This window comes from Choloepus didactylus, chromosome 3, assembly GCF_015220235.1.
Source record: "Choloepus didactylus isolate mChoDid1 chromosome 3, mChoDid1.pri, whole genome shotgun sequence".
NCBI lineage: Eukaryota > Metazoa > Chordata > Mammalia > Pilosa > Megalonychidae > Choloepus > Choloepus didactylus.
Window position 1 is genome coordinate 40,257,963 of NC_051309.1, and position 144,179 is coordinate 40,402,141.

The 144,179-nt window shown below is 40.3% G+C and overlaps 1 protein-coding gene and 1 pseudogene across 1 annotated transcript; one reads left to right on the forward strand and one right to left on the reverse strand.

The window, feature by feature from the left end:
• Positions 1-290: 290 nt before the first annotated feature.
• RELL1 (RELT like 1) lies at positions 291-64,473 on the reverse strand. The gene is made up of 7 exons (XM_037829560.1): positions 64,310-64,473; positions 37,989-38,210; positions 36,093-36,164; positions 28,907-28,964; positions 25,967-26,203; positions 21,406-21,544; positions 291-2,414 (listed from the first exon to the last, which is right to left on the reverse strand). Exons 1-6 carry the CDS (start codon positions 64,392-64,394, stop codon positions 21,409-21,411), a joined length of 810 nt encoding a protein of 269 aa, XP_037685488.1. The 5' UTR covers positions 64,395-64,473; the 3' UTR covers positions 291-2,414; positions 21,406-21,408.
• A 41,824-nt stretch (positions 64,474-106,297) lies between these two features.
• On the forward strand, positions 106,298-107,183 carry LOC119530241 (annotated as a pseudogene).
• The last annotated feature ends 36,996 nt before the right edge of the window (positions 107,184-144,179 follow it).

Here is a 144,179-nt window from a genome sequence, read left to right on the forward strand (position 1 = left end):
TCCATGATGCAAAAACTCAATTTCATCATGAGAAACATCTGGCAAACCTAATTTGCAGGGTAAACTACAAAATAACTGACCGGTACTCCTCAAAAATGTCAAGATCATGAAACACAAGGAAAGACTGGGGAACAATCACAGAACAAAGAAGACGAAGGAGACCTGACAAATAGATCATTCAAGACATAAGAAATTAGGCCACATAAAATTAAGCTTGATAAATTATACCAACATGATTGTGTTTTCTGTGTCTAAAGCACCAATGATCAGATAATTCAAAAACAACATACTGTACTTAACATTTTTATTTTTAACTCTGCTTTGGTAATACAAAAGTCTTAAAAGTACAAACCAGACAGTTAAAAATACATTTGACACTCGAAATGGTGAAAAATTCCCTTTACAAATTTTTACATCAAGGTAGTAGCCAACTCATTTATCACACCAAGAAGCTATCCATCATTAGTGTTTTGCATGGTAAGTTTGTTGTGGACCCCCAATCCTAAAGAATGAGGGAAAGCTCAAGGCCTGTAAACATCAGTTGCTTTGGGAACACTTACAAATTCTCATTAGACATATAAACCAGTAAAAAGCTTACATGTTGAAAATATTGAATGCTTAATTTTTGGCATATTTGGAAGTCCACCAGACAAAAATTGCTCAAGTATTAGAAAACATTTAAAACATACTCTTGGTATAAATACAATTTTAAATATTTTTGAGTATTCTCTTGTCTGCTGCACTGCTGTAAAAAAAAAAAAAAAGTGCTCTGACTTGAATAAAATTAAAGCTTCAGAATATCTTACAAACCTCATCACTTTGAGGGCATATTATTTTTAAAGCAAAAGATGATTCTGTTTGTTTTTAACAACTGGTCTACACCACACATATATTATTTATACTAATACATACACACAAAAAAAATCCTATATTGCAACTTTCTGGACCTCTGTGATGTTTATTTCCATACTGACTTTTTCTATTCCACAGTATGTATTTTTGTACACAGTACACCTTATTAGTAGTCAGAAAAAAAATACACAGTAATTAAATTGAATCTACCATTCATTTAAAAGATTAGAAACTTTTAGCTTGATGCCAGAAACAGAATGGAATGAGTATATTTACAGTAAATACTTTAAAATATATTTTATGGAAATCATCTTTTGGGGGCCAAATGAGGAAAATGCTTTTCCTCTTTGAAAAACGTCCTGAACCCCAAGGAACCTTAGATGCTTGAAGGTGGGGTGTCTCTCCGAAGCTTCACCAGAAGTTCACTCTGGGATCCAATGAGCACATGGCAGCTTGGCTGGGCTTTCCTGGCTTGCACTGAGAACACAATGGCAAAGCCCTCAGGCTCAGGGCTCCACTCTACCTGGAGGATCCTGAATAGGTTCACTCATCCCAGACCTACCAAAAATGTACTACTGTCTTTGCCTCTGGTTATTTCAGGTGCTTCTTAAACCATAAAGCTTTTTTTTTTTTTTTTTTAAGTGAGGTGTGCCAGGCTGAAAGGGAAAGTAACCTTGAGTCTTTTAAATAACAAACATTAGATACAAGATGGAAAACAGGAAGTGCACCAAGAAAAACATGCCAGAGGTAGGTGCGGGCCCATCTTGCACAGAAGTTGGTTTTGTTTGGTTTTGACCTTGGGCTGTCAAAACAAGAATATTTTTGTTTGAATTGCTTTAAACCATTTCCTCTTTATTCAAAGGGACAATAAGAGATGCTTAGCTTAAGTTAAAAAGAAAAATACAACTCTCAAGATACAAAGGTGACCTAGGGGTGGCATGACAGTGGTAGAAGTAATGCTAAATTCTTGGTCTTGGAAACTAAAGTCTAGGATCCAGTCCCATCTGACTCCATGATCTCTTGGGGGATCCATTTCTCAAAGCCGGACTAGATGACCACCAAGGACCTTTCTCCACCAGAGTCATCTTTCACCTTCTGTACCAAACTGTACGAGGGTCTTCTTACAACCAGAATCAAAATGGGATATAAGGGTTGGGGGAACAGACACACACACACACAACCCCAAGCTTAAGTTCAGACTGTATGTGAACAGTTCCACTGTTCCCAGAGCTCATGCTGGAAAAATTGCAGCGTGGACACCAAGGCAGGGGCTGGGGGGCTGGGAGAGGTGGTGGCTGATGGTGGTCGGAAAGATAAAAAATGAGCACTTTCCTTCCCTGGAAACATAATAAATTTTTCACCAGACTTTCTAAATCAAACTTGTTTCAAAGCGAAGGGAACTCTGCATCCAGCATAGTAACAATATTCCCTTTTAGGTTTTATCCACTTGCCTGGAGACTTCATGTTAGAAAATTTTGTACAAAAGATACAAAAATATTCCCTAAGCAACTTCATATCTTGTAAGTTTTCAGTCTCTTAGAACTCTTCGAATAAAATCACTCCTGCAAGAGAAAACAGAAAAGGTAAAACTTTACAACAGGTAAACACAGCATCACAGCTCAATCTGCCTGAATATTTAAAAACATGGAGGAATTACAATCCACCCTCACCCCATCCCCCATTACACCTTTCTTCTTTATAAAAAAAGAATTTCATCTAAAAGAGTTGAAGTCCCACAATTCCAAAAGGACCTCATTATTAAAGTCATACGGATTGAAAAGAGTAGAATCTGAGAACATTAGGCCGAGGGTATCAGTCTGTTCTGACAACACATCTCTGTGGTGACAGGTGGGCATCCTCCCTGTGCTTCCAATATCACTTCTTGGGAGTATGTTCTCTAACTTCTCCATCACATTCTGACAAGTAACGAGCAGGAGGATGAACACCCTTAATCCCAAGGAACCTTAGGTGCATCAAAGCAAGGTGTCTCTCCTAAAGTCAAGTCAAATGAAGATAACTCTGGGACTCCAATGAGCACAGAGCAGCTTGGCTGGGTTTCATTGGGCAAGTGAGAAAATGATGAAAAACCCCTCAATCTCGAGTCTTTATTGTACTGTAGGGTTCTGCATTATATTCTTAAGTCATTCTAACCAGTGGCCCTTGTCGGTATCTCCATTTACACCACAGAGGAAGCCCCTTGTGTTTGTGTAATAGTTTAATACTTCCCACATGGCTTCTAACAAGCATTTTGTCTTACTGACCTTTATGTAGACTTTTAATTTCCTGGTTGGAAGACTGGGATACTCTTGGGCAGAACTAAAATTCTAGAGCTGCTTGCGTATGTTGAAACTCACCAGGCTGGTAAATCTACACCAAGTTCAGGAACAAATACTCTCTTATCTGCCAAAATTGTGCCTGCCTATGAATGCTGAACAAAAACGGAGATGGAGCCAGATTGCACAAATATGAGGAAATAGCAAAAAGTTGATAAAGCTGTCTTAAGGACATGCTATTTACTTATTTTACAGCTCACTCTTCAAGACAGTCTAATATTATTACCCTTATTATCTTTTTTCATCATTCCTAATATTCGCAGTAGTTATGAGAAACAGAGACAGTGACAAATAGATATTTCCCGTACAAGGTGGGTTGAGTAAAGGACCCTTATCCCCTTAGCTGAAAAGCACTGCCACTAGCACAGCTGAACCATGGATTTGTACTGTAGGATTGAACGGAGTCAAACTTGTAATACTAGGAGTCATTTAATAGGCCAGATGAGAGAAGGGAAAAAAGGTAGAAAAGCCAGAGGTGGGGAAATATTTAAATGATCCAAAAGAAAATGAAGAAGTAAAAAATAAGAGAGTTTTTTCCAGTAAAACTTTAAACTCTGCCATTATCTGGAAAATAGGTATTCCAACTATTTTTACATCTCCTCTTTTTATCATCTGCTTCCTTAGATGTTTTAGACTTTTTTGCATTGAGGAAAATAAAGTCAAGTGTGAGAGCTGTCAGGCCTAGAAAGTAATGTTTCATCACATAACAATTTTCATTCCAGTTTAGGAGTTTCCCATTTAGAGGTCTTCGCACAGATTCGGCCCCTTAAGTTGTGGGCGTGCAAGGTAGCAGGCCAGGCTATGACTGAGGAGTGTGGAGTCAGGGGCCGGGACAAATCCAGAGCCTCTACTCCTAGCTGTTGAACCTTGGTCCTGAATGTAGCATTCCCTCATAGGGCTGTTGTGGGTTTTACATGAGATGTGAGATGCTTAACACGGAGCCACTCCCCAAGGTTAGTGATCATGACCGTTGCCATCATCCACTGCTCTGCCAAATTAATCATATTAGCCTCCTTGAACAGCGACCTTCTGCAGCTGACTAAATCTGCGCTGTCCACAATAGCTTTGAGAGGAAGTGAAAAATACAAATGGCTGCTTAAAGTCTTCAATACTAACACCAGAATTTAAAAAGAAAAAGGAAAGTTAATCTTTTTAAAACTCTATTAATAAAGTGACCCAGCACTCATTTATATCTTGGGTCTCTCCCTCTTCACAAGCACGCACATATTTAAAAGACAGATCTTTACTAGCACAATAGCTACCAGTTTCCAGCTAAATACCTCTCTTATCAGAATGGCTATCTAGGGGAAAGAAGATCCCACAAGATCTATAAATTGCCAAGTGTGGCCTTATTTGTGGTAGTGATGTGAGGATCCTATAAAGTCCAGACTGCATTATGGGGTTTTTCCACATTGTTAAAATCTCTTCTCATGCCACTTCACAGTTACAAACATATCAATATTGATAAATGAATACACACTTTAAAATAGTATTTCTTTACCATAGTACATTAAAATAAAACTATTGAAAGATGCCTTCCATATTGTCAGACAGCAATCAGAAATCATGTCTGGGCTGACAAAAATGCTACAGGGCACTTATAGGAGTGGACGCGGGGTGTATAGAGGGACATGCCACCCTCCCATTATTTTTGTTCTCGGTTCGCATCACCAGGGGGCCCCACCATATTTAATAAGCCTGACTAATCTTTGAGGAAAATTTGGTAATTACAGCCTTACACAAGTGAATGCTCACTGGAGGAAATTAGGCAAATCTTCCTAACATTGAAAAGGCAATTCAGAAATCCCAAGTGGTACCATGTCCCTCATTAAATGAGACTGATGAACAGAAATCAGGAACCTCAGAAAAGATTTATCTGGAAAGAGACTAGGTCACTTTTTTCTTTAACCTGGATTGCTTACTGCACAATCTTAATTATAAAAATGAAGGCATAAGTCTATTACTGTTACAGTTTTACAGCAGCCACACAGTGCCTCGTTAAAATGGCTTTTCTAAAAACAAGGATCTGGTCCCTTTAAAAATCAGAAACATGTTTCAAGAAGCTACAAGTCTGAGCAAATTAATGGACCATGAACAATGAACAAAGGACAGGATGTTGAGGAAGGAACATCTGATTGATAATAACGTAGCTGACATTTGCTGAGTGACGTCTGTGTGCCAGGCACCACGCCACACCCTCCAGGGGCCTTAACTCAATTCCCGATGACACCATGAGTCCAGGACGAGCACTGTTTTCACAGGAGGAAACTGAGGTGTATGGGTTACATAACTTGCCAGGGCCATACAATTCAGGGTGGCAAAGCAGGGACATTCCCAGGTGGGTCAGCAGCATACTGCACGGTCACACCAATCACCAGAGACATACAGTTACACCCCTGGGATCTCCTGGTGGCCTCACTTCTCAGCTCCCCATTTGTCTGTGGGAAGGGGGAAGAGGGGGGCAACAGAAGGGAAATGCAGAAACCAGAAATGCTGGTAAAGTCTCTCCCTAGGAAGTCCTCATGCCTACAGGTGAATAGTTAAATGGTGCTAAAAACCTATACTCTAGGAGAGAATCTAAGATGGCGACTAGGTGAGACAGAGCAAAAAAACACCTCTGTGAAAAATACTAGATAAAAACCAGGAGGCGACCCAGAATGTAAGTTTCGGCAATGCACCGGCTGGACAAGGTCTGCTAGAACCACAGGGGCCATACAGTTGGTGAAACTGGGAGTCTGCATTCTGAAACAAGTGAGTAAGCCGGCTGAAAGACCCAAGACCCACCGCTGCGCTGCAGTGTGGGGAAGCTGGGGGTTGGCGTTTGGAGACGGACTGGTTCTTTTAAAAAAAAAAAAAAAAAAAAGGAAAACACCAGGAGAGGCTGCAGTTGCGATGGTGGGAACACAGCAGAAGTGGGCTGAGACGGCCTCTCGGTGTCTGGCGTGGAGGATAGCCCACAGCAGATTCCATCAGGGCCAGGGGAGCGGAGGGGAGAGCCGGACGGAGAAAGAAACCCCGCTGCTTGCAGCTGGCCCCCAGGAGGACTGGAGACACTCCTGCCCGGAGCCGTGCCCACAGCCCAGAGCCCCGTCAGTTGTTCCGGAGCTGGGAAGGAGGAACTGTGCGAAAAGGGCAGGGGGGGGTTGAGATGCCCCATTCAGCAATCTTTGCATCAGGCTGGGAGTGCCCCTGCATGGCCCAGCACTTCTCTTGATGGACGGCATGCACTTGTGACGTAGCACAGCCTTCCCTCAGCAGAGGTCCTGGAAGATCACAGCTGAGAAGGGGGGCCCGCTCAGAAAACCCAGGGATGCTACGTCAGTGCCGGTGGTTTGTGGGTCAGCGACAGAGAAAATCTGGGGCAAAACTGAAATGAAGGCTTAGACTCTTGCAACAGCCTTGAATCTCCGGGAACACCTGGGACGTTTGAATATTAAAGCTGCCCTGCTCCCTGACCACCCAGACACATGCACCATGTTCAGGGCGGACAACTCCAACCACAAACCCAAACTGAGTTCACCAACTGAACCCCACAAGAATCATTTCCCCACACACCACAAGGACGAAGTTGAGGCGAACTGACTTGAGGGGTATAGGTGACTCACAGATGCCATCTGCTAGTTAGTTAGAGAAAGTGTACGCCACCAACTTGTATTTCTGAAAAATTAGATTGGTATTTTTTTTTTTTGCAACTTAAAAGAACCCTATCAACCATAGCAAATGCCAAGAGGCAAAAAAAAACAGAAAATCTTAATGCATATGATAAAACCAGATGATATGGAGAACTCAATTCCAAACACCCAAATCAAAATATCAGAAGAGACACAGTACTTGGCACAATTAATCAAAGAACTACAACCGAGGAACAAAAACATGGCAAAGGATATAAAGGACATGAAGAAGACCATGGCACAGGTTATAAGGGACATAAAGAAGACCCTAGAAGAGCATAAAGAAGACATTGCAAGAGTAAATAAAAAAATAGAAGATCTTATGGAAATAAAAGAAATTGTTGGCCAAATTAAAAAGACTCTGGATACTCGTAATACAAGATTACAGGAAGTTGAACAACGACTCCTTGTTCTAGAAGTCCACAGAACAGAAAATGAAAGAACAAAAGAAAGAATGGAGGAAAAAATCAAAATGGACCTCAGGGATACGATAGATAAAATAAAACGTCCAAACTTAAGACTCATTGGTGTCCCAGAAGGGGAAGAGAAGGGTAAAGGTCTAGAAAGAGTATTCAAAGAAATTGTTGGGGAAAACTTCCCCAACCTTATACACAATATAAATACACAAAGCATAAATGCCCAGCGAACTCCAAATAGAATAAATCTAAATAAACCCACTCCGAGACATATTCTGATCAGACTGCCAAATAATGAAGAGAAGGAGCAAGTTCGGAAAGCAACAACAGAAAAGCAAGTCACCACATACAAAGGAAACAACATAGAACTAAGTTGTGACTACTCAGTGGCCACCATGGAAGCGAGGAGGCAGTGGCATGACATACTTAAAATTCTGAGAGAGAAACATTTCCAACCAAGAATACTTTATCCAGCAAAACTCTCCTTCAAATTTGAGGAAGAGCTTAAATTTTTCACAAACAAATGCTGAGAGTTTGCCAATAAAAGACCTGCCCTACTTGAGATACTAAAGAGAGCCCTACCGACAGAGAAACAAAGAAAGGAGAAAGAGATATAGAGAATTTTACAGACATATACAGAACCTTACATCCCAAATCACCAGGACGCTCATCTTTCTCTAGTGATCATGGATCTTCCCCCAGAATGGACCATATGCTGGGACATAAAACAAGCCTCAATAAATTAAAAAAAAAAAAAATTGAATATATTCAAAGCACATTCTCCGACCACAATGGAATACAAATAGAAGTCACAATAAATTAAAAAAAAAAAAATTTGAATATATTCAAAGCACATTCTCCAATCACAATGGAATATAAATAGAAGTCAATAATTTTTGAACTGTAACTCCACTATTTACTTCCTACATGATAAAAAATACACAAACTCTAATGACAAATCAGTGGTTTTGAACTCAATGTAAAATACGTAATTTTTGACAAGAACTATATAAAGGTGGGGGAATGGAGGAATATAGGAACATAGTTTATGTGTCCTATTGAAGTGAAGGTGGTATCAAACACAAGAGTGTTATGGATTTAAGAGGTTAATTTTAAGCCCTACAGTAAACACAAAGAAATTATCAGAGAATATGACCATAGAGATGAAAAGTAGAGTATGGGTTAAGAGAAATGGGGGAAGGGGCAATGGGAAGTTAAGAAATGAGTGTAGGGTTGCTGTTTGAGGTGAAGGGAAATTTCTAGTAATGGATGGTGGGAAGGTCATCACATTACAACATTCTAAATGTGATTAATCCCACTAATGGAATGCTAGGGAGGGGTGGAATGGGAAGATTTAGGCTGTATATGTTTCCACAATTGGAAAAAAAAAAAAAAAAAAAGTCTAAATAGATGGCAATTGAATGTCAAGGATGATCCTGGATGGGATCTGAGGATGAAGGAGAGGAGGCTTAAAGGGACACAGCTAAGACATAAGGAAAAAACAAAAAAGGAAATAAAGAATGTAAGCTTTGTATCATTGTTGAATCGCTTGTACTTCTTAGCTGCGTTTCATGGGATTGCATAAAAGAATGTTCTTGTTCATGGGAATTGTATATGTGAATTATAGTGTTTGTTCAAGGATGTGTGCAGCTAGCTCTCATATGTTCAGAAGACAGAGCAACAGATGATGGATGATAGATAGGGAGGGAGGGAGGGAAAGAAATAGCGATGTGACAAGCATGTTAAAGTTGGTGGATTGGGGTATCAGGGGAGGGGGGTCAGGGTATGCTGGAGTTCTGTGTATGGGGTTTGTATTGTTTTTGCAACTGTTCCTATAACTTTGAATTTATTTCAAAATAAAATAAAAATTAAAAATTAAAAAAAAAGCTACTTCAAGGAAGCTTGATTGGATTTGAGTGTGAACTCATGTAAATGAAGAGACTACTATTTGCTAAGAAGATTCTTCCTGAGAAAGATGGGATGGGAGTTACAGAGCCTCCTGCCATCCTTGAGGTTTATTTTTCCCTGAGAACCCTGCAGAGATTTGGGGCTTGTTCAAGGACTGTGATGGACAGAGAAACAGCAGGGCTCAGACACTGGGAGGGGGTGAGGATTCAAAACAAGACCTTCGTCCTTCTGCTGTCCCCCCAACCAGCCAGCTCCTACTGGAACAGAAGATCTGGCCCCAAACAGACAAGTAGAAAGAGCGATGAGACCCTGGAGGAGACTCACTTAAGAAACACCTGCCATCATAATATAATTGGTGTGCTGCTTTTTCTTTCCCCCACATTAAATTTCCCACCTTAATGGGAAAAAAAAAAACCTATACTCTAAAAGTGGCATGGTCCCTGAAAAGATCAAAAGTGACCATATTCCACTGAAGTGTATATTAAAAATGGTTAAATGGGAAATTTTGTGCTATTCACACACATATATAACCACAATTTTTTTTAAAAGTACACCTCCATGACACATGTACATGATCATTCACCACCAATCTGTGATCCTTCGAGGCTCAAGCTTCTCAGAGAATTATCTTGTATGACAATCTACAGAACATGCTGTGGCCACATGACTGCAGGCTGTGGCTACTGCAGTGGTCACACAATGGAACTGCTCGCGTAGGTTAGCATCTTGACAGTTACCGATTAATGGGAAGAAAACAATGTACTCGGTGTTTGTAGTATTTTAAATTGTTGCTAAGCTGTGTGTTCAACTTTATAAGTTAATATAAATACTTATTATGTTAATAAAGATTCTATGTTTATTAAAAAACACAAGAGATTCATGCTAACCTAGGCTTTTACTTTCCCAGGCAGTCTCATTAAGCCTGTATTTCTCTGACTGTGGTTAGCACCATCTACTCTGGAATTAGTACAAATATCAGTAAAAAGGGCAGATATCTTGGCCCACACTGCAGACCAATAACTCAGAGCAGAAGTGGGTGGAGCCCAGGACTCTGCTTTCTTACAAGGTGCCCGGCGGATTTTAATGCACATAAATGAGCTTAAGCCATGAGCTCAAACCCAGTATTACAGTTTGTTGACTGATAATAACTACAAGAATTAAATTCACTTCCAAAGGGTAAACCCTGCAAACACAGCACTAAAAAGTCAGCTAAAGTCACTAAAATATAGTGAAGAAATGACAGAATCATTCAAGGACTAAAATACTAATTAAAATCCCAATAATTCAATCTGAACCATAAAACTTTTGAACTACAGAATCATACTTTAATTTATTTCAGTATATTCAGGAATGAGAAATTCAGCTAATCTGCAGAGTCTATTTTAATGACCAGACGGATGATCTATTAACACACTTGTAAATCAAACGCTGAGGGCCAACTCTGTACACCAGGTGCCACCTGAAAGCACAGCAAAAGGTGAGAAGAAAAAGTCTGTGCCTGCAAGGAGCTTAGAGCTTACCAGGAAGTTTAAACAATCCACTGCACCCCAAGGCAAAAGAAGATCAGTGGCTTAAGAAAAGTTAAAAACCACAATCAATCTCATGAAGGGCAAGGAAAGCTTTCATGGGAGGAGGGCGTTTCTCCAAAGGCGCTTTGAAGGATGCATAGGTTTCAAAGAACAAAGTTGGGGAAGAGCACTTCAGCTTGAAAGGAAGCATGAATATGCAGGACATGCTCTGGGCAGCAAGAGGTGCGTGTGTCTATCTGGAGGTCTCCGGGAGTTGGTGGCGCAGGTGGAGACAGTAGCAGGACACCGGGTGGAGGAGGGGAGGCATCGTCTCGGTACAGGGAAGGGCTGACATTATGGAAGAGGAACAGGAATGTTACCATGTGGGACAATAATGTTTGGAGGACAGAAGGGAAAAAAGGAGCCAACACAATGGAGAAATATCCAGAAAACACAGGGTTAGGAAAGAGCTGCAAGGAGAGCTGGCCGAAACATAAAAATGCTTAGGAAGGCTGAACAGTGGAGCTCCCTTCTTCCCCACCAAAACACATTTCTGGAAACTGAGACTAAAAATTGCAAGGGAAAAAAAAACAAATATACATTTTTCAAGAAAAGGAAACAGATATACACAGTATGAGCCCCGTGTGTGTAAAATTTTCAGAATAATGCATAGGAAAAAAAAAAACAAAACAGAAAAATATATACCATAATTCTGCTCCAGACAGCAGGATTCTGGGTGTTTTATCTTCTTGTTGTGTATCTGTATTTTCTGACTGTTCTACAATAAAAATGTATTACCCATATAATAAAAAAGCAGTAAATTTTTTAAAATGAATTTTTTTTTGTTAAAACAAAGTATTGCTACTGACACATCACTAATTATAACCAAAGTGATACGCTGTCAGAACACCCATTAGCCTAAAAGCAAACATATCCATTTTAATCTGAGCATGTTAAAGGGCTCGAAGGAATCTAATGCATGGACCTTCTCTCTCTTTTACCTGAGTGTTACTAGTAACAGAATGCTCACATCCTGGTCACCACTTGCTATTATGAACCTTGGTAGCAAATGATTGGTTAGGGGACAACCAATATCTAAGAATTTAAATTCTGATTTACTAAATTCCTCAGGCATAGTCTCCCAAACATTTTGGGTTTCAAACATTCCTTAGAATACAACTTTCAAAAGAGCTACCCTACCCTTTCTCAACTGAAAAACAAAAAGGCATCAGCAGTGATAGTAAAACAAAACAAAAACCACGGTACCAAATAAGAGACCTTGGGCATATCATTTTTTTTAATTCCTCCACCCCATCCCCCACATTGTCTGCAGGTCCAAGCAACTGGAGCAGATGTTTCCAGATCTCTTCCCCTTCTAAAAATCTTATGATCATGTGGTAAGGGTTCCAAACACCCCTTTAGGAACACATCTTTGCAATCCATGGGCTGTTTGGTTATGTGTCTAAAAATCCCTAGCCTTGTCCTATTTAATTACATTTCCCTCCCTTTATCATCCCTCCTTGTCCTCAATCACAGAAGCGTTTAAAATGTGTTCTTCTCTATTTTTTACAACACAATAATGTTCTTTAAAATCCCACCTCTAATCCCATGCTACAGAGAAAACATGTGTAAGACAGGTAGCCCTCCTGTCCTCTCTGCATTTAGTATTTCCAAAGATGGATGCACCAAAATACATCTCATCCCACATGCTCTTCTTACAAGGTGACAGATGCTTCTCCACAAGAGGTGAGATCTATGTCCCCTCCCTTTAAATTGGAGCAAGTCTTTGAAATTGCCTCATCTGACAGGGTGTGTTGAGAGCGATGCTGCCTTATTTCCAAGGCTAAATCATAAAAGGTGACATGGCTCCTGCCTGGTTTTCTTACTGTCTTGGGATGCTCAGACTTGGAACCCAGCCACAAGGAAGGAAAAGGACATTCGTAGGCATAAAGGTCAGGAGTCCCAGCCAAGGTCTCAGCCGACAGCCAGCACCAACTACCAGACACGTGACACTGAGGGAGCGCCCCTTCAAATGATTCCAGCCCCCAGCCTGTAGGTCACCCAGCTATGAACCCAGACATGCAGCAGACAAGCTGTCCCCACTGTGCCTGTATGACTCCTGACCCCAGAATCCATGAACATAATATATGGTTGTTTTATGTGACTTCAGTTCAGGAGCAATTTCACTGTAATCAGAAGAATGAATGAACATACGTAGTTTTTTAAGTGTGTATGTATATGTCTATACATATGTGTGTATGTTTGTAAAACAGAACTGGGATTTGTACAGAGTTTCTATTTGGGACAAAGGAAACTTTGGTAATGGATGACATGATGGCAGCACAACATTATGAACATGGCTCACAGTACTAAATTATATATTTAATATATATTTAAATGTGGTTAAAAGGGGAAATGGTAAGTTGTATGTTACTAGAATAAAATTTTTTTTTAAAAGCCATGGAACTGCACAACACAAACAGTGACTCCTAAGTTGTCATGGACTATAGTTAATAGTGCAATCATTAAAATGTGCTTTTATCAATTATAACAATGTGCCATGCCAATGCACGGTGTTAATAATGAGTTGGTACATGGGAATCCTGTATTTTATGTGTGACTTTTCTGGAAACCCACAACTTCTTTAATTAAAAAAAAAAAAAAAAAACTGGGATTTTTATAAGTGGCTTTTCTCATCTAATATACAGTAGAATCTGTGTCTATACATCTACCACTATTTTGGCATTTGCAGATGATTCCATTAAATGAGTAGGCATAATTCATTTAATTAATTCTTCATTGATGGATATTTAAAATTGATTCTGGTTATGTGCTACTATAAAGCTAAAATGAGTAATTTTGAATTTGTCTTTATCTGTACAATATCAATAATTGGAATCATTTGGTTAAAGAATATATATTTAAATTTCTGACATTTTCAAATTGCCACCACAAAGGTCTATACCTATGTAGCCTCCCCTCTGGGTGTGTGATAATCCCCATCTCCTCACCCTCAACACTGGGTAATAACCAAGGTGACCATATGAACCAGTCTGCCTGGGATGGTGTTGGTTTGTATATTTTTAACCAAAGGAATTATTCAGAGGACTCCTATTTACTCTCAAAAGAGTAACATTTTACAGATGTAAGTTACATGGTTATGCTAGTGTTAACCTTCATCTTTGCCAACAGAAAATAAAAATATGATCTCTATTATATTTTGTGTTTATCTGATTATTAGTAAAGTTGGGCATATTTTATGCATATTGACCATTTCTTCTTTCATAACTTGCCACATTACATCCCCTTTTGCAAGAGAGGGGGCTTAACTATTAAGATCTTAACTTCTTTATATTACTAATGAGAAACTTTTTATATGCTTGGGTAGCTTCAGGAAAAATAAAAATGTTATAGGTATTTTTCCATTAAAATGGAAATAGCTTTTTTAACTAATGTAGGGAAAAATGTATATTACTGCAAATTAATTACCTCCCTTACTGAATAATGCCAGTGAGAAATTCTGCACTCCATGAGCAATACAGAAGTAGTTCTGAATCTTCCAATATTAGATTCGGTTCTTACTGGGAAGTCAAAAGGTTGCTCTTTAGTGAGTTATATTCTCACAGCAATTTATAAATACGTTCATATATTTAACAATGGATTTCCCAAGTGGCAATAACTAAACCCTTGTGATTTACCTGCCCTTGGTGAAATTCACAGCACTTAATCCAAGGAAATACAATAGACATAAAAAATTATCCTGTACCCAGAAAAATAAGGATTTGATTGGGAATTACTTAAATAGAATTCAGCATTTTACTACCAGTCTCAACACACCAATGATTTACTGTCTATACTAAGCTACAGGTAAATAACTTCTTATTCTCAATAGCACCATCTGTTCTAATAAGGAAAATCAAACAAGTTAGACATTGTCTCTCTATTGGCTTCTAAGCTAAATGACCTTAAATAAGCCCCTACCTGAGTATCATATAAACAATATTGCTAATACCTTAAAGGTCATGACTTACCCACGTCTCTCCGGGCCTCAGGAGAATCAAGTAGTACCAAAAACACTGTCTCCCTCCACTGGAATATAAGCATCCTGAGTGCAGGGATTTAGTCTTTTTTTGAATCTTTAGCAACTAAAATAGTACTTAGCACATAATTAGCACTTACTGTTTTAAGTATTCATTATTATGACGTGCCAGGCAAGAGCCTAAGTATTTTGCATACCTTCTGAGGTAGGTTTATCATTTTCCCCACTTTACCCAGAGGAAACAGTCACAAAGAGGTTAAGTAATTTATCCCAAGACTCCAAATGAGAAAGTGATAAAACTAGGATCAGAACTCAGGCAGACTCACTGCTAACCACCCAACTATACTGAATACATTAATTTCACCAGCATGGCTCCATTTGATAGCCTTAAAAATTGAGTAAGATTATGATGATTTGTCCTGCTAATTAAAGGTATTATTAAAAACATATACATAATATTAATTTTTTATTTATTAAGTATTTAAATAGGGCTGGTCAAATATCCTATAGTAACAGTAACATCTAATGTCTACCTACTGAGCCCTTAGTAAGTGCCAAAGAACAAAATTCTTAAGAGATTGGCACCATTATCATTATTATCATCACCATCATCTTCACTTTCCAGATGCAGACACGGAGGCGTCAGAGGCTAAGTAACTTGTCCCGAATTATTATACAGTTAAGAAGTGACAGACCAGGACTTGGCCACAAGTAATCTGATCCCAGAACAAATATCATGAAGCTTCCACAGTAATTACCTTCTGTTACTTACAGAAAATAAATGCTATCATTTATTTAAGATACTTAAAGCTTATAGAGATCAAAGTCTCAAGTAACAAATTAAGAAAAATTGAAGTGCTGTTTATAATTAACAATTCGATCTTTTTTTCTAATTATAGGCAAACTCCCCCTCACTCCAAAGCCAGTGAGCTTGTTAGCACCATACTGTGGATTTCTTCCCATCCAAGCCCTCCCACCACGCAACCTGGGATCTGGGGGAAATTACTTGGAAGGTCTATAAAAAGCCTATTTCTTCATTAGTAAAATAGGGTATTATCAACCAAAGGTCACAGGAATGCTTTTAAATTTCTGTGCCTCATTCAGCTTTTCTCTTCACTCTAGCCAGTTGTACTTGCCTTTTCCTGGAGAGCTGTTAACCCCCCTTTACTTCCACATTTAACGAGGATTCAATGGGATCTGTCTTCCACATAAGAGCCACACAGGCATCAAAGTACTGCTGTCAGCCGTTAGAAACATGTTCAGCAACTGACACTCAGGCCAGGTGGTCTTATCCTCACCTGTCTTAGATGCAGTTCCTCTTTATAAATGTATTCACCACTGTTTCTTTAAGATCAATGAATCTGCGATCCCTCTACTTTTTTAAAAAAATGTGTATTTTGCGCTGAATAAAATGTAAGTTATGGAGAGAAAATAAAAAGTGCTACATGAACTTTCCCACCATCACCCCCTTCCCTGAGATTTAAAAGAAGAAGAGCACCACAGAGGGCTACAAATAAAGCAGCACAACTTCAGGGGAGGCCCCCCCAGAGGCAGTCCCCCTTAAATTACTTGTCAGAGTTCAAAAGAAACCAGCAATGTTTGCCTCTCCTCGTTGTTAGAGGAGGACGTTGTCCAAGGGTCAGGAAGCCAGCTTGGCATTGGCCATGGGCTGCTCAGGATCAAGTGGGATCCATGAACAGGTCTCAGCAGAGAGGAGACTGTCCCCAAAGCAGAGACCAGCCTGGTGGCAGTAAGGCCAAGTGCAGAAAACCTATCTGACCCGCCCTCTGACTTTCATCATGAGAAGAATTTGAGTCAATAAACCTTTTCAATTGCCTTTTCACTAATTCTGATTCTATTCCCAGTAAAAGGGGAATGGAACCATTCCCATCTAAAGTGCCCTCAGCACAACTAAGAAATTGGTCCGGGTAGAGAAAGCAAATTCCTCAGGTGCTTGCCAAATACTGCCTATCTCTGAGGTACCTGGAGAGTCCAATGCTGTAACATTCTTAAGAGGTAAAAAAGGATTAATGGTACCTAAAAGTGAGGCTTGAGAAACGGATAGTAAATAACTAGGACCACTGAGAATGACAAGAAAAGTACTGGTAATAGTGAATATGTAGTTCATGCTAACTCTGTGCCAAGGGCTGATTTTACATACACTATGTCACCAAGTTCAGCAGCAGCCCCATTTTAAAGATGAAGGACCAGAGGCTTCAAGAAGGTTAAGTAACTTGCCCCAAATCAGTGAAAATTAAGTGCCACAGATAAAAGTAAACCTAAGCAGTCTGAAACCCAGCTTTTAATCACTAAAATAATAAAATAAAAACTAACCAGAGATGTAACAAAATAATAAAACAAGTTAAAACAAGGAAATGCTTAATAATATGAATTTTTTATTTGATAAGAAATAATATGTAAACTTTCCAAACTAATGTTTTCAAAAAGATACCACCATAAAATGGAAAAAGGAGCGCATACTTCAGAAATGGGTGATACAAAATGCTTACGACAGGATCATTTTTGAAAAGCAAAAGACTAGTGACAATGAAGACAAGGCAGTGGCATCTGGAGACTGAAAGCAATTCAATTTATTTAACTTTGAAGAACAAAAGCTTATTCTTCTAAGAAGGAATCAAAACACATGTTCTGTAGAAAAAGGAACCATTTTAACTGCATTGCCAAAATAAATCAGGCAGAGAGCAATTTATATCTAGCCACAAAAAAGACCTCAAGCCAAAGAAGCAGAGAGAGAAGGGTAAGGGGAGAGATGCCAAAACAACAGATTTTGTTTTTTAAAAAACAGAAAGAAAGAGAGGGAGACAGAAATCCAGCTCCAGTCTTGGTAACATTCTATCTAGAATACTAGCTCTAGTTTCTGGTAATAACCACCTAATTAAAAACACAAAACAAAACAAAAAACCTAACTGATGGTTGGATAGGCATTCACATTTGAATAACTGACTCTATTCTATAGTTAAACAAAGCATTCCACTAAATAGCTTGGATAAAAATACAAATTTGAACAAAAACAACTTGTAGGAACCAAAACAACTTCAAAGTCTTATATATCGGACTTTATATAAGACCCACAACCTGCCTGTCCTATTTTATTAGCTAATTTCTAGGGGAAATCTTATGATCAGACCTGAGCCAGAGAAAAATTTCAGGATTTCTCTAGTTGGAAAATCAAGTTATGTTATTAATACCCTAAATATACTCTGTTTAGGATGACAAATCTATGAAAATTAGCCAAGACAAATTTTAACATGTAAATTTTTAGATAGTTGGGGCATATTCCCTTCCCTCCTTTTCCGGAGTCCAGTCTTGGTTGGGATAATCAGACATCATCACCCAGCAGGTCCCAACCCACCTTAGATCTCAGAACCTGTTTTTCCCGGGCACAGGTGAGTGGTTAAGACTGCAGAGGCTGCCTGGGTTTGCCTGTCACTTCCATCACATTCTCGCTGCTAACTCTAGTTAAGACAAGTTGCTTAAACTAAACAGCACCCAACTATTGCTGTTGTGAAGATGAAATGAGTTCATACAGGGAAAGTGCCTTTCAAAGAGTTCCATGAACATAGTAAATAACAAATAAAAGATATGCATTATAATTAAATTACTTCGTGGATCATGAGAATTCATGGTATTATTCTCTGTACTTCAAAAAAAAAAAAAGTCTAAGTTTCAAAATTAATTACAGCAAGTTGAAGGGTTGGAAAATACATTCACTTTCTAAGGCTACTCTCATGCACATTGTGGATTTGGATTGCTCAATACAACACAACTAGCTCTGCTGAGAGCCAGCTATGCGCCAGACACTCTCTTGGAACTTGCCTTAAATCACCAAATTTAATATTCTCATTTCACATTTAAGGAAACCAATGGTAAGGGCAGTTAAGTACAATTTCCAAGCAGTGAAGCTAAGATCTGAACTTGTGTCTTCTGCTCAAATCCAATGTTCTTTTACAAAGTCCTGCTGGATGATAGTGCAGTCTGTAGAGAACAGATGTGGTCAGGATTTCAGATGATTGGATCAAATCCCTGTAGTCAGATACAGGCACAGCTTGGGCCAAGAAAACCATCTGAATAATCCTAATTCTTTTAACCTCCCCAAATTTAGAATGCCTCTCTCCAGGCAGCAGTGGCCAAAATCAGACACAGCACATTAGCAGGGCTCTAATCCGGGCCAAGTCTGACAAGAAGTACTCTTTGCGCTTTCTTGCTCGCAGGCAAGCCGAGTCTTCTTAAAGACTGCTCGGTCTCTAAACATCCTGCCAGCTCGATGACTCAAACCCAGACCGAAGTTGTGAGCCATGCTCTCTTTGCAGCTAAACTGCCTGGGCCTTTCTCACCTCAGTTTTGTATAGACAGATCCTTCTTTTCCCAGACAGACAAGTCCTTTAAACAGAATTCTTCTTTAATTTTTACAAAAGTCATTCAGCATTCCAATCTAAGATCCAAGAGACCGTCTTCTCTAGCCAATAGAACTTTCTGCAATGATAGAAATGTTCTTTATCTATACCACCCAATATGGTAAACACTAGCTGCCTGTGCACTGAGCACTTGAAATGTGGCTAGAACAACTACAGAATTCTTAAATTTTATTTTAAATTTAAATAGCCACAGGTGAAAAGTGGCTACAAAGACCACATAGTTCACTGGTTTCTTTGTCGGTAAAACAGGGATAACAGTATCAATTTCATGAGGAGATTTTTATGATGATCACAGGTATCTATCAGCAAAATGTTTAAAAGACTAGAACACAGATTAACTGTTAGCTACTGTTACTATCTTCACCATCTTCTTTCTTTTTCTAAATTTCTCTTGGTTCCCTTCCCCAAGGTCACCCATGACTGGCTGAGAAGCCAACAACAGACTTTTCTGCTCTGTTTCTCCTTTTTAAAAAAGACCCCTGAAGGGCTTCTAATTTCAGGAGAAGGGGACAGAGCTCCCCAAAGGCATGACTGCAAGACCTAGTGATGAGAAAGCTATCAGAGCCCCTGGCTTACAGAATTCATGAGCCCAACTCTTCCAGCTATTTCCAGAACATCTTCCACTCCTCTGAGCCTGGAGGTCACCAAAGAAACCTCACCCAAAAGCCACTTCTCTCCCCCACTCAGCAACATCAAACAAAGTGAATTAACTTACATTAATCAGTAGCATTGGCTGAGCAATTCCTGTATGCCTGGCCCTGGACTCCACACGTTATGGAGTCCAGGAATTGTTACGGCCATGCCATGAAACAGGTAGCTCCATTTCCAGTGAGAAAACAGGCATACAAAGCTGAAACACATGGCCCAGATCCCAATACTAGTGAGTGGCAAGCTGGGATTTGATTTACTGCTGGCAGCCTGACTCCCGGGCTCAGGTTTAACCTTTTCTTTTAGCTTCAACCACCCTGCCAGTCCACTCCTCCACAACTCAGTGTTCAGGCTGAGATTGTTTCACTGAAGTTTTTAGGGCAGACTCACAAGTCCTCATGCATGCTTTTTACAAACAGTAAGAAAGATGAAAGGGATAAATGCTACTCAAGCTAGAACAGAAAGAGAGTAAGATGAAAGCTAAGTTAGTGTATCGAGTCATTCAGGGCTTTTCTTTTTATTTTTTTAACAAGACATTTTCTGAAACTAAAATCTCCAAACCAAGAAGCATTCACTTTTGCTTGTAAACTGCTTCAAAATATTTAGTGAAAAGAATAATATTCTTACTGGAGTATCTTAGAATTGGGGTACACCAAAGAAAACTAGTTTCCAAATCAATTAAAGGAAACTTTCAGCACTGGTTTGCTAGCTCCAGCCTTTTACAAATCTCAGTTTACCCAGAAATGACGAGAAGATTACGTTTCATTTGGCCTACAGGGTTTCATAAGAAAATTTAATAAGCTGCCAATGTTTAAAAACCAGTGGTGATTTCACATTTGAAAAGCTGAATTTCTGCCTTTTTTCTGAGTAAGAATATCTAGCTTTCCATCTTATGGGAATGCAAGCCCAACAGACGAGTAATGTGATTTTTAGTTTGCCACAATCCCCACCAATTCACATTGCCTCATATGTAATCCTCGATCCTCAGGCAGGCCAAGCCACGGAGGCGCATGAGTGTGTGGCTTCTTTACAAGCAGCTCTGAACAAACAACAATGTTTAGTCCCCTACAATCCTACCAGTTCCGGGAGAGCCTTCTCATTTTCCTGCTAAATGTCATTCCTATTCTACCACAGTGTGGAGACACGGAAGGTCCCCTGGCTCGATAGATTATACAGTGGGCCATTTCCCAAACTCTGGAAGCCTAAAGGTGGGCACCAGGCTGGGAAAAGGCCAAACCTTTGCGTGCCTGAAGGCAGGCAGCAATTTAGATAAGGGAATAGTCTCTGGGCTCCTGCTGGGCTCCTTCCATGCTCCTGTCTCCTGCCCCTGCTGTTTCCCATCTAGCCCCAAAGAAATTGTCCCTTGAGATTAAAGACATGTAAACACACCTTATGGCTTTAAAAAAAATGTACCCTCCCTGAAATGCCTGAAAACAGTCAGGTAGGAGACTACCTTGTATGCTATAAAAACCTGTAGAAATGAGTAGAATAAAACTGTCTCTTGCAGGAACACAGAGGATGGAGTGGGCTCCCTTCTTTCACACCACAGACCCAGGCAGGCTCTCATTACCTTCTGCCCCTGCTGTCAACTCACCTGCTACTCTGTGCCACTGTGTTCTCTCTTCATGGGTGTCACAGGCATCTCCCCATTGACGCTGTCAGTCCCACTAACAGACATCAAACTTCTCCGCTCCTTCTGATTAGATTTGTGTTCCACTTTTGTAACTCTAAACCTGAGGGGGTAAAGAGGAGACTTGGTTACTTTGCTTCTTTCTTTTGTTTTGTTTTGTTTTTAACTATTTATCTTGAAAATCTTTCAAATTTACAGGACAGTTGCAAAAAAATAAGACACCATACAGAGAACTCCAACATACCCAGATACCCAGATCCACCAATTTTAACATTCTGCCACATTTGCCATACCATTCTGTCTGCCTATTTATCAACCCATTTTCTGAACACTTGAGTGTAGTTTGCATACATCAAGCTCCTTGAACACTTAATACTTCCATGTACATTTCTGAAGAACAAGGATATTCACTTACATAACCACCTTAAGTACAGTTATCAAGTTCAAAAAATTTAACATTGACAGAAAACTTACAGTCTATATTCCAATTCTTTTATATATCTAATGTATAATTTAAGCCTTTTCTCCTCCTTTGCTAGAGAAGATCCCATCCAGGACCATGTATTGCATTTAATTATCATTATCTCTTATATTGCTCTCTTTTTTTTTTTTATTTTAATTGTGGGAACAAAAATACAACATAAACTTTCCCATCTCAACCACTTCAGAGCACACCATTCCGTGGGATTAATCACCTTCACAGTGTTGCAATATTCTCACCATCTTCCATTAACAAAACTTTCCCACCTCCTCAAACAGAAACCCTACACCCATTAAATACTAACTCCCCATTTCCCCTGCCCTCCCTCACTGCTGGCAACCTGTACTCTAATTTCTGCCTCTACAGCTTGGCACATTCACTGATATTTTCTTTGTAGTTACCACGGGGTTTAAATTTAACATTCTAAATTTTTACCAATCTTGTTTGCTCTGACACCAATTTAACTTCAATAATACAAACTATGTTCCTATGCCTCTGCATTCCCCCACCTTTATATATATATTTCTCATCACAAATTACGTTTATACGTTATGAGCTCCAAACCACTGATTTATCATTACATTTATGCATTTATGTTTTAGATCCTGTAGGAAGTAAAAATGGAGCTAAAAAACAAAAATACAATAGTACTGGTATATATTTACATGTCATTACCCTCACAGGAGATCTTTATTTCTTCCTGTAGCTTCAATCTATTCTCTATTGTCCTTTCCTTTCCCCTGCAAAACGTGATCGTCTCTTTCAGGGCCAATCTAATAGTGATGAACTCCCTCAGCTTTTTGTTTATCTGGGAATGTCTTAATCATGCCCTCATTTTTGAAAGACAGTTTTGCTGGATACAGAATTCCTGGTTGGCATTTTTTGCTTTCAGCACTTGCTTTCATGATTTCTGATGAGAAATCATCACTTAACCTTATTAAAGCTCAGTTTTATGTGACACATTGCTTCTCTCTTGCAGCTTTCATAATAATCTCTTTATCTTTGGGTTTTGAAAATTTGATTATAATATGCCACCACACAGTTCTATTCAGGTTTATACTATTTGAAGTTTGTTGAGCAACTTGGAAGTGTATATTCATGTCTTTCATTAAATGTGGAAAATTCTCAGCCATTAATTTTTTGGATATTCTCTCTTCCTCTTTCTTTCTTCTTCTGGGACTCCCACAATGCATATCTAGAGATATGCCTGAAGGTGTCCCACAGTTTTCTCTCAGGCTCTATGCACTTTTCTTCGTTCTTTCTTCTTTCTGCTCCTCAGACTAGATGACGCCAATTGTCTTACCTTTAAGCTTTCTGATTCTTTCTCCTGCCAGCTCCAATGTGCTACTGAACCCCTCTACGGAATTTTTAATTTCTGTGACTGTGGTCTTCAGCTCTATTTGGCTCCTTTTCATATTGATATTCTTTTTGTTTCATCTGTCGTTTTCCTGATTTCCTTTAGTTCTTTGTCCATGTTTTCCTTTAGGTCTTTGAACATATTTAGGATCATTTTCTTTAAGTCTTTCTCTGTTATGTACCAGATCTAGTCCTCCTCATTGATGGTTTTCTAATCCTTTAAGCCTATCTTTTGCATGGGCCATCTCTTCCTGTTTCGTGTATATTTCGCAACCTTTTGTGGAAACCTGGCCATTTTGATATTTTAGTGTGTTACTGCTGGAATTTAGATTCTGAGGTGTCTGTGCCTTAAGCTTATATCCAGCTAGTATTATGGAAGAGCTTTCCCTGAATTGCCAGGAGCTAATGAGCTAATGGAGGAGGAGGAGGAGGAGGAGGGAAGAAAAAAAAAACAAAAAACAAAAAACAAAAAACACCTTTCAGTCATTGCAGACTGACCTGGGAAAGTGTCCTCCTTCAGGGTTTATCCATACAGTGAGTTTAGAGAATAGCTCCAAGCCAAAGCTTCTGGGCCTCTCTGATCCTTTCTGTGCATGCATCTTGTCTTGAGCTGCACATGTGGCCCTAGAAATTCCCCCCTTTTCACAGTTCTAAATGACCCCTCTTTTCTGCTTTCTCAGGGTCCCAGGCACTACACTGTATTGTTCTATAGTCAGCAATCCCTTACCCCAGGCAGCACCATTTGACTGCTCTCCCCCAGCATTCTGTAGGAGAGCTCTGCAAGCTGCGTACTATATGCCAGAGCCAGTTCTAGGACGGCGAGTCCCTTCAGCCACTACCAGACAGATGAGCCAGACTGTATTCTCCAAGTATGTGTACAATGCCTTTGGAACTGTGACCAGCGATCCAAACTGTGTGCACAGGCCAGCTCCACACTGAGGAGGCAGCCAGGATACCAGGAGAGCCTACTGCTTTTAAGCAACCTTTCTCTTGATTCAGCACTCGCCCTGTTACTGCAGTCCTTTATTTTCGGGAGCTTAGAGAAAGATGTTTTTGCCAGTTTTTGCTGTTTGTTCAAAGCTTCTGTTGGAGGACCCTGAAGCATCTCCAGTAGGTTTTGTTTTTGAAGTGAAACAGGGTTTCCAGACGATCTCAAACTAACTCAGCCAAAAGTTAGAGCAGCAATAAATGGGACATTCCACCCGGCAAATACCCCTGCCTCCACCGACATTCCTAGCTGATTTATACTCAACCACATTTCAGACTATGCTGCATAATTTATAGAGCAATTAAAATGCATAAAAAGACACAGGTACTCAAACATTAAACACTCTTAGATGTGTGGTTTTTTTACAATGACATAAGCTTTAGCATCTGTTTTTTTTTGTTTGTTTGTTTTTTTAACCACAGATAGCCCATAAAAGCATGACTAGTTTGCAACTTAGACTGACATAACCAAATGTTCCCTGGAGAACTACCTTGCCCAAAGATACACTGTCAGATATCCAATCTCAATACACATAACCAGAGGAGCCATGCATTATTATGCATTTTATCAGCATTAGTGGGTAGTGGGGGGCTTTAAGTTGGCTTGTTTTATGGTTTTTTAAAAGGCAAATTTGGGTTAATGTTCATCAATGATTAAGGAAAATGTTAAGGAAGTTAAGGAAGATATTTTCATTAAGAATTGAGGAAGAAGTTAAAGAATTTCACAATTTGACTGTTTTTCTAGTAAATTATCACCAAGCCGCTAAAGTCTTCCATATTAGCTTTGCTCTATTTCTCGTCTTAATTTCACTTTACACTATGTAAAATAAACTCTGCTTCTCTGTCCAAAATGAGATCATCCACCATGTGGAGGAGGAAAATTCTGAGGAAGTGAGCAAGAAGGAGCAGGGGAAGTCATGAACACAAATCTATTCTGTGGAACTGGAAGACTCTCTAGGGCAATGCATGTGGAAAAACAGCCTGTAGTAATCAGATGTTCATACTATCCCATATTCAAGAAAGAGAGCTGGATTTGGGATATTTTAAAAAGCCATGTTGAATGTGAATTGAAAAACTCAAATTTTTTTTTAATCCAAATACACTTTGTCCCAACAAGCTCTAGGTTCTCAACAAATGCTGTATTTATAAATTCCCATGACGCCGCTGCTTAATAAAACAGGATTGTCATGAGCGGTATTGTTTAACTCTAAGTGGCAAACAGCCCTGCAGTGTTTTCTTTGTTGCTTGTGAAACATAGGATGAAACTTGGCCAAAGTAAAATAATAATAATAATAACAACAATAACAACTGCATTTCTTGAGGGCTTAAGTGCCAAAAACTGGTCTGAGACTGAAAGTCTTCACAACCCTCTGAGGTGAGTGTTATTGTCATCCCTATTTTATAGAGGGGGAAACTGAGGCGTGGAATGGACATAATAGCTTGTAAGCAGTACATCTCACATCTCATCTAGCAAAAGCCACATCTTTGAATTCTTCTTTTGTTGGAAAAATCCAGGACTCCAACCAGAAAACATTGTAAGCAGCCCAGAGATAGGACCTGAGCTAGGCTTAGGAGAACATACTTTATATTTAATAAGTAAGTGGCTTTAGAGAACATACTCTGTATTTAATGGGTAAGGACAAATCCAGACAACAGAGGAATGACGCCACACACAGACTAAAAGCATCCGAGGGATCTTACCTGCCAACAGAGAGCACGGTGACCTCTCCTTGGCGCCTTGGTCGGCCCTCCTTGGACTTGTTGGTGGGTTTTATGAAGTGCCAACGTTTGTGCCTACACCGCTGACAAACGTCCTTCTCAACAACACCACCCACTGTGTGCAAATGGTGGCCACAGACGTGCTTCCCAGGGGTGCCCCCTGGTGACAAGGGCCCGGGGCTCATGGGTGGGCTCCCAGGAGTGCTGGGGGTCACGGGGCTAAGGTCGAGGGGAAAAGGAAAATGCAGAACTGTTAGTTAAAGGAAACATCAGCTAGAGCAGTCTCGCCCCCAGTAATGTAAGGAGCAGGTATAAGACCCTCCCCACCCCACAACACACACAAAGCCTCCTCCAATTATACAACAGTCTTTGCAAACTATTCTCAAGCAGTGAGCACCCTGCTTTCATGGCCATGCAATTTGACAGTTCCTTTTAAACAACAATAATATGATTTATCATTTCTAGAATGGACTTAATTGGCTAGAAATAAGCAACTGCTTCTAATGATGATATACTGTTAGACTTTAAGGTATTAAGTCTCTTTCTAAATGACTGATCTCCCTTTTTATGCAATTACACTAACTAATTTCTCACAGTTAACAGACTGTCTGCCTGGACCTCTGAGCAAAGAGATGCTCTGAACAAATGTGTCCTACAGGAGAGAAAAACTTAAACTTCAATCAAATTATCAAGATGCTTTAAAGTGGTCAGAATATTTGATCTGATCTGGCTATTGGATCAAAGGAAGAAAGCTTTTAGGTCAGGATATCAACATCAACAGTAATAGTCCAAAGGGATGCTCATGATAGTGGTAACAGCAATAACAAAAATAGCTAACACTGTTCTAAGCATTTTACATATGTTAATTCAAGTAATCCTTACAAAACCCTAGAAGGTTAAAAATGAGGACAATGAGGCTCAGAGAAGTTAAGTAACTTGCTCAAGGTCATACAGCTAAGAAGTGATACATCTGGTATCCACCCCTAAAAAATCTAAATCCAGTGCCTTTCCCACTATACTACAGTGCTTTAGAAACAGGAGAGACCACTTTGATTAGCTAGAATAAATCTGACCAGACCATCCAAAATATAGAAGCAGAAGTACACAGGCCAGATGTCAGCTACTTTCAAAAGGTACCTCAAAGTTCTAGTCCACTAGAAAAGGAGGAATTAAACCAAGACAGGGCCAGACTGACCAGGAATCAGCCCTCTGACGCACGCACGGGGGTGTAAGTGGAGTGGCATGTCACTGCATGTCATGTGGAAGGCTTGTGGTATTAGAATTAGCTTTCGTGCAGCTGAAAATTAGCCCACCTGCACACTTGACAAGAAATGCATTGCATAGCTGTGGAGAGAGTCTCAAACATAACAGACAGATGTTTTCTCTGGTGCTCCCTAGGGATGTCCTTTAAATTGTTACAATAAAAACATGCAGCAGCAGCTTCCAGGATTATTAACACCACATATTAGAATGCTGAATGCAAGAGTTTAACAACTTTGGTTCAAGAAATATTTATTAAGTACAGGTTGTGTATAAGACCCAGAGGCAAGTGCCACAAGATGCCCACAGATGACTGAGACAAAGACAACCAGGTATCTGTGGTTAGGGTTGGAATGTAGGACAACTCACAGCTCCTACTTCTCTATGAACTACATCACCAAAACTTCCTGAGCCAACCTTCCTGTGGTCTCCTCCTCTCCAACCATTACCAGGAGTAAAATGCCAATCTAACAAGGTCATTTTGGCAAACACATGCTAAACATCTAGAACACGCTGGCAGCACTACCCAAACCATACACAGTATTTCCAGATTCCTGGGCTGTCACCTGGGCCCACCCAGCTTGTCTGGCCTCATCTTGCTCTAGCCACAGCACACCCTCTGGCCCCTACAGTCCCACACTTTCATATGCTCCAGAGCCTTTTCCAATGGACTTTCTTCTCCCCATTACTAGCCCTCACCTCTTATCTCCACCAGGTGCATACCTGGTCCAGGTGGCATTTCCTCTGTGAACCTCCCCTGACCTGCTGGCCCCACGGAGCCCCCAGAGCATCCCATCTCAGAATCTCCCACAGCACATTCACACTCTCCACCATGAAGCCTCATACACCATCTCCATTCCCCACTAGACTGTTCTTCATTGGCAAGCTCTGTGAATGCCCAGCTCTAGCACAGTACCCTGCATACAGTAGGCATTCGATAAGTGCTTCTTGTTGAAAAAATGAAAAACTATGTAGAAATTCAGTCATCTGTAATTAATTATGCAGGAATATAGTGCTGAACAGCCATAACCCTAAACGGGTACTACAAAAATAGAACTTAGCAGGTGCTCAAAACCAGCCTGGTGGTTCATTTAATCATCATTGCTCATGGAGCTCCTCCAATGACTGAAGAGCTTGGTATCCCTTATTATTACCAAATGTAATTGGAACTATGGTTAGCTCTACTTTATAGATGATGAACTTGAGCTCAGAGGGATCAGTCACCTTGCCCAAGAATAAGCAGTCAATGAGTGGTGGAGGAAAGACATGACCAAGGTCTCCCAATTCCAAGGCTGTGCTCTTAACTTCTATGCCTTCCTCCCACTACTATTTTCCAACCCAGCAGTTCTGAACTGGGGACGATTCTGCCCTCAGAGGGCACTGGGCAATGTCTGACACACATCTCAGGTTGTCATAACTTGGAGGGTGGTGGAGGGGAAGAAGTACTACTGGCATCTGGTAAGTAGAGACCAGGGATGCTGATAAACATCCTCTAGTACACAGGACAGCCCCACCCCCACCCCAAAACAAAGAACTATCGGCCCAAAATGTCAATAGTGCTAAAGCTGAGAGCCCTGCTCTAACAGAACAGCATTTCCCATGTCACCATACTTGAGCAAATAACAAAAAATGTCCCATATCAAAAGGGGGAGGAGCACTCACCTTTCAGGATCACACACGCTGTTATCTGCTACCATTGCCTTTAAAACATCAGCATTTGCTAAGGAAAAAAAATTAAAGAATTGGAATGAATAAGATGAATAATCATGGATTTATTACATCAGGAAAGCAGCAAACAACCTGACTGAATTCCTTCAGTTCACAGATTAGGTCCTAGGGCCCTGGAGAAGGGAGGGTCTTGCTCAAGGCAATCGGGCAACATGGCACCAACTGTGAATAACGTTCACCACACAGGAATTTAACAAGAATGACAAAGAATTTATCTGAGTTTCCTGGGGTCCCACCCACACCAGAGAACAGGAAAATTGATTCTAGTTGCAACACAGCAGGCTAAATGCTATAGAGCTTTGCTTTTCTACAGCAACATACTTGGAAGAAAACATTTCTTCCCGTCCTCTCAAACCAAAGGAGAATTTATATACTTTCACTTTATTGCATTTAGTTCTTTTTGATAAATATAGGAGAGCTTAAATAAATAAACTAAATAAATATGGTATGGCTTAAGAGATGTGTATTCTAACTTGCCCTAAACTCAGGATACCCATATAGTATCAAGAATACCCCAAATAATATCAGGGTGGGACAGGGTTAATTTTCCAGAAGGGCCATTTGGCTTAGCTCTTCTTCAGGACCACACCCACAGCCTAGAAGGACCTCTTGAAATTCCAAGTGTGGACCACTTATTATCTAATATGAATTGACTTAAGTTAGATGTCTAATATTGATTTTTTTTAAAAAATTCCAATTTGTAGGGGAGACTAGACTGTCAACAAAAGCAAACTGAATTGGAGATTCTTGATGTGCCCCCCACACCATGCTCTTTTTGCATGTAAAGTGGTCAAGCTGGCAGGGTACAAAACCGATGGGAATGCTCAAGTTTCTCTTGGATATTTAATTGGCAAGGCCAAATACTACTACTGACTCCTAACCTTTTCCATTGATTTTTAAAGCACTGATCTCATGACTAACCACAGTGAATTCTCTGGAGAAGAAAGAATTAAAAAAATCACTATTGATCATGTGAACCGAGGCCAACACTTAACATCTCAAACGACATCCCTGGAAGAGGAAAATTTACTTTATGCGGGACACGACAGACTGAACTGGGTCTGCATGAAGAGCTGCTATTAAGAATTAACAGTTAAGTGTGCGGCGTTTATCAACCTTTTATTATTAACCCCCTTAGAAGTCCTTTTCCAACATTTTCCTAATCACCCTCCAATGAAATTATATCACATATACACACTATATGAACTATATGTATATCTGTACATTATAAAGAAAAAGAGTAGGACGTTCTCACACACACAACCCCTCCGATCAATTTTCACTCCTGTAGAATGGAGGAGATATCACTCCCACCCGCATCCTTGAGAAGATAAGGTTTTTTGAGTTTTTGTGTTTTTTTAAGGATTAACACAGCATATCATCCTTTTCTAAAAGAAATATTTTCTTTGCCCTTCAGAACTATCTGTGAGAAGGCTCAAATGCATTCTGAAACATGATCTGAATAAGACTCTTATTACAAAAAGAAGTACTGAAAACTGATGGATGGTATCTTCTCCCATATAAGAGAGAAGGCAAATTACCCTCTGTAAGACAGATTTAAGTATAATCTAGTTATGTCAGTCATTTTCCCTTTTGCTTAATATTTAAGATTCAGACAAATAACTTTCTTTCAGATAATGGATTTGAGGAGTATATGGTAAATTGACAGTTTACTCTTATACTCTGCCATCATTTACCAAACTTCAAAAGTATAAACAGAAAGAAAGAGGTCAACCAGAAAAGGATAAACTAATAGCAGTTTTAAGAATTTTTTTATAAGTAAAAGTTTAAATAGTTTCCTGAGAAAATTAATAACTTATAAAATGATGACTTCCTTCAGAAACTCAAACTATAAAGCAATCCCAGGAAGATAAAACATATTAAAATCATAACCAAAGTTTATTTTGTAGACTCATGCTTCTACATATTCGATTCCTATAACTTGCTCTCATCTCTCACAAATAATTAGTAAACAGGCCCTCTGTTTGCTCTAAGTCTGACAAGAGGATTCAAATCTCTATGCAAACATCATGCACACCCACCCTAAGGAGGGTGGCCACATGGGACCAACATGTACACACACACACACACACACACACACACATGCGTGCAGACACACACACAATCCAGTTTCTGGGTTAAACTCCAGTCCACACCAGAGAGTAAACTTCACTACTCTGTCCCTTGGGAATATTTGTAGTTTCCTTTGATGAGAAGACTTTCTAACATAACACCGTCATTAGGACTTAAACACATGCTTTATTTTGGTTGTTAAATTACTAGAAAAGAGCAATAATCTAATTAAGTTCTCCTGAACATACATTTTCTCCTTGCATATCACTCCTATCTCCAGTAAGATGGTTTTCCCTACATTTGTCAACATTCTGAGAGCTTGGCATTCTTTCACAGGCTTCCACGGAATGGAAGGAGTCAGGAGTCAGTTACGGGGCAAGAAAACCCATCAATAGCAAGAGAAATTTTCTAGTGGCCAGTAATTCCCAGAAAATGCTTCCTCTCTTCTTTCCTGAATTTCTGCCTGAATGGTATAGATAAAGCAGTCAAAATCAGGCAAGAAAATGACCTGTTCTCTCTCCTGCAACTATTCTCTGCAAGGTTTTCCTTACACTCGGGGAAATTTCCCAAGCAAGAACTACTATTGCCACAGCCACAAGTTGAGTGCCAGGTATGTGCTAGTCATTGTCTAAAAGCTTCACAGACCTTACCATGTTTGACTCTTGCCACACCCTGACTGTAGGTAGAATTAGCATCCCCTTTTTACAGATGAGAAACTGCGGCCAGAAGATTCTAATCTTCTGGCCGGCTCACACAGCTGGAGACTGGCAAACCTGGACATAAACCCTGGTCTGACTCAATGTGGGTGCTTTTAACCCCGATGCGCTCCTTCCTACTCCTTCCATGACCAAGTCTCTACACAAACAAGCACAGATTTAATAGCTCACAGGATATTAGCATATGAACTCTCAGAAATAACCCTCACAGCATGTTTCAGAAACCCACTCTGATAGTAATTTATAAAAGAATACTTTCTTTCTTGACCAAAAGGGGGATGTGAAAGGAAATGAAATAAGCTTCAGTGGCAGAGAGAATCCAAAAGGAGCCGAGAGGTCACTCTGGTGGGCACTCTTATGCACACTTTAGACAACCCTTTTTAGGTTCTAAACAATTGGGGTAGCTGGTGGTGGATACCTGAAACTATCAAACTACAACCCAGAACCCATGAATCTCAAAGACAGTTGTATAAAAATGTAGCTTATGAGGGGTGACAATGGGATTGGGAAAGCCATAAGGACCACACTCCACTTTGTCTAGTTTATGGATGGATGAGTAGAAAAATAGGGGAAGGAAACAAACAGACAAAGGTACCCAGTGTTCTTTTTTACTTCAATTGCTCTTTTTCACTCTAATTATTATTCTTGTTATTTTTGTGTGTGTGCTAATGAAGGTGTCAGGGATTGATTTGGGTGATGAATGTACCACTATGTAATGGTACTGTAAACAATCGAAAGTACGATTTGTTTTGTTTGACTGCGTGGTATGTGAATATATCTCAATAAAATGAAGATTAAAAAAAAAAAAAGAATACTTTCTGCCATAATGTAAATTGAGCCCTAAGTAAGAATGTCACAAAAGGATCCCTCTGCCCAGCATAAATAATCAGGAATGTTTCAGAAATAACTGCAGTCTTCTCAATTTTTGGTATAATAACAGACAGTTTCAGGGTCTGGCAGCTGAGCTATGGAATTGCAGACACTTTCTGAACTCTCATACAATGCAAGGACACTCCAATGACCATCCAAACACTATTCAACTTAGCTCTTTGTAGGCAAAACACATCAAAAGATGGCACTGTGGTGATGCCAAATCTGGGGGTTAGGAGGAAAATAATCAGTGTGCAGGTCAGCTGATAAATCCATCCTCCAAGAGATATTTATCTAAACTAAAACTAATCTGCAACAGTCACAGTCTGATGTGTTTAAATCATAAATAAGAATGTAACCATGAGTACAGATCAAATATTACCCCATTTGCCCAATTAAAAAAGTAAAGCAGGAAACCACTCCTATATCACGACTACAAATATTTAAAGCAAGTGACCATAGACAAAGAAAGCCTAAATAAACATGGGAAAATGAGGTGGAAGGATTATGCTTAATTTCATTCCTTTGGGTTTTTTTTTTAATTTTTAAAGAAAAATTATGCTATTGTGAGTTTACAACTTTAAAAAATTAGAACGTTAAAATAAATATTAACTCCAATCGATGAGGAATGGAAAATATCAATAAGAAATTCTAAATTGATATTAAGCACAGTCTCTGTTAATGACAGAGCCAAAGACAAGATTAAAATGCATTTGTCCGAAAAAAGTAAAGGATTTCAGTCTCAAAGCCAAACTCAAAAATACTAGGTTATTAAACAAGTATGTGCCTGATCACCCAGCTGTTTTTTTTTTTTTTGCACAGGCTGGAAGCTAGAGTGTACCACAGCTGGAAAAGGGATGTCCTGTGAGAGCAGTTCTCCAAGGGGCTACACAAAGAAGCAGAGTCACCACCTGTCCTCACAGGTCACTGAGAAATCACAGGTAGAGAGAGGAAGGGGGAAACAGATAGAGAATAAGGCAGAAGGGGAAACTATTGGGGACTGCAGGAAAAAGAGTGAAACTACCTGGGTTATCACTGTGAGGAATCTACTGGCTTCTGTTAGACGAGAAGGGGGTAATTGACACAGTGGAAACACAAATGCCACTTACCAATAGGAAAATGACCCAATATTAAAAAGAAAAAAAAAATGTCCCATTTACCCATGAGTGTGGGAGGTAAGGGAGCTATATAAAATCTCCCTTACACCTACAGCCTTTAGGGATAAAGAAAAGCTCAGAGGCAGGTTTGAGATCACAGAAGATTATTAACAATGACCCACATAAAAGCAAAAGCACCAGCAGCCACCACCCTTGCCCAGGGCCCCAAAAGCTGCTTCTGGGTGTAACTAAGCGAAGAGACCCACTGCCGGTGACATTCTGCTGGCTGTGACCTCACACAAGTTTCTTAACACGTGGGCCTTTTCCCTCATCTGTAAAATGGGTGTGATAATGGGACCTATCTGCAAGGTAGCTGTGAGAATTTAATGGATTCATGTTTAAAGAGTTCTGTAAACTACCCCAGCTATATACTTTACCTCCTTGAATAGAGTAAGTTAAGCTTGCCTCTTTCATGCTACCCAGAAAGAGGCAGCATGCTCAGTGGTTAAGAACATACTCTGGAATCAGAATGCTTGGATTCACATTCCAGCTCTGGCACTGGCCAGCTGTGCAACTTCGGGCAAGGGAGTTAAGTATTCTAGGCTTCAATTTATCAACAGTGAAATGGAAATAAAATATCCAACTGTTAGAGTCGTTACTACATGGAAAGTCCTTAGAAGGCCTGACACATGGCAACACTCAGCAGGTTCTATGAAGTCTACACATAAGATACTCTAGGTCTTGGTGAAGTTTTCCCAGTTGACTTATTTCAGTTGCTCCAACTGTTCAGTGACCCGCTTCATCCAGCAGTCTCTAATTTAGCAGCTGCTCCAGCTCTCTGACACCCAGGCCCCAAAGGCCTACAAGCTCCCCAAAGTCAGGCGAAAGCAATTTCATAGGTGAACGGCCCAGGTCTAGTGAAGGGGCCTTTCATGGTTATTCTGTGCCCTTCTGTAGTGGCTGAAGCTTCTATGCCAAGAACATATTTGTGTATTTATTGTGCAAATTAAAAAGCACTTTTTAATGTAAAAGAAGCATACATCATTGAGTACTCAAGAATAGTATCACTGAATATTGTCCCGAAGAAGGTCTCTGGAAGACAGAGAGCAAGATCCAGGTGTTGTGGTCTTTTTTGTTCTCATTTTAAATACCATTCTAATAAGTTTGGTTATCTGGTTTTATAGATCATAGCAAGTTGAAAGCTGCAAATCAGGAGAGGAAAGGCAATGCTATATGGCTGAAGGAACACTGCGTTTGGAACAGGACAGAAATGGGCCGCTTGATAACCATGTAAACTTAACCACTGGGAGCCTGCATTTCTTCATCTGTAAAATGGGTATAATAATGCAAACTATATAGGGATATTCTAAGGATTAAACGAGTTTACACATATAAAGCTAGAATTATGCCAAATACACAAATCATACTCTATAAAGAGCCATGAAAATTATGAACCATAAGAAACTGCTGCTTCTGTAAATCAAAAACAGTAGAATAAAAGTTGAATAGAGTCAAACACACTGACTAACAGTCTGGAGCCCTCAGCCTGGGCCCGTAGGAGCTCTTGCTGAACAGTGAGAATATGGGAGGAGGGAGCTCCCCAAGGGACCGCCAGGGGAGGAAGAGCAAGTACATGCTGATCGTATAGAGGCCTTTCGACTTCTGGGCAAATGGTTCAGCAGCATCAGTGCATACTGTGAGTTATCCCATACTAGAGCAAAGACAGATCCTGGGGAAAAGTTGTGTTTTTTTTTCAATTGTTGTGAGAAAAAGTATTGAACCCACAACTATCGAGTATGTGGGCAAGAAGTAACTTGTACCTGAACAGCTGCTGGGGGGATAATATCCTATGGAGGTACAACCAGTGTATTCAGAACAACAACCCTAACTTACCCAGTCAAGAGGCAATTAAGATGGGAGTTTACAGTACATTTCAGAGGGGGAAAATGCTTAAATCCATAAATGATAAACTTTTTAAAGATTTAATACTTAAGAGTATTAAAGCTTACTATACTAAGCATTTTATATGCATTATGTCATAACAATGCTATGAGGTCAATATGATTTCCTTCCTTTTACAGAGGAGGGAACTGAGGGTTGATATGGTAACACAACTGCCCCAAATCACACACAGCCGTAGCGGTGAGACTAGCATCCGGATGCCAGCCGCCAGCACCAGGGCAGGCTGTGCGATACTCAGACAACTGACTTAGATAACGTACTACGTGAAACCCTTGTGGTTGGATAAAGCACTGCGATAACTTCAGAAAAATGGACAGGGGAAGAACCCATACAAATCCTGACTCTTCAAAGTATAATAAAACATGAACATTTAGCTGTTCGGGAACACAAAAACATTCATACCTTCATTTTTCATGATGTAGTGGACAATCTGCCCAACTGTGTCACTATTCTCATTTATACTGTCATTCAATTCTGAAAGACAAAAGGGGAGGGAAGAACAGGTTACAACTGGCCACCTGCAAAAAGTCAATTACACCTTCAGTTTGGGAGCTCAAGAACTCACTGAACAGTCTCCGGAAAGCCTGGGGGATCAATCATGATGCTAAGGATCTGAGTCTCCTTCCTTTACCCCCAAGTGGCCTGATGCACAGCATGTCATGAATTTTCTTGGCATAAGAAGCATAAAAAAGTATCTGAGTTCTCCATCAATCTCTTCTCAAGTCCACACTGAGAAACAAGCTACTCCGAACACACTTCACTTTCCAAGACAACAATTTCATGCACTTTGACCAGTCCTGACCACTGTTATCTCTCTCTCATCATGTCCTTAAATCCTCAGGTGACATAAGAAAGCTAATTTTTAAAACAATCTCCTTGGCTTTTCTTTTCATCGCAGACTACCTATACAAATTTAGAGTTTTAATTCTTTTTTAAATTTACTATTCATCCATGTTTATAAGACTCTCCTCGCCTTTGAAATACACTTCTAAATTTCCTTAACTTTTGCCATGGTTATTTGTTTACAAACTCAGTTTACTTTCAGGGAGTATATGTAATTTCACTTTGAAAAAATTCACTCCACTCTGAAACCAGTCTGCATAATTTGTTTTAATAAAACAAGAAGGAAGAGGAAAGTCTGAAACACTCTGGTTCACAGAGAACAAATCACGGTAGACAACGTCCTATCCACTTGTTTGGAAAAGTGTTTCATCCCTCCAATGGTCAGTCTTCTTCCTACATTAATATGCACGTTTAGTTGGACAGTGTAGAAGCTGACTGTTAAGCCAACCAACTATGAAGGAGGCGAGGGGGAGGCTCCACTTGCTGTTGACAAACTCTCAGCTTTGGTTTGCTCATAAGCTTACACATGAGTCATCGTGCAACCCATGTTCTTTCTCTGTCTCAAAGGTCAGTGGGGGTGGGAAAAACCAACAGTCCAGGAAGCTTGCAAGGAATGAGGAACCGACCCCTACCCCACCTGCCAGGCCTGCTGGAAGGGTTACCTACTCCATAGGTCACCTCTCTGCACAAACTGCCCTTTGAGAAGCTGAAAGCATCATGACAGCTATTACTACCCAGCAAGGCCTGAGTCAGGAAACCACCCTCAGGGATGATTGGAAAAAACATCTGTGGAGGAAACGAGATTTCATCTCTCAGGCTTTTCATGTTAAGAGGAAAGGGTAGAACACCCTGAAGTTAACACTGAGGCATCAGTTCTTCACATACTTTTACTGCACTATTCACAATCATTTATTATATGAACATAAATTCCATTCACACAGATTTAAGATAAGATTCCCCAGGAAAAGTAAGAACAATGTGATACCTATTTATTTTTCCCATCATTCTTATGAGAATCTTATTCAATATTTACAGTAAGGATTAATATTTACTGAGCACCCACATGTGTCAAGAACCAAATGTACCTTCTCCCTAAATTTCCCAGTAACCCTACAAGGTAGAGATGATTGCCCTCATTTAAATTAAATTAAAACTAAATTTTTAATTAAATTTGAATTAAATTATACATAAGGAAACAGAGGCTCAGAGCTTATTTAACTTGCCCAAGGCCACATGGAAAGTAAGGGTGAATAATCTGGTAGGTATTTGATAACGTAACCAAGGTTTCAAATTCTAGGTATGAAAACTACAAAGTCTACACTCACACTACACCACACCACCTGTTATTAAAATGGATCATTTTGCCCCATAAAGATAGAAGATACATATGATCGGTTTCTTATTTAAAACTCCCCCCCCACTCACCCTCCTATAAAAAGAATCCAAGTTATTTACCTATCTTCTCAACTTTTTCTTCTTGGGCTTCTTGTTCGGCTTCTGTTGTACAACGATACCCTTTCTTCTTCAGCAGGTGGCAGATGAGGATGCCGAAGAGACCCATGATAAAGAACACGGGGACAAGCACGTATGCGATATACTCTGGGTGTCCATTCCCAGCACTGTTGGGCGACTGTGTAGTCTCTGTTCTAGAGTGCAGTGTGTGGCTGCCACCATTGTCTGCAGAAAGGAACGTCAACAGCTGTGTTAGATTTCTACTGGGGACAAGAGGAGCTGGACCACCCTCGGTAAGTCTTCATGTTAAATCGGAACCTGCTCCCCATCCACAGGCCATGCAGACTGGCTGGTCTGGGAGCACGTGGCACAAAGGGTGAGGTTTGGGGTAAAACCGTCTGAGTTCACATCCTGCCTCTGGCTACTTGCCAAGAGGGTGCCTCCACGGGTAATTTTTGTTTTAAACTTCTCCAAGTCAGCCTCCACTTCTTTCATCTGTAAAGTACCTTCTCATCCTTCTCATCTATAAAATGCGTACACAGTGTGGGATGAATGTACAGGGTTTTGATGGTGTGCCCAGCATAGAGTAAATCCATAAACATTAGATATTATTAGAGAATAGTACCTAGTGGTTAAGAGCCCAGACTCACAAGCCAGGGGTTTGCTTTCTGGCTCCATACTATGGGACACTGGGAAATCTGTGGCTGTTTCTTGTGAAGTATGTGTAATAATAGTACCTACCCACACTCACAGGGTTGCTATGAAGATGAAAGAAATTAAAAATAAAGTAAAACACTTAGAACCATGTCTGCCACATAGTAAATGCTCAATAAATGTTACATGCTGCTATTATTATTATTATAGCTTTCTTAGACTCCATCATAATTTGGGGTAATAAATGCCAGAAAGAACCACTTAACCCTGTTCTCACCCATTGTGTAGACACAACCACACCAGGTGGGGCCCTAATACAATACCATCAGTGGACACCTACGGATGTATAGAACCTGTGCCAACATCAAAAACCCAGAAGGTGGCTCAGGTCAGAACTGGTTTGGTAAAAAGAGAATCTGTTCCCATAGCAACCCTAAGCTTGTGGGGCAGACACTGCAGGATGTGAGCAAGTCAGGGGTGACCTTTATCCAGTAATCACTTTCCCTTACCTGCTGAGGCTCAGCATTCACCTCGTTTCTCCCTCTCCCGATTCCTCCTTCTGTTCTGCTCCTACCATCCTCCACCACAGACACACATCCCACTTTCAATCAGGGCTAGTGCTAGGATGGCAGCACTGAGAAGGGGGAGTAGGGTATCTTCTGAGACATTGTAGAGGATGAGCTCATTCACTCAACAAATATTTTTCAATTGTCTACTACATGCCAGGCATAGCTGTAAGCACTTGTGACATACCAGTGACTAAAACACACAAAGATCCCCTTCCTTGTGGAGTTTGTCCTAGAAGGCTTCAGTAAACTGACAGATCTACAGTATGAAGAAGAGGGACAGATCAGGAATAAGACTTGGGTCCAGGGGTGCCAACAGAAAAATAGAAGTGTGTGTTCACTGATCCAAATAAACATCTACTGCATGTCCATTATGTGCCAGGCACCATGCTGGGAGCTGGGCATGGAGAATGACGAACAACATACATGTGGCCCCTGCCTCCTTGGAGCTTTCAGGCTAGTGTTGACCATAGCCATTAAACAAGTCCACACCTGTGCAGATCATGAGACATGGTGAAAAATGCCTGGAAGGAATACATGGGGCACTAGAAGAGAAAATCACGGTGGGGTCCTATTTTATGACTTCAAGAATAGAGAACCTGGGAAGGGGGAATCTTTCAAAGAAGAGGAGAAACTTGCTTTTAGACATGTCAAGTTACTACATTAACATATATCAGAGTATCTGTGGGCCTGCTGTGCTGCCACACAGGTTCTGTAGGGGTCTATTGTGCGGAGCTGTGTCACCTCTATAAAGGAGAGTGAGGAGCAGCCAGCTGGGAGCACACAGCTATAACTTGCTGCCAATGAATATGACAAAGAAAGAACAGCCTGTGTGGAAAAAATCAACAAAGCACCATGCCATGGACACCAAATGAAGAGAAAATGATCTAATGAAGGATAGGATGAGAGCCAGAGTAAAAAATGAGATTTGACTGAAATGAAGTCACATTATGTAGGATACTCAGAGTCTGAAGTGATAAAATGAATATTCCTGTATCAGGGAAAGTCACACACACTACTTAAGAAACCTACAAACTGTAAAGCTAGAAGTAGTTAATTGTATGCTTTCTCAAGAGCATGCTGGTGAGAAAAAAAACCTGTGTGTAATGAGTACATGGGGACAAATATCAAGTATGAAATGACCACATTTCACTGCAGCAAAAAGTATCAAATAGAAGTCAAATGTGCAAACCAAAGGCCACAGAATGAAAAGGGCTACCTCCCTTTCAGATGGAAATATCCATTATCTTTAAGCATGAAAGAAAATAGTTGGTTTCTTAGGTTTTAAAAAGATTGAATTATTGTGTCACGCAAATGCCAGAACTTCGGATACCTTATAATTTTCTTTCGGATTTCTCCCAGAAGGATCAACATATGTAATATATGCATATGCAGGTAGATAATGAGAATTAGGATTTAACCTCGTCTTACTTTCAGCAAAAACCGCAAACATTTATTTAACTCCTTTTATAGTTTCACAATCCCCCCATGCCTCCGTGTTCCAGAAAAAGGCTTACTGCAAAGAAGGATGCTTCTCCATATGACTCAGATAAGACTCACTGGATGCCCTCTTTGTTTACTATGACAGGCCAGACACAGACCCTAAAATTCCCATTCTTCATCTCACAAATGACTAGGTGAACTACTGTTCCCACTGATGGATCCAACAAAATGCTTATTAACTAAACTTCGGTTAAGCTTCTCTCTGTCCTCCAGGCCCCTGAACTTCAAGGACACCTCTCAGAAAATAGGCTGCTTCAGCATAAAATATTCTCTGATCTACTATCTGATCATGCCACGCTTTCTTCCCACTTCCCCATACCTGGTTCTTTACCCTCTCTCTATAAAAGAAAACCATTTTTGCCTAACGGTTGAGATGCTTGCAGAACTTATGGTCAAAGAGTTCTCCCTACTGCAATAGTCCCCTCCCTCTATTGCAACACTGCCTTTACCTAACCCTTAAAAGAATCCTTTTGAATAAAATTTCTCCATGTTTGTTTTTTATATGACAAGTTCTAATAATTTCTATTTATTAATTCTTTTTAATAACAAATATTCCATGCTCAGGAATGAGTGAAGCGACTGAGGGAATTTTACTCAGAATCATCATCTATTTCAACCTGGAGGTAATAATACATTTCCTTTGGTGGTAGCAGGGAACAGGGATGAATGCAGAAGGGCTCAGAATTGGAGCAGAACTGCTCCCCTAAATCCAGGCTGCTGAGTATGCATCTTCGTCATTAATTTGACAACTAGCAAAATCTTGCAAATTCTGTATATTTACAGAGTTTTGTGTTGTTACCAACATATATCATTCACTTAATCTCATCAATATTCTATTATAGAATAACAGAAAAGCTGAAGAAGAAATGACTCTAAATTAATGAAACATGAATTACAGAGAAATGCAATATAGCAGAGGTTAAAAGCTAAGAATGCCTGGGTATAAATAAAAACTTAGCCATTTCTTGGCATGTCACATTGGGAAAGGAATTTAATTGCTCTATGCTCTGTTTCTAATCCATAAAATGGAATCAAGCTGATAGTACCTACCTATGATGACTGTAGGACTTGGCTTCAAATTCTTTGATATTGCTCTCAAGAGGGGAGATCTAAATCTCCTCCCCTTAAATATATGCTCTGTGCCTTGCCTGACCAATAGAATAGGTTGGAAGTGATGCTTTATCAGTTTCCAGGCCCTGGGCCTTAAGAAAATGGCAGCTTCCATTTCCTGTCTCTTGGGGCACTGGTTCTTGGAACCCAGCCACCTGCTGTGAGGAAGCCCAAGCTGACAGCATCAATTTGCCAGCCACATAAGTGAGCTGTCTTGGAAGCAGATGCTACAGCCCCAGTTGACCCTGCATGGAACAAAGATGAGCTGTCTCTGATGAGCTCTCCCCAAATTGCAGATTCCTAAGCAAAATAAATGCTTGTTGTTGTTTTAAGCCACTAAGTTCTGGGATAATTTGTTATGCAGCAATAGCAACTGGAAAACTACCTCATAAAGTCATTGTGAGGATAAGACAAATTAAAACATAAAGCACTAGAAAAGTGCCTGGGAGAAGGTAAGCAGTATAAATGTGTTTGGCCATTATTATTACAGACCTGTACTATCCAATATGGTAGCCACTAGCACATGTAGTTATTTAAATTTAAGTTAATTAAAATCAAATAAAATTAAGAATTCATTTCCTCATCTCCACTAGCACACATTTCATGTGCTCAATAGCCACATATGGCTAATTGCTATCATGCTAGATGGACAGGTCAGATAAAGAACATTTTGATCACAGCCCTGTCATAGACTATAGAGTAGCTAAGAACAATAGGTTGATTGGAAAATCCACGACTTACTTTAATACAATGAGAATGACTTTTCAATGACAGAGTAACTATCCACAAACAATACGTAAAACATTTGTCAACTTCAGTAGGTTTAGCTTTCCTTCAATTTAAACTAACAATTTTCTTAGAAACACTGAGTCCATCTTTCTCCTTTACCATCAGCTGAATCCTGTCTTGATTATGAACAAATTATTTATTTTGAGTCCAAATTAATTGCAAAGGTTATCACAATATTATTTATAAAAGTGAAAAAAACGGCAACAACCTACATGTCTGACAGTGGAATAAGAAGAAAATATCTAAATAATTTTTGTATGCCATTTGATAGAATAATACGCAACATTTAAAACCATTCATGAAGATTTTATGAAGATATGGGAAAAGTTTACAATCCAATGTTGAATTTAAAAGTTTGATTCAAAATTCCACATACAGTATGATCCAACTAGTTAAAAAAAATAAATAAAATGCATGGAGGCATAAAATATATAAAGAAAAGACTAAACTATTACGTGATTCTTCTGGGTGATACACTAATGGGATAATCTTTATTCTTATCTCTATACTTTTCTGTAATTTTCCTATTTTCTATAACTAATATGCATTACTTTAATATCAGGGAGAGAGACATTAAAAAAAATAAGTAGAGCAGAGGCTGTCAGTCAATTGGGGATCACAGATCCCATTGTAAACTTGATGGATGCTATGTTCTGCTTCCAAAATTTTGCCTCCGAGTTTTGCAAGTTAATATAAAGTTAATATAAGGCAAGTGACGTGCTGAGAATGATACCCAAGTTTCGGTTTGACCAACACAGTGGACACTGGTACCATTCATTGAGATGGGAAACATCAGATACAGAGTGAGTATGCTGGGCAAGGGGGAAGACAGTGTAAGTTCAGTTTTGAACATGTAGGGATAGAGTTAAGCAGGGGACATCCAGATGGAAATATCCATCGAGCAACTGGATCTGCTCCATGAGGAAGCTGAAGTGGAGAACCCCAGGACACAGGGGGAAGAGCTTCCAGGAGGAATGCATGGTCAGCTGGGCAGGTGCTGCAGAGCCAGCAATTAGACAGGATTGGAAAACAACCCACAGGAGGTCTCCGGTGGCCTGAGAGGGAGCAGCTTTTTAACGGAGGAGGACGGAAGCTAGATGCTGCAGGTTGACGAACAGTGACACAGAGCACGGGTTACTCTTTCCAGGAGCCCAGTTTGAGCAAAGAGGGTAAGGCTGATTCTCAGAGAGGGACTCAGAGTAAAGGGAAGAAGTTTTTGCTTGAAGTTTACATTTTCAAAGTGGATGAAACGAAAGTGTTTATATCATAAGGGAAGGAGTAACAGGGAAGCCTGAGAGGGAATAATGATGAAAAAGATGATTTCCATATAAAGGAGACATTAATCACTAGAATAGGAAAAGAGACCTTTGAGGCAAGCCGGGTGGGTGGCGCCAATGAGTTAGAGTTGTTTATACTGGGCAGAGGGAAGATGAGGGAACTTGATGCCTGATAGCCTCTATTTTCTCTTGAAATAAGAAGCAATGGCATCTGTTGAGGCAGAGGGGCCAGGGCAGATGAGGGGGTTTGAGGAGATGGTAACGCTTGGCAGAGACTATGAGGGGAACAGGTGAGGGCTGTGGAAGGAAGTGCAATGACATTCGGGGCCCAGCTGTGATGTGCACCCCAAATCTCCAATTGTGCTAACCAGCGCAGGGAGTGCCAGGGTGGGCTGGGAAGCCCAGGAGAATAAGGGACTAGCTATCAGGGTCAGAAGCACAGCCAGAGTAAGAAAGGGAAGGGTTAGGGATTGGACGGTTCCAGAAGTTACAGAAGTCTGACTCAGACTAGAGTTTGTTACACCACTATTACTACTAACAGCATCAACACCCACTAGAGTTTGTTACCCACTATTACTACTAACAACATAAACACCCACCACAATTATGGAGCGTTTATTAATGAGCCACCACTAAAGCTAAACACTGAATCCTCATAATAAAGCTATGAAATAGTTAAGGATATTACCCAAACTGAGGCACAGAAAGGTCACGCAACTTTCCAAGGTCTCACGACTGCTAAACGTCAGTGTCCGGATCCAAACCAGGCAGTCTGGATCCTGCGTGCTTGTACGCTACTTCCTCTTAACCTTCTCTCAGCCTAGTGTCTGCATATGAGAAACGACGCTTGTAAATGAACACCCAAATACATATATATGCCTGTTGAAGTTTTATTCTAATTATTTTTCTTTCAACAATATTTTATCATTTAGCTACTTTTCAGTTAAAATACTAAATGCTGGTCTACTCATATTTCACAACCTAGTACTGGGTTAAAGGCAGCTCAAATTTCACAACCATGGGCTCCAATTAGTATAAAAAGAAGTAGAATATATGTTGAAATGAAAATGCCCATCACCAGACTCGAAAACAGCTTACCAGAAGGACAACTGCAGAACTCTAGTATTTGTCCTCCACTTCTGACCTCCCTCCAAACTCCCAAATCACAGCTCACCTCACACAGGCCACAACCTGGGAGTCCCTCAGCCTTGCTGCCTCTCCAAAAACAACCCCATCACCTCATTTTGAGTATCCTCCACACATAATAAGAGCCAGGGGAACTGGGAGTTCTCAGCTTTTACTGATAAGTGTGGTTCCCTTCCACAAACATCAAACAAAGGCCAGCATTTATCAAAATCCTTTGAGTTTTTCCTGGGCCCAGCCAGGTTGAGTTAATTCACTATATTGTGAAGCCCCATTACATATGTGTGCTTTGCCAAGATCCTCTGAGGAAGTCACAAAAGATGATGTGAAATAGAAAAGCCTGAAGACAGCAAGGAATGTAGAAAAGGTATGAGGAATGGCTTGCAGGGTGGTGATGTCAACCCAGTTAAGTCAAAAGCAGTGGTTTCTAGCCCAGGTTTTGGCCTGTTTTCAAGTAATACTTGTATTTCCAACTGGCTCCAATGGTCAAAGTTGCTGAGACAGAATGGCGCGGGAAAGAGCATTCCTCAAACCCAGAAGGCATAGCTCGAGTTGCTAAAATCACGGGGAAGAGGAAGGTACCAGATTCCAGATAAGGAGGCCCTTGAAACCTCTCCTAAGCAGCTTTGTTCCAACCAAAGTCAAGCTATTCTTCCCCCTCTTAATCAGCAAAGGGGAAGAAGCTAGGGTTTCCCAGCAACTCAGTGATGGGAAAGGGACTTGGCTAGTAACAGATAACCCACACCAATCGTGGTCACACAATAGCTTTTTAAAAAGCACACAAAAACTCCCTATTTTGGGGGCCAACATTCAAATCACAGTGCCTGGGAACAGGCTATTTTTGGTCTGGATTGTTGACTAAGATGGGTCGAGTTGCATTCCTCTAAGGGGTTTTTTTCATCTAGCTTTGTCACTGGCTATCCCTGTGATACTGAACAAGTATCACTTCAACTTTCTGGGCCTCAGTTTGCTCATCTGGAAAATCATGAGCTGAAGCCGATGTCCTTCATGGTTCTCAAAACGCCACAACTCTGCAGCCTCCTTCAGTCCCATTCCCCAACCCACTTTGCATAGATCTACTGGATAAAAACACAAGCCTACCCTCTCATGTTCATAGGTCCAAATCCAAAAAGCTCTGAAAACGAATTTTTTTATAGCTCATTTCATAGCAGAAACAAATCTGACAAAATCATTTGGTAGCAAAATCTGTTCTGACAGGATGTGAGGGTATCTACAATCTCTATCCCACTTAGTTTGTTGCAACAAACACTAATGTGTTCATTTGATTAGATCTCTCAGAGAGAAATACAAACTTTAGGCCATGGGCCCCAAAGGTTTCAAAGCCCCACAACTCTAGGAGGTAGGTTCTATGACTTTAGAGTAGTTTGAGGTTAAGTCACTTGCCCAAGGTCACATGGTTAAAAACTGGAAGAAGCTTGAAGGCAAAACCAGGCAAACCCTGGCTTCTGTACCAGCAACCACGATAACCAATCAACTACTCAACCCTCATACCGCTCAATCCTCCTCTGGTAGAACTAGGATTTATTAACCAGCACAAAACAACCTCCTTTATTAAGCTATTTGTTTAAGCATAGTTTAAATCTGTTATCTAAGCAATGCAACTTCTACAAAACAAAATCATCCCCCAATTACTTCTATTTGGCTACAAAAATAACCAAAGTCAGAACCTCTGAGAACATTCTTAGTGCCAGTTATGGAGACATACCAATTACCCAGACAAGCTCAAGAAGCTTAAAATTTATGGGGAAAAATTAGCTTATATGGAAACAGGAGACTAGAAGTCAGTAAATAAATACGGGCTAAGCTTTGTAGTGAAACTTCAGGGAGCAACCAACGTCCAATGCTCTCAGATAAACATTTGCTACAGTCCCTCTCTCCTCCATGCCACAGCTGTGACCCGGTGGGAAGGGGACACCCAGGCAGGGGCTGCCTGCCCAGAGTCCACCCACCCATGCCACAGAAATCTCCCCCACTGCACACAGTCTCTCAGTTACCTTTATTTTATCAAAGTCCCTTTAATGGGACAGTGTTACAGAAGCACTCAACTCTGGGTAGCAAAGACCACTTTGGGAACAGGTGGAAACCCTGGCAACCCCCCCCAAAAAAAACATGCAGAAGGCAAGAGTGCCAAGCTATGAATCCCTGGTTTACAGATACATTTTTGTAACTCTCTCTGAGGTTTCTCCCAGTGCCTGTGTGAGATGAGCTGCCTGTAGGACAATGGAAGGGGGTGGGGAGTGGGGGGCAGTCCTGGGGGGTGACACAAATTGAGGGCTCAGGGCAGCAGAAGCACCCTGGGAACTGCAGAGGGCACTGAAAGTGGGAGAGGGAATGCCAACGACGTCAAAAATACTGCCTAAGAGCAAGAAAGTTTCTTCCTTCCCCTCCTTCCCCCTTAGCTAAATTTGGGCTCAAACCGCTTTTCTAAGAAACTAATAAAACCAAACGCAATAAAAGTGAACCTTGATTAGAGCTTGGTTCAAAGGTTTTAAAAAAATAACATTTTCAAAACAGCTATAAAGGATATTTTGAGGACAACTGAGGAAACTGGAATTAGATGGCATTAGAGACATTGTTTATTTTCTTAGGTATGATAATGGCACTGTGGCTATGTAAAATAAAATCCTTAATCCTGGGAGGTGCAGGCCGAGTATCCAGGGGTGAAATGTAACAATGCCTGCAAATTGCTATCAAATTGTTAAGCAGAAAAAGTAGATAGGAGTTAGACAAGTGATAGATCAAGTGAGCAAGCAAGTAAATATGACAAACCCTTATATCTAAATGGTTAGTACACAGGGGTCCATTTTACTATTCTTTCAACGTTTCTGTAATATAAATTCACGAAATGGAGGGAACTATAAAGGAAGGCCGACTTTATAATTAAAAAAAAAAAATGTTTTGTAGGAGCCTAATTGTCATTCTCAATGGGAAAATGTATTTCAGTTTCTAAACCAGTTACTCAAATAAGGAACATTTGGAGCACAACCCATCCTAAAGGTGGGGTTTCCCTGTATAATACCCCGAAATAGGAGTTATGAAGGGAAATAATTTGGGTGGTCATGGAAGGAAAAGAGCTTTATATTGGGCCTCACAAGATAAGCTGAATTTGGCTGGTCAAAGATAAAAAAATAAATAAGCATTCTTGAAAGGCAAGAAGTTGGGGGACAAAGCCAAATCACTACTGAACCTCACTACAACCATCCCGTTACTACTAGAACAAAGGACTGAAATGAAAGGATGGCAGGATAAAGAATAAAGATATGTATAAATATTTATAAAATGATGAAAACTGTAAGTATTTACCATATCAGGTTTCAATTCAAAATAAAGAGGAGGAAAGTGACTTCACTGAGTCAAAGGAAGTCCCTATAGCATTCTCTACTTGTCTGAGATTTACCATTTGACGTTATTTCTTAAGGCACAATGTCCCCGACTAAACAAATTCCCCAAGAAGTACAGAGACTGACAACAGCTACGATCACCACAACTGCTCAGTGGGGAGGGGATAAACTCTTGGATTCTGAGAGTGGCCAAGGACTTCAACTTCTGGGCTCTTCCTGAATCTTCCCAGAGTACAGAAAACAATGGTTTGCATTCAGGAGACAACAGAAGGCTCAGCTGACCCAGCCTCACCCCGGACTTGAGCAAGGTCAGCTGGCCAGTTATCTGCATGAGGCCAGGAGGCCACCGACCACGCCTCTAAGGCAGAGAAGGCAGAGGAGCCCCCAGCAGACCCCAACCCCCAAATGTGGGACACATCAGAGTCCTCAGAGAGGGGTGTAAGGAAGGGCAGGGCTCAGCAGGGTGCACCCCTGAGGCTGACTCCCTCTTTTATTTACTCTTCTCCCACCCTTCTCTTTCACTTCCTCTCCTCCACCCCCTTTCTTTTGTTTTTTCCAGTGTGGTCAGTTTGGGGATTTCTGAAAGTCTTTAGGTACTGATAGCACTCATCTGTCTCCTAGGAAGAGAGCCGGGGGAAGGAGTGGAGAGACTTTTACCGTAGACCCTTCTGCGCCTTTCAAATTTTAAGCTATGTCCATTCAAGAAAGAAATGGAATTCCTAAGAAGCCATTTGTTTAAGAGGACCTTAAAGCAACCGAACTTCAGAAATCTAATATTAGCTTCAGATTCTGTTCAAAAGGTGGTGTGTCATAAAGGATTTGCTACATTGAAAAATATATAACAATGTTATTCAAGTGTTCATGGTGTGCCAGGCACTGTTCTGGGTGCCATCTCATCTCCACAACATCCTGTGAGGGAGGTTCTCTCGTTACCAACCACTTTGCAGGTGAGGAAAACGAGGCCCAGGGGTTCAATAACAAGCCCGATTTGGTGGACAGGCTCCAACCCAGGCAACACAACCCCGGAGCCCACACTCCTGGCCATGCTGTTAACAGTGTTTGTAAGAGCTGAGGTGGACTCAGGTTTATCTAGTGATACGCCGACTATAAATGGGAGGGTTAAACCATCACGAATCCACAGAGCCAGGCTGGAAGCACAGGTTCTCAGACACCCACTCCAGTGCCCTTAAACTCCAAAAAAGCTGCCTCTCTCCAAATAACTCTATTACTTATGATAAATGTTGGGATCTGTATGCATATTATGTAAATGTAAAAATCATCTTCATGAAAACTTACTCAAGTCAGTGGTAGCAATGTTAATTTTAACTGCAAAAAGCAAACTACCACTCTAAAGGGTATCCCTATTTTCCCCTTTCATAACTATTATGAAAGTAAAAGAAAGGCCTTTCTCTATTGAAAAGAAGCTCATTCACACAAGTGTGTTTTCACATTGCTCACATGCCACTTACAAGCTATTCAATAGCTGCCACAAACAAAATTTGTACCAACAATGTTAGTTATATGGCCTTTAAAATTCTTTCAGAAAGAAAGAGGAGGGTAAAGGAGGAAGAAAATCGTCAATCATACACATTTGCTAGAGACACACTACACAAAAGCACTTTCACATTCATTATTTTACCTGAAGGCCCTAATCCCAAGGAGGTAGCCAAGAAGGATGATGTTACTCTCAGTCTGCAAATAAATCAGTGAGTGACCCAAAGTGACACTGCTGGGTAAAGACAGAGAGATGAGCCAGAGATGAGCCAAAGATGAGCCAGGCAGAAGAACCAAAACTCAGACCTGCCAAGCTCTTCCCCATCTATCTTCAGTGCAGCACACCACTCAGACTTGCTGTGGTCAAGCTGGAAAACACAAATGCATCTCTTGGGGGAAAGGACACAAAGGAAACACAGAACTCACAGAAAAAGGCAGATTTAGGTCAAAAACGTCTGTTTCCCAAAAGAGAGGAGAGTGTCCCAATCCCTATCACAGTTCCTGGCACACAGCAGGAGCTCCTTAAACACTGGCTCAATTTAACCTGTAAAAGTAGTTTCTCTCCCCCCAGAAGGGCTCCTGGCATTCAAGACATGTAATCAATTGAGTATCCACTTTCACCGTAACTTGATAAGCAGTTTTGTTAAGATGCTATTTGGTAGGTCAAAATGTCCAGCAGACTCACACCCCCATTTGCCAAATACTGACAGGTTTGTTTTTTTTTTTTTGTAATAAATAGACTTTCTTTTCAGAAGTAGATAACTGATACATCCCGTAGTCCTTTCCAAAAGATGTAAATACAACAGCATGCCCTACACTTGTTGAAATCAAAAGGTTTTCGTTTGCAAACATTCAAAAGAAGGCTGCAAAAAGCACATTCCTACATCTAATTTTGGGCAATGGCCCTTGACTGGGTTTTCACAGGGATCCATCTCATCCCAAACTGCCAGATCCATAAGGGGACACTAGATCGGGGCTTACATAATCTCACCAAAGTCCACTGTCATGGCCCAAGAGGGCTTTTGTAGCCAAAGGACTAAAGAAAGCACCAGGCACGTTCTGAGACATGAGCTTTTATTATAGAGCTTACCTACAGGGTGGGGAAGTCGAGTCACGTTGCCCTGAAATCAGGAGCTTCTCTGAATGGATTCAGGAGCTGTTCAGAGCACAATGTGGAAATAGTCCACATTCTGGGGGGCTGAATAAGCTGGTTATAAGCGCTCAACATTCCAATGGGTATGAGAGAATAAGGCTGGGAGTGGGGATCCTGCAAAGTAGGGAGGGGTTGATTGTAATCAAGAGGGAAGAGGGGAGGATTATAGATTATCTTGTTGATAACAGCATCTCAGGGAGTCTCAGGGAGGAGGTAGTTTTGGGTATAGATTATAGTTAGCATCTGATATTACAAGGAGAATAGGTCAAACCTCAGCTGTCCTAGGTCAAGCAAACTGCTGTGCACAGTTTTCAAGACACTCAGAGGCCAGGGGCTCCCACAGCCACTGCCCCCTTTCCTCAGACTACGGCTCCTAACAAATCTGTTCATGCATATTCCTCACAAGAGGCCAAGGAGGAATTGTGTTAGAAATTATTTAAATTACAGGAGGAAGGTTAAGCAAGAAAGTTGCAGAACAAAACCGTCAAATAGGAAGAAGAGGACAGGCCAGGTGACCTGTTTCTGGCAGAAACAGCAAGAGCACAAGAAGCCAGGGAGGTGTTCCTTTAGGAATCAGTGAATCCCTCTCAAGCTTCACAGAGAGGGAGCCTGTGCAGAGGACTGGGCCTTGGGGAACTAGATCCCTGGTTTCTGGGTACAATCTGCTCTGCCAGGGTCGGGAGTCCAGCCAAGTAATTTCCACCCATGCAGAATGCAACACAAAATAGCCACATGGGAAAACCAGGGGTGGAACTGAGCCAGCTGGAACTAAGCCAAGTGCTTCAGAGAGGAAGACTAGCCCAGCAAAAAAGACTGGCCTGGTAGCCCACCACAACAGAGAAAGAGATTGATTGATTCCCCTGTGGAGTATTAGGGCTTTACCATCTCCACATCCAGGGCTTCTGGGATGGTGAGCTTTTTTACCATCAACTGCTAAGAGCAGCTTACTTTTACTGAGGGCATACTTATGTGTCTGGCCTTTTTATTTGCATTACCTTTTTTTAATCTCACAACTCTGAAATAGCTGTTATTGGTAAAACCATCTTTGAAATGAAGACACTGATGAACAAAGTATATAAGTCAAGGTCACTCATCTGGGGAATGCTTGGGCTGGGATTTGAACCCAGATCTGTTGGTTTGCAGGCAGGGCCCAAGTTCTGAACCAAAGCTGCTCCCTAGGAAGCAAGGAGCCAAAAGCCGAAGGCAGCTTTTCTTTGCTATACTGTGTTCAACTTGCTTCTTAGGTGTGAGACCCCAGACAAATCATTTCACTTCTCCATGCTTCAGTTTCCTCACCTACAAAATGAAGATAATAACAGAATTGTTCCTGAGGATTAAATGAAATAAACTTGGTTTGGCTGAGTGTGTATTATTCAATGCTCAATAAATGTTAGCTATTATTGCTGTGATTATCATCCTCAATGATAGTAAGCGATAAGCCACTATCCCTCACAAAGCTTACAGCTCAGCTGGGGCTAAAAACAACACACAAGAAGAGACTAGCAACAAGAACCAAGCTGAGAGAGGCAGTGTTAAATGTGGGTACAAAATCCATAGCCCTGGTGGTGAGGGAGAGCTCCTGGGGGAAGATGGGGGGCCAGTCAGCTCCCGCAACACCGCAAGCCAGCATTTCCCTTCTTTCCAGGAACAGGAAGTGGATGACAACTAATCATACAACTATCAAAGTCCTAAACGGAGGATTTCCCAAATAGTCACAGGTTAAAAAAGGCAGCATTCCTGCAAGACAGGAACCTGACTTCTGAGAATATGGGAACTGGAAACAAAAGTGACTAAATGTGGAGCCCTAAAGGTTATGGCCCAGTTTGGGGCACGAACCTTCCAATATGATGTGATGTCCTCATTACTGCTGTTAGAGAAAGCAAAGGAAAGGCAGGACTAAGAGAGAAAATAAAGAGCAATTAGAAAAGGCAAACAAAGGAAAGAAGACTAACCAGAAGTAATCAGGAAAACCCTAGACAGACAGGAATCAATGTTAAAAGGGGGCTAAATGAATATGAGAGTCACTAGTATGAAGTCCAAACATGAACTCTGAAAATCAGGCACAGTCGGTTAGACACACAGAAAAATAATAGTCACGTATTGAGCACTTACTCTGTAGTCACTATTCCAAGCACTTTTTTACAGGTATTAACTCATTTAACCCTTCTAATCTGTGAGTTAGGTACCATTGTCTTCTACTCCATTTTACAGATAAGGAAACTACAGCACAGAGAGGTTAAACAATTTGCACCAGGTCACACAGCTAGGAAATAGCAAAGGTGAGATTTTAGTAAGAACCCCACACTCCTATCACTGAGTTCTACTGCTTCTGAAGTGCAAGAGTTAACACTGGAACATTATTCAGTCATATAAAGAAACAAAGTACTGATACATGCGATAATGTGGATAAACCTCAGAAACATTATGCTAAGTGAAAAAAGCCAGACAAAAAAGGTCACATATTGTATGATTCCATTTACATGAAATATTCAGAATAGGTAAAGCCATATAGACAGAACACAGATTGCTGGTTGCCAGGGGCTGGGGGAAATAGGGAACAGAGAGTAAGTCCTTAATGGGTACTAGGTTTCCTTTTAGATTGATGAAAATGTTTTGTAAATAGATAGAGGTGGTCACTGCACAACATTATGAGTGCACTAAATGCTACTGAATTGTTTTCTTTAAAATGGTTAATTTTAGGTTATGTGAATTTCATCTCAATTAAAAAAAAAAAAACAAAAAAACACAATTTTCCTGCAAGTCCTTTCATGCTATTCTGTCCAAATGTATAAACAGTAAGGCACTGGTCTGATAAGTTTTGTTTTTTCCTTTCTCACTAAACACAAAAATGTCCTTTGAGCCTTTATTTAAATAATAAGCCACTATAATTTTAAAGACATGATTCTGGGCACGAATGTCTAGTATACTGAGTTGGTTTTCCCCAGTAGGAAAGACTTGACTCATTTAAAGTCAAGGGTCTTTACTCGTTTACATGTCCAGATGCAGAACTGAAAAGGGTGGAAAACAACAGCTGTTCTGCCATATGGTTCAAGCAAACAAATCCTCTTTCTCTCCTTTAAGTCTTCCCTTATTCCCATCCCACTCCCACCCAGGAACTAAGACACACCAAGTCACTATCTGTGTACCCACTATTTCCATAATAGGTAGGGTATCTCATATATACTTACTACTTTCAAATAGGTTATTTTTCTCTCCCCAAAATCTTTTTGATCACATTATAAGACATCGAGGGACTGAGAAAGCAGACTTGCCAGAAGTGGCAGAGAGCTGGAGACATCTTTAGTTCTCACAGTCCCAGCCCTTGGCCAGAGTTTTATAAATCATCCCAGTGTTGACTGCATGTTTTATTTAAAGATACTGCCCTAAACCCTGATGGTCAACACAGTCCTCTTGACCCTAAGAGAGCAGAAAACAATGTGTACTTGACCAACAATAGGGGTGAAAAATGAAAATAAGCAACGAACATCTTCTAAAAATAAATGCTTTATGTTTAAGAAATCAGTAGCCAAGCTGATTTGTGTAGTTTCGGAGGATTTACTCTAACTGAAGGCAAAACACATATTAGCTAGCCTTTACCATTAATGAACACCTCTTGGCCTTCACATCCCTCAAGTCTACTATGTACCCTTCATGATCCTCATTTTCCATCAATCTCTAAACTTTGAAAAATTGTTTCTATCAATTTATCATATGTATTATATGAAACCTATGTCATTTTTTTATTACTTACAAATGAATATATTATTTGTTTGCTTCTCCTAACAACTAACTAACTCTCTCCCTCCCTCCCTCCCTCCCTCTCTCTCTCTCTCTCTCTCTCTCTGGATAAAGAAACAGGAACAGCAATCTCAACTGTCTTTCTGAAAGCAGTGGCACCACATCTGAAATTCAGGTCTGATTCAAAGCATCTGGGGCTCTTGCATCATCTTGCGATGCTGCATGGCCTCTTCTGGTCCCATCCTCCACCCTACTGTATCCCTGGCCCTCCATGGCCTCCACAGTAGAGGCCCATCCCTTCAGGCTCTCCACGGCCTGAACTCAAGTCTCCCGTCCTTTGCAGCCTTACCTCCGCAACCTTCACTGAGGACCCCTCTGCCCATCCACACCAACTTTTTCTATTCCTTCTGCTCAGGATGCCATCCCTGTACCTCCCTTAAGGTCCACTTAAAATGCCAAGCTATAAGCTATGAAATTTTTTCCATCCCTCTTATCAAAAGAAATTTTCCCTCCTGATTGAGCCCATATGGCACTTTGTCTGTAGTAGTTGGATTATCCAAATTCTCCATTATATCATAGAATTTATATTCATAGCTTATCTCCCCCTTCTCAATCACAAGTTTGTGGGGGGCAGAAGCCAAGTTTATTGTTCATTTTACATACCTACATAACATCTAGCAGTATCTTACACAAGGAGGGTCCTCATTTTCAAATTAATTGCACACTGTAAGGACTAAGTGTCTGTACTTGACTCTATCACATAGCTTTAAGCAATGCCTAATGCCTCCCTTTTTCTTTCCATGGTTGTTTTGTATTTTGCCTTTAACAGAGGGGGAAGACGATGGAAAGAAATGAGAAAGCAGCAAAAGTATTCACGTCATAGGAGCATATAGCACAAACTTGCAAAGAAAATGAAGGAATGCCTGCTCATTAGCCATCTGCCACCTCACCAATGCCAGGAAATTCCGGGCTGCAGTTTTTCATAATGTGGATAGTTCACATGATTGTTTTGGATACTTCCAGCTATGAAAAGCTGCTTGAACATTTGAAAATTAGTGTTCCTGTGTTATGTTGTAAGAAAAAACTCAGTGAATTTTTCAAATTTCCACCCTTTAGGGGAATCTCAGTAAAAAAAAAACGCCTTATGTTTGCACATATACATGGGAAAAACTTGGCATGTTACAGGTACTGATAGGCATTTTTTGTTTGTTTTTAATTCTACATATTATATGACATTTTATGTACAGCTTCTTTATAAATCTTCAACCACTCAGCTAAATTTATATGGCCAGATAAGAAGGCTAGTGGCATAAATGTTTAATTTATGTCTTTTCAGGAAACTGAAACAGATTTTTCCTTAATGGCTACCTCGTGCCAAAATTTTATAAAAAATCGTTTATAAACCTAATGACATGTAAGCGGAATTGCCCTTTCAAATATTTACTCTAAAGGCACATGGACCTTTCTAGAAGAATTTCTAAAATAATCAACAATTTTCCACTGAAAACAAAATTTACATTTAGCTGATAAGATCTCTTGATGTTCTCTTTAAGTAGATGGACCTAAAAGGAAAAAGTTCAAAGAAAAATTAAATTTCAAACCTCCCTTTTACCAGCACAGAGTATATGACAAGTTTCAAATAACTCACAGAGCAGCTGAGAACAGTGAACACACATCTAGCTTTGACGTCCCCTCATCTGTGACTTGAGCAAGTCTAATTTAACTTCTCTTTAGCTTGGTCATTCCTCTGTAAGTCTCAGTTTCGTCATATACAAAGCAGAGAACATTGCAATCTGCTCCTCATAGTGGTTACAAGCATTAAATTGCACTGAACAATCTTAACTGAGCACCTCTCATATGCTTAACTGCCTCAAGAAGCTCTAGACAGACAAAACAAACACAGGGAGCCAAATGAACATAATTGAGGGTTAAGTAACATGGAACAGATGCAACATGTGTTTATGGACTCGACGTGTGTATTTACAAGAGGAGGTAAAATCAGTGAGAATAGTTAGGAAGATTTCCTGGACGTGCTATCACTGATCCCAGCAAGAAGGATGGGTGGCAGACAGGATATGGTATACCAAGAAAAGAAGGAAGGGAATTCCAGGTTAGGGGGAATAAGACCTACCTACTTCTTCCACTTCTTATCTCCCCGCTCTCCAGATCACATTTGATACCTGGCCAGCATTACCTGGGAACACATCAGGAAAGCGGATTCTCTGGCCCCATGCCAAACTACTGACTCAGACCCTCTGGAGGTGAGGCCCAAGGATCTCTGCTTGATCCAGATGATGCATGCTCAAGTTTGGGAGCCACTGCTGTAGCTTATTCTCTTGCTCCAACCTCCTCTCTTCCTTGACACTGTCTCCCCTTTTCTTCACCTGGCTAACTCCTACACTTTTGCAGGTATAAGTTTAAACTTCATTTCCTCAAGGAAGTCTTGCTAACCTGTCCTGGCCTCTCCTTTCTCCAACCACATCCCACCCCCCAGCTCCAGGTTAGCATACTCTGGTGGGGGGCCGTATTTTCCTTATCAAGATATTAATAACATTTTTATCATTACTCCTTGCTTAACTGTCTTCCCTGATAACCTGCCAGCGCTATAAAATCAGGGACTGAATCTGTTTTGTTCCTACCACTTTATCTCAAGTATCTTGCATAGATTAAGGCACTGTATTAATGTGTGTTGAATGAATAAATAAAATGAAGAATTAACCCTTGAAACAAATAATTTTGAACAGTATGAATATTATAAAATCAGGAATATGTTATATGTACACTTAGCATTTGCAGTACTGATTGTACAAACACAACTGAATTTAGTTTGTTTTTGAAAAGAGCTTAATGAATGGATCTGAGTTTTCAAAACCTTTTCACTGGAAATTTTCACAAACATTTCCAAAAGAATCATCACACCATATTCACCTGACCTGATAAGGCAGTACTCTTACTTTTTATTGTCACCCTTTTTTTTCTCCATGACCCGATTTTCCCACTTCAAGCCTTTGGAGCAGTATGGCCCATGGAGGCTGACAGACAAAAAAAAAAAGAGGATGACAACAATTCTCACCAATTCAGGCGCACCAGAAAGTGGGACACATTGCAGCTAAGATTTAAAATTTGTGGCTGAATATTAAAAAGAGTAACCATTCCCTTTATTATTTAAAACTGAAAAAAAAAATACAAACAGAAAAAAAACACCTTGGGCCAGGAGTGAGAAAACCTGGATTCTATGGATTCTAGCTCTGGCTCCCCTTCCTCCTCTCCCTCCTTCCTTCCCCTCATTTAAATATCTGAGTCTTGTTCTGGGTCTTGTTCTTGGATCTGAGCCTACAGCAGTGAACAAGACACACAGCCCCTCACCCACCAAACCGAGCCGTCTGCTCCCCCACTGTGCGCTGTGGCCCTTCTCACCTCCCCACAGCCCAAGGAACCTCTCTGGGACTCAGTTTCCTCATCTGCAGAGAGAGGTGGTTAATAACAAGATATCACCAAAGTCCTTTCTGGCTCTATAACATTATATGACTAAGAACAACCCAATTATTCCCATGAATCAGTTAGCCAAAGTCATTTTCTCAGGTCCTGCTCACCCCAGACCCAAGGAGCTGAGAATTAAGACCTACGAGCATGAGGACCACGGGTAAACTTACAGCAAGGAAACTTGCCAGAGGCAGCAAAGATAGTTCGTTGTGATCAAGAGACAGTTTTAAAATGATGGAAAGAGTCCTAGACAGACTGAAAAAAAAAAACACTTCGGTCCTGGCTCTGACAACTCAGTTTCCTCATGTGCTAAATAAGCTTTGAGGAGATCAAGGTCCCTTCCAGCCCTAATACTACAGGATTCTGTTTCCTCTTTCTACGATTCTACAGCATCAAAACACTGCCCCAGGTGGACGATGAGAAGATGAATAATGATCAGGAATAATAATATTACAGTCAGACCCTGGATAATCAAGAAGCACATTGTGCTGGGGTAAATAATGCCCCCCCCCAAAATTCATGTTCACTGGGAACCTCAAAACATGACCTCATTTGGAAATAGGGTTTTGCAGATGCAATTAGTTAAGATGAGGTCATACTGGATTAGGGTGGACCCTAAATCCAATGTAACTGATGTCCTTATAAGAGGGACAGGTAGACACACAGACACAGGGAAAACAGCCACATGAAGATGGAGGCAGATCAGTTATGCTGCCACAAACCAACAATTGCCAGGACCTATCAGAAACCAGGAAGAGGCAGAAAACGAGTCTTCGTTAGAGTCTTCAGAGAGAGCATAGACTGCCGACACCTTGATTACTGACTTCTGGCCTCCAGAACTGAGAGAATAAACTTCTGTTGCTTTAAGCCACCAACTTTGTAGTCATTTATTAAGATATTCCTAGGACACTAATACACACACCATATGATCATTCCATCAAACCCTAGGGGAAAACTGTCACAATTTGTGAATAAACCTATATATCAATTGTCTAGAGATAAACCAATTGTGAGGATTAAGAAAGTTCTATCCTTATAAGGGTAATGGTTTCCTGCCTTCTTGCTTTCTCTCCTTCCCTGCCTAATTTTGGTGGCCAATGGCTCAGTCCCACAAACCCCCTGCTGCCCAAGGGAACTCTTTGCCAGGTCCAATGGCTACTATTCCACCTCCCCACTGGGGCCTCGGGCACTCACCAAAGCTGCTTCCTCAAAGCCCCCTCTGCGCATTATACAACCAGCATCAGCATCCAGGGCTCAGAGCAAGCTGTAGTTAACAGCTACCTCAGGGGACCAGAAAGGAAAATTCTGGAGCAGTCAGGAACTCTGTCCCATCTGATAGCTGTGATGAGTGAATAACTGGTTAGGGACAACCACTAGTAATAATACACCGTTTTAGCAATTTCTATGTGCCAAACACTGTGTCAAGCACTCATGTGTTTTACTTCTTGCAATCGTCACAACTCGATGAGGCAGTTCCTGTTATTTTCTCCATAATCCAGATGAGGAAGGTAGTTTTAGAGACTTTCTTCCCTCTGTACAATAGGCACTTTATTATGCAATTACAGCGAGGTGTGCAAACAAACTGGAGAGGGGGTAACAAGTAGGGCTGGCAGCAGGCACAGGGAACTGGAGACCCCAGGCTGGTGCATTCTCCCTCTTTGGAATCCTGAAACAGTGCTGATATCCAAAGACAATAAGTCAGAGAGCCACTGGGGTATTGCAAGGGAGGAACAGAAAGCCAGGGGTCCGCTGAGTTCAATATATTTGACAAAAAGATTCTCAAGCTGAGATGACAGGCAGAAGAACTCAGTTTGCCTGGGATTTCTGCCACCCTCCCCACTCCCAGTCATCCCTTAGGTGGATTCAGTTTCTTTTCTCTTACCAAGAGATCTGTGTCAATAACTGGCAGAGGAAAGGGAGGGGAGGGAGCATGGATTCAGCCCAATACTTCCATCTATCAGGTTTCCATTACAATGAGCACTGATCCACAAAGCTACCTGGCATAGGAAAAAAAAAAAAAAAACCCTCTGCTTTTTCCAAGTATCTTTATTTTATTAGATTCCACACTAAAAGACCTTAGTAGGGCTTCTTTTTGTGAAGTGTCACTTACTTGAGGAATTATTTTCCCCTTAGGGTTTTAGGCCATTTTGAGTAATTTTACTTTTGGCTCCCAACCGAAAAGAACAGATGAGTCACAGCAGAGGAAATGCAGGATGATAATCCCTTATCTGAACACCTGGAAGTCAGAGGTGCTCCAAATTCAAACTCTGTGATTCTAGAAAGGCAATGCAATGCATTTAGCATGTGTTATATAATACCTAGAAATCAAACTCATCAATACTGCTGCAGCAAAATACGTAAATATTCAAACTAAGGGAGAGAAATATAGACTATAGCATCTCACATTGCTTTCAGATCAGGTTTTGCTACCAACAGAAAACACCAAGAGCCTATTCAAAAAAGAAAAAAAAAAAAGCACACACACACACACACACACACACATGCAAAAATCTTTTGGTTTTCAAAGCTTTTCAGATTTCAGAACTGTCCATAAAGGACTGTAGACATGTACACACAGTTCAAACATTAAAAGAGATAGTCAACGTACTAGTAATCAAAGATGCACAAAATAAAATAAAATATCAATTTTTCCCTAACAAATTAACAAAGAGTTTTTTCAGAGAGAATGCCAAGAATGTAAAAAGTGAGTTGTCTGAACCACTAGAGCAAGAAGTAAACTGGGACAAACTTTTAGGTCACCAACACTGGTGTCAGCCATAGCCTTAAAAACATGACTACCGCTGACCCCAAAATTGCCCTTTTGGGAACCACTTTTTGTGAAAGTCAACCAATATCTGGACAAGGCTTTACGCACACAGGTGTTCTCTGAAACAATGTGTTTTTAAAAAGCAAATAATTAGCAACAACTGCAATCTCCTAAAATGTGGCCACAGTTGCCTAAAAAATACAGTGAATCCATATAATAGAAGAATATTATGCAGCACTTTTAAGAGTTTGTAGGGAAATGGTGAAAAGGGCAGGATATAAAATTGTATTTGCGTTATGATCCCATCCAAGTACAAAATGCTTATAGAGAAGGTCAGAATGAAATAGGCTAACATGTCAACAGTGGGGAATGCCTAGGAGTGATGGGATCAAGGGAGATTCTCTCCTCTTCTCCCAATCTTTAAATCTTCTGGGGAATTTTTCAAGAGCAGAGAGAACTGTGCTGTAGCTGAGGGAAAATGGAAAAGAAGGCTTTGCCACTTAATTCCCAGTCAGTGGCAACAAACTCATAAATCTGAGGTGCCACTCTGGGCTTTTATAACACTTACAATGAGCCTATCATTGCAAAGCCATCACCACCTCCAGGGTGAAAATTTTCTAGCACGTGTAGTATGCATTTATTAAGACTGTTCAGTTCACACTACCATGCAAATCAATCTTAGTGGGCACGATGGAGAAAAAGATACAAAGGATAAAAGATATATGCCACTTTGCCATTTGCCAAGACCTTTCAGAGATATCACCTCATTTGATCCCCACTGGCAGCCAGGAAGGCAGATAAAGACACGAGTTGGCACAACACCCATTTTACAGATGAAGAAATGGAGGCAGAGAGTGCACTTCTCATTTCACCAGGCCCCTCAACCTTTTCTGCCTACTTTCTTGTGGGTAATGCCCACAGTCTGGTAGAGAAACTAGTAAGTCCAAAGGTTGAGTAACCAGAGAACATAAGGACATAAATAAGCCAAATTGTGGAAAATCAACCCTTCTGGTGCTTGTGGTGTATAGTTTCAAATGCCACTATTAAGAGACAGAAGTTTAATGAGATTCTTCTACCAGGCAGGAACTGAAAGAGACATTGCCTCTATGCATTGTGAAATCATCTGTTCTTTTCTCTTTACAATTTCTGATAACCACAGGATTACAATTTTTATGATGTCCTTAACTGGACAGCTTAGAATCTCAGCAAGACTTCTGAGGCTGATTTATGTTCTATTTTCTCTCTAGGGAGTAGCGGAGTACAGTGGAAAGAGAATGGAATTTGGAATCAAACAGGCTCAGTTATGAATCCCAGATAAAGATATAAAGATACACACATGCATGCACGTGCACAAGCACACCTCCCTCCCAGTGGCAGTGCTTCTCTGAATGAACACTGACTGATACATTAGCTATGTAATGTTGGGCTAACTGTTAGGCCTCTCTAGGCCTCAGTTCCCTCAGTGGAAATAAATACTTCAGAGAATTATGAGCCATAACCTTAAAAATGTATATAAAGTGCCCAGCCCATACCTTGGCACATAACAGGCACTCAACATTAGTTCCCATCTCTTTCTACCCATTTCACTAAACTGAGCCTACAAACATTAGCATGGTCCTTAGATTCCAAATGGATCAAATGGCAGATGGACAGGGCATCCTCTATTCATATAGGCCTGAAGACACACTAGCAAATTTGTCCTCTGTACCCTTTCCTTTTTAGAGACTTTATTCTACTTGAGCTAACTTTCATCAAAAAGGTTACTGTATGATTAGGGAAGAGCTTTCTTCAGTCACACACCAGGCCTGAGACTTGCTCAGAGAGCCATCAAAAACACAAACCTGCTCTTGGGATGGATTTCTCTTGCTACTGGCTGATTGCATGCATCATGTGCTGAATTTTTAACAATTTTACTTCCAGATAAGCTCTTCTCTAAATTCTGGGGCAAGTGACTCCGGCACTCTAGGCATTGTTTACAACCTGGGGACCCAATTTGAACCCTGTTACACAATTACCTGTCTGAGAAATGAAATACAGGAAAATCTCCCATTCAATAGAACATGTCACTAGCTGCCATTCCCCCAAGGCGAATGGTTGAAGGTAACGTGGGTCTGCTAATAAAGACTCAGGGGACATATCCATCGCGTTCTCTTCCTAAACTGTTCTGGTTTCTATGAAAAAGTGAAGGCCAAAGTGATAAGCCAGTTTAAAACAACCAGCTGTAAGTGATCGGTATCTTCTCAGGAGCGAAGAGCACTGTTTGTGTTTTTACGGAGGAAACAGTCACCGTTGGAGGGCTTCCAGTTGCTTATTATTTGGACCTGAAGTCGAATCGCCAGTGCAGACAAGCGTAGAAGAGCTTGCTGACGTAAGAATCCAGGCGGCGGTAACCCCAATTGGCCAAGAAAGTATACATTTTGTTTTTTTTTTTTCGTTTCTTTTTTAACTACTGCTGTGAGGTAGCAATTAGGAGGGGAGACCGTGGTAAGAAATCCCGAGGGTCTGTAGTTATAAAAACAAGTGTGTGAGACAGGGCTTCCTTAAGTTACACCTCGTCTCAGGATAATTCAATTAAAAACTCCGGCTCAGAAGTTCTTCACCCGGGGCAGGGGTGCGGGGAGGGAGGCAGTACTTTAGCATCTCCGCTGGTGGCTTCCTGCCCGGACCACAGAAGGTTCCTTTTGTGGTGACAGGAACCAACCGACACAAATAAGTGCGAAAAAAGTTTACAAATGCGCCTTCCCTTTATCAGAGCTTGATTTATTCAGGATATGTGGGAAGAAATCTGGAATTCCGAACCTGTTACAGGAATCTATCAACCACTAAAATAAACGAAAACTTGCAAAGCGAGGAAATTGGAAGTCCCCAAGATTTTCAAGTATTTTTAAAGGGAAGAGGGAGGCGGGGCAGCGCACCCGGTCCCCTGTGTCACGATCTTCCGCTTACGGGGCCTTGGAGGACAAGGGCAGCAGAAAAGGGGTCCGCGGGGCTCATAAGCGCGCAGCATGGGCGGAAGCGCACCCCAGGAGGGTGAGACCAGACGGGGTCCCTACAACCCTGGACAGCCCGGAGGCTGGTGGGGGAGGGCACAGGTCCTCAGAGGAGGCGCGGAGAGGAGGGGCGGGAGCCAGCGCCGCGCCCGTCCCGGGCCCTCCGGGTGCAGCCAAATGTGTAGCGCTGGGGTCCCGCGGCTGCGCCAGGTCGCCGGTAGCCCGAGGCGCAGCGAGGCTGCCCTCCCGACCCCTCGTCTTTCCCCGCACGCCCAGGACCCGTCAGGGCACTCACCCGGGGCCACCAGCGGCGAGCTCGCGGCGCCTCCCACGAAGACAGCAGCGGCGAGGACGACGGGCCCGAGCCCTCGCGGAGCCATGGTCGCGTCCCTTCGTCCTCCTTCCCCCGGGTGGCGGGTCCCGAGCTCCGGGAGGCAGTGCAGCACTCAAGCAGGCGGGCGGATCTAGTGGCTTACTCTAGCCCCGCCCTGGCCCCGCCCACCTCGGGCCGGCCCCGCCTCTCCCCGCCGCGCCCGCGGCTCCGCCTCTCCCCGCCCCTCCTCGGTCATGTCTCGCTGCTCCCAGCTGCGTCCGCAGGTCCTGGAGAGACGTGCACCCCGCCCTGGCCTCGCCTCTCGCCACCGCGCTCTTTTCCTTTTCAAACAGGGTCAGGCTGCCTCCGCCCCAGATTAACCGGGAGCCCCAGGCGGTGCAGGGTCCCTGCCGAGACTAGTCTGTGTGGTAGCTCGGGAGAGGAGGGAGTGGGAAGTGGGAAAAGGAAGAGGGAGGCTGGGGGGGGTTGGGAATCGCTGGACGGTAGGATCTGGAGTTGGGCGTGATCTTTCCTGTCTGTTAACGTCTTTATCCAGCTGCTAGTCTCCTCGGTGACTGGTTCAGGAAGCGGCTCTGCGGCGAACTTCGTGTTTGAAAATTGCGGGGAAAAGATAAATCACTTAAATTTCTTTCTATGTCTGCTTGCGTTTAAACTGTTCCTACTGGGGAAAATACCTCCGCATACCACCGGAAGCAATATACATCTTTTTAAATCGTGCGCCCACGACGCATCTTGCAAATACTCCTCGGTGTCCAGTCACTTACTGTCTCCTATGTCCTCAAAACAGCTCTGTCAGGTGTGTATCATCTCCATTTTACAGGCTAGAAAATAGACCCACGATGGCTGTGATACCGTGATGAGCTGGAATTAGCTCGTTGTTGTGTTTGCTCCTTGCCGTGTTCTCAGAGCCTGGCACAATGGCCCCACGCACCGAGTAAGAGGTCAGAGTATTTATTTTGAAGTTGAATCATCACAAGCATTGATAGGATTCAGAGCCTTGTTCTGAGTAGTTCCCTTTACTGCTCTTTAGAGACTTCTGAAACAACATCTCAGAGTTCGTGCGTTTTCTTGAAGGAAATGCGAGCAAGCCTTCAGAAATCCTCAAGAAAACCAGCAAGGAGGGGGCGTGGGGGATACGGGATTTTACACAACGGGGCCCCTCCTTGACCTCACTGACAGACTCCAATTTTCAAAGGACTATTTTATCTTCTCACCAAGTTCTTCCTGCAGTTTACTAGCCTATTACCAACATTGGCTCTGATACGGGAATTACCTGTGACTGAAGCTCAGATATCCAGAGACGGCTGCAGCAGGAGAATGGAGCTGTTTGCCTTTAAAGCCAGAAGTGGGAGCTTGCAGGTCCTATGTGCAGTTGGCGGCACATACTGTAGTCGGGCAGGCTGACCCAGCAGCCTTACCGAGTTTATGCCGACATAAAAATTGAGAATGAGTGCAGAGGAAAGAGGTCCCTGAGGGTTTCCAAATTTAAGAAGAGAGTCCTAGGACTAGAAATGAAACTGTAAATTATAATTTGTAGGGCCCAGTGCAAAATAAAAATGTAGGGCCCTTTGTCCAAAAAATATCAAGAATTTCAAGATGGCAACAACAGAGCATTAAACAAAGCACAAGGCCCTTCTGAGTACAGGGCCCTCTTTCTACAACAGATGGGGTACTCATGAAGCTGGCAGTGTTTATAGAACTTAGAATGTAATAAAATACTTTGACCAAGAGACCTACTAAAAACGTAGAATATCTTTTTTAAAATTAAATAATGTTTCCCTCTTTTCCCACAGATGGAATTGAGTGTTTGTGATGGCTTGAAGCTGTTTGGACCCCCAGAAAATTATGTTCTTAAACCTGATCCGTTTCTGGGGGTTTAAACCTATTGTAGGTAGGACCTTTTGATTAAGTTGCTTCAGTTAAGGCATGGCCTAGGGGAGGTCTTAATTCTTGTACTGGAGTCCTTCATAAGAGGATGAAATTCAGACAAAGAGAGAAAAAGCCACAGAAGCAAGAAGCGGGAAGCAACGAAACCTGGTAGAGAAGGGAGAGACCAACTGACATCGCCATGTGCCTTGCCAAGTGGCAAAAGGAACCAAGATCACCAGCAACCTGTCTTCATGAAGAAGGTATCATCTTGATGATGTCTTGATTTGGACATTTTCATGGCCTCAGAACTGTAAGCTTGTACACTAATAAATTCCCATTGTTAAAAGCCAACCCATTTCTGGTATATTGCTTTTAGCAGTCTAGCAAATCAGAACAGTGTTAAAAAGACAGGACTGCTTTTCACGAAGATGGCCCCGAAAGCAAAGAAGGAAGCCCAGCCCCTCCCAAAACCAAAGCCAAAGCAAGGCTTTGACAGCCAAAAAGGCAGTACTGAAAAGCGTTCACAGCCATAAAAAAAAGAAGATCCGCACTTCACCTACATTCCGGCGGCCCAAGATGGTGCATCTCAGTAGATGGCCCATATATCGTCAGAAGAGCACCCCCAAGAGAAACAACCTTGACCACTATGCCATCATCAAGTTCCCCGTGACCACTGAGTCAGCCATGAAGAAAAATGAAGACAACAACACACTTGTGTTCATTGTGGATGTCAAGGCCAACAAGCACCAGATCAAACAGGCTGTGAAGAAGCTCTATGACATTGACGTGGCAAAGGTCAACACCCTGATCAGGCCTGATGGAGAGAAGGCATATGTTCAACTGGCTTTTCACTATGATGCTTTGGATGTTGCCAACAAAAAGCTGGCAAATTCTAAATATAAGTTTTTTGACCATAAAAAAGAAAAAAAGATAGGATCCTTTTTAATCACATATTTAAATTGGATGTCAGTTTATGACTTTTCAGAAATAAAAAGACAATTCAGCATTTGATATTGGAGAGAACCTTAGTAAATCATCTACCACACTCCTTATTTTACAGATAAGTAAACATTGACTCAAGAGATAGTTAAGTGACTTCCCTGACATCTGATATCTAGTATGAGCCATCATTGGAATCTGAGCTCCGAAACTTCTCTTCTGGGATTTTTTCCATAACATTTAGCAGCTTGAGACACTCTATAGATTTTACTAACTTTCACATAACCCCATATCTTGTTAAAGGAAGGAAAGGGAAAGGATGGGAGAGAAAAAGGAAGGGAGGGAGAAAGGAAGGAAGGAGGGAGGGAGGGGAAAGAAAAGCAAACATTATTTTTCAGGTCCTTAACACTACAGGTTTGTTTACACAATTTTAAAACCCACCACTTACATATATCTAAAAGCCAATGCTCACTGTTTTATTTTAAATTGTTAATGTGAGAACTCCAACATGGTAGTTCTGTTCTGTATTAGAAATGTGAAATCTTATTTCTTCTGAGAAACTAAAATTGACACCACAAGATTAAGTTAACTTTCCATTTGTTCAGAAGTATAATGAAAGGATAATTGTTGGAAATTATAGTTATAACAACAACTCCCATCTCTTAGATATGGCCCCATCCCTGACAAACATGTCCTGTGTTCCTTCATCAAATCCTCACAATTTTAAATTTTGCAAGTATACCAGTTTGAATGTATTATGTCCCCCAGAAAAAGCCATATTCTTTGATGCAATCTTGTGCGACAGACATTTTAGTGCTGATTAGATTGGAATTCTTTGAGTATTTGCATGGAAATGTGCCCCACCCAACTGTATGTGATAACTCGAATGAGGTATTTCCATGGAGGCGTGGCCCCACCCATTCAGGGTGGCTCTTGATCAGTGGAGCCATATAAATGGGCTGACAAACAGAAGGAACGCGGTGCAGCTGCAGCTGTGAGTGGCATTTTGAAAAGGAGCTACAGCCAAGAGGGACACTTTGAAGAAAGCACAGGAGCTGCAGATGAGAGACAGTTTGAGGACGGCTGTTGAAAGCAGACTCTTGCTCTGGAGAAGCTATGAGAGAACAAATATCCCAAGTGCAACTAAGAGTGACATTTTTGAGGAACTGCAGCCTAGAGAGGAACATTGTGGGAGAAAGCCATTTTGAAACCAGAACTTTGGAGCAGACGCCAGCCACGTGCCTTCCCAGCTAACAGAGGTTTTCTGGACACCACTGGCCATCCTCCAGTGAAGGAACCCGATTGCTGATGTGTTACCTTGGACACTTTATGGACTTAAGACTGTAACTGTGTAACCAAATAAACCTCCTTTTATAAAAGCCAATCCATCTCTGGTATTTTGCATCCCGGCAGCATTAGCAAACTAGAACAGAAAGTATTGTCAATTATATCCACTTTAAAGTGAGGAGGCTTCGGATTTTAGGGAGTAAAGCATTTACCCCAGTCCCCCAGGGTGCTTCCAGGACTGAAATCCACCTCTAGAGCTGTGTTTGCAACCACCCCTCAGAGTGTTCTGCCACCAAAAGGGAAAACACTAGTCAATCAGCTCTCCTTTTCCAACAGAATGTCCTAATGTCATTTTATGCTTAACCTAACCTTTTGGAACTCTGCATAATAATTGCTTATGTGTTTTTTTCTTCAGGGAGAATGATTTATTTATTTATGGAAATGGATCATAAATAAAAGTTGATAAGAGTCATTATTTACAAACGTATGCAATATACTCTCTTTTCTGGCTTTTGTTTTTCCAGTTTCTCTGTGAGAATTCAGTTAATCATTCTCCTTAGTGGGGATGTTTTCCTCTGTGCTGCTAAGGTGGTAATTTTCATCACCATTATTTAAATGCATGAGACTCCGTTGGTTGGTATTTACACTAATTAATGCTGAAAATACTTCCCCAACATGTCTCTGCAGACTTCCTTCTTTCTGTAATTGAGGTGAAGTTATCCTTTTAAGAGGTTATAGCCAAGAGTTAAGCTTACTGTTCTTTAGAAAATATGTTTGCAGAGGATATTTTGCAAAATCTAGGGCTATTTTGTTCTGACAGCAAGTATATATTGTGTATCTAGTACTGGATTGAGTGTAGGAGGTTGGAGAAGTGAGTCATTGCAAGTTTAACAAAAGATCCTAACCTTGTTAGCCTTGAGAGAAGGAAAACAGCACAGTGAAATGGAAATGGTCAGAAGACAAAGCCCTGTTGTGCCAGTTTGAATGTATTATGTCCCCCAAACGCCATTATCTTTGATGAAATCTTGTGGGGCAGACATATTAGTGGGGATTAAGTTGGAACCTTTGTATTAGGTTGTTTGCATGGAAATACGCCCCACCCAACTGTAGGTGATAACTCTGATGAGATATTTCCATGGAGGTGTGGCCCCACCCATTCAGGGTAGGCCTTGATCAGTGGAGCCATACAAATGAGCTGACAAACAGAAGGAACTCAGTGCAGCTGTGAGTGACATTGTGAAGAGGAGCTACAGCCAAGAGGGGACACTTTGAAGAAAGCACGGGAACTGCCGACGAGAGACAGTTTGAAGATGGCCATTGAAAGGAGACTCTTGCTCTGGAGAAGCTGAGAGAGGACAAATATCCCAAGTGCAACTAAGGGTGACGTTTTTAAGGAACTGCAGCCTAGAGAGGAACGTCCTGGGAGAAAGCCATTTTGAAACCAGAATTTTGGAGCAGACGCCAGCCACGTACCTTCTCAGCTAATAGAGGTTTTCCGGACGCCATTGGCCATCCTCCAGTGAAGGTACCTGATTGCTGCTATGTTACCTTGGACACTTTATGGCCTTGAGACTGTAACTGTGTAACCAAATAAACCCCCTTTTATAAAAGCCAATCCATCTCTGGTGTTTTGCATTCTGGCAGCATTAGCAAACTAGAACACCTGTCAATGACTCACTCACTCTTTGACTTTGAGCCGTTTCTCTCTGGGTCTGTCTTCTTACTCAAAGACTTCAAGGGAAGTCAATTTGATTTCTAAAGTTTCCATCCAGCTCTAAGATTCATACCATAATGAATAATCAAATGTTAGGTTGCATGGTGCTGCAGTAAGGCTAGACTGCAGGTGTTCTTAACACTATTGATACTTTGGTCTGGATACTTCCTTGTTGTGGGAGCTGTGCTGAGCACTGCAGGATGTGTAGCCACATCCTTGGCCTATACCCAACAGAGGCAAGTAGCAACACCCCTCCCATTTATGACAACCAAAAATATCTCCAGACATTGCCAAATGTCTTCTGGAAGGCAAAATAACCCCTGCTTAGGAAACCACTGGGTAGAACAATTCCAAAAGTTTTGTAACTAGAGGCTCGGGGTAAGGCTTCATGTAGAAGTTACAACTTGAGTTGAGTCTTGAAGGAATTGTAGGTTTGGGATTGATGGAGAGGTGAGGAAAGTGTACGGGCAATGAGTGGTACAGTAAAATAATTTGTATAATGTGCCGGTTTGAATGTATTATGTCTCCAAGAAAAAATCATATTCTTTGATGCAATCTTGTGGGGGCAGACATATTAGTGTTGATTAGATTGGAATCTGTTGAGTGTTTCCATGGAGATGTGACCCACCCAACTGTAGGTGAGAACTCTGATTAGATAATTTCCATGTAGGTGTGGCCCCACCCATTCAGCACAGGCCTTGATTAGTTTACTAGAGCACTGTATAAGCTCAGACAAAAGGAGCGAGCTTGCTACAGCCAAGAGGGGCACTTTGGAGAATGCACAAAAGTTGAGAGAGGAGTGGCAACTGAGACAGACATTTTGAAGATGGCTGTTGGAAGCTGATGCAGACATTTTGGAGAATGCCATTTTGAAATGCAACCTGGGAGCAAGCAGACACCAGCCACATGCCTTCCCAGCCAACAGAGGTTTTCCAGATGCCAGTGGCCTTTCTCCAGTGAAGGTACCCTTTGTTGATGGACACTTTATGGCCTTAAGACTGTAACTGTGTAACCAAATAAACCCCCTTTATAAAAGCCAGTCCATTTCTGGTGTTTTGCATTCCAGCGGCATTAGCAAACTGAAGCACATAGTGTGGGCTGCACAATGATAAGTATGCATGAGAAAGAAAGGAAGGGAGAGGAGAAGAGACAGGTAAGAACTGTGAATCCTAGTTGAGCTTAATAGTCTCTAAATGGAGAATTGAGAACTTCAGATGCCCAGGATATTTGTCATCATTTATAATAAATGATTCTATCAGCAAAATAGATTTTTTTAGGGATAGTGAAAATTTTCCATTGTTCAATTATATATTTTTCCATCATAAATCGGGAAGCTGCAAATAGAGACATCCTAAGTTTTAACAACATGTTCAGTAGAAGTCAGAGGAATCTGATCTTTAGCAATAGAATCCATAACCGCTGTTCAGAAGCTTGGCTGTGAGAGGAGAAGAGGAAAGGAGTAGTAGAGGAAAACTTGAGATCAAGAGAAGATTTTTATGGAATGAAATAGGTTTTACGGGGCAACTGAAAATTTCACCCAGGTGAAGGTGTGAAGAAATCTGAGCAAAGTGAATAACTATTGCAGCAAAGTCCAGAGGAGACTGATGCTGGGATTGAAGTGTAGGAGCTGCTGACCTTGAGCAGAAAGCATACACCTCATGCTCTGAAATGAATGGGAAAAAAGTGGCAGAAGGGCACCAATGTAGAAGCATTTGCAGAGGAAAACAGAAACTTGGGAAGATTCATATGAATGGAGGCAAAGTCATCCTCTGATAATGAAAGAGGTGGGAAGGGTGCAAGGGTTTTCAGCAGAACAGTGAAGGAAAAGATTCTGGCTTCCTGGCCAAGTCTTGGAAAATAGAGAGAACCTTCTTCTATAAGCCCACACTGCACACATAGCCTTGCACAAGCTTGGAAGAGTTAGTGCATACACTCTCACTGTCACGCACACACACACACACACACGCACATGCACACATGCCTCTGAGCTTTCCAGAGGTTTCTTCTCTTGCTCTCAGAGGCTTGACTTGTGCCCACCAGACTCCAACCCTTTCCCTTCACCTGATGTCTTAGTTTCCCAGCTGCAAAACCAAATACCATACAATGGGTTGGCTTAACAACAGGAATTTATTGGCTCACAGTTTTAGAAACTAGAAGGTTTGCTTCCTCCCACAGTTGTTATCTTCTGACTGCCAGCAATCCTTGGTGATCCTTGGCTTTTCTATCACATGGCGATGTTCTCTCCTTTCTTTTCTGGGTTCTGTTGACTTCTGGCTTCTGCTCCTCCACACGGCTTTTCCTCCATAAAGCCCCCAGAAATAGGATTAAGGCCTCATTCAGTTGGGCCACACCTTAACAAAAAATAACATCTTCCAAAAGGTCCTATTTACAATAGGTTCACACCCACAGGAATGGATTAAGATTTTTACCCTCTGGGATATATAATTCAACCAACCACACCAGGAGAGTTGAGGTGGCACAAACTAGGCAGTCTGCTGACAGTTTGGGGGCCCAAAGTTGGGGGTGGGTGGGTGTTGTGAATATACAAGAATATGAGCTGCTACCCAAGGGGACTCTGGAAATCCCATTTCCCCCCACTCCCAGTGCAGAGCTGTCCGAGATTGTGCAGTAATATCATGATAAACTAAGTAGAGGCAGGAGCACTTTTGCTAATTCTCAGAGGGCCTGAAGGTGTAAAGGTTTGAACTCTTCCTGAGGGGAACTGGAGAGCTGCCCAGTGTATGCACTGCTGAACTTCTCAGAGGGTGCAGCTGGGGCTGGAGCCCATGAATTTTTCATGGGCCGATCTGCACAACTGCATAATGTTCTATGACTGTGCGTAGCAGTCCAGAGGGAGTAATGGAAAAGGCAGCTCAGGACTTTGTTTGTTTGTTTTTCAGTTTAAACAATGAGAATTTATTAGCTTACCATATTGAGGCCAGAAAAATGTCCAAATCAAGGCATGGTTAAGGTAGTGCTTTCTCCCAAACACTGTGGTGTTCTTGGGCTGGCTGCTGGCGGCCCTTGGTCCTTAGATTGTCACATGGCAAGGCTCATGGTGGTGTCTCCTGGTCTCTTCCTTCTCTTCCAGGTTCTGTTTTGGCAGCTCAGGACTTTAATGCAGGTTTAGGGTTTTGCCCAGAAGGAGGCTGACATTGTATAGGTTTTTCAAGGGATTTGGCAATCCTGAAGGATAGGAGTTATGCTGGTTTGAAATTGTTATATACTCCAGAAAAGCCATGCTCTTTTAATCTAATCTTGTGGATGCAGAGTTATTATGGGTGGGATCCTTTGATTAGGTTGTTTCCATGGAGATGTGGCTCACCCAGTTGTGGGTGGGGCCTTTTGATTAGATAATTTTCATGGAGATGTGACCCTGCACATTCAAGGTGGGTCTTTATTAGTTTACTGGAGTCCTTAAGAAAGCTCAGGGAAAGATTGAGAGCTCAGAGCCAACACAGACTTGGAGATGCAGACAGAAAAGATGTTTGGAGACACTAAGCTAAGAAATGAAGCCCAGAGTTTGCCCTGGAGAAGCTAAGTGAAAACCCACAGATGCTTAGAGAGAAAGCCACTGGAAACAGAAGCCAAAAGCAACACAACTTGGGAGCAAAGAACCAGCAGATACCAGCCACATGCCTTCCCAGCTGACAGAGGTGTTCCAGATGCCCACTGGCCTTTCTTCAATGAAGGTTTCCTCTTGTTGATGCCTTAGTTTGGACACTTCCTGGCCTTAGAACTGCAAATTTGTAAGTTAAATAAATCCCTTTTATAAAAGCCAACCCATTTCTGTTATATTGCATTCTCTCAGCTTTAGCAAACCAGAACAGGGGTGCAGGTAATGGGTTCAGTGTAGGCTGGTTAGACCACCACAGTGAGTGACATTTGTGCTTCTTTAGGTACACATTAAATAATAAGATCTACTAAGAGAAATTGGGGGTGTCTGGTGGTCAGTGTGGTATAAGATCAGGGTAGTGGGATGGAGGGAAGGAGAGAGCTGAAGGATGGGAGGACCTATCTCAACACAGTCCAGATGCTGCCAATTTCTTTGGAACTCTGAGAATCCCAAATGGGCCATTCTTTGGTCAAGGCCCAGGCCAGCCACGCACATTCTCTCTCCTTTGAGCACTGCCAACAAGTTAATCTGCTTTGCTAATTACTCTCTTAGTACCTCCCTCCATGAACTCTGTTCCCTGGAGGGAGGATCTTCTCATTCCATTCTGGGCTCAGTGTGGACGGGCATCCTCCCACAGCTCCCACTTCCTTGATGCCCAGAAAAACAGCACACAGGTCTAAGGACCCAGCGCAAACAGGACAACAAACAAGGCAGTAAGGCAGTTCTCATCATCCCCCCAGCCAACACGGTCATGAGAAATTCCTCACTGGAAGGCTACCACACCCCCTGGTTCCCCACTTGCCTATTTGATCCTTTCCCACTGATCTCTCCAAGGCCTGCAACATTCCCTGCAGCCAGTCTCCTCCCCCAAAAGAGACCATAAAAATTCCTGTTACTTTATTATGATGCAGAGGATCAGCTGATCCTCTTTCAGAATGCAAGGGTTCTAACCCAAGGGGTCTATGAATAGAAGAATTCAGGGGAGTTGTGGACTTGGGTAGAGAAAAAAATTGCATCTTCATTTTCAGTAAGCTCGATGAGAAATTTAGGATTTCCTTCAATTATGAATGTAGGGAACAAACCACAGTCATATGAGCAGTACCTGTGATACTGGAACCAATAGAAATCATAGATGTTTTCATATCACATTACAGTTGCAGCAGATATTTCAAAATAATGTTTATGCTCAATGCTTGTGCATTATTTTGAAGTTACTTTGAAACTTGAAATTACACATTAAATAAGAATTAAAATCAAATCTTATTATTTAATGTGTACATAAAGAAGCACATATATCACTCTCACAATTTAAAAAAAACTCAATAATAGTATTTCAATGTAAGTGATTTTCCTTGAAATATTATGTATTTTATTTTATGCATTTGAAAACATGATTCTGAGAAGAGTTTCCAAAGACTACACCAGATCCCCTAAGGGATCCAAGGCAAAACATGAAAAAGCAAAGAACCCCAGCTCCAGGGTCTGCGTTTGCACATGCCCACTGAGGAATTTTCCTCTGCAAAAGTTTTTTTTTTTTTCCCCTGATGCTGCCTCTTTAGAAACTGCTGCAGTTATAACCAAGGTTTAGGAGATATAAATAACTTAGTTAGCTGAAATTTATATCCCTGTACATTTATTCTATGGGGTTATTTCTTTCCTTGCCTGTGGGTGAAATTTAGAACAAGCCCCGTGATTTTCCTGAAAACTTTAAGGTTATAAAACTTCTCTGGACAGTAAGTAAAGTCTAGTCCCCTGAAATGGGGTAAAAATTTCTCCTTCTCCCTTGCTTGTGCTTGGATGCTGTGCCAGTTTGGATATATTATGTCCCCCAAAACTCCATGTTCTTTGATGCAGTCTTGTGGGGGCAGAAATATTAGTGTTGATTAGGTTGGAATCCTTTGAGTGTTTCCATGGAGATGTGACTCAATCAACTGTGGGCAAGATTTTGATTGGATAATTTCCATGGAGGTGTTACCCCACCCATTCAGAGTGGGTCTTAATTGAATCACTGGAGTCCTGTAAAAGTGTTCATAGACAGAAGGAGGTGCTGCAGTCAAGAGAGACACTTTGAAGAACGCACAGGAGCTGAGAGTGGAGCTGGAACAGAACCTGGGATCAGCAGACACCAGCCACGTGCCTTCCCAGCTGACAGAGGTGTTCTGGACACCACTGGCCTTCCTTCGATGAAGGTGTACTTGCATTGATGCCTTCATTTGGGCATTTTCATGGCCTTCAGACTATAACTTTGTGTTCTAGTTTGCTAATGCTGCTGGAATGCAAAACACCGGAGATGGATTGGCTTTTATAAAAGGGGGTTTATTTGGTTACACAGTTACCGTCTAAAGGCCATAAATTGTCCAAGGTAACACATCAGCAATCGGGTACCTTCACTGGAGGATGGCCAATGGTGTCCGGGAAACTTCTGTTAGCTAGGAAGGCACATCGCTGGCACCTGCTCCAAAGTTCTGGTTTCAAGATGGCTTTCTCCCAGGACGTTCCTCTCTAGGCTGCAGTTCCTCAAAAATGTCACTCTTAGTTGCTCTTGGGGCTTTTGTCCTCTCTTAGCTTCTCCGGAGTAAGAGTCTGCTTTCAACAGCCGTCCTCAAATTGTCTCTCATCTGCAGCTACTCTCTCAGCTTCTGTGCTTTCTTCAAAGTGTCCCTCTTGGCTGTGGCAAACTCACTCCTTCTTCTGTCTGAGCTTATATAGTGCTCCAATAAACTAATCAAGGCCCATGCTGAATGGGCAGGGCACACCTCCATGGAAATTATCCTATCAGAGTTATCACTCACAGTTGGGTGGGTCGCATTTCCATGGAAACAACCTAATCCAAATGTTCCAACTTAATCCCCACTAATATGTCTGCCCCAACAAGATTGCATCAAAGAACATGGCTTTTTCTGGGGTACAATATATATACAAACCAGTACACTTTGTAACCAAATAAACTCCCTTTGTAAAAGCCATTTCTGGTATTTTGCATAACAGCAGCATTAGCAAACTGGAGCAGATGCCTACACTAGGAAGGTGGTGTAGGTTGTAGCCCCAGGGCTGCCCTACTCAGTCTCCAGCTACTGAGGGTAGTGGCCCTGCAGACTCAGCTGAGTGGCTCTTTGGAAATTGCCCTCAGCAAAAGAGAGCTGCCTCACTGCTTTTCTTTCTTCCCTGCCAGGTCCTCCTGCTCCTTGTTTTCCATCTTGTTGATCAGTTTTTCACTTTTACAGGCTGGGGCTGTGTGATGGTTAGGTTCATGTGTCAACTTGGCCAGGTGATGGTGCCCAGCTGTCTGGTCAAGCAAGCACTGGCCTATCTGTTGCTCCGAGGACATTTCATAGACCTAAATCATCAGTACATTGATTGCATCTATGGCTGATTACATCTGCAGTCGGCTAAGGGGAGTGTCTTCTGCAATGAGAGACGTTTAGTCTAATCAGTTGAAGCCTTTTAAGGGGGAGAGGTGATGACTTCAGCAGTCAGAAGAGAGAACTTTCATCTGTACTTCAGCCAGCCAGCCTCTCCTGGGGAATTCATCGAAGACCTTCATTGGAGTGCCAGATTGCAGCCTGCCCTATGGAATTTGGACTTGTGCATCCCATGTGAGACACTTTTATAAAATCTCATACTATTTACAGAAACTGTTGGTTCTGTTTCCCTAGAGAACCCTGACTAATACAGGCCGTGAGGGAGAGGTAAGGGAAAAGGGCTGTAAAGTTCTACCTTGGTACTCTCATCAGAACTAAATGGTAATAGAAGGTGTTAAAAGCAAATTTTTCTCTTATGGGAATTGTCATGAGTTCTTCAGAGACCCTCCTGATACTCCACAACTGCTGCCCAACCCTGGGTATCTGTCTTCTTCAATTCTCTTTAAAGATGAAGGGCATCTACTCTGGCTGTCTCTTCACTTCTTCCTCAGAACATAGGCATACAGTGGTACTTTCAGCTTCTTTTCTTTGCATGCTGTTTGCCCCTCCAGGTCACCATCATAGACAGGCCATTCTTGCATATGCCTGAACCACAGGAAACATATTCTTTGCTTCAAAAAAACTATGGGTGTCAGACTATCCCCTTCCCTTCAGTGAAGCTGCTTATCCTTTGCTCCACTGTCAAGGCATCTGGCCAAGCCGTTCCTCACCATTTAAACCTTTCAGGTGGGAGTCAGGCCACAGGCAGGGAACATTGTTTCAGTTTGCTAATGCTGCCATCATGCAAAATACCAGAAATGTACTGGCTTCTATAAAGGGAGTTTATTTAGGTACAAATTTAAAGTTCTAAGTCCATAGAAAAGTATTCCTCAACAAGAGGATACCTTCACTGAAGAATGGCCAATAACATCTGAACACCTCTGTCAGCTGGGAAGGCACATGGCTGGCGTCTGCTATTTCTTTGCTTCCGGGTTGCATTTCAAAATGGCTTTCCCCAAAATGTCTCTGGGTTTCTCTTAGCTTAGTATCTCCAAACACTCTTCTGTCTGCATCTCCCACTGTCTCTAAACATCAGTAGGTATCTGGGTCCTGGCTTAGCATATCCCGGGGCATTTTCCTCTCTCTGCTCTCTGTGTAAGCTCTCTTTAAAGGACTCCAGTAAACTAATCAAGACCTATCCTGAAGGGGCAGGGTCAAATCTCCATGGAAACATTCAATCAAGAAGCCACACCCTAATCAAAAAGATTAATAAATCTGCCCCCACACAATTGCATTAAAGAATATAGCTTTTGGGGTACATAATATATCCAAACCAGCACAAACATGTTGGCCTCGTGGTTTTGCTAAAGAAAGAAGTAGAGCTCCCCCTCTCCGCAGCATACCAACCACACTTTCTAAAATGCCTCTCATTTCCTCTTCAATTAGGTCCCATATTTTCATAGCTCCAATGTGGGTGAGGCACTCAGGGTTATGTTACTGGTTTTTAACCACCTCATTTATAAATCAGCAACTCACACCTCACTTTAGAATGAGGCACCTGTTATATCTTGATTCCTTAGTTAAAAGGGAAATCTGAACCTGTTGTAACCTTCCTTCCTTTCTTCCTTCTTCCTTTTCTCTATCCCTCCCTCCCTTCTTCTGTCTCTCCCTTTCTTCCTTCCTTCTTTCATTTCTTGTAGAAATGTTTTCCTTCCGGTTACATAGAATTTAAAAATCTCTAAAATATTGGCCCTTATCGCCTAATCTCTCACCATTCCTTTACTTAGATTCTATGTTCCAGCCAAACAGGTGTACTTTCAAGTTCACCAAAGGACTCATAATAATTCCTACCTGCTGCTTCTTTGATAACTATTACCCATCATTGTCCTATGTGCTTGTTTTACTCTGTGAAAGCTGCCAGAATGCAATATACCAGAAACGGGCTGCCTTTTAACAATGGTAATTCATTAGTTTACAACCTTCACTTCTGAGGCTATGAAAATATACAAATCTACGCATCATCAAGATGATACGTTCTTCCTGAAGACAGGCTGCTGGTGGTCCAGGACTCCTCTGTCAGAGGGCAGGGCACATGGCTGTGTCTGCTGGTATCTCCCTTCTCTTCCCGCTTTTGTTGCTTCCATGGCTTCCTCTGTTTTCTGTGTCTTTCTCTCTCAGTTTTGTGTCCTTCTCTCTGTCTGAATTTCATCCTCTTATAAAGGACTCCAGTAAAAGGATTAAGACCCATCCTGAATGAGGTGGGTCACATCTTAACTTAAATTAAGATCCTACTTACAATGGGTCTACACCCACAGGAATGGATTCGCTTTAAGAACGTGATCTTCTGGGATCCATTCAGCTGCAAACTACCACAGTGCTCCTCACATTTAGGGGTCAATTCATGTCCAAATTCTTCTGTAAACTCTATCCTCACCGTAATTGTCCTGAGTTGCCACTCTGTCCTCAAATTGAGCATTTAGCATCTCTTATATTTTGTTATTTCCTGCTCTATGCAGATGATCCTCCCAACTGGATTGTAAGATTGTTGAGGGCACCAAAGATGTTTTATGTGAGTAACAAAGGCCCATAAAAGTTGAATTAAAAAAAATGAAATCAGCACATCCTCTGTCTAGATATCAAGACAGTAAGTCCTCTTGGAACAGATTTTATCTGTTATGGGGTGTGGGTGGGATAAACTTGAGTATGTCCCATTTACCCCAGATTTTTATGTCCAGATCCCACAGTAAGCAGAGCTAGTAATTGCAGAGGTGGCAGGCAAATTCCCGGAGGGTAAAAGAAACTCACTGGGAGAAAGATATCCCACCAGTGTTGCCAAGCTTTACTACAATTATATAGAACAAATGGGGATCTTGTTAAAATGCAGTTTCTGACTCAGCAGGTCTCAAATAGCATCTGGGCTTTTGTATTTCTGTTACTCGCAGGAGTTATCAGTGCTGCTTGGACCACACATTGAATAACAAGGATCTACGCTTCAAACTACACCCTTGAGGTTCAACATGACAAGAAACTATCTTATGGATTAGTATAGCTCCTGAGGTGTTTTGGTAAGTGTATTAATTAGCTATTTCTGCAGCACAAAATTAACACAAATTTAATACAGTGAAGCAACACACACGTACTGTCTCTCAGTTTCTGTGGGTCAGAAACCTGGGTCTCGCTTACTGTGTTCTCGGCTTCAGGATGTCTCATGAGGCTGTAATCGAAGTTTTGGCCAGGACTGGGGTCGCATCTGAACGGTTGATGGGGGAAGGTTCTGCTTCCAAGCTCACACGATTGTTGGCAGGTGTATTAGTTAGGGTTCTCTAGGGAAACAGAATCACTGAGAGGTGTCTATGACTATAAATTTATAAAACTGACTCACGCAACTGTGGGTATGCACAAGTCCAAATTGTGTAGAGCAGTCAGCAAACTGTCAACTCCAAGGAAGTTGTCCGATGAACTCCTCAAGAAACGAACCGGCAACTTCAACGAACTCCTCAGGAAACGCTCCACTGGGGCAGCCGAAGAAGAAGTGAAGATCCTCTATCTGTCTTGCTTATAAGTCTTCAACTGATTAACTGTACTAAATCCAGCCAATTGCATTCTCTCATTGTGGAAGACACGCCCTTAGGTGAGCCATCAGTCACAGCTGCAGTCAATTGACTGATGATTTAATAAATCAGCCTGTTGGTTTATTAACCAGCCACAAACATCCTCCCAGCAATGGTTAGGCCAGTGCTTGCTTGACCAGACAGCTGGGTGCTATCACCTGGCCAAGTTGACACATGAAACTAACCATCACAGCAGGATTCAGTTCTTTCCAGCCTATTGACTGGGGGCTTCCCTCAATTCCTTGCCACGTGGGCCTCCCCAGCACGGCTGCCTGCTTTAGAAAGGGTACAAGCTGAGAAGAGAGGGAGGCTACTAGTAATATGGAAGTTACAAACTTTTGGAATGTAATCACAGACATGATATCCCATCACCTTCGCCACATTCTGTTGGTTAGAAGGAAACCACAGGTCCTACCCACACTCGGGAAGGGAGTTACACAAAGGCATAGACACCAGGAGGCAGAGATCACCAGGGGCCCTCCTAGAACTGATCTGCCACAGTAGGAAAGAAAGGAATGGCCTTCAAAGTGAAGCCGACCATGAGGAAAGACAAGGTCTGGGCTGATGTGGTAGTCAGAATAATGGCCTCCTCAAAGATCTACACATCCTAATCCCCAGAATCTGTGAATATGTTAAGTTGCACAGAAAAGAGGAATTTAGGCTACCAATGTAATTAAGGTTGCTAATCAACTGACCTGAAAATGGAGGGATTACCCTTGATTATCCAGGTAGACCCATTATAATCAGAAGGGTTCTTAAAAATAGAAGAGGGAATCAGCACAGTAAAGCCAGTTAGAGGAAGATGTGACTGACTATAGAAGAAAAGCACAGAGAGATGCAGCATTGCTGGCTGTGAAGATGGAGGAATGGGGCCTTGAGCCAAGGCATGTGGGAGGCCTCTACAATCTGGACAGAATAAGGAAGCAGAGTCTCTCATAGAGACTCCACAAAGGAATGCAGCCCTACTCACACTTTGTTTTGAATCCAGTGTGGCAAGTTTTGGACTTCTGTCCTGCAGAATTGTAAGATAATAAATTTGTTGTTTAAACTGCTAAATGTATGGTAATTTGTTGTAGTAACAATAAGAAACTAATACAGTTGGGTAACTCAGCCTTCACTCAAGGGCTCGTACAGAGTTAGTAGAAAGATGGTTTCTGGAGGGTTAGTGGAGAGGGACTGAGACCGAAAGCCTCTTGAAACCAGCCCCATAAGTCCTACTTTGCAAATAATGTAGACTAGGTGTGTAAACGTAAACTAAGACCTATAACCTTTGAGCAACTCCAATGGGATGCTGGGGACCTGGCTAGCCAAGGGTCACAGGAGTGCTGGAAAAGGACCTGCACTTTCAGAAGTCCAGTCGTCATCAACAGTACTGTAGCAGGGACCAAAATAAAGATACAGGTGGTCTGACCAGCCCTCCTCTCCCAGTTCTCTCTCTGCCAGGGAATTAGAAAGAGGATGGTCCCCGTATGGTGTCCACCACATAGCACGAGTTATCAAGCTGTTCATTGAAAAAACAAGAGATGTAGCCCCAAATAAGGTTACAAAGGCCGAAGCTGGTTATATCTGTCTGTGCATTCCTGGTATTGAACATAGTGCCATGTACTCATTAAGCATTCAATAAATGTGTTGACTCCACATTTTAGACTTTCTTTGTGATGTGAATCAGTTCAGCAGTCCTGTAATAAGCCATATGGATTTAAATGACAAACTAAGCCAAGATCATTATGCCAAGTTCCGGGGAAGCAAAGAACAGATGAATGTTGCCTTTGTCTCTAATGAACCTTAGCATAATTTCGGAGTTGGAAGCATAATGAAAAGATTAGCTCCAATATTCCTAACGCTTGCATTTTGCTGATTAATGCTTTATATTCAAAACTGACATTTGCAAACTTAGTGCAATTTTTTATTTTTAAATTCCATCTCCTGTTGTTGAGGACTGTCAGAAGCAAGAAGCAGTCTGATCATGGTCATGAAGAAGCAAAATAGTAGATGGAAATGCCTCTTGGGGATATCTGTTCCTGGAATTTGATTAAGTGCTTGGCAGCAAAATTGGGGGGAAATATTAAAAAGTTGTCTTGGATGCAAAATATTGTGAAAGACATCAAACATTGTCTCCACAATGATGGGGAGGGAGGGAAGGAGGGCAGGAGTGGGTTGGGGGTGTTAAAAGAAAAAAAAAACAACCTTTAAACTCTTTGATCATCGAATGACCTGAAAGTGATTTGGCAAGCTCTCAACTGATGATAAGGATCCTCTGTCTGGTCTGTAACAGGCTCCAAGCACCCTAACATAGATGCTCCAAGGCAAGATGATTTTTAGGGTTTGGGGCTGTGGTTTTCATCAATCATCGTGTTAGGCAACATTGCAAAATAGATGAAATTTGCTTTTAGTATCTTCCCACTTTGTTTAATTACCCTCTTTTAATCCTTCCACGGCCTACCCACAAAAAGTGCCACCCCCATTCTAAAACTACCTTCTCCTGCTTTGCAGCTCAAAAGACAATGATACTGATCTCAGCCAGATGAAGTTTGATTTATTGCTCAACTGTCAGTCCTCCCATAAGTGTTCTTATTTTCATTAAGATTTTTAATCTTTAAATCAGTCTCTTAGTTGATATAATGTTCTTAATTGACTACTTTATGGCTTTCACCAGATAACTACAAAATGTCTGTTATAACTACAAAATGTATGTGATATAATCATAGAAAAGTAAAACTTGAGCAAAATTTTAAAGTTTATGAGTTTATTATAATAACTGACATAGTACTTATACATATTTTGCTTCTTTATATAAACCCATTGATATATGTGTACGTATATTATAAATATGTCTAAAATGCAATGTGTATGTGAGATGAGGGTTCATTTATTTTAAAAATGCTAAAGGTTCAATAGCCTGGCTCACCTGCCAAATGATAGGAAAGAGCTGCCTGAGTATTGAGAAAGGACTTGAAAAAATTGATGGTATCAAAATTCCATAGAGAGAAGTTACGATAGTAAATTTTTTTTTCATTTTTTTATTAGAGCAGTTGTAAGTTTACAGGAAAAAAAAAAGCAGAAAGTAAAGATTTCCCATATACCAACCCCCCCACAGTTTTCCCTATTATTAATAGTGATGAGACAATATGGTAATTATACTATTAATGCTAATCCATATTTACCTTACAGTTTACTCTTTGTTGTACAGTTCAGTACTATGGGGTTTTGTTTTTTTTTCTAATTTTTTACTTTTTTAAAATGCAGTTTTATTGAGATATATTCACACACCATACATCCAAAGTATGTAATCACTGGCTCATATCTGATGGTAAATTTTTAAATACTCAAAATTAAGTACAGAAACTGATTTTTAAAATGAGTTGATTGTTTTTAACTCAATAAAGGTGAGGTTTGGAACTAGCTTTTTATGTCTTGACATTTTGATTTCTCTGTTTGAACCTGCTTCTTTATTGCAGTCAACAGATTGCCTGATGTGTTGCTATTGGCTTTAGTATCACATTCTTCAAGAACTCCAGCCCATAAACTTATCTTCTGAGTCATATCTATTACATCCCTGATCCACAAAAGAATGAATGCAGATTAAAAGCAGATCCTAGATCTGGAGTTTGCTATCAAAATGCTTTCAAAGCAACCAACCTTTTAATAACCTAGTGATTTGCTTTGGGCTTTGAATGTTTCTCATCTATTTGTTGGTACTTTGGATTTTACTCATCTATCTGCCCCAAACTTCAAATATTTGTACTTGTTTTTAATGACCTTTGTTTCTGGTAATTAATTAATACATGCTTATTGAAAATAATATAGAAAAATATTAAACCTATCATAAGTTAACCACTGATGAATTACCATGTAGGGTACATTTTGGTATTATATTGCATTGGTGAGTTTTTTCTTCAACTAATATGAAATCATTAGCACTTTCTCATGATGCCAGTAAATGGTCTCCAAAAAGATGATTTTAACGATTGTAAAATATTAGCCATTCTCTTACTGTGTACACATATTAATTCCTATAATAATGCCATTAGAAAAGTCAGTTTGCTCTTCTAGACTCAGGAATAAAGTAAAACTATTTTCAGTCCAGGCTTATGTGAGGCTGCTTCTTAGTTTTTTTGTCTGTTTGTTTGTTTTTGACTCGAACTTCTAAGGCAGGGCTGCCCCCAAAAAATGCTGCAATGTCAAAGTTGTTCCATATCTACACTGTCCAAAATGGTAGTCATTAGCCACATGTAACTTAAACACTCAAAATGTGGCTAGTGAGAATGAGGAAATGAATTTTATGTTTTATTTAATTTTAGTGAATTTAAATTTAAATAGCCATATATGGCTGGCTAGTGGCTATCATACTAGACAACATAATTGGAAAAAGCAGAATATATTTTATTGTACCTGGATTTATGAAGTACTATCTTTAAAAACATTTTACTTTAAGAACAAAATCCACATTCTTCCTAATTACTGGCATTTGAACCCTTAATTTTTTAACTACCACACCTCTCCCTCATCCATTATTTAGTTTTATATAGGCTTTGATAAATGGCAGTGTACAAAATATATCAAACAACCTAGACGACTGGCACTTTTACAGAAATGGTGGTGATTTTACTTACCCAAGATCTTAAGATTCTTAAGAAATTTGGTTTGACAAAGACCAATTATGTTATTCCATTTTTGTCAAGTAGCTTGAGATGTAGTGAAAATATGACATGTTTCAACATGCTTCAACACCAGAGGGATTTGAATGACAAACTACTCCAGAATGTAGCTAAGTGTTCCATGTTCTGGAAAAGGAAGTATAAAAAATTCTGCCTACTTTTGTCCTTAGTATACATCTATAAAGAAGTTAAATGGTATTTTGGCTCATGTTTGGAAGAAAACTTACCAAGCTGCACATTTTCAGGTAAAATGTGTCTTTGAATTATGATCTTACCTAAATCACATCTGTTTGGTTTCATTCAATGTGTGCTGGTTTGAAGCTGTTATGTACCCCAGAAAAGGCCATGTTTTTCAATCTGTTCCCGTGGGTGTAGACCTATTGTGGGTGGGACCTTTTGATTAGGTTGTTTCAATTAAGATGTGACCCACCTCATTCAAGGTTGGTCTTAATCCTTTGCTGGAGTCCTTTATGAGGGGATAAAAGACAGAAACAGCCCAGGGAGCTCAGAGAGAAACACCCAGAGAAGATGAGAGGAAAGCCTCAGAAGTTGCTCAGAGAGCCGCTGAAACCAGGAGCTGAAAGCAACAAAACCCAGGAAAGGAGATCCAGCAGACACCAACCATGTGCCTTCCCATGTGACAACGGTGTCCCTGATGCCTGCAGCCTTCCTTCAGAGTCCAGGTATCATCCTGTTGATGCCTTGAGTTGGACATTTTCATGGCCTAACGACTGTAAATTGTAAGTTAATAAATCCCCATTATAAAAGTCAATCCATTTCTGGTATATTGCACTCTAGCAGCTTTAGCAAACTGAAACACAATGCAACTCAAAATAGCAGGCCCTATCATAAATTTCTTCACTGTTGATTGAGCCAACACCAGCGACGACCTCAGAATCATTCTACATTCTCCTATTTGGAACACTCTTTCTTCTCCCTACTTCCATTATGTTCAACAAGATAACATCTACTCATCGTCCAACTCCCTGTGGAAACGTCACTTCCTCCTGACTAATTATCTCCCCTGTCATACAGGTCCATAGCATCCCACACTTCCCTTTTGGTAATGTCATCACACTTGTTAATGTCATTCAATGTCTGTGTTCTCCTCTACACTAGAAGCTTCACAGGGTTAAAGACCATAGGCCATGTTTTCTGGTTCATTACTATATCTGCAGTGCCTGGCATATATATAGGAGGTGTTCAGTAAATATTGAATGCACAAATGAATTTAATTTTCACAACCAATGTGTAAGGAAGGGGGTTTCATCCCCATTGTGGGTAAGAACAGTGAGACTCAGAGACAGCACAAGACTTGCTCTGGCTTTCACAGCGAAGAAGTGTATGATGTGGGATTTGATCCCAGGTCTTCTGATTAGAAGTCCAGTTCTCTTTTCATTACATTAGAGAGGCCATCTCATTTTCCTTCTCCAGGCTGGCATCAAACATTCCTTAGCATTAGAGATATATGAGGAATGGAAGCAGTTCTAGTAAGAACAGGATTGCAGTGAAAATAGTTGCTGCTACAGAAGAGATAAATATGAGAATGGCGCTGTCTCTGGAGCTGTTTGGTTTGCTAAAGCTGTCAGAATGCAATATACCAAAAATGGGTTGGCTTTTACAATGGGGATTTATTAACTTAAAATTTACAGTTGTTAGGCATGAAAATGTCCAACTCAAGGCATCAACAGGATGAAGACAGGCTGCTGGTATCCAGGACACCTCTGTCACATGGGAAGGCACATGGCCAGTGTCTGCTGGTCCTTCTGTCCCAGTGGATGTCCCACATCATCCACTTCTTTGCTGTGAAAGCCAGAGCAAGTCTTGTACTGTCTCTGAGTCTCACTGTTCTTACCCACAATGGGGATGAAACCCCCTTCCTTACACATTGGTTGTGAAAATTAAATTCATTCGTGCATTCAATATTTGCTTTTAGCTTCTGGCCCCAGTGGCTTCCTTTCTGAGCTTCTGTGGGTGTGTCCTTGTCTCTCAGCTTCTCTGGGGCTTCTCAGAACTCTCTGGGCTTTTTCTGTCTTTTATCCCCCCATACAGGACTCCAGTAAAAGGATTAAGACCCATCTTGAATGGGGTAGGTCACGTCTCAATTGAAATAACTTAACAAAATTGTCCCATCTAAAGTAGGTCTGCACCCATGGGAATGGATTAAAAGAACATGGCCTTTCTGGGGTATATAACTGTTTCAAACAACCACAAGAGCCAAATACTTTTCTCATTCAAAATGAATTAGCATGCTCTCTCCAAAATGAGCTCAATTACGCCACCTTAAAAAAAATCCATGTGGAGTACTACAAGACTTTAGAATTACCATGTGCTACTACTGTCATACAGATTCTTCTTTATATGAATGTGTGGCTCCTTATAAATAGCATATTTCACCAAATTAGAATGAGAGACTTTAGATGCAAACTTTTCTTGCTTTTTTTTTTCCATATGTGAGAAGTGAAGCTCAGAGAAGTGAGAAGACTTCCCCAAGCCACACAGCACTGGGGTGAGAAAAAGTGATTGTGCCTCCCTGTCCAGTGACCTGTCTACATTACCACCCATCTCCAGACACCAGGCTGCAGAGGAGTGCCCGTCTAAGACACGGCTCCTGTCAATCCAGTGAAATGAGAATAATGTCAGTCTAGTGAGCCCGACAGAACTTCTTTATTCTGACACTGTGGCCATACTAAGTTTCCTGTTAAAATATCTTTCCTTCAACAATAATAATAAGTGACATTTGAATTGTCATTATATGTCAAGCACTATTTCAACTTCTCTACCTGTCCTAACTTTATCGAATGCTCACATTAACCCTGGGATGTAGGTACCTGTCTTATCCCCATATTAAAAGCCAAGAAAACTGATTGATGATCGAAATCTTCATTGCTTAAAATGTCTTTACTTGACAAAATTAAAAACTGGCAATCCTATATGGGTTCCAAATATTTTATACCCTTCAATAAGCCTAATTGTCAAATCCAAGCATCTAGGAGCCACTGCACTAGATCTGACTCCTGCTTGTGAAGTCACTCCAGTGAGAGAAAATCAGTGCTAAAAAGCCAAGGAAGAATCTCTCGAGCATTACCACCAAGAAAAGTTGCATGACACATAATGCTTCTGTTCTAAAACCTGTGCTCCTCCCAAGATGACTTGCGCTCCTCCGGAGATGCTCCACACAACCGCAGAGATCACAGGCTGGGCATCTTTGAAAAGAGCACCGCATGGGGGTAGAGAGCAGGACGCTGGTGTTCACTCCTGCTGCCTTGTTGCTGACTGAGTGACCTTAGATGCTACGCCTGTTTTCTTATCTGAATATTGGGTCAAGAACGATAATACCTGTGTCATAGAGTTAGTGTGAGGCATAAATGAGACTATAAAGTAGTGTCTGGCACATAGTGGGTGCTCAGTAGTAATATTAGTCCATTCAGTCACGGGGTGAAATCATAGCTAACCAACCATTAGTGCCAAAGGGAAGAGATGGTGCTGTTGTAAGGTAGGTTTTCACCGACCCGCTCTCTCCGAAGTAGTTCAGAGTCCTTCCTGTATCCTCTTAGGCACGCGTTCTCGGGCTCAAGCCTGTCTTGTTTCCGCCATCATACTTGCCACAATTTATTTGTCCATTTGTTTGTTTTCTGTTTCCCTCTCAGATGTGGTCTTTGTAAATCAAGGACCGTGGCAATCTTGTAGCAGTTCTTCGTTTACTACCTAGCAAACTCCTACCAGTCCTCTGAAACCCAGGGCCTGTTCCTCAGGAAGGCCTTCACTGGCCTTACCGGTCAGTTTAAGGGCTTCCTCCTTGCTTCTTCTATAGTATCACTTATTTAATGAAGGAATGACTCTTAGATGCTTCTTTTTAATTTTTAAAAACTTGCATCCATATATAACCAAAAATGTATACTTAAGTGCACAGCTCAATCACCATTCACAAAGTGAACACAGCTATGTTTTTCTTTGTGTCTTCACTTAAAAGAATCTATCATCTATCTATCTATCATCTATCTATTCCTATGAAGTAGCAATAGAGGAAGGAGAGAGAGGTATGGAAACATCCCTACTATGTAGATCAAGAAACAACTTGACCATTACCCCAAAATCCCCTCATGTTTTCTTCCAGTCACTTGTCCCCACCACCACTAGTAACCACTATCCTGACTTTCAACAGATTAGTTTTCTCTTTTAGGCACAATTTGCATACCATAGAACACACTTTTTTAAAGTATGGAATTCATTGACTTTTAGTATATTCACACAGTTGTGCACCCATCACCAGGATCTAATTTGAGAATATTTTCATTACACACCCCCCGCAAAGAAACTCCACACCCGTTAGCTGTCATTCCCTACCACCCCCCACCCCTAGACCCTGCTAATCACTGATCTACTTTATGTCTTTATGCATTTGCTATTTCTAGATATAAGTGGACTCATACTGTCTTTGTCTTTTTGTATCTGACCTATTTCATTCAGCATAATGTTTTCAAGGCTCATCCATGTTGTAGTATGTATCAGAACTTCCTTTTTAGAGCTGAATAATATTCCATTATATTTGTATACCACATTTTGTTTATCTAAACAATGATGAATCAATGATGAACATTTGGGTTGTTTCCTTTTTTGGCTATTATGAATGTTCACCTACATGCTTTCATGTGCAATTATGTTTTCATGGGTATATATTTATATGCTTTTGTGCCCTAATCACTCAGCACAGTTCAAGGCTGTGGTAACTGGCTAATACCAATTCATTGATTGCAAGTTAAGGGTAACCCTAGCCTCTGAAAAACCTAGTCTCTATTAGATCAGGGAGTAATTTGGACAGTTGGGAGAATTATAGCTGTCCTGTGTTTGAGGCACACTGTCTCTTTGCATTCATCCTCCCAGCTAGTAAATAACCATCTACTTTCCTGAACCTGTGTTAATGCAGGAAACAGCATGCTTCTCCATGTGCTCAGAAAGTGTCACATGGAGTCAGAACAAAAGGGCATATGCTGGAAATGACAAAATGCAGTCGTTTGGAAACTGTTGATCTGGGGGGAAAAAAACAACAGGAAACAAAGCACATACCTATCATCTTTTCTCTGGTAAGTATATCAAAAAAATACAGTGCTAGTGAGATCCCCCAGGCTCTTATCTGTATATCTGACAACAATGATACAAACATAGTGATAGAGGCATGTTTCCATCCCTCTTTCTGGCCTTTCTCTTTTTAAATATTTCCTAAGAATGGACAGATAGATAGATGGATGATAGACAGATTCTTTTAAATGGATATATCACATACAAGTTATAAAGAAAAAAAAAATGAGTATGTGTGTGCCTCACAACCCAGATTAGGAAACACACTATTACCAAAACTTTGGAAGTCCCTCTGTCTTGCCCTAATGTATCTACCATTAGGAATTTTGTGATAATCATTTTTGTTATAATTTTGCTACATTCTATATATCTCTAAACAATATACTTTGTACCTTTTTGAACTTTATATAAATAACATTATTGTTTGTGTTCTTCTGCCACTTGCTTTTTTCATTCAACATTGTTTGTAAAATTAATCCATATTGGTACATTTTGCTCTAGTTTATTCACTTTCATTAGTGTATTTTATGTAAATACTACAAACTATTTATCCTTTTTGATGTTAGACCCTTAGAATGTTTTGCTTTTTGCTAAACAATGTTGCTATGACTATCCCTATACATGTCTCTGTAATATGCAGTTTTTTTAGGATACACACACACACAGAGGAATGGAACTGTGGGTCATGGGACATTTTCATCTTTATAAGATAGCAGTAAACTATTTTCCAAAATGATTGTACCAGTTTGCACTACTAGTGTGTTAGAAGTTCCCATTGCTTTATATCCTTCCTAACTCTTGGTATTGTCAAAACTTCTTAATTTGCCAGTCTGATGGGTGTAAAATAGTATCTGTTTCAGTTCATCATTGCTATATGCAAACCACTCTCAAAGTTAGTGGCTCAAAACAATCGTTTATTATTTCTCACTGGTCTAAGGTAGGCTGGATGGTTCTGCTGATCAGAGCCAGGCTCTGTTGATCTCAGGTAGGCTTATTCATGACTTGCAGAAAACTGGCAGATCAGCCATGGGCTGGTTGGTCATGGGTGGCCTCAGAAGGGAAGACTCAGCTTTGTTCCAGGGTCTCTCGTCCTCCAATTAGGTCAGTCCACACTTGTCCTCATGGCTAAGGCAGATGAGCAAGAGAAAGAATGGGAACACCCAAGTGCTTTTGTAAGTTCTGCTGGCAATAAGTTTGCTATTGTTAGGTTGAACAAAATAAGTCACATGGTCAGGTCCAGAATTGGTGAGGAAGAGTACTACCAGACTGCGATACAAGGAGACATGAAAACTTGGGGTCATTAATACATAGAATCCACCATAGTTGTTTCAATTTGTATTTCCTTGATTAGTATGGAGGTTGAATAGTGAATATCTTTTCATGTTTATCGGCCATTTATGTTTCTTCTGAAATGCATAGTCCTGTCTTTTGTTCATTTTTCCACTGAGAATTTGTCTCTTTCTCACTCATTCAGAAGCAGTGTTCCTTTTCTTAAAAAAAAGATTGTTCTAAATGCTAATTCTTTATCAGGTATATGCATGTTTCAAATATTTTCTTCTGGTTTCTATCTTTTTACATTTGTTTAGCATCTTTGATGAGAAATTTTAAATTTTACTGTAATGAGTTCTTGACTTTTTTCTTTTGTTTTTAGTGTGGGTATGCATTTATTTGTAAGTTTTGCTTTTCACGTTTTAGGCTTTAGTATGTCAGAAACTGATTTTTGTGTCTGTTATGAAATAGAGCTTCAACTTTCACTTTTCTTCATAAGGAAAAACAATTATCCTAATACCACTTATTTAAAACTCTCTTTCCCACCCATAGATCTACCATGCTTCATCTCTCATATATCTAGTACTTGTATTGTCTGTACCCAGGCTTTCTATTTTGTTTCAGTGATATCTTTGTCAATTCCTGTGCCAGTACCATGTTTCCTTATAATTGTAATTTTATGTATTTATGTCTGTTATAGCAAATTTCTACACTTTATTCTTCTTCAAGAATATCTTGACTTTTCTTGACAATTTGTTTTTTCATTTATGTTTTTGGATCAGATTATTACATTCCACAAACAGCCTACTGGAATTTTTATTGGAGTTGGATTTTTCTATAAATCAAATTTGGGGAAATCTAACATCTTTAAAATATTGAGTCTTCCTTTTCATGAAGCTGGTACATCTCCACATTTACTTAGGCCTTCCCTTATGTTTTTCAATACATTTTTCTAATTTTCTCTCTAAAGGCTTTGCACAACTTTGATTTTTTTCACTGATATCTTACTTTTCTATCTATAGCTGTCTGTGGCAAACCTTTTTTTTAAAAAAAATGCATGTTTGTAAACTGTTGCTAGTGTGTAGAAGTGTAATTGACTTTTATATTGTTCCTTTGTGTACTCTATCAAGACAATCATATTATCAGCAAATAAAAGTTTATTTCTTCCTTTACAATTCTTATAACTTTTTTTATTTGTCTTATTGCTCTGTCTTCAACCTCTAGTGCAATATTAAATAAAATAAAAGTGGTGACAGTACATTTTTATTTTATCCTAGTTTTAAAGAGAATGCTTCTAACATTTCAGTCCCATATCTTTTTCTTTTCTTCATTACTTCACTGTTCCAATTGGTTCTCTCGGAATAACAGAAAATGTGCAGCAGGCTTGACTGTAAAATATTTCTATTTAACAGTTTGCTGATTTTTGAATGTCTTCACAATTGCAATGCACAGTTATTTTTAATCCTCAATAACTGCTTTCTAAATTTATTAGAAGTGATTTTCTCCTCACTCAAGAGTTTAATACTCTTTTCTCCTGTGGTTTTTTGTCTCATTAATTATCTAACATCTCAAGGTTCAATTGTTTGCACAGCTCTTGTCTTTTTTAAACAACCCTTTCTCGGTATTTTTACACTTCCTTTCATCTATCTGGTTGAATATAACAGTATGAAATCAGTATTTTTCTAACATTTGAACTTTTAACTAAGGAGGGAGGAAGTGAATTAATATTTATTGACTGCTTCTATATGTGCTTTAAATGTATTATTTCCATTTTAATAGTATTCTATATTTTATTGACTCTAATAAGCATATTTGTTCATATTTTAAAATCTCTGAATTCTGGGTACATCTTGCAACCCATATGATAAGAAAACCTATTGTCATAGTTCAGTTGGCAGCTTTTTTCTTTCTTAATGGTACATAAAATAATAGTGCATCTTATAACTAATGGGCATCTTTGAGTCAATGAAATACAATGTTGGCTAATTTATAGATGAGAAAGTCCAAGTACTTAGCTAGAAAATGGCATGACTGAGATCTGAACCTAAGGCTCTCTTACTCTAAAATCCATGCTGTCTTTCAAAAGAGTACACTAAGGATATGGCAGTCATCCCATGTTCATTAATTGTTTGTTCCAACAATAGTAATTGCCAACTAGACACATTTTGACTAGTCTAATGATACACACTGTCTTTGATAAACATGTATCTTTAATAAGAAACTTGGTTTAATAATTTATAGCAAATGCCTTGCTACTATAGCATTTAAAATTATTTGCTCTTTCTTAAATTCATTTATTCATTCACTTCTAAGTACTAGACATTTTTTTCTGAGAACTGTGAGCTATTACAGCTATGAAGAAGATGGACAAGGTTCTTGCTTTACTGGAGCTGACAGTCAAACTAATAAAATGATTCTGGTAATATTTCTTGACAATTGGGAAAAATTAACTAAGTGCTATGAGACTCTTGGTTGGTTGTACAGGCTGAGGCAACCCAGAGAGAATAGCCTATATATACAAGACACTAGGTTATTAATTGATCTGCCTAAAGCTGAGCATGAGAATCTGTAGGACATGTGTCAGTTCCATTCAGTCCAAGTATTGGCTAGCAAGAAAACACCTGAGTTATTTAATTAAGATTAAACATATATTATAGAATAAAAATTACATATAAACCCTCACTTAATTATATGTTGACAGAATATATGAGTTTGATTTCCCCTGGATATAGACTCTGAGACAAGGATTGGAGGGCAACGAGTTTGTTTGGGAGATGATTCCAGAAAACACTGGTAGGGCAGTGAGAAAATGAGACAGGGAAGGGAAGGAAGCCAAGAATGGTGAGTTCCTACTATATGAAACTGAAGGTCAAGTCCAGCTGGGGACTCTGGGAAACACTAAAGAACACATCTGAGCTCCCAGCTTAGAAGTGAGGGACTGGGTTATGTACCCACTATCTCCCTTCAGATGTTGGTTGAAGGCTGCTGTGCAATGTGTGTGGGTTGGGGGTGGAGGTGAGTATGTGTAGTTAATTCCCCAGCACATCTGGATGCCCAAGAAAGCCCTTAGGGCTTAGGCAAAGAGTTGCAAGTCCTGGCAGTTGAAAATCCAATAAATAAATAAGTGCTTCAGGGGCATATGAGTGGCGTTATTTATATGTCCACTATAACTAATAATATACTGTCTAGTTCTGATGCTCATTCCAAGTTTTCCACATTAAGGAATGGAAGAAACTTTTAACCAGATGTGGTTAAAGGCTCATCATCATTCCCCTTTAAACCCCTTGGGGCTACACCATTTTCAGATCCTTTTTTGGGTTCCATTGCCATTCAGGTACCAGGTTTGCTTGCCTCGGAGTGGTAACACCCTCGTATCAGGACTTTTCATGCCATTGTGTAGAATTTCTTACTATCTGTAGTTTCTCAGCATCTTCATTAACTGAATGTCGAATTTATTAACTGGGTGGTTTCCTCCAGTGGGCACTCTCTGTGAAATGTCTGCACGGCTACCATTTTGCCCACAGCCATTTCATTGCCCTTGGCCTTGCAGGAGCCCAGCAGGGAAGTGATCACACCTATTCTGATTTAGTGAGAGAGCAGTTTCTGGTTGGGATAGGATTTGAATCTGGCTTCTCCCCCTTTGCTGAAGTGATGATTCTAAGACTTTTCCTCTCTGGCACTAATATGCATCTATCTTCCCCAGATTTCTTTTTTTTCCTATTTAACTGTTTCAGGCTGACAGCTATGAATGAGTTTTGTCTAGGCTGTTATTTTTAAAAATCACTTTTAGCATTTAATCCTATATTTTATGGAGAGATGATAAGACTCAGAGGACAGACTCTGGCATCCAACAATTTTTTGTCAAATTCTGGATCCCCACACCATCCTGTGCCTTAATTTCCATATCTGTAGAATACTGATAATATAATTTGGCCCACAGAGTTGTCATGGGAATTGAACGGGCTGACATATGTATGGAACTTAGAAAACTGCCTCGCACATAGTTAGCACTCAGTAAGTTTTAGCCACTTTTCAATTTGGTCCTGATAAGAGTATATACTTTCTTTTGATGTCAGGACATTTTTGAGCCTTCCATTTAATAACTAGAAATTAAATGTGGTAATTCTATTATGTTGTTACTTAAAGCACAGCAAGAAACCAAAGCGCATACTTTATTTGCCTTGTCACATACTATAACTACATTCAGAACTGAAATTGTTCTGAATTGGCAAAAGACCATCATCCTGTAGGACACTATCCTACCCTCAGCTCTAAATTATATTAATAACAGGAAACCTGCAAAATGAACTAGCAGAGCCCTGAGCTGCCTCTTTCCTCCTCTAATGAGTCCTTTAACTTAAATTCCCTTGTAGTTCATGTGAGGAAGGGAATAGCTGCAAAAATTCGACAGGCTTCCAAATGCTTGGTCATGCAGTTTAGGTCAAAATATGGGCCTTTATGTATGATGGCATTATTTAAACCACAGCGTTTTCCTAAGCTTGCTTCTGGCTGGTGGACAGCTCTGTTCTCCACACTCTGCTGACTTGCCTCTTGCCAGGGCTTTGTTTTTAGTACGAGTAAAGAAGCATTATACTCATTGCCCTTATGCTTTTTTATGCCTTTGTGGTTTATAAGCTCCTTTTCTCCTCATGACAACCTGTTGAAATACAGGAGACAGGTATTTTTATGCTTACTCTGCAACTTACAGACCTGTTAATTGTTGTGCATAAGATTGCATAGCTATTTATATTCAATACTAGTAATAGAACCCACTTTTAGGGCCATTTGGATTAGAGCCATGCAGTTCTCTTTACCTTATTTTCAGTGAAAATGCAAAACAAAACAAAAAAAGCCTTTGAGTTTAAACCTAATTTTATGACCTTCATGACTTCCTCATTGAGCCTCGTCCACATTGCAGATTCATGAGCAAAATAAATTATTTTTATTTTAGTAGTTTTAGTTTTAAACCCTAAGTTTTGGCTTTAGTTTTCAACTCCCAAGTTTAGGAATGGCTTGTTATGCAGCAATAGATAACAAGAAAAGTACGGTACATAAGAGTGGACTCATAACAATATGTTATGGGGCCATAACAAAGCCTAAAACTTGTGATGGTGTCTTTGGGTTGAGGAGTTTGGCAGAAGATGGATGGGCCTTGAAGATGTTGGTGGGAGCTTAAAGGAAGTGAGGAAATGTTTTGGAAAGCTGGAGGAAAGGGGACCCTTGTTATGTAGTGATGGGAAGTTTAGTAACACTGTCACCTGTGGTTACTTAATGAACTAGGTGATGTAGCTAAGGAAATTGCCAAGCAAAGCATCGTAGGTGCCATCTGGCTTCTTCTCACTGCCACAGTAAGATGTGAGAGACATGAGAGAGAGAGAAATGATAGAAAAGACTGTCAATTATAAAGGAGCTAGGACTTATTAGCTTCAAAAATAAAATTGCCTCTCATCCCTACCCTCTTCAGATGGCAAGCAATGCTAAAGTTAAGAAATAGTTTCAGGCTGGGATCAAATCCAGGGTGCAATCACGAAAACATGGTCTAAAGGTAAAACTGAGGGTAGCAGTAAACTCCTTTATTAAGACCTCACAGTAGTGTATCATAGACCCTTTGAAAATGACAAATAAACTTCTAAGTATCTTAAGATTGTGGCTCTCAGATCCTCTCTGTTAAACAATGGGATTTCTCAGCATCTGAGTTTGTTGTAGCATTACATGGAACCTAGGCTTTACAGTGGCCTTACAGAGAGCCCATGATAGAGGGGAGTTTTCTCCAAAAAAAAAAAAAAAAAAAAATTGAGGTATGACTTTTAAATAATGTAGTGAATTATAAATTTGTTCATAAAAATTCCATATAGTTTTTTAATGCAATTTTATTGAGATATGTCATATGTGCTGGTTTGGATGTATTATGTCCCCCAAAACACCATGTTCTTTGATGTAATTTTGTGGGGGCAGACGTCATTAGTGTTGATTAGATTGTAAGTCTTTGGGTGTTTCCATGGAGAAGAGACCCACCCAACTGTGGGTGATAACTGATAAGATAATTTCCATGGAGGCATAGCCCCGCCCATTCAGCATGGGCCTTGATTAGTTCACTGGAGCCCTATATAAGTTCAGACAGAAGGAGCAAGCTTGCTACAGCCAAGAGGAACACCTTGAAGAATGCACAGAAGCTGAGAGAGTAGCTGCAGAGGAGAGACACTTTGAAGATGGCCATTGAAAGCAGACTTTCGCTCTGGAGCAGTTAAGAGAGGAAAAACACCCAAGAGCAACTAAGAGTGACATTTTTGAGGAACTGCAGCCTAGAGAAGAATGTCCTGGGAGCAGATGCCAGCCACGTGTCTTCCCAGCTAACAGCGGTTTTCCATACACCATTGGCCATCCTCCAGTGAAGGTACCTGATTGTTGATGACTTACCCTGGACACTTTATGGCCTTAAGACTGTAACTTTGTAACCAAATAAACCCCCTTTATAAAAGCCAATCCATTTCTAGTAGTTTGGGAAAAGGCAGCATTAGCAAATCAGAACACCATACAATCATCAAAAGTGTACAATCAGTTGTTCACAGTGTTATCATAGAGTTGTACATTCATCACCACAGTCAATTTATGAACGTTTTCATTACTCCAAAAAATAAAAATAAAAACAAAAGCAAAAAAGAATGGCGAAAATATCTCACACCCCTCTTGCCCCGCATTGTTCATTTACTTTATGTCCCCATTTTTCTACTCATCTGTCCATACATTGGATAAAGGGAATTTGAATCACAAGGTTTACACAATCACACAGTCACACATGTAAGCTACAAAGTTATACAATCATCTTCAAGAATCAAGGATACTGGATTGCAAATAAGTTTCAGGTATTTCCTTCTAACTATTCTAATACACTAAAAACTAAAAAGGGCTACCTTAAAATGCATAAGAATAACCTCCAGACTGACCTGTCAACTCCATTTTAAGTCTCTCAGTCACTGAAACTTTATCTTGTTTCATTTCTCTTCCTCCTTTTGGTCAAGAAGGCTTTCTCAATCCTATCATGCCAGGCCCAGGCTCATCCCTATGTAGTGAGGAGGACAGTGAGTTTACTTGCAGAGTTGGCTTAGAGAGAGAGGCCACATCTGAGCAAAAAAAGAGGTTCTCTGGAGGTGACTCTTAGGCACAATTATAAATAGGCTTAGCCTCTCCTATGCAGTAACAAGAATCATAAGGGCATACCCCAAGATCAAGAGCTCTGCCAACTAAACTGGTAGTTCCCAATGCTTGCAAGAATATCAGTTATTCCCCAGGTGGGGAAATTTAATATTCCCACATTTTTCCCCAGTTCCTCAGGGGGGCTTTGCAAACACTTTTTATTTCTCTGCCCAAGTTACTCTGGGATCTATCAGGGCTTCACGCTAACCTGTACAAACCAACCAGATCTCACCCTCTATTCAAGTTTCCGTGTAATTATGGTGTTTGAATAAACTGACCATACAAGTTAAATTATATAGTGTGCTATGGAAAATATAGATTTTTGCACCAATAAACATCTTTTCCTTTGGTCTCACATAGAAGTTGAAGTTTTAGAAACAGTCAATATCATCCTTTACCCTTTAGTCTGATTTACCTTAGTCCCAACCAAGTCCATTTCATTCATATCTCTAACTGAAGTCTGATTTTTTTTTCAGCTTTTTAAACAATTGCTGTATGGGGTAATGCTGACATTCATAGCTACTGAAATCTGGCCCTGAGTCTCAGGTGTCACACAGATACCTGAAGTTACAGGGACCAACCAGGTTATACACAAATAGCTCAGCATCTCAGAATTTAGAGATAACAATTACAACTCATGAATAGATGCAACTGCTGTAAGAGCTTACGATTGAGGAAACTTTACAATAAGCTTTCCCCTGATAACCTATGCTCTCAGATTCAATTCTCAGAGTTTGCACATTATAGTTAGTCCATTTTAGTGAAATATTATATTGTTTGTCTTTTCTATTCTGGCTTATTCCACTCAACATATTGTCCTCAAGGTCCATTCACCTAGTTGCATACCTCACAACTTCATTCTTTCTTGCTGCCACTTACTATTCACCATTATGTTCATCAGTTGGTATATCCTTAGGCCACCTCCATCCATTGAAAATCCTAAATATTGCCGCCATAAACACCACTGTGCAAATGTCCATTTGTGTCCCTGCTCTCAGTTCTTCCAAGTATTTACCCATAACAGGTTTGCAGGACCATATGTCAACCCCATAGTTAGCTTCCTGTGGAACCACCACACTGCCTTCCAGATGGGCTGCACCATTCTACTTCCCCACCAGCAGGGAATAGGTATATACCTCCCTCCACATTTTCTCCAGCACTCGTTTGCCTCTGGTTATTTTTTAAACAGTTTTATTTACATACCATGCAATCTATCCTAAGCAAATAATCAATGATTCTCAGTATAATCACATAGGTATGCATTCACTACCACAATCTATATCAGGATATTTCCATTTCTTCCACAAAGAAATTAGGAGAGAAAAAAAAAAGATAAAATAAAATAAAATAAAATGAAAATTCAGACAACAACACCACCAAGAATCCCATACCAGTGCCTTTTATCCTGCTCTTACAGACATTTAGCTTTGGTTTATTGCTTTGATACAATTAATGAAAGCATATTACAATGTTACTGTTAACTATAGACACTAGTTTGCATTGTTTGTACTTTTCCCCTATACTGTCCAGTTTTCAGGACCTTGCAATGTTGACATTCATTTGGTCTCCCTTATGTAAAGACGTTCTTATATTTGTACATTTAATCACCATCACTGACCACTGTAGGTTTCGCTAAGTTATACAATTCCAGTCTTTATCTTCTATCTTTCCTTCTGATGTCATACATGCCCCTCGCCTTCCTCTTTCACGGTATTTACAAAATTGTGCTACCAGCACACAGAATTGTGCTATCTTCTGGATCTATACAACCAATCCTGTCAAAACTTCTGTGCTCCTTCAGCATCCAATGCCTGATTTCTAACCTTTTTCTGTCTCCCGATAACCTGTGTTCTCAACTTTAATTCTCGAAGTTTGCTCATCAGTGCTAGTTCATATTAGTGAGACCACACAGTATCCGTCCTTTTGTTTCTGGCTAATTTCCCTCAACATAATGTCTACTGTTTACCGTTTTGTCTTTTGGATTTTACATGTCATGTTTTATTTTCATTTCCTCTTTCTCTCTTTTTACCCTTACTGATAATCTTCATTTATACACTCTTCTCTAAACCTCTCCCTCCTTGCTTTTATTATCTGCCTGTAGTGCTCCCTTTAGTATTTCTTGTACAGCAGGTTTCTTGTTTACAAACTCTCTCAGTGTCCATTTGTCTGAAAATATTTTAAACTTTCCCTCATTTTTTTAAGTTAAATCCAGCTTTATTGAGATATATTGACATACCATACAATCATACATGGTGTACAATCAGCTGTTCATAGTACCATCATATAGTTGTACATTCATCACCCCAATCTATTTTTTTTTTCCTTTAAAAACACTTTAATTCCTCACACCACTTATGAATGTGCTGTATTTTCATACAATCACTTCCATGATCTCTTAGGATTACGTTCTTCTTAAATATATACATTTCTTAAGTGTAGGGATGACACTATTACATAAGTAATAGAATTCTACAGTAAGAGAGGAAATGTTAAATGTTAGCTCTTCACCTCCCATCCCATGCAGAAATTCCTTTTACAACCTTTGCTTGAGCAGTTTTAGAGAATGCTAGACTATGATTTTATGATTTCAATACTTTTTTTTAAAAAAAGGTAACCTGTTATCTTTCCCACCTCCCTGTAACTTCTGTAACAGTATGTTAGAATGGAACTCTTTCTTTCTCTGAACTCTTCAAGGGCCCTAAATGCTGAGAACAATGATTGGGGGCCAGGAACCCACACCCTGAATCAGAGTGCTCGGCCACCTATGTGGACATACCCAATCTATTTTTGAACATTTTCCTTATACCAGAAAGAGTAAGAATAAGAGTAAAAAATAAAAGAAGAAAGAACACCCAAATCATCCCCCCCATCCCACCCCATTTTTCATTTAGTTTTTGGTTTTTGTCCCCATTCTTCTACTCATCCATCCATACACTGGATAAAGGGAGTGCAGTCCATAAGGCTTTCACAGTCCACTGTCACCCCTTGTAAGCCACATTGTTATGCAATCGCCTTCAAGAGTCAAGGTGTTCCTGTTTGCTAATGCTGCCATTAAGCAAAATACCAGAAATGGATTGGCTTTTATAAAGAAGATTTATTTGGTTACAAAGTTACAGTCTTAAGGCCGTAAAGTGTCCAAGATAAGCGGATACCCTCACTGAAGGATGGCCAATGGCTTCCAGAAATTTCTGTTAGCTGGGAAGGCACATGGCTGGTGTCTCCTCCAGAGTTCTGGTTTCAAAATGGCTTTCTCCCAGGATGTTGTTCCTCTCTAGGCTGCAGCTCCTCAAAAATGTTACTCTTAGTTGCTCTTGGGGCACTTGTCCTGTCTTAGCTTCTCCAGAGCAAAAGTCTGCTTTCAAAGGCCGTCTCCAAAATGTGTCTGTAAACTGCAGCTCCTCTCTCAGTTCCCGTGCATTCTTCAAAGTGTCCCTCTTGGCTGTAGCAACCTCACTCCTTCTGTCTGAGCTTATATAGTGGTCTAGTAAACTAATCAAGGCCCAGGCTGAATGGCCAGGGCCATACGTCCATGGAAATTATCTAATCAGAATTATCACCTACAGTTGGGTAGGTCGCATCTCCATGAAAACACTCAATCAAAGAATTACAATCTAATCAACAGTAATAGGTCTGCCCGCATAAGATTTCAACAAAGATAATGTCATTTTGGGGGACATAATACATTCAAACTGGCACAGAAGGCTACTGGGTTGGAGTTTGATAGTTTTAGGTGTCTCCTTCTAGCAATTCCAATACATTAAAACCTAAAAAGCTTCTCTATATAGTGTGTTAGAATGCCCACCAGAGTGACCTCTCGACTCCAGATGTGCCCCAAACAGTTGTTCTAGACTATTTACTAGTTGTTCCTGGCTATTTACTAGCTGTTCTAGGGGACTAACTAAATTCTACACCTCTCTACACTGCCATCTTGCCCTGCCTGCCATAAAGTTTTTAAGGAATTGTAACAGCTTGAAACTAAAAGGGACCAAGACAGTACGATATGAAAAGATGCTTTAGGACCCTCAACATCTATGAGCAGGAATAAGGCTGAGAAAAGTACTCAGCTGGTTCCACTCTTATATCTTAGCCCCACCTATGTCTACCATAAATTACCACCAAAGTGTAGTATACTGAACTACCACTGATCACTTTATAACCATGCACCCAAGCACTTCAATGTCTTCCAGTTGCTTTGAGAATAAATAGCAAATCCTTAACACAGCCAATAAGGCACTGAATGATCAGGACCCTGCCCACTTCTCCAGCTTCATCTGGAACCATGTTCCCCCAATTACCACACTCAGGCCACACTGGCTTTCTGTTCATCCAAAGCACCTTTGTCATCACAGTTGCCACTACATGGACTGTTCTTTTCCTTTCTACCTAGTCAGTGAAATTCCATCCTTTCTTTAGGCTTTGTCTCTGTCATCATTTACTAGGGAAGGCTTCTGTGCTGGTTTGAAGCTGTTATGTACCCCAGAAAAGGCCATGTTCTTTGAACCCATTCCTGTGGGTGCATACCTGTTGTAGGTGGGACCTTTTGTTTAGGTTATTTTAATTGGGATGTGACCCACCCCTTTCAAGGTGGGTCTTAATCCTTTACTGGAATCCTTTATGAGAGGATAAAGGGCAGAAAGTGCTGAGAGACCTTAGAGAGAAAATCCCCAGAGGGGCTAAGAGGACCCACAGAGGAAGCCACTGGAACCAGAGCTGAAGGCAACAAAGCCCAGGAGCAAAAGACCTGCAGATGCCAGCCACATGCTTTCCCATGTCACAGAGGTGTCCCAGATGCCAGCAGCTTTTCTTCAGAGTCCAGGTACCATCCTGTTGGTGCCTTAATTTGGACATTTTCATGGCTTAAGAACTGTAAATTGTAAGTTAATAAATCCCCATTGTAAAAGCAACCCATTTCTGGTATATTGCACTCTGGCAGCTTTACCAAACTGAAACAGCTTCTCTAACCTCTTAGTACTTACCACAGTTAAGTTTCCCACTTAAGTGTGTGATTATTTGATTAATGACCAACTCAGTAGAATAAACAGCAAGTTATTTGAGGATAGAGACGGTGTAGGTTTTGCTTATGATTGTATCACCAATGTCTGGCATATTGGTTGTTACATGGAGGTGCTCAGTAAATATTTGTTGAATGAATAAATGCATAAATACCTGAATGCCATTTCAAGGTAGCATGGTCAATAGTGATCTTCTCTTTCCAACAATTTGGGAGACAGATTTTGGCATAAATCACAGGAATTCTATGGAAGAATAATTTTCTAGGAAATCTGTTAGGGGCCTTTAATAGCCTTTTCTCATGTGACATTGGATGTAGATCTGACTCCAGGAATTGAGGCAGACACATGACTCATGACTCAAAAAGCAGTGAGTGTGCCCATACTCTGAAAACTTTAACTAAACTCAGGACAGAGACGTTCATCCAGTAAAGGAGTACTCCATGAGAAAGGAGACTACAATAGACTCCCAAGGGTGCTGTGCAGTAAAAATATCCTCTAATGACACCCTGTGTAGCTCTTCATCTTGGTTAGAGAGAGGCTCATCCTGGAGAGAGGTTGACCAGCCACTGTCTTCCCAACCTGGCATCTGACTTTGTTTATTGTAATAGTCACAGAATCAGCATATTCAACATACATACTCAATAAGCAACCTTTGGTGTCTAAAATAGAGGAGAGTGGACTAAGGCAAAATGGAAACAAAGAACCCATTTCAGAGGTGATATCTGGGAACACTGAAGAAAGATTTGATATAAAGTTGGAGAAGATTGAACTAGATAGAGGAAGATTCTTTTTCCATAGCTATAGCTTAGTAAGATCCAAGGGAAGTGTGCTGGTTTGGATGTATTCTGTCCCCCAAAACACCATGTTCTTTGATGCAATCTTGTGGGGGCAGATGTATTAGTGTTGATTAGGTTGGAATCCTTTGATTGAGTGATTCCATGGAGATGTGACTCAATCAAGTGTGAGTGGAGGTGTTACCCTGCCCATTCAGGGTAGGTGTTAATTAAATCACTGGAGTTGTATAAAAGAGTTCACAAAGAGAATACCCCCAGATGCCTAAAGAAAAACTTCCTGGGAGAAAGTCATTTTGAAACGCAACCTGGGAGCAAGCAGATGTCAGCCACGTGCCTTCTGAGCTAACAGAGATTTTCCCAACGCCATTGGCTTTCCTTCAGTGAAGGTACCCTACTGTTGATGCCTTTGTTTGGACACTCTTATGGCCTTAGACTATAACTTTGTAACCAAATAAACCCCCGTTATAAAAGCCAATCCATCTCTGGTGTTTTGCATTCTGACACTATTAGCAAACCAGAACAGGAAGTAAGGGAAGGGTGGTTATAATGGTTAAGATTACTTGAGTAGAACACATTAAGTACTGTACTATCAAACGATAAAACTTTGCTGCAAGTTTCTGCTTAATCCTGGGTTTCAACATTCCTTGACTGTGAAGGGCATGTGAATCGATGGTAATGTATTGATTAGATTACTTGACCCACCTATTAGGGTGATGGTCTATCTAGCTTCCAAAGCAAGTCATTCTTGTCATTTCTCCCTGTCAACACCAAAAAGTTGAAAGGCATTTTATTTCACCAGGAAGCAAGCTTTATATCTTGGATAAAGCCTCATATTAAAGGTTCCAATCCAGGCCAGAGATATTTATTATAAGTCTTATATCCATACTTAAGACTTGAAACTCTTTTGAGTCGCTAGCTTTCAGTTACAATCTAAGAAACTATAGTCATCAGAGAGCCTCAGCTTGGAATGTGAACTCAAATAATGGATGCTTCCAATGTGGCATGGTAGGGGGATGGAAGTCCAATCACCCATCTAGTGTTTAAAGCCAGAACAGGACAACATGTTTGGGTCAGTGATAGGAATAGAAAGGGAATATGCAAGATGTTGTGTTTGTCCCTCAAGTCCCACCCTTGTGACAGAGCATAATTTGGATCATTGTTCATTAGCAGTTTCACTCTGTCTATGGATTTGTGAAAGTTACTGTAGAAGAGATAGGCTCAGTATGTCAGAATACCTGCCAGATGCCAATGCTTCTTTCACTAATTCTCCATTTTAAGAATGCATACTCTTTAAATATTTAGTATTCAAATGTCATGGCGAGGGCCTCTGATGCCTTTGGTGGCACAATGATTACTGGTCCCAGTGTCTGCAACTATCCCATAAAATTGGTAGAACCGAATCATCCATGTATTGCAGATTAATTCCAACCTTTCCAGTTGTCAATTTTTTTTAGAAGAGGGGCCCTTGTGGGCAAGGTCACACTGATTAAGAGAATGCAATCAATAATGCAGGGGACCCAGCTAAGCCAGAAGGCCACAGCTGTTGCATCAGAGCAAACATGGGGGCTTTGTGCCACCGCCGATGCTACCTGGCCAAGTTGCTGGGTGACAGTGCCCCTCTGGAGCTGTGCATCAGCTCGGCGTCCCCACCTGCTCTTGTCGCTAATCAATGAACAAGTTTGCTACATAAACCCATTGCAGCAGGTTTCTGCAGCTGGATCTCGCACCGGAAGAAGCTTCCCAGCTGTAACTCTAATGCAATTACCTTTGGGCCAAACTGTACACATACAGGAAGTAATTCAGACACCACAGCCATCTGTTATTCAGTCACCACAAATACAAACTGTTCAGGTAGCAACAAGTGCAGAGAAAGATGAGTCTGCAGAATCAGAAGATATAATTGATTCTCATAAACATAGCGAAATCCTTTCATGAAGACGCTCTTATAGAAAAATACCGAATAAACTTTCCTCTGATGTGCCTGGTGTTCCCAAGATGGAAGAAGAAAAATCTGAGGAATAAGGAACACCCCTAACATGGGTACCTTGGCAGTCCCGAATAGCATATATCAGGCTAGCACGGGGCAATACACCGCCACTGGTGACCCGCCAACCTACCAGGTCTCAGCTCCTACAACAGCTCTGCCACAGGGAGTAGGGAGGGCTGCCTCACCAGGAAGTTTGCACAGTCCCCAGCAATTAGCAGAAGAGGCAACATGCAAACAAGAGCTGAGGCTAAAGAAAAATAGGGAAGCTGGCAGGACTTTCACAGGAAAAGGAAAGAGTATGTCAAATGTCTTGAAAATTGTGTGGCTGTGCTTGAAACCCAAAATAAGACTCCCATTGAGGAACTCAAGGCCCTCAAAGATCATTATTGCCATAAAGCAGAGTAACTGTCTTTGGCTTAGTCCTTGTTTACTATGAACTCTAATCAAGGCAGGAGTTGCAGCAGATCTAATTGCTATGCGGTCTTGTGGAAGGGACACTCATGACCCTGAAGAATCCATTTTGGCTCTAGAGTTTGCAATTGATTTGGGAGTGTTGTTCCAAGATTTGGAATGCACTTACAATCACATTTACCAGCTTACCTCAGTCCATCTGTCAGTAGCACGCAAAAAATGTTCCGTTTTCCCTTTCGCCTCTAGTTTTCTTCAGGGAAGATGCTAAAGAATGTCAATGTCAAATGCAAGAGTATGTAAAATGTCTGAGAGTCGAGTTGCAGTGCTGGAAGTTCAGAACAAGAAGCTTATAAAGGAACTTGAAACCTTGAGAGACATTTGCTCTCCCAAAACAGATTGTAGAAATATTTAACTGTGAACTGATTACAACATGTACAGTTGCTTTTGAAGGCAGTACAATATATAGCTGCCAAGAATTATGACTTTTTTCCTTTGAATCATTCATCTTATTCTCTAATCTCTAACATTCCTAAAATGCTTCACTGAAGGTTGTTGACACTTAGCGGTAACTTCAATTTTTTAAAAGCAACAATTTGTAAAAAATGTATGTAACAAATTCTCAAAATGCAGTATTTGTAAGACTTGTTCCAATACCACCTATTTGCAGTTCCCAATCTCTGTGTCATGAATAGTGCTCTATGCAGTAAAATTATTTGCAGGTTTTTAAAAGAAATCATTTAGGAAAGGATAATCAAAGATAATGCATCCAGCAGTACAAGGAAGATAAACCACACACACACACACACACACACTCAAAATACCTCAGGAAAGAATTGAAAGTGTATCTAAGATCTGCCTATATGAGAATAATAGCCTGTAAATTAATTCATGGCATTTGCAGATTTTTACATCAGTTGCTTTATAAAGAAAATATTGTATTGCTCTCTTTGAATGTGATAGCTGAAGAGAGGTTTTAATAGAACCATGTTGGTTGCACTTTGTAGTGTTTAGTGTTCATTTAGATATTTGAAATATTTAAAAATCTAAATATTTGCTACATTTATGTTATTCTGTAATATAAGAGTTTGCAATGGAAATGCTGATTTATTGACTGCAATTAAATCAGAAAAATGCACATGGTTCAAAACTGTGCATATGCTGCTTGGCAATCTCTCCAATACCTGGTTATAGGCACTTTTCAGTGCTCATTAATAAGAATATACTCATGTGCTCCAAAAATATGCAGTATTTGAGGATAAATACAAAATTAGGTGCCCACCAAATCTGTACACACTATGATCATACCATACATTTTATTTTCTACAACTGCTGTTACCCACTTCTAAGTTTTACAAAATAAGAAAAAAAACTTCTGAATAATTTTAATTTATGCCAGAACCAGATGGATCTATATTTACATACTATCTTCTCAATTTAAACAATATGTAGAAATTATTTTTACCTAGTTAACTTTGGTTTTCCATGGTGAATTCTAGTGTTAGCTCTTTAACTCAATAAGTGTCTCCCAGAGACTTGGATAGTAGCAAGAAATATAATTACCATCAAGCAAAAAAAATATGATAGTCAAGGATTCAAATGAACAAATTTTAGTTTCCTTGTTAAATTATAGAAGGAAGTGAAGCTTGTATCTATTTTCAAATGCTAAGATCATAAGGAAATGAAAAAAATTTTAAATATAGGGTATCTCTGTTACAGATAAAGATTTATTAATGTATTAATATATTTCAGCCTAGAAGCTATTGTACTGCTGTTCAATACAATAATTTGATCGCTGTTCTAACAACAATTAATTGGTGGCTTTTCCAAGAAATTAATGAAAAACACTTTTGAGCAACTCTTTCCATTTGCATTTGAGTTTTTTTTGCGAACCATTTCTTTGTGAAAGGTCACATATCATACTGCAAATGTGATCAGTACGTGTTGATTTTCTGCCTCTGAGAAATCACTTTGCACTAATGCGGACATTGTGAACACTGTGTGTTGACATTTACTTATTCAGCTAGAACTTGGGGCTTCTTGGGACTCATCCCAGTTCTCATACTCTCTGCTTAGCCCTGGATGAATCACTGCCTAGCCCCAGAGCTTATTTTTGAGAACTATCAAACAGGATGAAAACCTGCGAGCCTTTCCATCTCCTCTTCTATACAGTTCTCAGAGCTGGGAAAAAACATTGCCTCCAAGGACTCTTGTGAGATCTACATAGATGATGTTGATGCTCCTTTGAAGAAAGATGCTATGTCAGCAGATGTAAGGCACTTTTATGATGTAATTGCAGACTCCTATAAAAGTATTACAAACAAGATAGAATGTATGACTGCCCAGATAAAGACTGAATGTTCAGCATTGCATAACTTGTCTTTTCCAATTATAAAAGTAACACAAATCGAGTTTGGAAAATACAGAAAATACATATATATAAAGAAAATTAAAAAGCACATTTATAAATCTCCACATCAAGATGGCTGAAAATACAACAAAAAATTAAGATTGCTTGTCCCTTTTCCCCTATGATAATAATACTTAGAATAACATACATCATCAAAAGGCATCTTTGTTGAATTAAATGCATTAATATAAGTATTCACAGTGTTTTTCTTCCCTATATCCCTAAGAAATGCACTAAGTCCCCTACATAAATATTGCCATGGTTAGAAGGGTTAATTTGGAGTGTGATATATATATACACACACATACACCTATATATATACACCTATATATGTAATATATATATAATAATTTGAACCAAATATTTACATATACAAGCTTTACCTTTCTCTTATATCCATCTAGACTCTTTGACTTCACATGTGGGTCCCTACTCTTCTGTCATTTCTCTTCCATTATCCCTCCAGTCAAACTGAGAAAGTAATGTTGTGACTCGTCCTGCACTTTCTGGTCTCTGTCCTTTGTCCATGTGGTTCCCTCCACATGCAAGTCTGTCTGCTGTGTCTCTGTTATGTGTAAATCCTACGATGCCAAGCCACAATGTCATGGTAGTTAAGATCATGGGACTTTGGAACCAGTTGGGATCGAATTCTGAACCTGCTGCTGACTATGGGATCTAAGCAAGTTATTTAACTTCTTTGTGTCTCTGTTTCCTCATCTAGAAAATATAGATAATAATAGCTCTTACCTCATAGGTTTCCTATAATGAGTACATGCATTAAAATATGTAAATTATCTCCATGCTCGACTTGTAGAAAGTATTTGGAAAAAGTTATGTAACATTACCCTATTTTATCAATTATAAATGTATGTTTATTTTTCAGTTTAACCTCTTGGAGATCAGAATACTTCATAAAATCAGTGGTGTTCTTAGCTTAGATGGAAGTTATGTTAGAGTTGTGTGAGAACCTTCCATTGACACTTTGAGAAGTTCAAGAAAATGCTGGCATTAAAGAGTCTTAGTTCCCATTAAACAAAGGATTCTACTTCTATAGAATATTTGAGGGCAAGGCCTCTAGAAGCATGTGCCTGGCTCTGCCATTTCCTGAGCCTTTGGGCAATTTACTTAAGCTCTCTAAGCCCTTCTTGCCCATCTGTAAATTGGGAATGATAATGGTATTTACCTCATAAAGTTCATGACATCACTGAATTACATGATGAATGTAAAGAACTTGTCCTGGTACATAGTAAATGCATAATAATAACTAATATTTTTCTGAGTGCTTACAATGTACCAGACCCATAGTGATTGTGTTCTAAATGCTTCACATGGATAAACTTATTTAGCTCTCCTGAAAACTCTATAAGTCGCTACTATTATCTCCATTTTATAGACAAGGAAACTGAGGCACAGAGAGGTTAATAATACATTGCTGCTAAATGGCAGAACCAGGCTTCAGAGTCCATGCTCTTCACCTCTGTGCTATGCTGCCTCTCTGCCTGAGTTAGCAACTTCAAATAAAACTACCCACCTATATACCCTATGGGCCCTTTAAGAGATTCTGGGCTTGTGGAGGGCAGGTCTGCATTTGATTCATTTTAGTATCACACATCAGCCTTATGTCTTACACTAAGTAAGTGTAATTTATTCAATAAATGAATGAATGTCAAAGTACCCAGTATCCTGATTCACCCAAGCTGACCTTTGGAGAGAGAGGTCAGACAAGTCCAAGCAAGGACACTGATTTCAGAGCTAATAAACTGGAACATATAGTCTTGGCAGTGCATTGGGGTCGCTATCCATTCTCTCTCTCTCTCTCTCTCTCTCTCTCTCTCTCTCACACACACACACACACACACACACACACACACAGAAACAGAGAGAGAAAGAGTGGGAGAGAGACCCCTGGCTCCAGGCAATGGAATGCCCACAGTTAAGAAATATTAAATGATCGCCCTTTGTGGAGAAACCCCAGCAACTGTTGCTAGAGCCACAGCCTACCCTTACCCATCAGGAATTCAGGAGGCAAGACAGAGAGTGGAATCTGCAGAAAGAGAACTGGAGAACTGGAGAACTGGCCTGCCTTGGTTTATGACCCCCAGCTGCAGTGGGCTGGGTTTCTTTCTGTTCTTCCCCCTGTTTGGCATCCCTTCAAGTCAGCACAAGGGGGACCCCAATATGCAAGGATCACTGTGAAGTTGAGGTACTGATCTCAGGGGTGTATTTTCTTTTTCTGGTTGGGGATCTACAGACAAATGGAAGGCCCTGGAACTGCACAGCTATTCTGCCCAGTAATAGGTTGACTTTAGGGCAGGCAATAGGAAAGGAACTGAGGGTAGCTGGATAGGGGAGGCAGGCCAGGGCTCACTGTCAAGGGTGATTTTTGTAGGCAGGCCTGGACCTCACAGTGGCAGATGTATCCAGGTCTATGTTTGTTAAATACTGAGGCCAACTTTGAATCCTTTTCCATCCTAGATTACAATTACCTTTATAAATATTCCTTAATTTCTTTCAGCATCCTAATCAGAAAACAACTCATAAAACGTACGTGGGAGATGCTGGAGATATATATATATACTTTTAATGCAATTTTATTGAGATATATTCACACACCGTACAATCAGATATATCTTTAATTAGGTGAGAAAGCAAAATACTTTTCCACGTCTTCTCAACAGCTTATTAATTAATTTATTAAATACTTGTCCACATCTTCTTGACAACTTATTAATTAATGGCAAATGTACCATACTAATACAAGATGATAATAATAAGGAAACCTTGGTATGGGGTAAATGGGAACTCTGTATTATCTTCACAACCGTGCTGTAAATCTAGAACTGTCCTAAAATATAACATTCATTTTAAAAAATCTAACTCCAAAGTCAAATTTTATAAATTTTATGAGAGACTAAGGAGAGGGTTGTATCACACCTCAACCAGCTGAGTTTAATCATGTTTCCCCCATTAACTCTGTTTTCTCTCCAGTCTCTTCCTTCTGCATCCTCCCAATCAGGTCTCTGCCTGCAGAGACTGAGGCAGCCTCTGACTGTCCCTCCATCTTCTGTCCCCACTCCAACATACCTAGCTCCTAAAAATCTCCAAGCAATTCAGTCTTGTCCTCAGCTTGTATGGTCCACTCAGCAGAATAAATCCCCAAACTTAACTTAGTAGTGTTCAAACCTTGTTCCTCTGGCATGGCCCTTGAATGTGTAGGCTCTCCTGCCTTACACTATTTAGGGAGATGTTTGAAAATGCTGTCATTCTGACTCAACACATGGTTTCCAGAGACATTCCAAAACAACAAAATTAAAAAATTTATGTGGAAGAAGCTCCTAAATCCTAACCTCAACCAGAGATAATGTCCAAAAGCCATTGAAGGACTAGATGTTATGATGCTCAATCATAATTGCCATAAAAACCACAAAGTAAAGAAAGAGGGCTCAAAGTGCAGGTGCTTAACAAGCTGAGAGGCAAAACTGATGTAGGCAAGAAAACCAAAAAAGTAAAGCTGAGGGAAGAGGTTCCAACTGACTTCTAGGCTCCTGTGGGCCACATCAGACTCTGAGGATAGATGCTGGGTTACCTCGCCAGAACCAGGACCACAGGGGCTGAGTTCTTCCTCAGCTGTGGTGATGGGTTGTGTAGACTCATCAGACTCATCCACTCAGTTTCCTGAATCCTCTGAAAAAGAGCCCGGCAGAGCCAGGAGAGCCCAGGGTGACCAGAAGGCAGCTGTGCTCTAAATGCCTGAGACCTCAGCCACATCCCCACTATCTTCTCTCTACCCTCATGGAGTTCAGTAGGCAGAGAAGGAAATGTATTAACTCTTTGAAGCTATCAAAACTTTTACTAAAACAGAGCAGGGATGCCCTGTAATGATGAACTAGCTACTGGTATAACTCAGTCATGCCTGCCAGAGAGAAGAAAAATGATAGAGTGAATGACATACTTCTTAAAAGGACAATTATATATAAACATACATGAGTGTGCATATGTGAAATGATAGCACTCCCCTTTCCAAGAAAAGTCTGAAGTCTTCAGCATCTTCAAGAAATTTTTGTTTTAGGAAGCAAATCCACAGTTGACTTAGTGCTAATGCTACACTAAAGGCTGAGACGTCTGTACCCCCATCACCATCCTTTGCCTCTGCACAACCTATCTGCAGCTTTCTTGTGCTGCCTGTCTCCCCGCTATTGTGGCCTCAGAAGAAAACAGATGGTCTGCACAGAGGGCAAGAAGGAGGCAGAGCAGGTAACCAAGAAGGACTGAAGGATCAGAAGGTAAGAGAACCAGCATGGGCAGGAGGGGAGCCTCTGGTGGAGCAAAGGCAGAAAGTGTATAAGTCAGATGATGGGAGGAGGCAGGGAAAGGGTGGGAACAGTCCTACATAGGAATTGGTACAAACCGAGGATAATTAGGGACCCAGGCCTAAAATCTTCAAACCCCAAACTCATACACTGTCCATGCCAAGAAATTCTAAGACTTTATTACTCGAAATACTACTGCTGTTGTTACTACGGCTACAGCATTATTACTCATGTAGAAAAGCAGACTACTGGATTTTTTAGTCTTTGTGCATTTCCTCCTTCAAGGGCAGGTGGCATAGATCCCACTTCTTGATGGAAGGAATGTCAAGGATTTAGGGCCATGTTTGACAACTGCCTCAGTAGCTATTAATAGTAACTATTATTACCGTGAGCTGCCAGTAAGAGGTCTGACTACCCTGCGGTCACCATGCTCCAAGGACGCCCAAGCCACGTGAAAAGGCCACACGGAAAAGCTTCAGTCACCAACCCCAGCTGAACTTGCTTTTAGCCAGCCCGGCCCAGGCACCGGGTGCATGAAACCATCTCAGAAGTGAGGCCTCCAGTCCTAGCTATTCCAGCCATTTGAATTACCCAACCGAGGCCCCAGATATAACAGAGAAGAGAAGAGTTGTTCCAGCTGTGCTTTTTTCAAATTTCTGAGCCACAGAATCCATAAACATAATAAAACACCTACTGTTTTACATCACTAAGTTTTGAGGTGGTTTGTGACTCAGCAATACATCATTGGAGCCACTGTTTATTAAGCACTTATTTTGTACCGACATTCTGCATGTGTTCTCTAATCTGACAACAATGCTGTTAGGGATTGCATCATGTCCCCCCAAAAGATATTTTCAAGTCCTAACTCCTGGTCCAGTGAATGTGACCTTATTTGGAAAAAAGGATGTTTGCAGATGTGATTCATTAAAATGAGGCCAAAGTGGAGTAGGGTAGGCCCCAATCCACTACGACTGTGTTCTTATACAAAGGGGAGAACTGGACATACAGAAGCAAACCCCGGGGAGAAGACCATGAGAAGATGGAGAAGGTTGAGATTGCAGTGATTCATCTATAAGACCAGGGAGGCCAAGGACCGCTGGCAAATACAGAAGCTAGGGATTCTCCCTCCGTGATTCAGATGGAGCACGGCCCTGCTGACACCTTCAGTTAGCCTCCAGAACTGTGAGACAATAAACTTCTGAGGTATGAAGCCATCCAGTTTGTGGTACTTTGTTATAGCAGTCCTAGAAAACCAAGAGAAATGCTATCAGGTAGGCAGGAATATATAGATGAGGAAACCAAGGCTAAGAGAGGTTGAAGACTTTTATTTCAGACCACACCTCTAAAAAATTATGGCAGCAGGGCTAAATACCATGCTAATTCATTTCCAAAGCCAAGTCTTTTCACCTTTCTGGGGAGATATGGGAAATCTCTCTGGCCAGAAGGAAGAAATAGGTGGGGAAGGTATGTGTTGCTGCCTTCCTCCAAAATATGTATGGATTCTTGCATGTTAAAATATTAACATTAAATGCTTCATTCTCTTGAACATTTCTCTTCTTAATTCTAAATCTTTCCAGGGATGAGAGTCATTTACCCAGTAAGAAAGGTCTTCACTAGTCTTCAAAATTTGGAGGGAGGTGAAGGGTTACCTTTTCATGTAATTTTTTGGAGTTGTTTTCTCTGATTGCTTGAAGTTATTTAATGACCCAGCTGGGCTGCTAACTGGGTTTCTGTTGGTCAGCCAGATGTCTCTGTTTCTCTCTCTTTTTTTTTCCCCTATATTTTGAACCCTATTTGAATTCGCTGAACAGGTGGTTCCACAACCTCAAGGCAGGTGAAGGAGATAACATGGCCAATTCTGCTGCACTCAGTTTATATATCACTTAATCCCTCTGTCTACTCCCAAAAGTTTGCAAATCCCATGCACATTGATCACTTTTTTTTTTTTTTTCATTTCTTTGGCTTTAAAATAGTCCAGCATCTTCTTGCTGAGATTCAAAGCCCTTAGAATTCTGTGGGAACCATATACTTTTTTCATATACTTTCTAGGTCCATACAAATTTAAAAGAGTATTCAATTGAATTCTGTCAGTCTCTCCTGGCTTTGTCATACTACTTGGTGACAACTTTCAGGATCATTCTACTGACACTGAACTATAGCAAAAATTATTTACATTTTAAGGAACAGGAGACTGAGGCCCAAAGAAGTTAGATAATTTGTTCAAGGTAACTTAGTTTATGAGTATCAGAAACAAAAAGTGAATCCAGATATTATAATATTGAGTTTTTCCTTCTACTACACCCGTAAGAAACCTATGGAATATGTACTATAAGTTATTGATTCTTAAAGTCTACATTTTATAATAATAAATTAAGAATTTGAAGAAAAATCTAGCTCATTCAGGCACTAGCTTACTTGTTGGTGCCCGGCAACTATGAGAAACCCAGCCCTTGTTGGAATTTCATTTTTACTATATGATGTTTGCATAGAATATTCCATGCATTAACTTGAAAGGATGCTGTTGGGGATTGAATTATGGATCCCACAAATGACATGTTCAAGTCTTAATCAGCATTCCAGTAGGTATGAAGCCATTTGTAAATAGCATGTTTGAATGTGTTAAGGTGAGTCAGGGTGAGGATTCATTTGTGAATAGGATCTTCCAAAATTCTATTTAAATGTGGCCAAACTGAATGAGGCTGGGCCTTAATTCACATGACTGGAGACCTGATAAAGAAAAGAAATTCTGACAGTCAGAGATGCCAGAAGATGGAGAAGACAGAAGTCAGAGAAAGCCATGGGAAGAGAGAAAAAACTTTTCCATGTAACAGAGGATTGACATCACCAGAATGCTATTGACTCCGGGAGAAAGCATGGCCTTGCTGATATCTTGATTTTGAACTTCCAGCCACAAAACCCTGAGAAAATAAATTCTCATTGTTTAAGTCAACCCATTGTGCAATATTCCTCATAGCAGCTGTGCCAGTTTGGATGTATTATGTCCCCCCAAATGCCATGTTCTTTAATGTAATCTTGAGGGACAGAGGTATTAGTATTGATTAGGTTGGAGTCTTTGGATTAGGCTGTTTCCATGGAGATGTAACCCACCCAACTGTGGGTAATAACTTTGATTAGATTATTTCTATGGAGGTGTGGCCCTGCTCATTCAGCGTGGGTCTTGATTAGTTTACCGGAGCCCTATAAAATCTCACAAACAGAAGGACCTCAGAGATGCTGCAGCCAAGAGAGACATTTTGAAGACAGCCATTGAAAGTAGACTTTTGTTACTCCAGAGTTTGCCTGGAAGAAACTAAGAGAATACTCCCAGATGCCTAGAAAGAAATATCCTGGGAGAAAGCCATTTTGAAACACAACCTGGGAGCAAAGGAAGAAGATGCCAGCCATGTGTCTTCCCAGATAACAGAGGTGTTCCAGATGCCATTGGCCTTCCTTCAGTGAAGGTATACTCCTGGTGATGCTTAATTTGAACATTTTTATGGCCTTCAGACTATAAATTTGTAACCAAATGAACCCACTTTATAAAAGCCAATCCATTTATGGTATTTTGCATGACAGGAGCATTAGCAAACAGGAACAGCAGTTATGGCAAACTAAGACAGATGCTAATGATTGGTTACTCCTCTCCTTTCTAGTTTAAAATTTAATTGCTTCAATATTTATTTACTAATAATCTACCTATTACTAATGGATACTCTTACTGAACATTTCCATTTGTAATTTAGAAATTGGAAACAAAATTTAGAATTTGAAACCCAAACCTGCCAACAGCTACTTATGTGACTTTGGGTGATTCACTGATTTGTCTGGATCTCTTTTCTCTGAGGTTCTTCTTCAGCTTGAAAAAAAATTCTAATTTTAAATGTGATCTCAATATTTCATTTCCATTAGAAGTTTATCAGCTTTGGTTAGGCACGAGTTCTTAACCTGAGGATCCACAAGTGGTTCATGGATCAAATTCAGGGGACCTGTGACAGGATGACAACTCAATCTGGTTTGCCTGGGACTTTCCGCATTTTATCACTGAAAGTCTTGAGTCCCAGGAAACCACTCAAACCTGGGCAAACCAGGACAGTTGGTCATCCTAACTGTGAATTTGGATGGGAAAACATTACATGTATATTTTCACTAACTTCTAGCTGTAATTTAGTATTTACTTCAATTATTCATGCAGTGTCAGCAGTACTTGTGACTTTATCATAAATCATAGATAACCTAATATCACATTATAATTGTGCAGATATATCAAAATGTCACTTTCACTTATTACCACTTCAAATAATGATGTTATTAACCTGTCTCTGGATTTATTTAATGTGTTAATAAAGAAGCATACACTTATTCTTTTAACATGTTAATCACTGTAATTCAACATACTTGGTTTTTTGTAATCTTATATATTTTGTTCTATGCATTTAAAAGCATTCTGAAAAGGGGTCCATAGACTTTATCAGACTCCAAGGGGTTCATAGCAATGATAAAGTTTGAGACTGCCTGCATTAGACCCTAAAGTAGCATGTACTCCTCAGCAAACACAATTCCATTAGCTAAAATACATGGCCTTTTCCCCAAACGACTCTATTGTCTATACCAGTGCTGCCCAACAGGAATACATGAGCCACATATGAGATTTTAAATTTTCTAGCAGCCACATTAGAAAAAGCAGGTGAAGTTAATTTTAATAACTGTTTTATTTAACCTAATACATCCAAATTATCTTTTCAACACATAATCAATGTAAAAATTATTAATGAGGTGTTTTACATTTTTTGTTCACATTAAATCTTTGATATCTGTTGTGCATTTTACACTTACAGCACTTCTCAATTCATTCTAGCAACATTTCAGATGCTCAGTAGCCACCTGTGGCTAGGAGATATCTTACTAGACAGAGCAGATCAATATTTTGTCAATCAGAGTATGCAGAAGCTGTCCAGGATTGCTCGGCCTACTGACGGAAGGAAGAAGGCCACAGTAGGGGAAGAACTATAGCTATTTCCAATTTCTTGTAGGGAAATATTCTTTTTCCAGCTCCTTTACTTGCATCTGTTTGCAACCCAAATTTATCTGCTGCTCATTTCATGTAGCCAAGGAAAAGATGTATTCAAGTTTACATCTCTTTAGTTAAGAAGAGCAGCTAGACCAAAACACAACTCTTTAAGTCTCGATTTCAAATTGCCGAGAAGAAACTCATTGGTCCACCCCTGGTCCAATGAACTGTGATGGTGAAAGGGTGGAGAGAGCTGGGGTGGGTAGAGATGCAGGGAGGGTGGGGGGAAGGATCAGTTGTATAAACATGGTCAAAACTCTTTGTTCACAAGATCCTCACAGAAAAGAATTATCATTTTGGAAAATAACCTTTCTGTCCCAATATGCCTGTCTCAGCCCATATATTAGTGAATTTTCCACCAACACTCTGACTTCCCAGGGAACACTGGGCAACAGGCTTATGCATCTTTCTTTTCTACTCCACTAATGGCTTCTTCTCTCTACTGGAGGAGCAGCCAGTGGCATTGGCTACAACCTGACAAGCTATGGCAGCTTTTGACTTCTCAGTGAGGTTCCTATGCTACTTGACCTGCCTGAGCTCAGGCGTGGTGGGCTCCTCTAGCTCACCTCCCCACCTTGTTCTTTGACTCCACACATCATGGAGACCAGGGAGAGCCTCCTGGTGGGGATGGTGGTGGGAGAAGACCTGCCATTCTTTTCCTCTCTCTGTCTCGCCAGTGCATTGCATATGCACATGACAGGCCTGTGGCTGGCAGCAGGAGTGCACAGTTTCTCTACCACCAACCCAGTTATTTTTACAGATGATCTGGATTCCTACATCTAGGCACTAGGAGGCCTCCCATCAGGCCTTAGGAGCAATTTTTGTCTCCAACCTAGCTTTGCCTAAATAAAGGGTAATTGGGCATTTGCCCAGGCATTCTAAAACCAATACTTTGGACTCCATCTTGTTCCTGATCATGGACAATTCTCTGTATTCAAGGGGAGAAAAGTGATTTTTAGGCAGTAAATCTCTAATAGTCAGGAGCAAGGCCACTCTACCGCTGGTTAATAGCTGAGGTACCAGGATTTTGAGCAAATTCACTGTTTGAGAGTTTCTAGATCTCTTCTAGAGTTTCTAGAATACTAGAATCTTCCTTTTACACCTAGTTGAGATAACCAAACTTATTTAAAAATACCTAGTGAATTAAAAAAAAAGGTCTGCTTTGTATTAACATAGTTCCCGGTTTTTGAAACTGTGGAAATTTTAAATAAACAACATTCCTGTAGCCCATGGCAAAGTCAGGGTATTGCCTGTTATTACAGTCTGGAGGATGGATTTCAATCTTGCAGGTTCAAAACTCATGTAGTAAACACCAGAAGAGCAGATGCATGGCCTTTCCCCCAGGCCTAGGAATGCTAAAATAGAAATACCAATTTATTAATTTACTGTGAGAAATGGCTGTCAGGCAAGAGAATGTTCAATATACATATGCTTTTATCATTTACATTCTGTCTGCAGAGTCCCATGAGAAGCTAAATCATCACCAGAAAGCAACAATAAGCATGGAATCAGAAGAGTGGAATCTTTCAAAGCATTGAGCAGAAGTGTCCAATGTGAGCTCAGAATTTGCCTGAGCCTGTTACCGAAAAACTCACTTACCCAGGCCAGTATTTGCATATGAGGACACTGCCAACACTGGGACTTGCTTCTTCGTTCAGCTTCCATGACTGATCTACCCCACCCTAAGGATGAACACATTCTTTCTTGAAGTATGTTTACATATTCCATCCAGTTTCCTGTCTGAAACTCCATTCCTTCACCTTAGATAAATACATATCTATATCGCTGCCTTGTGGGTTGATCTTATATTTCAACATTCAAACTATCTGTGATGAAGGAATTTTTTAAAAACTTCCCAACCCATCTGAGGCTGATACTTCCATAAAATATTTTTTAAAATTACTTGAAAAGTAAATTAAAGACAAAAATACAAGTTCAATTTTTATTAGAGTCAACAAAAATAAAATGTATTGGTCAAGTTGCTATAAAGCCTTTAAAATGCTTGCTTTAAATTTCAGTGTTTAGCATGCTGCAGTCCGGTAATAACTCACTGAAAAGCATTGTTGTAGCTCATTACCAGGAATTTGCTGTTAAAGCCACAACAAGATACCATCATACCTCCATCAGAATGGCTAAGATTAAGAAGACTGCCAAATACTAAGTATTTGTGAGGCTATGGAGCACGTGGGACTCTCATATACACTGTTGGTGGGACTGTAAATTGGTACAACTGCTTTGAAAACTCCTTGGCAGTTTCTATTAAAGTTAAACATAAGCATCCAATGACCCAGGAATTCCACTCCTGGAAAAATACTCCAAAGAAATGAGTGCTTATGTCCACCAAAAGATATGTAGAGGAATATTAATAGTGCTACCCACTATAGCCCCCCAGAATGGAAATAAAACAAAAGTCTATCAATAATAGAATGAATAAATCAATGGTGGTATATTCACACAGTGGGATACTGAACAGCAATGAAAAAGAATCAACTACTGCTGTAGTCAACAACATGGGTGAATCTCACAGACACAATATTCAGTGGAAGAAGCTAGACACAAAAGAATGCAAACTATGTGGTTCCATTTGTATGAAATTCAAGAACAGGCAGAGCTAATCTAAGGTAAGGAAGGAAACATTTCTAAATTCCAGTTTGGGGAGACCACCTTTCTGCAGTTTCTGAGTACTGATTCATTAGCTATAAAAATATTTTTGAAGCAGTTGATTTTTCTTATTTCCTTTTAAGTTGCTTTTCAAATAAATGGTGTTTATTCACCCTGCAAATCTCTGAATTTGGCTCAAAAAGGAAAAACAAAATTTGTATCTATCAACTAATAAGTAGGGTGCATGTAGTTAAATTTACAACAACATACAGAGTGTCCTCTAAGGCAGTGCCTCTCAAACCATACGTGCTAAAGAATAAGTATTTTGCTTTTTTTTTTTTAATTTCCAATTTGTCATGAATAGACACTTTCGGAAATTCAATAAAAATGAATTATGAGAAAAATGAAATTAACATGACATACAGAATAAAAGTCCTATTTTTATTAGAATTAACACAAAAGTACACTTAAATAAACATAGTCAGAAGAAATATAACATAGAAAAAAGAAAAGAATTATAAAAACTGTAGGCACTGTTCATTGAAAATATGCATAAAGACATTTAATATGAAGAATTGCTATTATACTCATAATTTTTTTGTTCTACAAATCATAGCCAAAAAAAAATTTGTGATGGAAATAATGAATCCTCATATTAAACACCTATATACATTTTGAAAAAACAGTATGTATTAATTTTTAAGGTTTTTAATATGAAAAATTAGCTTGCTTTTTGCTTGTTAATTTGCCTAATATAGGTTGGATTGGTGGCAACTATAGCTGCAGGAGATAAGTATACCTAAACTCTTTCTGTGTTTTGTTTTAATAATACTCACAGCAGAGAAGTATGTTGACAAGAATGGAAAAGGGATATTAAAGCAATTTTAGCAAACTCAGACTTTTTATTAACTACTATCCAGAATGATTTAAACCTTCATAAGTATCCAGTTTTAACAATTTATTCTGTAAATTTTAGCTAAATTTATATTATCGTTGGATGAAAGAAGTAAATTCCACATCCAAGAATTTCCTATATGTGGAAAATAAAATTCAAAGTGTTCTATCAAATTCATGAGGTATCTCATAACTTTTTACAGGTGTGAAATATCTAGTTCATCACCTACTTCACTGATAATTAGTGTTAAGTTATGGAAAATATCACAATACATAAAAACTCTATTGCAAGTTTCTAACTTCTTTTTTCTAACTTCTAACTTAATTCTTTTTCTAACTTCTAACTTGATTTTTTTTTTTTCCTGTCATTAAACAAAACAAAACAAAACAAAACAAACATGTTGCTTTCTTTCCTTGCATGGAGTATTACAACAATTAAAAATACCAAAGATATTAGGTAAATAAAAAGTCTGGATATCCGTTTTTGTATATTTAATGTAGAATGTAAAACAAGAAAGTGAATCAGCTTGTATTAATCTTTTACTTCTTTTATAAGTATTGATTCTTTGAATGCCACAGTATCTGAAAGCTCAACATAGTTTTAAAAGAAATAACAAACAAGCAGCTGCAGGACAAGATAACAACAAAACGATTTTTGTAGTATATTTTGTGCCCCAGGAATTAACTTCACCTACTCCAGAACATCCAGTTAAGTGAGACTATGATTTCTTATGTTCATAAAAATCAAATGGGATTAGACTATTTTTGCATTTTTAATACTTGAATATGATGCCTCAAATTTGAGATTTCATTTTCTTTTAGAATACAGTCACGAGATTAATCTGGTTAATCCTTTTGTCACAGTTCTCTTTCTGTGTGCACGTGTGTGTGAGTATAAACTGAATGGTGACGTTTAACTGCATAAAATGCTTTTTAAGAGGCACAAGATAATTCCTAAATGGTCAAATTAACCAACTTACCTATCTTAGCCTGTCTTTTGAAAAGGCTCTGAAGTGTGTGACTTGCAGCTTACTCCCAAGGGTCCATATTAAAGAAAGAAAACACCCCCTTGGGTGACATATCTGCAAAGTTTCATATTATTATGTACAGAAATGCCCATCTTCTTAAATCTTCTGGTTTTTGACAAATGATGTTTTGTGCTGTCATTTAAGCCCTAGAGAAGTAGTGTAAGAAATCTTGGGGTCACATCAGTTTCAGCAAAAAGTTTATCATGATAGAGGGTCATGTGACCAAAAGAAGCTCCAGAAAAGTTTGAGAACTTGCTTGGGGGGGGGGGATGGGGGGCGAGGGTAGGGAAGGAGGGGGATGTACAGAAAACACTGATCTGCAAGAATTTTCACTGTCTATGCAGGAAATTCCAGCTCCTTTTCCAACACCTGGGTAGACTCGGCAGCCAGCCAAGGCTGACAGGCAATCCACTAGGCACAAGAGGAGTTTTTCTAATCAGGAAGTCCCTTGCCTCTCAAGCAAATGCCGGCTACATTTGTTATTGTTTCTATTCATGCAACTTGTGGTATCAAAACCAGTTCCTGGAATTGTAAAAGTGCTGCCAGAATAAACGCTTTTCACCCTTCTAAGAAAAAAGTAAGTGACACTTTTGTACCGGCCTCTCTTTTGAATGAATGAAAAGGAAAGGCTTTGGTGTAATTTCTGATGGGGTATGTGTTATTTTTCATGCCACAGTTTGTGAATTGTAATTGTGGTTCCCAATTTCGTTGTCATAACCAGGCAGAAACTTAAGAAAAAGAAAACAAAAAAAGTTTAATAAAAATACAAAGAAATGGTAAGCAATTATAGGAAAAAAATGTTTTAAAAAGTTGGGAAACTGGTTTCTTACCTTGCAGAAGCACAAGTTCACTTTACAGTTTCAACATTCTCAACAGAATTTCCCCTTCATCGTATCTAGTATACATTAACAGTTGTTGGTGATTAGCTTCCACATTAGAAAATAATGAAGAGAATAGCCTTGGATTTAATACATTAGCCTTTACATAATTCACAATTTTTCTTACATCACCAAGCACATTGTTTAGTTTGGCTGAAGTCTTTTTTCATAACAAGACTTTCTCAATGAAGGAAGTAGTGCAAGCTCATAATCAGGGCAACCATCCCAAAATGCTTACCGATCATTGCTTCGGTGTCATCAGAACATACTTCTACACAAAACCTAAGCTGCAAATGATATTTGCTGACACGGATCACATGCTTGGATATATAAGAGGTATAAAATTGCTCTAAAAATTTTAAATGCTTCCTCTCAATTTCGGTACTTATTTCATGACATACGGGTCACAGGCCAGCGCTATTGCTGACCATCTTGTGGAAAGCACTTCTTGCACCGTGAGGTTTTGGGCATAATAAAGGAAAGTGCATTTGTAAAGTAACTTCAACAATTGCCCCACTTCTACGGTTCACTAAACTTGAAACAAGGATGTGGAATGGCATTTGTCATAGCATGTTGCACAGAAATATGCTAAGGATACACCGGGTCCTCAAAATGTTGCCTCATGCTGTAGTTGTTTAGAGGGTGTTGGTTTGCTAGATAGATATTCCAGCTATTATATAGTTATAATAAATTCTAAAATATAAGGCAGCAGGAGAAAACCTGTCTTCAAAACAGTAATATAACTCTTTCTTACCAAGTGCAGAATACTCTTCAGGATTAATTCCTTTTTGAAAAATAAATTTATTCCTCAAATATCAGCTGTTATGTGTTTAAATGAAAATGTTTTGAAATTTATCCTCTGAGCTTGTATGCAAAATATGGTTGTTAAAGTCTGCTCTCCTACTTCCCCTTGTTCACTCTGCTTTTGACACATGGGCCCTCTTTCTATGTCATGAGCTCTGCAGGCTTACTGTCATCCTAGGTCAATGCACTTGCTGTCCCCTCTGTCTGGAACTCTGTCACCAAGTCTCGAAGAACTTCCTTCCTTCTCATCTGCATACTCCATTCAAATATCCTTTGCAGGGAAGACTTCATTGAATGCTCAGTCCAAAGGGCCACTCAGTCCTTCTCAAGTCTCTTTCAAATCTCTGCAAAGCATTTCTCACTAATTATGGTTTTGAGTGTTGGTCTCCAGCCACCAGAATAGGACTCCATTTGGAGGATGACTTGATCTATTTTGTCTACTGCTGTATCTCCTGGGCCTGGCCCACAGTCAGCGTATAATAGTTATCTACTGGATGAATGAAAGGTGACAGTAACAACATGAGCTGAGGGTTCACTGCTTAAGCACAGATCAGTGTGCTTGGTGCTGCGGGAGATACAGAGATGTGTGGTGTGGTCCCTGCTCACTGGTCTACAGCCTACATTGGAGAAATTAAACACATACAGACCACTACAAATCACATCAGTGTAAGGTAGGTGCCATGAGAGATATCAATTAATGCCATGGTTCAGAGGAGAAAGAAATATCTGGGCTTAATAGAGAAGATGGCAATTGCACTGGACCTTGATAATAGATGAACACAATTTGGATGAAAGGAGATGGGGAGGAGATGGTGGGAGATTCTTAAAGGCAAAGCAAGAATACCATCATATTCCTAACATGAGTCTAGAATCTCGGCTCCTGTATGGGGCCCAGCCAAGGGCATTGCATAAGAAGGGGCACAGGTATCTCTAGATCAAAGCAGCACCTTGAACCCTGAGGCTGTTTTAGAGCTATGCATACATACATCAGAAAAATGTTAAAATAAATAATGGGAATACGGTTGCTCAGCTAGTTTCCGAGCAGTCTTACCAGGCAGTGACTAACGCAAAGAGCATGTGGAACGTGGTGTTTCCAGTCAAACTGCCAGTGTCCAAAGGCCAGTCCTTGTACCTACCAGCTGGTATCCTTGGGCCATTTACATAATTTCCCTAAAGCCTCTGTTTCTTCTTCTATAAATTAGGGAAAGGACCTTTTACAAAGAGTTTTGGAGAGGATCAACTGAGATAATCTGCATAAAATATCTGGTATAAACTCTGTTTTCAACTAAAACAAATATATATACACTCTCAATTTCGGCATTCTGAACACCTCCAGTTTGCCTTTAAGTGTGGTAATTCCAGAATATCTCTAGACTTAGTAATAGTTGATAAAATGTCAGCTATACAGAAGTGGATTTCCCAAAGTGTTTTAAATAATAAAGAGTTTATCATTATTTATTTAATACATATTTACTGAACTTTTACTATGTACCAGATACTACTATAAGTGCCGGGAATAGAGCCGTGAGTGAAAAAAGACGAAAATCCCTACCTTCATGGAGCTGACAGTGGGTGAAGTAGACAATAAAAAAATTAGATCAATTGAACAAAGAGTAAATTAGATGGTGAGAAGTGTTAAGGAGAAAAATAAAGCAGTCAAGTTGGGGGAGACCTTGAATACTAATGCTTTTTTCAAGGAGTTTTGCTTTAAAGGGAAAGAGAAAAATAGGGTGGAGAAATGGGGTCAAGAAAGGGTTTTGTTTTAAAAGATGAGAAAGAACAGCATGTTTGTGTATGGATTCCATCCAAGAGAGTGGGAAATTCTGATAGTGTGGGAGAAAGAAAAAATTCCTTGAACAAAGTCCTGAGTAGGTGAAGGGCCATGAGGGTTAACGGACAAGTGACGGGTTTGTCCATCTTGTTTATAACGGGAGAGAAGACAGGGTAATGGGCACAGACAGGTGTGTAGATGCAGGGCAGGTTCTCTTCTGATGGCTTCTATTTGCTCAGAGAATTAGGGAGCAAGGTCCAGCTGATGAGCTAATAGTGAGGAGCTTTTGGAGGTTTGAGGAGAGAGAAGGTGTGAAATAGTCATCTAGGAGAGTGGATGATGGGATGATGGAAGGACTGAGGTGGCATGAAAGGGCCCACTTGTGGTCAATCTTCATCCATTTAAAATGAAACCAATCCAGGTAGTTATGGTTTACGTGGTTTTCCCCAGCCCTGTTCAACTGTACCTAAAATGTTCATATAAAAGGAATGTGTGTCATTAAAGAAAAAAACACCTGGAATTGTCCCCAATATAATGACAAAGTGACAAGATACTCACAGTTTTGACAGATATGATTTCTAGGGTTCGTGAGCTAGATTAATAAAGAAGAACTAGAGGCAATAGCTAAGGTATCACAGTTTGGATGTTTTATTAAAAATTCAGTAAGAGAAATTTCCTTTTAGATTAAATGAGAAAATTTAATTATTCATATCACCTGCTAATAGGAAATTTCAAATTAAAGCTTTGGGTGTTTGAACTCAATTTAAATAATTCAAAACACTTTCATTAGTCCCTAATGTATGCTTGATGAATATATTTTTTTCCAAATAATTTACATGTGAATCTCACCCTAAAGTTTAGAAGCACCTCATTTACATCATTTGATGAGCAAAATAACCTCATGGGGGAGGGAGATAAATCAAGAATCATGTCATTTTTGGAGAGAGAAAAACAAAGGCCTTTAGTAGCCAAGTTACCAATTGAGGAACACAGGAGTATTTAGCCCCAAATCCAGGATTCAAAACCTGTTCAAAAGAGTTTACTCTCTGTTTCTTATAGACACAGCCATTGCTAGGGAAATGAACTTTACAAAACAGAGACAAGAGGGCATTTACATACCACAAATTTAGAAAATCCTTGCCTTGTGATCCCTGTGCTGAGATCTTCTACCAGTTGCCTAACAGCCTTTCTCTGCTGGGCCAGTTCTTAAGGAGCGTCACCATCAGGCAGACTGGATTCAGGGGTACTGGGAGGCACTGGTACAGTATCACAGGATGCAGCTGTAGGAAGGGATTGAAGACTCTGTAGTACTTAACCTGGCTTAGTGTGGTGGATTGAAAGCTGCTATGTACCCTAGAAAAGGCCAAGTTCTTTTAATCCATTCCTGTGGGTGAGACCTATTGTGGGTGGGACCTTTTGATTAGGTTATTTCAGTTGAGATGTGACCCACCTCTTTCAAGGTGGGTTTTAATCCCCTTACAGGAGCCCTTTGTAAGTGGATAAAGGACACACAGAAGAAACCAAGAGATGACATACAGAGAAAAAGCCCCAGGGGAGCTAAGAGCCATTGAAGCCAGAAGCTGAAAGCAGTGAAACCTGGGAGAGAAGGACCAGCAGATGCCAGCTATGTGCCTTCCCATGTGACAGAGGTGTACCAGATGCCAGTGGCCTATCTTCAGAGATGGTATCGCCCTGTTCATGCCTTAATTTGGACATTTTCAATGCCTTAGAACTGTAAATTTGTAAGCTAACAAATTCCCATTGTAAAAGCCAGTCCATCTGATATATTGCATTCTGGCTGCTGTAGCAAACTGAAACACTTACACACTAGAATATTCTGGGGAGCTTTAAAAGGCACCAGTGCTCAGACCCCACTCTCAAATTTTTTAATTCAGTTGGGACAGGGCCCAGATATTTTTATTTTACTCCCTGGGTAATTCTAATATGCAAAAAGGGGTGAAACAAGGGATGACTTGTTGGTTCCTAAATCTTGGTGATACTTAGAAATCAGACCACATGGACTGAATCCGTATCAGTGGGGGTTTCTGCGTTAATGAACATCCCAAGCAATTCTCAAGCAAGTGATCCAATGCCTGCACTTGGAAAAACCAAACAACTTGATAGACGAAGCAGCCCTGCCTCAGAGACACGACACAGCCCTCAGACCCAAAGAAACAAGCTTCAAGCCCCAGGTTCCCATCTGGGAGTGAGATTGCTGTTGCCCACTGTGCCAGTTTGAATGTATTGTGTCCCCCAAACGCCATTATCTTTGATGAAATCTTGTGGGGCAGATGTTTTGGTGCTGATTAGATTTGCTTGGAATGTGCCCCACCCAGCTGTGGGTGATGACTCTGATGAGATATTCCCATGGAGGCGTGGCCCCACCCATTCAGGGTGGGCCTTGATCAGTGGAGCCATATAAATGAGCTGACTCAAAGAGAAGGAACTCAGTGCAGCTGTGAGTGACATTTTGAAGAGGAGCAAGCTTGCTAGAGAGGAACGTCCTGGGAGAAAGCCATTTTGAAACCAGAACTTTGGAGCAGAAGCCAGCCACATGCCTTCCCAGCTAACAGGTTTTCTGGACGCCATTGGCCATCCTCCAGTGAAGGTACCCGATTACTGATGTGTTACCTTGGACACTTTATGGCCTTAAGACTGTAACTGTGTAGCCAAATAACCCCTCTTTTTATAAAAGCCAATCTTTCTCTGGTGTTTTGCATTCCGCAGTTATTAGCAAACTAGAACACCCACTTCAAAATGCATTCTCCCCTTATTCCTTACTAATAGAAACACTGATTTTATGTTGGCATGTGGCTGCCTGGAGAATGACAAATAAATTTTTGTACTTTGTTGCAACAATATGAGCCAAAATCATTACTTTGGCCAATGAGAGATAAGCAGAAAGGTATCTAAACTTTTAGGAAACCTACATAAAAGACACCTGGTGCTCCCATCGCCCCTTTTTTTCTTCTTCTTGCTGCTTGGAAAGAGGCTATGTCCGGTGGTGCTCTAGTTGTTGTACTGACCTTGAGTATGAGGGGGCCACACTCTAGGAATGACAGCATGTGAATGGAAAGTCACCTGGTGGATCCCTAGCAACTTGATGGAGACACGATACAGCCCTGGAACACGTCTATCTGGACCTTGTTTCCAGATAAGAGTAATACATTTCTACCTTGTTTTTGTGTTTTTGACACATAGAATGCAACTGAATCCTAATGATATGCCAACTCTTGAAAAGGATCTTAGATTTAAGTGGCAAGGACAAGAACTTTAGGAAGGGGGGATCTATCTATTGTACCACTGCTGTACCCTTCTCGCTATCATCATTTCACTGGTTTTCCAGCTCTTCACAGTCTGCCAACACCAACCCAACCATTGCAAGCCCATTTTTAAGATCTTAAAAATGATAAGAAATTAATTATTAATATGTTTTCCTATCTTCACCAGTAAACCATAAGATGGTATTCTCAAAATCTGATCCATAGACCACCTGCATCAGAATCTCCTGGGACCTTTTTAAATCCATAGAGTCCCTCACCTGAACTCAGAACTATCACACCAGAATCTCTCTGGTGGAGCACAGGAGTCCACATATTTAATAAACCCTCTACCTGATTCTTATACCCACTCAAGTTTGAAGACTACTTCTGGAATCTTCTTATGCATGGCACTCATTACTCATTTATAAAATTGTCTTTGTTTTTCACAACATCTGTATTCCCCAGTGCTTTGCCTTTGGTGGGCCATAGATGTACATATGAAATGAATAAATCCTATGTTTGCATTTGTGAATTTTCCTTTGTAAATTTTTGCCATTCACAGTATCTTGGTCAATTCTTATGTCAAGTTTTTGAGATAGCAGGGCTTGTTCTTGTTTCACAGAGATCAAAACAGATCTGAGATGATAAGTAGTCTAAAAAAAGTGTTTTCAAGCTTATAAAGAGGGAGAATTTAAACTCAGATCTTCTCACTCAAAGGTCAAGGCACTGTCATCCAAGCCTGGTGATGCTGGGCAATCTAGAATAGGCATTCCTCTAAACATCTAAAAATGTGTTATTCTGAGTATCTCATTCATCCCCATAGTATAAATATACATCCATAGTCAATCACCAAGACAACATAAAAAGCAATTCATTATCTCTGCAATCCATCACCAAACTCACATTGGGTAAAAATCCTGTCAGTGATATTGCATAGACATGTGACTAGAAACTTGCAGGGTATAACTGAACATTTCAGTTCAGATCCACACAAATTTGTTGAATCCCTACTAAGTGCCAGGTGTCATATTAGAACACTGGGACACAAGGACAAAATAAACAAATACAGTTCTTGCCATTAAGAATGAACGATTCTAGATGTGGTAAAAAAGATAAGCACAGCTTAGGCAGAATACCAGGGCTCTAACATGTCAGAGTCCTCAAAACAGAAGCTTTTAAAGATTTTAAAGATTTACTTTTTGGAGAGCACCGCAGTGTTGGCAATGCTGGCCCCTGCGTGTTACTCTGGTGATAGACCGCAATATACTCATGATTTTCAACTGTTGCCTCATAATAGAGATTATCATCGATGCACTTCAAACATATAAGCCTTGACAATATATACCTAACTTCAGAGGTAAGTGTTGTTTAGGATGAGGTTTTCAAAACTTTCTCTACAGAAGCATTTCTGATAGACGAAGCCCCTGCTGCCAAAGACACCACACAGGAAGTCACAGACAGATGGCAACAGCAGAAGCTCAAGGGGGCACATAATGATATTCCATATGGCATATTGTGCAAGGCTCATAAAAGTGGTGCTTGCGTCCAGAAATGAATTAACCAGCAGCCACAGAGGGATTAAATCTTGCTTTGTGACCTTCATCACAGTGCAGGGCTCCATTTCAAAGTGGCATGCCATGAGCATGAATAAGTACGACAGAGGTAGGGAGAACAAATACAAAGTTAAACTGGAATGAAATGCAAATAAAGCAATCAGCAAGAGAGCCATAAAGCTTCCATAGGCCAGCAAAGTTCTGTCATGGTGTCAAACTGGTCAGAGGGGTGTTGGGATTTTGACATGAACAGAGTTGGAATTTTAACACAGGAACAATTTTTTTACACGGGGTGAGCAGTTTTAGCTCATAGGTCAAATCTGGCCCACTGCCTGTTTTGGGATGGCCTGTGAGCTAAGACTGGTCTTTATATTTTTAAAAGGTTGAAAAATAAATCAAAAGGATATTTGATGGCCAGTGAAAAGTATATGAAATGCAAATTTGAGTCCATAAATTAAGTTTTATTGGCACATAGCCCTGCTAATTCATTTGTGTATTGTCTAAGGCTGCTTTGGGGCTAAACAGAGTTGAATAGTTGCCACAGGGACAGTCTGGCCTGCACAGTCGAATGTATTTTACTCTCTGGTCCTTTTCAGAAAAAGGTTTCTGACTCTCCTTCTAGCTTAAACTCAACAATTTAAAAATGAGAAACTGAGGCCTGCTGTGTAAGGGTTTTTGCCGTAAAAATAATTTCTTGAGTACTAAGGACCATATATGAATACTTGATTAGGGTTCCTTAGCACCAGGTGGTGCCTTAACCCTTGTCCGATTATCCGTCTCTTTGCTTGGATTGTGAACCCTGTGAAGGCAGGGCCAGGATTGGCAGGTTCACTTTGGCTCCCAGCCCAGAATCCCAGTGCTCAACAAATCTATGTTGAGTTAAATGATCACCTTCAAAATCCTTTTTACTACTGCCAAGATGACCTCTCTATATATAAATAAAAAAATACATATTTTTCTCAGTATAATATAATTTTTAAATTGATAGATGGTAGATTGATATGGTAAAAAATTAGAAATGCCTAAAAGTGAGAAGCAGTCTCACTCCCATTTGATCCCCCAGCCACCCAATGTCTACTCCCAAAGGTACACACTGTTCCCAGTTTCTTATGTCTCCTTCCAATTCTATGCAGAAATAAGCAGACACCAAGTCTTTATTTTACCCACATGTCAGTGTATTGCAGACACTGCTCTGGACCTTGTTCTTTTCACTTAACGTACATTTGGGGGCTTGTTTTATTCTAAAATACAGGGCAGTTATTAAGTCTGGAAACACCCGGAATACATTTTAAAAATAGCTTATTGTTATACAATATATGATAAAATAATATAACTGTTTCTAGACTTCATAGGTAGTACATGTCTCCTATGCCTTTTTTAGATTCCCTCGTTGGCCAACTTCTCCCTCTCGGTGGGAGCACCTCCTGGGTCTGGTTGCACCGCCCACGTTTGACCTAGATGATACACAGCACCGTCAGGCATGGCGCCTGGCTCCCTGTGCATTGCTAAGGGGTTTAATGGCACCCACGGTTAAGTGTGAGGTACTTCCACAAGTGTGAGTTACCTCACCCTTACAGAGTGAGCCGCGACCAACTGGAAACAGGAGACAGGAGCCAAGCAAATCCCCCCTCCTTTCTCTCCTGCCTCCTCTGAGGTGCGGTCCCTACTTTAACCCTTCTGCTGAATGAAATGCTGTCTCTTTACAACTCGTTGCAGTGGTCAGCGTGTTAACATGATGCGTTGCATTGCACCTTACCCCTTGACTCACTTTTCTTTTGCCTCATCCTTACCACCCTGGGCTTGTACCTCCCAAATAAATTGTTAGCTTTGTTTTCTAGAGGACCCAATCTAGTATGCTATAGATCTGCCTCCTTCTTTTTAAATAGCTGCATATTTTTTATTATATGTGGATGTAAAATTCATTTAACCAGTCCTCTAATGATAGACATTTAGGTCATATCCAATTTTTTGCACCCATGAGTGTTTTAAATATTAATTCATTTGGGGCCTCTATACTTTTATGTCATCTCTTATCTGATGGCATCACATTGCTACATTATTATTTTTATCTAAAAAAAAAACTAAACATTTTTATGAGGATCTGGCATGTGCTTTCCCATAGGGACTAATTTTCTGCCATACTTATTTTTAAATTTTACAAGCAGAGATTCTGAACTACATGTGATTTCCAGAACTCTCTTAAACCTCTCTGCCTTTGTCCAGAATGTCCATTCTGCTGGAATGCCCTCCTGTAGACTGTCTGCTTGGCAAACTCTATGAGTCCTTCAACCCCGGATCATGTGTCAAAATTATATCCTCCATGGATCTTTCTGTGACCATGTTCCAGGTAGGGACTTCTTTTTCCATGATCTGACTCTACTCTGAACATGTGTCCATTGTGGCAGTTATCATGTTGAATGTTAATCGTTTGCATTTCTGACTCTCCACTGGTCTGCAAGTTCTTTGAGAAAAGGAAATGTGTTTTTAGCCTTTGTAACGCCAAGGCTGTAAATAATCAACAAAAGTTATCCAGGAGAATCACGTTATACTTGCTTCTAGAGATGTCAGTAGCAATCCAGCTTAAGTGGATTTGATACCTTGATTTGTGAACAGCTAAAGTTTTTACCCCTATAGCAAATACTTTGCCCTACAAACCTGTCAATAAAAAAAAAATTAAAAATATATATATATTCTTATGGAAAGCAGTAGGGTTCAGTTAAAATGAGACAAGCCTGAGTTAGCCTTGCTATTCACTAACATGTTATTTTGCACAGGTCACTCCAAATTTCTGAGCATTGGCCAGATGGCTCTGGTGTTGGTTATAAGAATTAAAATTAATAACACATAAATATTGTCTTGCCTGTCTCTGGAATAGGGAATGCTCAAAAAAATGTTATCTTACCCTTCTCTTTTTGCCAATGCTCTTTCTTTAGCACACTATCTTTGTGTAAATTATGTGATCTATTAAGCTCAAAGTGCCTGCAGTATATAGCAATAACAAAGACTTTAAATGAGCTCACTATATGTCAAACAGTATTTTAAATGTTTTATTAGAGCAGAGTTTTGGGAGGAAGTGTTATGCTTTGATGGTCTGGGTTCTCTCTCACAGCATTGAAATGTAAACTATTTTCTGGTATTGCCCTGAGTTCTAGTGATGGCATACAAGTCTGAAGATCCCCCATGATCAGTGCTGCCTTAAGCAAAATAGAGACTAAGCATATACTTCCTGGTTATTGTTATGGTGCCCGCGAGTTAAAGTACGAGACAGCCAAACAGAATTTAAAGAGCCTTTTATTAGCCAGCTAGCAGGCGGCTGCCGTCTCTCACTCCGTGCAGAGAGTTCAGCAAGCAGCCCCCATCTGTGTGCGCTGGTGCCTTATATAGACAGAAACCGTATCCTAGAAACGCAAACAAGCTATTCTAACAGAAGCAGAGTTGGCAGTTTAGCTCTTGATCACAAAAAACAATTACACAAAGAGTTTCACTTGGAACTGGAGCAGTTATTGATCATACAAAACAATTTCACAAAAACAATTTCACAAAGAGTTTCACTTGGGACTGGAGCAGCTATTGATTATTAAAGGGTTACAAAAAGTTTCACTTGGACCTGGAGCAGTTATTGTTAAAAGGGTTACGCTTGGCTGATGCGTGCAACCACAGCTTTGCCTCCCCTAAATGGTAAAGTTTTGATTTCTTTAACTGGTACAGGCCCAGTCTCACCCCCCCCCCACCATGGCCTAATGCTGTTTACACAACACTATTGCTTTGCAGATGTTTTGGGATTAAGGGAAAGGGACCCCACTTCAGTCATAAGAAAAGTTGTAATAACAAAAAAAGTTCTTGTGTGTGTGTGTTTTTTTTAAGTTGATATTGTATTTAAAAAAAAAAAAAAAACTACTGAAGTGGTGTCATGGGAGAAACTTTGGTAGTCATGGTTGGACTTTGTTTTTATTTTGGATTATTTTGGGGTGGGGGAGGGCACCAAGATCTGTTTAGTGCCTGGAACCTCTGGTGGTGTTCCCTGGCCCTGCCCATTGCCATCTAGGAAGTATCAGACAAGATTTTCTCAAATGGCATTGGAGGGTAAATCCTGAGAGTGAATCACAGGCAAGGCCTTTACCCAGAACTTAGAAGATCTTCAGGAAAATGTATATCTGATGTGGTTCCAGCAGCCTCAGCCAGAGCTGCTGTAGTAGGCATAGCTAGAGCTCCTTCTTTGCAAAACCAATAAGGCTGTGGTTTCTCCTCTTCTTCCTCTTTTGCACTATTTCATTGCTTGCTTGTTGCAGATAGTTTGTTTTCTATCCAACAGCACATTGCCCTGCTTCTTCCTTGCTAAGAGAACATCAATCAGTAGAAATCCCTTCATCTCAGGGATGGAGCCGTCTATTCCAGTAACATAATTGTTTGGTCTAAACAATTATGGTGGTCCCATTTCCCTTTGACAGTGTTGGGCTGGAAGTAGACATGTCAACTTCTTCTGGGAAGTCTGTAGAGGAGAGTTGGCTGGGGGAGTTCTTTTCTCAGATAAAATGACAGAACCTCAGAGGGATAAATCCCTTATGCACCACCTCAGCCTCTTCATTCTACCTCAGGAAGCTGATATGAACCCAAAATACCCAAAGCTGCAGCAGCCATCTTGTGACCATGAGGCACCAAGAATAAAAATAAGAAGCCAATAGCTGTAAATATCTTCCACTGAGCAGGGCACATGTCCTTGATGACATCCTGGAGCCTCAGAACAAACTCTGGAGTCACCTAACAGAATTATTAAGTAAAATTAAATGTCCTTAGAGTTTAGCTGCCATTTGCTGAATTTTTTTCTAATGTTAGCCATAAACATTTCTAACTGATGTACTTGTCTTCCCTGTAGAAACTTCTGCGTTTCCATTTGTAAAAGACAGAAAGTCAGGGACATTTAGATGATGAACTTTATTTTTTCCTTTTCTCCATTTGCCCTGTTACATGGATAAGAGGAAGCTGTGATGACTTAATGTAGTTCTCTAATTCTCCCTGCTGTCATAAGTTCTATTTTTATAAATGTTTTCAAAACACTATTTTCTTAAACATAGCCAAGCCTTATAGGAACAGGAATGTTTTGTAACTCAAGCAGCAACTTCTGTGGACTGGAAAGCCTCACATCTCAGCTTCTCTCTGTAAATGTGCTGGGCTCTCCTCTCTGCAAACCTCTTCTGAGCTCTCTTGATTCTTGCTCATGTATAACTTTGACTTGCATTTTTGCATGTTTGACTTGATTTGCCATTTACCAATTTCAGTTCTGAATATACATGCCTTTTTGGCTTCAGAATTCAGCAACAACCAACTACAGCTTTCTGTGCTTCTTACCTCAAGTTCTTCAGAAAAATTTTAATGAGGGGCTGAGAACCCAATTCATTGGCTCCCCCTGGGTCAGGTGGCTACCACTGGTCCAATCAGCTGTGACTATGCATCATGTGATACAAATATGGCTGCCAAAGCCTATCCCTTTAACAGGTCTACAGAGAAAGGAAATACCTGTAAGAAAAATAATAAGACAAGGCCTATAATAGGTCATACTTAGTTGGTGTCATTTGGATAAAACATTAACAGAATCCCCATGCATTTAAAGGACGTCAATTGACATAAACATATAATTACATTTTATATCCAGATCAGAGGGAAAAGGTATTGAGAGGTGTGGTAGGCAGAATAGTGTCCTCCCTAAGATTTCCACAGCCTAATTCCTATGGATATGTGACATTACATGGCAAGGACAATTAAAGTAGGAGGTGAAATTAAGGTCGCTAGTCGACTGACTTTAAAAGAAGGAGATTATCTTGGCTTATCAGGGTGAGTCCAATGTAATTACAAGAGTCTTTAAATGTGGGAGAGGGAAGCAGAAGAATCAGAGTGATTCAATGTGACAAAGACTCCATCTGCCATTGCTGGATTTGAGGACGGAAGGGGGTGATCAGCCAATGCAAGCAGCAGCTAGAAGCTGGAAAATGCAAACAAATGGATTATCTCCTGGAGTCTTCAGAAAGGAACACAACATCTTGATCACCAACACCTTGATTTTAGTCCGGTGGGACCCATTTCAGACTGCTGACCTCCAGAACTGTAAGATAATAAATCTGTATTGTTTTAGCCACTAAACTTGTGGTAATTTGTTACAGTAACAATAAGAAATAAATAACGAGAAGTAAAATGAATACTAACTTTTATGTGGTAGGACATAAATTCTCATTTAATTCAAGCAACAAAGCTGTGAATTAACATTGTTGTTCCTCTTTTCCTGAGGCAGGAAATTGACCTGCCCTAGTTTACACAGTTAGTAAGCTGCAGAATGGTTTTATTCCAGAGTCCTTACTCTTTCCAGTAAACCATGGCTGCCTTTTTGGAAGACAGTCTCTGGAGCAGTGGTTCGAAACCTTAGCTGTATATTGGAATTACCTGTGATCTTTAGGGTATTTTTTTTTTTTTTTATGCCCAGGCATTCTGATTTAATTGGTATGGGGTGAGACCTGGCTATCAGGATTTGTAGGTGATTCGATTCTAATGGGCAACAAAGTTTAGCAACCACCTCCTGGGAGGAAAGAATTTAGTGTCTTGATGTTAAATGGTGACATTACAATTGCCTTTTCTTTTTGCGGTAGCTTCTTTTTCAGTGATTTCCTCCTGGGTTGCCCAAAAGAATCACCTGAAGCGCTTTTAAAAAATACTCATGCTTGGCTTCACCATCATAGATTCTGATTCAAATGGTCTGGAGTATGATCAGGATATATTTTTAAAGCTCCTGAGATAATTCTACTGTGCAGCCATTATCAGGAAAAAACAGTGGACTACTTGCTAGCCTGGAAGCCAACCTGTTTTGTGAATCATTTTGAAAACTCTGGGTGCTGAATGAAAGACAAGGAGGTTTTTACAGCAAAGCTGATTCCTCAGCTACTCAGTGGGGATGCTTGAGGGTGAATTGTTTCCAGCTGTCCCTGACAGGAAATGTTTACAGATATTTGCAGAACTTCTTTATCAGAATTGATTAAGATCTTGCTGCTTTTTGAAGATGGTCAAATGAACACTTGTAACCTAGGATTCATAGGAAATACAAAAAAAAAGTTTGTTGAAGATATTTTAGAAATAATGCTTTAAAGCAGTCATGAGTTGCTCTTAAGCATGCAAGATGGAAAAGATTGTTGACCTTAAAGACAAAAACCATTCAGTGAAAGATAGCAGCAGGCAAGGTTATGGACAGCATGCTAAATTACCTCCCCAAAGATTTCAAGTTGTGAAGGGAAAAAAAAAGTAACTGTTCAGCAGGGAGTTCTTGCAGTCACCACCTTACTCTTGTTGTCACATTTAGCATCAATCATAACCCTGATGAAATGGTTTGAAGCTGTTATGTACCCAAGAAAAGATCATGGTCTTAAAGCTAATCCATTCCTGTGGGTGGGACCTTTTGATTAGGTTATTTCAGTTAAGGCATGCCCCAGCTCCGTCTTAATCCTTTTACTGGAGACCTTTACAAGAGATGAAATTCAGAGAAGTACAGAGAGAAGCTGAGAGAGGAAATCCAGAGAAGCTGAGAGAGAGAGGAGACGCAGAAAACAGAAAGAAACCACAGAAACAGAGAGGAGACCAACAAATCCTGGGAGAAAAGGGAGACCAGCATACATCTCCATGTGCCTGGCCATGTGACAGAGGAGCTGAGGATCGCTGGTAGCCAGTCTTTGGGGAGAAGGAATCATCTGTTGATGCCTTGATTTAATCCAAACAACAAAACTGTTGATGCCTCGATTTAGACATTTTCATGGCCTCAGAACTGTAAATTTGTAAATTAATAAATCCCTATTGTAGAAGGTAACCCATAGGAAATAACTGAAACTATGATACTATAACTCATAATAACTTTGGAAATTTCCTATGTATCTACTTGTTAAATCATACTTTGAAAGATATCACCTTTTTGTGTATATGTTACCTTTCGTAATAAGGAAATAACTGAAACTGTGGAACTGTAGCCTATAATATTCTTTGAAATTTGCTCTCTAACTACTTGTTAAATTGCCAAGTTATCACTTCTATGTATATATATGATATATTCGACAATAAAAAAATATGATTAAAAAAGCCAACCCATTTCTGGTATATTGCATTTTGTCAGCTTTAGCAAACTAAAACACCTGATACTGTGTGGTTCATGATGGTTTGTGTTCCAGTTGGCTAATGCTGCTGGAATGCCAAATACCAGAAATGGATTGGCTTTTATAAAAGGGGGTTTATTTGGTTATAGAGTTACAGTCTTAAGACCATAAAGTGTTCAAGGTAAGAAATCAACAGTAGGTACCTTCACTGGAGAAAGGCCATTGGCATCCGGAAAACCTTTGTTAGCTAGAAGGCACACGGCTGGTGTCTGCTTGCTCCCAGGTTGTGTTTCAAAATGGCGTTCTCCAAAATGTCAGCTTTCAACGGCTGTCTCCCAAAATGTCTGTCTCAGCTGCAGCTCTTCTCCAAAATGTCACTGTCAGTTACTCAGCTCCTTCTGTCTGTGAACTCTTTTATAGGACTCCAATAAACTAATCAAGGCCCATGCTGAATGGACAGGGCAATGCCTCCATGGAAATTATCTAATGAGAGTTATCACCTACAGTTAGGTAGGTCACATCACCATGGAAACACTCAGTCAATAGGTTCCAAACTAATGAACACTAATACGTCTGCTCCCACAAAATTGCATCAAAGATAGTGATGTTTTGGGGGTCATAATACATCCAAACTGGCACAGTATGCAATGTGAAATACACAGGATCACCTATGATGTTTCACGTCAAAGATGTTTCATCCAAATCTTGTCAAACTTCTGTATCTAACTCCCAGATGACAGGAAATATGGAAGCAAGAGGAGTGAGGTAAATGCCACGATGAGAAAAGAAGCAGGCAAAGCCTGAATGTGGAACATTCTCTAAGGCAGCTGGCCTGCTCTCTTTAAAAGGTCAATATTCTTTTTTTTTTTAAAGTGTACAATTCTTTTGCCATAAAAGAGAATAAAAAGACATAACAGCCAAATTCAATGCCTTCATTGGATCCTGTTTTGGTAGAGGAAAAAAAGAAAGGAAAAAAAGAAATGAAATACCTATAAAAGACTTTTTGGGGAAATATGAATATGGGCTGGATATTAGAGATGGCATTAGGGAATAATTGTTACTTCTTATGATGGTTAATTTCATATGTCAATTTGCATGGGTTATAGTGTCTAGATGTTTGGACAGCAAGCACTGGCCTGAATGTCACTGTGAGGATATTTCATAGATGGATTTACACTTGTTGTCAGTTTACCTCTATGGCTGATTACATCTACAATCAAAGGAGATTGCCTTCATGAAAGGAATCTCCTCATCCAATCAGTTGGAGACCTTTACAAGAAATGATGTTTACAGCAGTCAAGGAAAAAGAATTTCTATCTCTAGTTCAGCCAGCCAGCTTCTCCTGGAGAATTCATCACCTTCATTAGAGTACCCAGCTTGCAGCATCTCCTGGGGAAGTCAATGCCACCAATTTCCCAACTTGTAACTTGCCCTCCAGAATTCAGATTTGCCAATCTCCACAGTTGCATGAGCCAATTCTTAAAATAAATCTCTTTATATAAATCTCTCTCTCTTCTTCCATCTCCAGCTTTATCCTGTTGGTTCTGTTTCTCTGGAGAACCCTGACTAACACATTGGGCTGGAGTATGAAAATGGTATCGTGGCTATGTTGGTGAATATCCTCATTAATGACAACTATTTAGGAATGAAATGTCTCAATATCCAAGACCTATGTTCAAATGGTTCTGCAAAATAAATACACACAAACACACACACACACACACAAAGAAAATGACAAAATGTTAACAGTTGTTGATTAAAGGTGGTAGATACACATGGCAGAAATCATGTTCTTAAAGCTAATCCATTCCTGTGTGTCTAAACCTATTGTAAGTAGGACCTTTTGATGAGATTACTTTAGCTAAGGTGTGGCCCATAGAGGATCTTAATCCTTTTACTGGAGTTCTTTATAAGAGAATGAAATTCAGACAAAGAGATAGAAAGCCATGAAAGCAAGAAGCTGCAAGCAACAAAACTCAGAAGAGAAGGTAGAGGCCAGCAGATGCCACCATGTGCTTTGCCATGTGATAGAGGAGCCAAGGATCACCAGCAGCCAGTCCTCAGGAAGAAAGCATTGTCCTGATGAAGCCTTGATTTGGACATTTTCATGGCTCCAAAACTGTAAGCTTGTATGCTAATAAATTCCCATTGTTAAAAGCCAATACATTTCATGGTATATTGCTTTCAGCAGCCTAGCAAACTAAACCATACACTGTGCTCTTCTTTCAACTTTTTTGAATGTTGATTTTCTTAAAATTTTGGAAAATAACCGTAATCCTTATCTCTCCATGCTACAAAATTCCTCTTTAAGATCTGGTCTCTGGAAGTGCTAGTGATTGGAGTCATTCCTGCAAGTTTTTCCCAGAGTTTCTTTTCTTAGATTTCTAAAAGCATTCATCCAAGTGCAGGCCATTTCAATGGACAGTGTCTGTATCTTGACCTTTGGTTTCTGGAGCTATTTAAACAGCCTTTCTGAGGCTCTTAGGAGGTGGCTCATTCTCCAGACACCTGGCTAGACTTAGCAGATGCCCTAAGGCAAATGCCATGATGCTTTACTTTTGTAAAGAGAAAGATGTCGGCATAAAATGATGTGATTGATTTTTAAAAAAACAATAAACCGTAACTTATGTACCCAAATGTTCCCTTCAAAAACATCCCTCACACAAAACAGGTTAGGAAGTCTGCCCTTAGAATCACCTCCACAGCCTACTTTACATTCTTCTTCAGTGCTCATGTACCTTTGTCCTGTAAGGGTGGGTTTGACTTGTGTGAACAGCTAAATATAATTGAGGGTCACACATGGTACATAAAGTAGTTAAGCCAGTGCAGGAATTCCCTTCTAGTCAAACACAAAGTGTAATGTGCACAGTGATATTTATTTCCTGAAATAAATTGGCTATGGTGAAAGTTCTTTAAAATGAAGTTCAAAAATGTTTTAGGCAATGTCAGTATCACTTGAAAAACATCACAAGGTAACCTGTTCAGATGGCACATTGCTCCCCTCAATATGTAATTTTGAATCTTCACTCTGTGAAGTTGCTAGATAAGGAAACTTTCTGTAGCTTTGTTTTCTCAACTTTAAAAGAGGAATAACAATGCCTACCTTAAGCAGTTGTGAGGCTAAATGAGTTAATACATGCAAGCATTTAATACAGTGCCTGGCATCTACTAAGTCTCAATAAATGTTAGCTACTATTATAAAATATTATTACTACAATTTATCAAATATTTAATTATTAATTTCCACTTATATTTCATGCACGGGACCTTGAATAAGATGATCTTTTCAGTTGCAAATGAGAGAAACCCAACTCAAAATAGCTTGCATTTAAAAATGAAATAGTAGGTTCATCTAGCCGGGAAGTCCAAGTGCAGTGGTAGCTTCAGGTATGGCTAGAACAGATATGGCTAGCTGTAACACTAAAATTACAACTCTGTCTCTTCTCTCCATCTCTCAGCTTAGCATCTTTTACTGTGATGGGCTCAGAGATATTCCAGCTGTGCATGACAGTCTCTTTTGATACGATGAGCAGTTTGCCCACTGTCAGCTACATGACCCAAGCCTTAAGCATGATATCTCATAATTCCAGAAAAGGACACCCTCACCCCTCCAACTGGGACATGTCTGTGTTCAAGGATTAATCCAATTGTCCATACTTGATCCTTGCCCACCCCTGAACAAATTGCTGTGCCCAGAGAAATGGAGCACTAAGAATGCTAGTGTGGGTCCCAAGGCCACCCCTGGGGCAGGGGCATGAGAGCCAGTAGGCCCCCATGGAGTGGGGGTAGTGGTGACCCAAGGAAGGCACTCAAAGAAAGGCGAGTTCACTCTCTCTGAAATGAACAACCTGCTTCAGTTCGTTCCACTCCCGTTTATTTATTGTCTGATGGTTACCATTTTGGGTCATCTATTCTGTGTCAGGATCTATCCAGGGCTGGACATAAAAATAAAATGTAATAATAGCTAACCTTGATCTGTGTCAGATTTTAGTTTACATTTTCTAGGTGTATTATCTCATTCAGTTTTCCTAATAACCCCATGGTGTAAGCACCATGAGAAAATTGATGCACAAAGGATTTAGTAACCTGCCCAAGGCCACAACCCTACTAAGTGACAGAGCCAGGATTTGGACCCAAGGCAATCTGGCTGTGGAGCCTTGTTCCATGTGTTCTGTCCATTTTTCATAAAAGCCCTATGACGTAAGGCTTTATTAATACCACCACCTTATATATGAGGAAAAAGACATAAAGATGTTAAGTAAATTCCTCAAGGTCATTCCAAGGCACTGAGCT

Coding starts and splice junctions, on each gene's coding strand:
- RELL1 (XM_037829560.1), bottom strand. CDS start 64,394: ATGGCTCCGCGAGGGCTCGGGCCCGTCGTCCTCGCCGCTGCTGTCTTC. Junction 38,211..64,309: donor CTCGCCGCTGGTGGCCCCGG/GTGAGTGCCCTG, acceptor TCCTTTCTGCAG/ACAATGGTGGCAGCCACACA. Junction 28,965..36,092: donor CTACATCATGAAAAATGAAG/GTATGAATGTTT, acceptor TTTTTTCCTTAG/CAAATGCTGATGTTTTAAAG.